We start from the raw sequence: 144179 nt of genomic DNA, 5'->3' as shown, positions 1-144179 counted from the left end.
AAGTTTTTATTCTTTATTGTCCTAAACGTATACAGTGATCAAAATATATTTTTTTTATAATTTAAGCTTTATACTATTTATAATTTTATTTATTTAATTAATATACTTTTTCGTTTATTTATTTTGAGGTCCTTTAAAACGCAGTATCACGTGCTGTCGGACCTGTCTTTATTTACCAATGAAATCTCTTAATTTCATTTAATTATCAAAGATTAATATTCAAAACGCCTTAGTATATGAAATGTTTGGTTATGTAAGATTACGTTTACTCAAACTTACTTTGTCATTTGTTTTTACTACGGTTTTATTTTTATTATCTTTAAACAATGGAAACTATTACCTAAAGCAATTAAATACATTTTACCAATCTCTATAAATTATTATTATATATTACATATATTTACATATTATTCGATATATTATAAATATTTCGTTCTTTCAGCTAAATTTACAAATATGCCAATTATTATCATTATCAATTTACTTAAGCTAAAATGTAATTTTATTTATTTCTAATTTTTGGCTTAATCATATAGAATTTTACTGCATCACAGAATAATGAATTGACTCTTTCAGCTAGTATGTTACATGGATGTGTATTCGATATTTTAGATTATTGTGCACATTTTTGTGTGGCTCATGACTAATACCTGCATCTTAATGTTGGTAAATACAATCTATTGTAAAGTGATTAACAAACTGATAACTATAAATTTATAAACTGGTAATATCCTGTGAAAATATCCACATCCTTAATAGTACGTGGGCTGAGATAACCCCCGTGCACCCCCACTCATCAACCAAAATATGAATTTCAGGTTGTCTTATACATCCCATTTACGAATCTTTGTTGTCACCAAAAAATAAATTAAAGCATTTTTGTATTTTTTGGCTATTTTTTCATACCTCGTTGAGGTAAAAATCATTTTTTTTAATTCTGTGAACTTCTTCTTTTTACAGAACAAAATAAACGGACATATGTATGCTTCAACATGTAGCCCAATGTCTTTGCTTTAAAATAATACGAAGAAAGTTGCGGTAACACTTAGGGTTTTGTAGTAAAATGAAATAAATGTACCCCTACCCTGCCGAAAAATCACTCAAATTGACATATTTTTCAATGTCAAAACCCCTAGAGTATTAATACTTAGGTAAAAAATGGCTTATACGGTATTTTATGTTTAGTGTTATCACAATTTATACTTTTGGGGTTCTTTTGATGAATTTTGGCGATTTTCGTAGTCGGAATTCGATTTTTCGGTCAAAAGTCATATAAATTCGACTCTACAAGTTATTTCTCAACAAAAACGTCTCAAATTTGGTATCACACGATAGATAATTTAATTTTCTACATCAATATACCACGAAAAACTAATTTTCAAGAAAGGATTTTCAAAATATGTTAAAAGTATTACCCCTACCCCTAGAAAACTGCTGTCAGTATCAAACAGAATTCTCATTCACAGCATACCAACACCGTAAAAATAATATTTTAAGCATTCATAATAAAGATAATGATGTTCCCAATATATCTGATCAATTAAGGCGCTTTGATTTTCTTTTTGTGGTAATAATTACTATAAAATCGGAAAAACCGGAATTTTCAGAATTTCAGAATTTCTTCTATATCGTCCGTTATTTCCTTTTTTTTCAAAATACCGTAGTTTGATCAAGCTTCTGTGTAATACGGTCAATAATATAGTATATTAGCTTAAAAACGAATCTAAGTAATAAATATTTGAACTTTTCTAAATCCAATCAGGTGAAAAGTTGCCACCCCTACCCATGAAAAAAGTACATCAACATAAACCCAAATGTTAGTTATTGATATATAAACGGTGTACAATAGACATGTTAAGTACTATTGTTTTAATTATCGATGTATACAACATATCTTCCCATTCTAGGCTTGTATTTTTTCAGTTTCAATGTGACAATAATGAGTTTTTCATAAAAGGGGAATTTCTGGAATTTCACATTTCCTTCCTTTTCACTTATAATTGACATTTTTTTACAAATACCGTACTTCAAATAAGCTTTTGTATATTCAAAAAGAATTATATAGTGTCTTTGCTTTCTAACGAACCCGAGTAATAAATATTTGAACTTTTCTAAGTCCAATTAGATGAAAAATTGCCACCCACATCCATGAAAAGAATACCTAAACATGAACCCAAATGTTTGTTTTTGGCACATGATCGATGTAAAAAAGACATGTTGGGTACTATTGCTTTAATTAACGATGTATGAAACATATCTTCTCATTTCAGGTGAGTTATTTTCAGTTTCAAGGGGACAATAATGAGTTTTTCATAAAAAGGGGAATTTTCGGAATTTCATATTTTTTTCCATTTCACCTCTAATGTTTTTCAAGTACCCTATCTAAACAATCGTTGTACATTCAAACATATTTATGTAGCATCGGACCTTCCTAATGAGCCAACGCAATACACAATTAAATGTATTCAAAGCCATTTGGTCAAAAGAATCTTACCCCTACCCATTAAAGTCTGCCCCAACGTGAAAGAAAATGATCGTTAATAGCATACAGGAACTGTGCACAATGTCTTTCTGGTATTTATTATGGAGATCAATTTGTATCAATCATATTGTCAAGGAAAATTATGCTTTTATTGTCCCCAAAACGACAAAATATTACAGAGGGGAAATTTAAGAATAAAACAGATTATCACCCATTTTAGCACATAAATTGTATATTTGTTTATTTAAAATATCACAGTTTTTGATTTAATTTTTTTGCTATCATTTTTTTTTTATACATATAAGGTTTCTAAGAGGTAGTACGATGAATGATTGACAAATATGTATCCAACACTATTTAAAAAATGATAATCTACCACATACGAAGTCTGAGTTTTTCACGGAAATTTTAGTGGGTATGGGGTACCAGCCTTTCGCCTATAAGGCTTGGAATACGTTAAAGTTTGCATTACATTAGTCTATTAGAAAGCTTATATGCTGCATAGATATATTTGTATATGCAAAAGCTTGTTTGAAGTTAGGTACTTGAAAAAAATACCAATTGCCTTTGAAATGGAAGAAAATATGAAATTCCGAAAATTCCCTTTTTATGAAAAAAATCATTATTGTCATATTGAAACAGAAATGAGCAGATATGTTGAACACATTGATAATTTAAACACCAGAACACAACTTGTTTTTTACATTGATTATATGCTAAAAATAAACATTTGGGTTCATGTTGAGGTACTTTTTTCATGGGTAGGGGAGGCGAGTTTTCACCTATTTGGACATGGAAAATTTTAAATATTTGTTATTCGGGCTCGTTATGAAGTTAAGACACTATATAACTGTATTTGAATATACAAAAGCGTGTTTGAAGTACGGTATTTGAAAGAAATTGTCAATGATAGGTGAGATTGAAGGAAATATGAAATTCCGAAAATTCCCCTTTTTATGAAAAAAACTCTTTATTGTCACATTGAAACTAAAAAATACGCTCCCGAAATGAAAAGATATGTTGAATATATCGAACCCAACATGTCTATTATACTCTGTTTATATGCCAATAATTAACATTTTAGTTCATGTTGAGGCATTTTTGTTCACGGATAGAGGTGGCAATTTTTCACCTAACATGACTTAAAAAAGTTTTAAATATTTATTACGTGGGCTCATTTTGAAGCTAAGACCGACTATCAATGTACCGTATAACACAAAAGTTGTTTAAAGTACGATATTCTGAAAAAAAAAATATTGGGTGACATAATAGAAGAAAATTCTGAAATTCTGAAAATTCCAATTTTGAAGATTTTATAGTAATTGTCACCCCATAAAGGAAAATCTAAGCCCCTGAATTGATCAGATATGTTGAGAACATCATTATCTTTATTATGAATGCCTAAAATATGAGTTCTACAATGTCAGAATGCTGTGAATAAGAACTCTGTTTGATACAAAGACCAATTTTCTAGGGGTAGAGGTAATATTTTTAATATTTTTTTTTAAAAATCTTTTACTGACAATTAGGTTTTCGGGGTTGATTTATGTAGAAAATGAAATTATCTATCGAATGACACCAACTCTGATACGATTTATTTGTGCATTAACTTGTAGAGATGAATTTATGTGACTTTTGACCGCAAAATCGAAAATCCTTATTGTGGCTTTTTTTTTCGATAAATTCTGACTACGAAAATAGCCAAAGTTCATCAAAAGAACCACAGAAGTATAACTTGTGATACTAGTAATCAGAACACACCAAATAAGCAATTTATTACTGAAGCATTACTACTCTAGTGGTTTTGACATTAAAAAAATATGTCAATTTAAGCGATTTTCGGCAGGGTAGGGGTATGTTTCCTTCATTTAATGGCAACCATGGCAAGATTTACCGCAACTTTCTTGATATTATTGTAAAGTTGAGACATTGAAATCTTGGCTTTTTTACCCACTTGGGTACAAAAAGGTTTATACTGAAAAAGAATCCGAATCCGAGCATATTCTTTGGCAACAAATTAATTCGGTAATGGGAGGTATAAAGGTACCTAAAAATAACCATGAAGTTGATGAGTGGAGGTGGGGGGGGGGGTGCATGGTGGACCCTACCAGCCCATGTACTATAATGGCAGAGCTTATACATAACGAAATAATTCGCAGTGAATCAGATATTGGTTATAATGTCTGAGGAGTAAATCGCTCTGGCCGCTGTTAACGTTCTAAAAATACAACAAAAGTGTATCAACTGCATGTACTAGGGAATCTGGATTGATAAATTTTAGAATAATTCCCGTGAAAAAGACCAATAGCGTGTACAAAACCTAAATATATCATTTGAAGTATTATATTCTGTAATAATCAGGCAGTGTATGAATCATGGTAAATAATATATATGTCTTACCATAAAATCGTAATCTAATTGTCATTCAATAGACAGAAATGGCATTCATTTCAGTTTTAAATGTTAGTAATATCTAGGAATGAACGATATAAAATGCTTTGAAATTTCAACATAAGAGAGAGATAATTAAAATTACTTTCCCCCTACCATTCTATTATATTTTGAACTTGTTTCTATGCATTCTTGGATACTTCCATGAATACAAGTCTGTAAATAGACTTCACAGTGTCAAAGAGTAATCAAAGGAACCAAGGTTATAGGGTAACCAAAAGAATGTAATCAAGAGACAAAGACCAGACATGGAAAACAGAAATACACAACAAAGAACACAAAGTAACTAAAATCATACATACAAAGTAACACAAGCAAACGAGCAACTCGGACTCCACTTAAAACTGGGAGCATGGACCAGGTGCACCGGTAGTGTAAGCGTCCTCTGCTTTTCTAGAAACACCTGCCGAGTTGTTCATAAAAAGTCAAGTCCGGGGTAGACAAACGAGGAAAGGAAAACTATGACCCGTTAAATAGATCAGATTTCATGGTGCAGATGGATACATCATAACGATCCACGAGTTCATGATGACGACCATAAAACGTCTGTAGTGATGACTTCAATCTTGTAGCAACATAACTCTGTTTCAGAAGTCAATTCTGGCATAACGTTTGAGTTGTGATATGAACACTCCCTACGCAGGTGCTGAAGGGATGTTGCCATTGATGAAAGGAAAGTTCACAATTCTGAATGAAAAGTCTCCACGTTTGTCGTGAAGTTTGGTCAATATTTTTCCTTTACCATCGATTTCTAAGTATAGATCAAGATATGAGGCTGACTTTACAACGTCTGTAGTATCCTTTATCTCAAGTTCTTTGGGATAGATGCGATGTATCAAATCCTCGAAATAAAGATTGTTTAAAGATAATACGTTGTCTATATAGCGGAAACTGAGATTAAAAGATCTAGCCAAACGATATTCTTTCTTTCGTATCAGATCAGCTATAAAGTCAGCCTCATTAGAGTGATGGAATATGTCAGCAAGTAAGGGAGCACAATTTGTTCCTATTGGAATGCCGACCGTTTGTTGAAAACACGTCCACCACACTGGAGCAATATGTTGTCAATTAAAATTTCCAGCATTTTGTAAACATCTTCCTCTGTATATTTGAAAGATGATTTGGAATTATTTCTTACAAAATATGAGGAATATGTACAAAGAACTATTATTTGTATCTAGGTGTACCATCTTTTTTGGTAAATAACATCGATGTATGATGTTTTTAAGTCGGGATTTTAACTGAAGTTTAATGCTATTATATCCAGATAATAGTCTTGAACTGATTGTCTCCAAAAGATCTTTCGAATTTTGCAGTATCCACATTGAATTAATATCACTACGGGAGTAACAAGTGTTGTGGTAGGACTGCAGACCCTCTTTGACAGTTGTGAGTAAAGAAGTTAAAAGTTGAAAGAGGTTTGGTGGTACATTTTGCAGATAAACTGTCGGGAATTTGGTGGTGTTAATTCCCTAACGATGACCGCACATTTTTTAGTTTAATCGTTCTTATGTTTCTCCGACATATACTACACCACATAAGTTGCATTCTAATCCATTTTTTTCTGAACATTAGTCAATGTTTCTCCATTTTTTCCTAATTCTGACAGATTCCAACACTTAGGTACTTCCCCTTTGGACACGTGGAGTGATACATCGCGAATGTTAAACATGACAAAGTTTGTGTTAGAACTGTTCCAAACACGTGCCTAGTTATATGATCAATCATAAGACAATAATTTAACTAATAGAAAAAATGAATGGAATTGTTAATGGAACTGTTAATACATAGTAACTTGTAGTGGTGGTATCTTTGTACTTCTAGAAAAGCAGAGGACGCTTACCCTACTGGTACACCTGGTCCATGCTCTCAGTTTGTAGTGTAGTCCGAGTTCCTCATTTGCTTTTGTTACTTTGTATGTATGATTTTAGTTACTTTATGTTATTTGTTGTGTATGTCTGTTTTTCATGTTGGTCTTCGTCCCTGGGTTACATTCTTTTGATTATCGCTATAATCTTGGTTTCCTTGATAACTCTTTGTAATATGTATGTGATCGAATACATATCAGACAAACATTTAGTGCACATGCATCATTAACAGCTATAATATAGTTAGTTGTTTTAATTAGCCAATTAAACTCATTTAACAATCATTTAATGTGACACATTCAACTTTAATAATATGTTAATAGTATGCAGTGCTTCAGAAAAGATTAAATCTGAAGGGTCATTATAATCACAGTAAGCGCTGCAATCATAAACAATTATGGTAAAAGCAGCAATATGATACAATTGTTTTCATAAAAGGGACGATTTTATAATTGCATCCGCTGGGTCAATGACTGGCATTTCATACAAAATGATGGATTAAACCTCCTATTTCATTGTGGCGCGAAGACACCTTGTTAGACACCTTTTGAGAAGCATTTATTCATACCCCTGATCCAAGAGTCTTTTAAAAAAAGGTCCCAAAAATATGCAAAGCTAGCTGTTTTCTGAAGTATCATTTATCTCGAGCACTGGTGGATATATTAAAGGTAACCATTTACCAAAAGAAGTGTTTATATCTTAAATATGTCGTGTGATGTACGATTTAAATAGAGATACTAGATTTGTTTAATATAAATCTAACTATAGTTCCTCCGACAACTGCATATTATAATACTCCAATTTTACACGTTCAGTTATTGAGTTTAGTTTTTCCGCTTTAAAATAGATGAGTCTAAACCAATTATAATAGGGGTGTTTATCATTTCTCACATTCAAATTGATGTTTATGTGTGTTTATTTCTTTTTATTTCATCATTTAAAAAAAATAATAAGATTAAATTAACAAAAAATTGTTCACGAACAGCGCCCATGAAGTCTAGATTGTTAATCATTGTAAGTCATTGGTCACCTATATGTTAGACTGACACGATATTGCACAGGGAATTAGTGTCGCCATTGCCTGAGAGGAAAACGTTACGAAAAGATTATATAAATTATTTTATTATTCAAAATGTGTTAAGTTTTATTAGAAATAAAAGTTTTAAGTCTTATATCATATTTAGGCTAATATGCGAACGTTAGTCAATAATATCTAATATAAGCATGTACTATCAAGCAGACATTTTTTATAAACAAACATTTATAAAATGCCCAAAATTCTCTATATATTGGTGCTACATGTGTACAATTTATTAGAAGTAATTGACTGACTCACAGATTCACAAGTCTTAAATAATGCCAGCATTTGAAGAGTACATGTACATGTATCTACAACAAGAGCTCAACTACTCAACTGGTAATGTTAGAGATCTGGGTAAGATATTATTTGATCCAGCAGAACATTTTTTTAAATATACAGAGGCCTATCCTAATACACTGGACATTTTTGTAATATCAGTTTCTATATCAGTCCTATCATAGGAATCATATTATCAACTGAAAGGGTTTTCTATCTATACATGTAGCTACAGCATGCACTACACGTATTATGCATGGTTTTGCAAGATAAAAGTTGAAGAACCATGTCTTTGTTCATACTACACACAATTACTTGAAAACTCCTCTACCAATTTTGATAAAATTTGAAAATGTGTGTTTTTATTCGGCTAAGAAAAGAATGCTGTCACATAATGATTTGACACTGTTCTCTGTTGTCAATGTCTTTCGTGTGATAATTAATCTACTTGTAATATTGGTATTAATTAGTTGCTCAAGTTGTCAAATCCAGAGGGAAGGTTGGTATTTATTTTGGGAGGTATGAACTCAACTATTAGGACCAAGGACCAAGAGCAAGCATTTAATAGAATTGAGCTATATACATGTAACTCCAGTAAAAGCATATAAATGTATCCTACCACTAAGGTTAAACTGGTTTTGAACCTTTAAAGAAAGATGGGCCAAAACAAAGGCCAGACCCTGCATTTTCCTGAAGCACCAACTACAAGTAATTTTATCTTTTTGAAATTGTAATACAAGGTGCTATTTTTTGGGTTGTGACTTGGTCTGATTAAAAACTAGGGGTAAAAAAACAAGCTACTCCTTGATGTCATGATAATAACGTGAGTAAAACAGAACAGATAATTTTGTAATTGTACCTCAATGTGCCTTTTCTCCAAAAGAAATTTCAGACTGATTTTAACCAAATGAGGGCCAAAAAGGGCTAAATTTATTGTGGTGAAATTCTTTTTTTTTTTCGAAGGAAAGTTCAGATTGATATGAACCAAATAAGGTCCAAAAAAGGCCCCATTGATACTGATATCTATTCCAGGGAGGATATAATTAGTTCATATTTGCTCTTTGACATATAATTTACCGTGTTTTTTATATTTAAAAAAAACGTCATTATCGTATTTCATTTAGAAAAAACCACTATCTGATATCAGTACCAATCTAAATAACATTTAGACGGTGCATATTTTATAGGTAACTCATGGCATAGAAAAACCAACCGAACAAACGATGCTTTTTCGGTCTACGTATGATAACCCTGTTTGTATTCATTTCTGTATGACTGAGAAAACCGTACATTCATCACCGATTAAAATCAACCATATCAGACCAAATAAAAAACCATAACATTTGCAAGGTGCCAATATTAATACACAATCTATATATTATATCTCGAAAATGCACAAAGGAATTGCAAACTAAGTTATGTGGTCGGTAATGATATTGAGTTAGAAATAAAAGTGAACATGGTAGGTTTTGACGTGCATGTTTCACCGGCTGTCTGATTGTTTTTATTAAGACTGCTAATTAAACACAAAGAGAAACTAAAAAAAAAAAAAAAAAAAAAAAAAAAAACAGACACAAAAGCAAAACCCCCAAAAAACGGAGACATCAAAAACAATACAGAAAAAAAAACAAGAAAACATCAAAAACAAAAACACAAACAAAAACAAAAACAAAAACAAAATACAAAAACAAACAAAGGAAGTAACAAAACAAAAAAGAAAAATAAACAGACAAAATAAAAAAAAACCCAAGCAACAGACAAAAAGGGGGTAAGTAAATATGATTCTATATTAACATAAAATAATTGGTTAACTGGAACATCATGATTTTTATAACGAATGATATGATTATAAATGTTCATTCGCGTGTCCGACAGGGAAAAAAAGATTAAAACTCATTAGTTACTTTTATAGGAGTTAAAAATATCGGTCTTGACATAAGTGAAAGTACTGACAAAATGTATCTTCTCAACAGTCAAACAAAAAATAGTGTAAAACAATAAGGGGTTATTTTGACCTAAATATCAAAGACAATTTAATTCAATGTGTATTCGATGTATCTGTCCTGGAACAATGCATGATTTGATGATAATCTCCTTTGCATCTACATCAGCATAACTATACAGAATACCACATGTTCTACAAAGTCTATTTTACAATTGAAACACATTATGAAAATGTTAGACAAAAACAACTGGATTTAATTATACAGTATATTCCAACAGTACTATGTCTAGGGTATCACTAAAAACGTGCCGATTTTATAAATGGAATATTTATTTAGAGTCTGTTAAAAGCCGGCATATTTGCATAACCTTTTGTTTTAACACAACGTATCAAACGAAACTGTATTTCCTGTAATTCCCTACTTCTAACCATATTTTAAACAAGCAACATAACCCTTACTGATATTTTGCAATTTTCCAAATTCTATAAATTCCTCCTCTCTTCTCATATTTCTAAATGCAGATCAAACACTAGCAGAAAAACTACTTGCAACATATGTGATATGTCGATTATTTCATCCCAATTTATCATTAATCTAACTGGCAAAACCTATTTTCCCAATTTTTATGAACCTCTGGGCTGTTCTACCGAAAGTGTCATATACGGGATTGAGTGTACATTATGTAGTCAGAAATACGTTGGATAACCGAACACACATTGTGAAACCGTGTGAATACAAGTGCCAAGGACCCTAATTATCGAGCTCTTTACAATCATTGCAGTCAGCCAGGTCATGATCAATGTTTTAACATGAATGTTCGTTACATGGAAAAAAAGTACTATCACACTAACAGCTCTTAACTTAGTAGACCGTACCGCATTCATAAGGAGTTGTTTTGGATAAAAGAGTGAGGTACTGCGATGCTTTGCGGTTTTAACATATGATTATCATATGTGGCACTTTTGGCTGTGTACACAGAAAAATAGGTTTGCGATATGCTTGATTGGTAACACATTTGTCACATTTGGAGGAGCATTTTTTTCATTAACAAGTCTAGCCGATTTAATTTTATATTCATACGAGACTTCAGAATTTTGTAAAGAATAAAAATTTAAAAGATACTAAATACTTTAACTTTACATACAGATATATTTATGATGTATTGTCCTTCTTTTGGTAAATGGTTACCATCAATATATCCACCGGAACTCGAGAGAAAGGATACTACAGCTCAATTATATTTAAAACAAGACACCGTTAGAACAAATCAAACTACTACAAAATAGCGGAAATTACATCAAGTGCTCCGGAATACTGTTAAAACTTTAATGATACTTGAACATATCAGCGCAAAAAAGTATCCGCGAGATTTTTAACACACTATCACGATTATATAATTTTAAAAACCACAAAAATTGATACCTGCAAATATGTTCACTTGGCAGAATCCGTGAAAAAAAGTTAAAACCGCGAAAATTAATACGTTTATAGTCGTAAGCATATATTGACCCTCACGCAGCACTCATCACAATCAAAATCATTACGCTTGTCATCAAGATTCGATTTCAAACATCCTGTACCATCTTAATACATGTTAAGGTCTAGGTATTAAATTAAAAAGGTGTATCAGTAGTCTCTTTAATATCAAGGTCGGTTGGGTAGATCTAAGTAAGCGTTGAAATTTTAAACCAGATATAATACTTTTTTGGCTTCATACGAATATATGCACTACTTGGTCAAGCGTGGTACCAAATTTCTTCTCATACGTATTTCAATGGTTTGTTGGAACATAAGCCCTCCAAAATTAAGATCTATTCATTTAAACATTATCATATAAACCGAGTTTATATCTTATATAACAAAGTAAAATTTATTTTTTGCCAAGTTCGCGCCTCTTGTGTATCGTATATTTTTTTTTCAATTTTTTACCTAGTGTAAACAGTAATTTATTAAAGAAAGAATATGAATGATAATAATAATGAACATATGGAGGATAGGAAAACAAGTGACGCAGCACTTTTATAAATTCACTTCCCGTAATACCATATAAGATACGTTAAAAGACACAACAATGATAATATAATAAGTACAATAAGAAAAAGAAAAAAAAATAGAGACGACCAACTACTAATTACCAACTGTAGCTACATATATATTTAGACACACAAGACCAAATATAAGAAATGACATTGATATCAACCAAACCTTTTTGAGTTTAATATAAACTCATGTATGATCAGAAAGTTTTCAGAGTTCTTATTATCTGACAAAGTGGCATCACCATATAATAATTTATCTATAGTAACAGGGTGATATGTCAGACGATCAAGCATGCTACGTCTCTGTACGTCAAATCTAGAACATATAAAAAAAAGTGTTCAGGGGTCTCAACTTGTTTACATACGCAAAATGGATCGTTGACTAAATTTTTCTTATATAAATGTTCGTTTAAGCCGCTACTTGGGTTCTTATTCTCGTATGAAGAATTTGACCAATTCTCTTACCGACATAATAATACTCACGATGTCAAACTTCGGAACTAAGCTTTTAATGTTTAAGTGAACGAAGGTCGGTAACGCTTGCATATAATCTCGGAAATCATCAATAATATCTTCTCTAGTAGAAGTGGCGTCTGATGTATTGCAGCTAGGTCCAGGATTTGACTAAATATTACCAGATAGCAACAAAATAATAGAGAACCAAAAACAAATTTACATTATACAACAAAATAATACGAAAATGATAAGACAATGAACAGGTATATCTATTTGCGTTCACTGTGTACGAGTTTCGTGTAATGGAAACATAAATAGTAAGGACACTGCTAGATGGAAACAATGCATGAGTTATGAAAAGCCTGAGTAAAACACCGTATGATCCTAGTGAGGTAATAAGATTGACAAAAAGTAAATCTTCAAATAGTAGACTCTTACGTTTTGGTCTGTGTGTTGCTCTAAGGTTAAACAGTCCTACCATGGCACGATACTCATTAATAGGTGTATACGTCATGTGATTTTGCTATCAAAAAGGAAGTATCGTGCCGATCTGGGACTGTTAACCGTTCCGAATGTTACTAAATAGTTGTAAAAGCATAAAAGTGAAAATATCACATAAAATACAGTTAATCATCAAAATATGAAAATTGGTCATCAAACACTGTGTAACACATAAACATTAACAAAAACAAAAAAAATCCCACAAGTAGAAGAAACAACTCGTTACTACTCGGTTGTCCGTGATGATCATGTCTTTAAGGAAGTAAGAATTGCATGAATTGTCGATCAAAATGGATGGATAATTCCAGTGAGTATTTTCCATTTCATATTCACAATATTGGATTACGTCCAATCATTCTTTAAAGCATGATCGATCATATCATTGTGTTTTTACAGTCATGGCAAATGAATTACATATAAATTTTATCCTTTTTTCATAAGATGAATGAAATACAGCTATTCACAAGTTAAGTGTATGTGACTTATTCCTATAAAAAACTGGTCATTTTTCAAACAATCACATAATGAAGCGCAACAATGCCATACCACATCATAAATCATGTTTACAAGTTATTTGTAATTTAGAAATGAACATCAACAAAATGATGATGTCGTAGTAAAAAGGGGTATATTTTATGTGTGTGAGGGTGCGAGAGGCCGTTCGATCGAAATTAAAGAATTATAAAAGAAAAAAAATGTAATATTTATAATGATAATAGGGGCAAATTTGGCTATAGTAAAAAAGAATGCATAAAAATAAATAAATGATGACTGGGAAAAGTTAGCTGGATTGGAAAAAAACAGCTTAAAAGATGGAAAACAGGCCGGAATCATTGAGTAATATAAGAGTGTACTTGGTGTCTCCCCCTCATTTAAATGCATTCATTACATTATACTAATTTACTGAATGTATTTTTTAAACGAAAAATATAATACAGATGTTAAGACTAAAACGGCTAATACTACTCATATATATTTAGAATATTTTATTAAGCACAATTCGTCAATGAAAAATGGGCAATCCGAATCTTGAATGAGACATCGTCATCGGGTACATCATGCCGCCTTCACCACCATACATTGAAGTTTGCTGAAATTGTTGAGGGTACTGTGACATCATCTGAGCTTGAAGAGGGTTTAACGGAGAACGAACAAGAAAACCTAATTGCATCATCTGAGTGGAGTGTGGAATGTTAGCCATCAGTTATGAAGAGTGTACTTTATTTGCGATGTTTTCAGGTTGATTCACGGAAGGGAACGAGTTTTCGTAGGTTGATTCTGAAAAGATTGAAATTCTTGAAGGCTTGAAATTTGAAATCTTTTTTTTTTGTCTTTTATATCTGTTATGCAGATTTTTCCGTCCCATACTGAGATCTTGTTGAGATTTTTGCCGATCTGACGGCGTTCCAGGTAAGATATGCAAGTTTAGCTCTTTGATTTGTCAGGTCCTGGCTAATGCCGACTCCTTTCAGTTCGTCCATTCTCTGGATAATTTGTAAAGCACGTAATTTCTCAGCTCGTTTCTTTGTATGCACAAAACGTGCAATTATTTGACCCTTTTCCGTTGGTAAGCGGTGAGATATGATAATATCATTGGGATATTCACATTTAATTTAGTAGCTACATCGCAGAAAAGTTTGGTCGTATCTTCATCTTGGGTTTGTGGAACCCCAATAATTCGTATGCAACTTTTACGGCTATGTTGCTCTAGATCATCAATTTTATATGATGTTTTTGAAATGTCGCTAATAGATTCTTCTAGTGATTATTTTCAGTTTTCAGATTGTCTATTTCTGCGTATAGAGGCCCAGTGGCACTATTTACTTGAAAGTTACATAAGATTTAAGCTCTTTTCATCGATCATTATTGTTTTTACGACTGTAGCTAACCATTGAACGTCGTCGTCGTTAAATAACGATTGCTGCTGTGACATGTTTAAGTTCATCAATAGCTCTTGTTTATCATTTGATATTTCCTCATCGTTAAGGTTAAAGCTAAATTGGGTGAAGGTTCAGATAAATGGCGGCGCTTTTTCTTGCATGCTTCTGAATTAATTCACATAATACATAGCAAAGTTCAAGAGAAACAAGTATATATATCAGGCGCACTCGACTATCGATCAGAGAGTATGTCGTTGGGCACTCGACTCATATCAATATTTAAGTATTATACATCAAAGTCTGACAGACATAGACATAGTTACAGTGTAGCTAATTATTTATCCTTCATTATAGGTCCATTATAACCAACCCGTTTCAAGTTATTTAACTAAAACATAACAGGTTTAAACAGAGATAAAACAACTTATTCTTTTTATCTTAATTAGCTTTATCAATATTAATGAATTTAATTTTTCTTTATTTCTTAACACAAAGTATAATTTCACGTTAAACGCTGATGATCAGCCTATATCATAATTTTATTTTCTGGTAATTGTAATTAATTCTGTTTAAAAAGAAAAACAAATTAAATTAAAAAATTCGAGTTGGAAAATTATCTCAAAGGAGAACATTTTAATTTTAAATCTGAAGATTAAATTTTAAATTTCTTTTTCATTGATTTAATTTGCAAATGTGATAAAACCTCTCATGATTGAAATATCAGGAATATAATTTGTTTATCAGGAAGGCTAAAAGAAAAACAACCCTGAGATGTTCACAATACGGTTTATAACATTCGTGTTTCATTTGTTTCCCTTTTTACAGTTTGATGTAGTTAATGTGCAAGCCAAATCATAGATAGTTTTTAAAACTGGCAATAAAAACTAATATGACTGTATAAATTAAAATGTTTTGAGAAAATATTTTATTTAGTCAAGATAATAAAAGTATCGTAAGATAATATATTTTACATTTTGTTTTAAATGATATGAATAAAAATGTATATAAAGATACAACGGAATTTTTTTCCAGATGGAAAAAATGTATATGACAAAAAACTCTTTAACACACATAAACTTAACATTGTAAATAACGAAGAATCAGACAGTAAAACACTGTGTTAATTAAAAAAACCCTTGTATCCTACAAAAAACAACTTACTTCATTAAAATTTTTATCATGTGTGTTCAATTATATCTATTATCATTTTTGTTTGTTAGAGAGAAAAAAAAAGACACATCAAAAAAAATTACCTGTTGTATTTAATATTAATTTCCTTCACATAAGTTGGAACAAAATTACCGAATTAATCATCAAATATCGGGAAGAAAGATAAGTAGTAAATGAAAGAATAAAGAAACACGACAAATAAAATTAGCCTTTACATTCTTCACTTTTGGAAGTAAAATGAAGGGTAAACGATGTGTTATAGTTACCCCCATCACCGCCCATTTCTATACTGATCATAAGAGATCCGGGAATAAATGTTAGGTGAAAACACGATAATTTGATAGGAAAACATCTGTTAAAATAGCTGGCTTTTATGGTACTTTTATTTAAAGAGAACTATATATTCTTGTCATAAATATAAATATTAAAGGATTGTTTTGTGTTTTTTTGAAATGCTGTTCTATAAAAAGTATCTCGAAGGCAGTTTTCCTAATAAGACAGGTTGATAAAAATGAAGTCATTAATAGGCAGATATCTCAATACCGTAGAATGTGTCTATGTTGTGTTAATAGACTAACAAACGACAGATTTTTCAATAGGTGCACCTGGAATATTTCTAATTTGCAATGTCCGGTTTATTCATACATTTTGTTTTATCAGTGTTTTGTTTCTGTCAATTTCTATATGAATTATGCTTTCTTTCTTTTGTTTTTGATCATTCTAACTAATTTTAGGTGAACTCTTTTTCATGTCAATTACCACATTTTGGTCAATGAAATAATGTTCAAAAACTATAAACAAACATACCACATAGTAACATGTGAGCACAAATACGTATAAAAGACATTGAAAAATAAAAATTATATGTCAATATTTAGAAAAAGTAATTATTGGAACCGAGATTCTAGTGGAAATCAAAAGAATGTAATCCAGGGTTAAAGACCAGACATGGAAAATAGACACACAGAACAAAGGACATAAAATGACCGAACTAATACATACAAAGTAACAAAATTAAACTGAATGAGACAATATTTTTAGAATGGAAACAGGAGAGCAATATGTGTGAAAAAAAATAATATGACACGAAACTTAAACGGGCCTAAAAATTACAACACAGACTCCAATATTTATCTTGTCTCTTAACGTCTATAGATTTTGATAAAAAAAAGTGCGTGTTTGAAGATTCGTTTTTTGACCGTTTATTGTAGAGCGACCCATAAATTTGGTGCGTCTGATGAAAAACTACCTCCACCACATCTCTACTTTTAGGACTAACTACCTGTTGATTATTGTTCGTTGATCTGAAGGTTCTCACTGACTGATATAGTTGTATTAATTCTTTTATTTAGATTTGAGATTTGTTATGCAACCCTCTGAATGTATCATCAAGGTTATCAAATTCGACAATGTGACTGACAATATTCAGTAGAGTTTTTATAAGAGAAATATTGGTCCAAATTAGGGGATCACTTAAGCGAATATTTGTTGAAACAGAAACATTATTACTATTGTCTTAAAAACAAGGCAATAACACGAAACCATTGAATTTTCTTTTTTGTTGAATTCTTAATATTTATAATTGTTATCCAAACTTTAAATAAACAGTTGTAAGTTATCTACTGTTGTCTTTATATTATTAGCTTTAGAAAAGTAAGATACTACCGAATCAGAAATTGTATCAGTGTTATGATTAGATAACTTTTGCTATTAGGAAAACTATTTTACATGTATTTTTATACACATATAAAACTATATAAAGTAAATGTAAGGCTTTTGTAACGGGGTGTTTTTTTGATGAAAGTTTTGACAAGGCAGAATATGAAAGTCTTTACTAGGTTTTGAACCAATTTGTATTAGTTTGTAAACTCTATATGTACATGTATATTCCCTGTCTCTTATTCATGGTCGGAGATATATTTAAATTACAATGAAAGGTTGTAACAGTTTGTAAACACGATTAACGCAATAAGAAAAAGACCTTCAATAGTCATTTTGTAAGTGCACAGACTTTCTAACTTTAAAAATATCTATTTTTTTTAACTTCAAATGCTCGTAAGATACAATTAAAATACATAACAAAAAATTGAATTTCTCATTTAAGGCTTAAAACCTTCTTTTGCCTGTCATAGTTTGCCAGGGTTACTATTGTCTTTTTGTCTTATTTAACCCTTTCTTAATGTATAAAAGGTAAGATGTAAGAGGCAGAATGATTACATCAAAATACAAAAATATCATTCATATAAATTTCTAACTTATTTTTTCTTTTATATGAATGCAAACCGATGAAGCATACCAATTCAAACTGCTACAGTTGTTTATTTATTTATGAGTTTGTTTGTCAAACAAAGTTTATAAATTTCAACTAAATATTTAATGAAAAAGTGTTATCAAATTTAATGAATTGTTGTTGTTGACAAAATGCAAATTTTTTACTCATCTCTTGTACAGCTGTCATTCATGGTTAAGAAACATGAATGGAAGGAAAACTTAATCAAGTCATAGTAATCTATAATATTTCTAATTGATTTGCCTTTATCCAATTTTCCATTTAAGTCCATACCAGGAAGAAAAACAAAATGATTAGTATCTATAGCTTCCTGATTCATAGGTTCCTGTATCTTGATCATTGAATGGAAAATATGATGATTCTAATTCTTGCAGGAAAACAGTAAATGCCTCTTTTTTCGAAAATTGAATGTTATAAAATCTGTTGAGAGGTATATTTTTCACTAGGAATGAATCACAAATTCAAATACAGATTTTCCTTAAAACCAGACAGAAGCTTACGATAAGTAATTCATGCATTTCCAAAAATGTTCCTTGTGTCTACATGCCCTGACTAGTAATTATCCTTGGAATACATTCTTTTGATTTTCGCTCGAAAATTGGTTACCATAATTTCTCTTAAAACTTAGTATTAACTATTAAATACTCAGCAGTTTGATCGTCGTTGTAACACTTAAACACCAAGATACAGATACGTAGTACTTTATAGAGATTCTGTATTCTTCTTTAAAATTGATTCCTAGTGATCTTCTTAATATAACGAAGACGAGGTTTTCAAATTTTTAAATTGTTTTATCGTTAATATATCTGTCCAGTGTGGAGGACGTGTTTTCCGATACACGCTTGGCATTCCAATTGGAACAAATTTTGACTTCTATACTTCACTTCGACTTTATACCTGACTTTATCTAAAAGAAGGATTATCGTTTAGCCAGATCATTTGATCTCAGTTTCCGCTATGTAGATGTCATTTTGTTTTTAAACAATCCTTGATTCGTGGATTTTATTCATTCACCCAAAAAAGACCTCGGTCAGTACAGACACTATCAATTGAAATATTCTTAAAGGTTGATGGAAATGGAAAAACCATGACCAAACTATACGACAAACTAATCTTCTCAATCCCACGTCTTTAACTTTGCTCCAATTTTGGCAGCATCCATTTATCACCTGCAATATAAGGTCATAAGTTATGCCAGAACTTACCGAACAATACCAATGCGAATTTTTTTAACCATGCTAGACTCCTTACAATAAGGCTTCTGAAACAAAGTTATATTGCTAAATAGAATAGTTGCAAAATTCACAGCAAAAGCTTTTTATGGTCGTCATCATGAACTCATGGATGATAATGATGCATTCATCTGCACCAAGAAGGTCAATTTGTTCATCGTGATATAATATGCATTTTCTCTTTTGTCTATCCCTCAGATTACATTTTATAAACAACTCGGTAATTGGTCCTAAAAAAACAGAGTAGGCTTACCGTACCGGTGTACCTGGTATATATTTCTAGAGTGAAGGTTGCTCATTTTCATTTGTATCTCCGAATGGGTTAATTTGGTAATTTAATGTGTGTATTTTCCATATGTAGCCGTCATCCTGGGATTCCATTAATGTTCGAAACCTGGTTTTACTGATTCCAAAAATTCTTAAAATACACATGCTTACGGAAATCATTACTCATCATCATAAAAAAGGACTGATATCTAAAACAGAAATTGGTAAAAGACCTTTTGAGACTAATTTTTTGCATACCCCTTATTTATTAGTCTGTTTCGCATATATTTATGGCGTTCAAGAAAATCAGAGTAGTTTTTACTTACTCTAGCGTTGCTAACTCAACTGTGAAATATGAAATATAAACACCATATGCAAGAGATGAAAGTATATTCCTGCACTTTTTGTCAAAACTCTTAGTGCTGAAATGACCATTATTGTGAAATTTCAGACGTAGGTCCACAAAGATGCAGAACACGCTGTTTCTGTAATCTCCCTTATTTCGAGGAATATCCATACATCTTAACCCATAAGTTTATTGCTAAATTTATATGCTGTAAATAATTAAGAACTTTTTGACCATTTGTTTTATTATTAGAACCAATCACTGTAATCTGAAAAACCTGTACCAAGTCTGTGATTTCGGTCATACTATCTCAATTTGCGCCATTTTCCCGTTGTTTTTAATAGTATCAAGACACTAAATTTCTTGTTATTTTAATTAACTCCGTATATATAGTATACGAGTAACATTGATAACCTCTGAAAAAAAGAAAAGTACCGTTTTGTGTACGAATCTGGTAATTCGTGGCACTTCAAAATTCTCATTTTGGTCTTTTTTTCCCCAAATATTTTCGATTCATCTAGAAAACAACTGAAAAGCTTTTTTTTTTTACCTCAAAGCATCTGTGACATAGATATTTTTGTCGAGTGCTTTTAGAAGGGAAGTTTACTAAAATATTACAATTATATAAAACATAATGAGTTAGTCACTGTAACCATTCTTAAAATACAGTAAAATATTCACCATTCACAGAAATCTGTTTCCATTTTTCCTTCCTGCAGACAACTCGTTCTTACTATTTATAGTGATATATTAAAATATAAAAAAATATATAAAAATAAATCAGAATTGCTTCAATTCTCAAAGCTTTTAAACAGGGCTTCTATGGCCACGTGGCACTCACAATAAAACTCTCTATGAATTTTGGAAACTAGATTTGAAAAGAACAACTTGTTTACATATCTTAACTTTTAAAACAGTAGCATAAGGAAAACTTCGACAGCTACATTTCGTTTAAAGCATATAGTAAATATCTGATTTCGAAATTACAATATCGTTGTTTATTGTTTAATGAATTTGTAAGAAGTGATTGAGGAAAATTGTTTGAATTATCAAAATATTATTCGGCAACACACAAGCCATTCTAGTCACTCAAAGATTTGTAAGATATTCAAACAGGTTCCTTCGAAAAGTTCTCTAGCTGCTGTTAAAATCAATTACATACAATTTACAATAAAATGCACATTCAACATGATCTTCAGAATCTTTGCTAAACTTACCACTTTCTTCCGGAAAAGGCTAATTAACTAACGATTTTTCGCTAAAGTGTCACTCTGAATTAGAAAACCATGAATACAATTTAAAACTTTAAATCAATGTAATGTTACCAAGCCGACATAGGAAAAGTGCATTATTTATTTATAGGATTTCTTTCATAAATGTCAGATACCAAACCTGAAAGGTTGGTCTAATAAAACTGTAATGTTTAAAAAATGCAATGTTTCTTCCTACTTTTTAATCAAGTTTTTGTTTTTGTTGTTATTTTTCTGTCTATCGAAATAGCCACCGTGAGTTCCAATAGATCAAAAATAAACTTTTCCTGATTTTATTTATGCTGACTATGCAAAAAAAATAACAATAAATAAATAAAAAACAACAAAAAAACAAAACAATAAAAAAAAAACAAAAAACAAAAAAAAAAAAAACTGAATAAACAAACAAACAAACAAATAAGCCAACAAACCAAAACAAACAAACAAACAATTTTCCATGAAATAAATTGCAAGAATTAATGAAAATGGGTGAACAAGATCGGATCTTTTTTTCTTGAGTTTACGTTATAAAATGTTTTATATTTTTCTTTCAGGTGACTGTCGTTTGTTTGAGATTTAATCAATACTATCCGTACTAAGACGTAAGACTCGTCTTTGAAAAAAAAAACTTTATAGCGTATCCATTAAAATGATTGAGGAAATAAACTGTCGCGTTTGCTAATAGAATTTATGGTAAAGAGGCAATATGAATAACTTTAATGCCTTGCTATGATACTTTACGAAATAAGACACAATGAGAAAAAAGCTTTCGTTCAAATTTATAAACCCGTAAAATCGCAGTTTTAATACCTAACCGGAGACAATATTTCCGTCTTAGAGTAATAAATAATTTTATACATTTTATCATATAAAATACTCAAAATTTTGACATTTTGGCACCCAGACAAGCTTCCACATAAGGTTTAAACTGAAAAATACGATAGAAACTTTATATCCTAACTATTAAATTCTGTTAGCGCAGACGTTGTATTCCCTGATGGCTAAGCTTTTATCACAACGGTTGCTGTAACCCCAGATCAATCTCTCTTTTTATTTTCTGGCGTTGAATTACTTAGCGAATCGGTCTTTGCAAATGATAGTAACAGGTATTCGATCTCATATTGGTCTGTCATGTGCATTCTTAGTTTCATTGTTCAGATCCCTATTGTCTGAGCAAATGAGACAATAGACCAGTTTTTTTTTTTTTTTTTTTTGATATTGACCATTATAAACATCAATAAGTGTTTTTAATCATGAATGTTTAAATTTGCTACATAATAATAAATTTGAAATTTTTATGTTGTCATCGTTCGTATATGTTGTGTTTTAACACATGAAACCATTTTGTCCGAATTTATTTTCTTGTTTTGCACATTCGATTTCTCGATTTGACATTAGTGTTTAGGACACACCGCAATTTGGGCAAGATTAACACAGACGGAAAGGTTAAAACAAGTTGAAGCTTCTCGAGATTCCTTCTTAAATAACATGAAGCAAAGCAATTAATTTAATAAAAATGGACTTTTTTATTCTTTCGTCTTTTACACGTGAAGGTCAACGAACCGATCACTAAAGACGTTAATTCAGTGAGTGACGTTAGATAAGTCTTTTTTCGCGTTACGATTTAGCTTGCAGACATGTATTCCCAGGCGTTTTAATGATTGGCACTGGAGCTGAAATTACGAGTCATCATTTTACTCTAGGCAGCTCAGGACATTGATATTAAATTAAACGTAAAATTCTAGTCACACGTCAAGTTTACTCTAACTGCATTTTAATCTTTTGGTTTTTATATGGAAAACGTCTTATTTATAAGATATAATCAGTATGGAAACTCGTTTAGTTAGGGGGAAAAAGGAAATAAACACTATAAAATCGCAGTGATTTTTTATGTTTCATGTCTTGAATAAACATTCATAAACAACAATGAGTAAAGATGTAATTTAAGAAATATTTTATAGTTGAACAAGTTTACTAATCAAATGATTCAAATATTAATAAAAAGATTGATAAACAAATTCAATTATATTTTTTTTCTCGGTGGGTGTTTCTTGAAAAGCAGAAGACGCTTACCTTACCGGTGCATCTGGTCCATGCTCCCAGTTTTTAGTGGAGTCCGAGTTGCTAATTCGCTTTTGTCACTTTGTATGTATGATTTTAGTTACTTTGTGTTCTTTTACACGTCTGGTCTTTGTCAATGGATTTCATTCTTTTGATTACCGCTACAACCTTGGTTCCCTTGATTACTCTTTATCAACTTGACAACTTGAGTAATACGTATCAAACAAGGGTATAAAAGTGATTTTGTAGAAAGCTGTACAAACAATAGTACCACGTCTTAATGTTGGATCATCAAGTCTTTTTGTTAATATATCTCCAAACCGAAATAAATGTCGAGATATCATAACCTCTGATGTGCTTTCCAAAACAGGAACGTACATCTAGTAACTGATTTAATTGTTACCATTTATCCTATAATTACTTTTTATCTCTTTTCTTCATATACTACTATGTCTTCTGATATTTTGTTTTAACCTTTATCTTTTAAGAAAGCCGCACAGTTAATGAGAAATGCATAATACATTTAAACTAATTTACTGGCTCTTAATTTTTCTTTGACATAGGTAAAGACATCCTTGTTATTTGACACACAGCCTGTGAGAACTCGTATCAATACTGAAATCTCATTAGAATTAAACATTGTTTGGTTTGCATGACATACCCTTACTTTATCAAATGATAACTAGTGCAGCAGACATATCTCATAACATGAAGTAGAATGAAACGAATACATGTATCTGCAGAATCATAGATCGAGTCTTTTTTAAAATATTGTAATATGTTTAACTATATAAGATTGAGTCTCATATTTGAGATTCTAAAGTGAGAAAATAAACAAAAAAGACTTGTAAGTGAACCGTAATGACAACGGGAGGTTTTGCGCCCTATGAAATATGGGTTAACCCATCATTCATTTTTGAAATGCCTGTATCAAGTCAAGACAATTGCGGTGGTTTCGGGATCTACCCTGATATTGGAATCTGATATACGAATTTTCTTCTGACTATTTCTTTTACCAGTTTAGTAATTTTGTAATAAATTGTCATTTGATGTTAACCCCAACATGAAAAATAGATTCAAAGTCAACTATGTATAAAACAAAAAGTAAAAACTTACATAAACTAGCGACCTCTACCAACAACTAATAATACATCAAAGTCAGGGTTTGTCATATGTTCATTGCCAGGTATTGTAGATTGTATAAACTTAAATACCGTATAAATCCAATTTTATATAAAAAAAAATAAATTAAACCATTAAATTGTTTTATTCAGCCATTGATTGAAGAAACCAATAGTACTCGGATATATGTTAAGATTACAATATTCGAATCATAAGGCTTTTCCTTTTGATAACAACTAACTTTAACTCAAATTTGTTTGATTTACATGAAAGGTAGTATGATTAGAAAATGGGAGGAACAGAAACAGAAATGGATTACTTTTCTGTTTCTAGCAATTACTTATCTTCAGTTCTAGCAACAATTAACTCAGACGACGAACTACTTTGATTCACATTTTAAGTAGAAATGCTGCATTCATTATCACTAAATATTGGTCTGTAAATTAATCATCTTGTCTTCACTTACATGTGTTAAGGAAAAAAGATATCGGTTTTATACAATCATTACTTTCGCTAAATGAAAATATGTAAATTGAAACTTTGATGTTATATCCATTGATATAATCTTACTAACTATGAATGGTGGAATATATCAAAAATTTGTTACTGAGAAATGATAAACAAAATTCACAAGGATCATATTTCATACTTAAACATATGGTAATAAAAATCAAATAATCCACGGCGATCAGATTTTATTAATAAACAGAAATTATAGAATAACACGTTAATGCGTTCTTTTTTTCATTTTTGTTTATTGGTAGAAAGGAATAAAACATAAAAAAATGTTGCCAAACAAAATCAATTAGTAATTAAACGGAATATGAAAGACAAATAATCAAATACACATATGATGCTCATTGAAGATATGAACATAAAGGACATTAATGAGGTTTTTTACGTTTTAAATTAAGCTTCGAGACAAATATTCTCCATGCGATGTACTGGTTACCACAATTTTACTTCAATAAACACATTACAATGATATGAAATCAAACGTGAAACCACGTAACTGTAACTTAACAATTTCATTCCAAGTGCATTGATAAGTTGTAGCTTAAGTTGTTGTTAAAGATTAGCCTTGGAGGGTATTAACAATGTGCTGTATTTAAAAAAAAACATCTTTGTAAATACAAGCACCAAAATAAAGCTATTTTATACTAATATAGTGAATGTATGGAAGTAATTCAAAATGTAGAAACATGAAGCTGTTATTAAATTCGTCAAAAATTAGTAGGAAAAAAGATGAGGAGTTTAGGATTTATATATAGTTTAAAAAAACAAAGTACATCGTTTGAAATGAAGGTATTGTACAATCAAAGAAGTTGAAAAAAGAATTGAAAATTACCTTTTCAGCATGATATTTGTACTTTAAAGAGTGTACAACATTTTAAAATCCTCATTATTCTAAGCATGCAGCACCTTTAAAGATCGAGTTTATACAAGAAGTTCAACATCAATATAAAACAAAATCACATAATATTATTAAGAGAAGTAGGATTAGAAAACAGGACAGAATATAGGGAAACACAACAAATTATCGAGATAAAAGACAATTAAAACACATTCACAAAAAGGTCTTCATCTAGTGTAATAAACATACCTTTAACTAAGCTCTGAAAGGCGACGAATCTAAATATGAAAAAAATATGACAACTGTCCTCATTTCGGTCAGTCAGCGGTTAACATGATTATTATAAATGTTTAGTATCTTTGTCCCAGAAAAAATTCGAATGATCAAACTGAGGAGATTACTTTTCGGTTTAGTATTTTTAATATATCAAAACATTTAAACATAAAATCGAAGGATTAAATCGTCGAGGGACAACTACACACTGAATAACATGAAAATAAATACCGAAGTGTGAAAAATGGAATAATGCAGGTACATCACAATCCAAGCATATTTTCATAACAGAAAAAAAAACAAGAAACAAAGACGACCCTTATTAACAATACAACGATCCGAATGAAATGGACTAAATAAAAACAAAAACAAAAAAACTGAAGTTCGGGAAACACAAAATACTAATCACTGGCATTTTGAACTTACACAAAACACCGGATGTGACAGCAGATGCTCCTGGAGGGTAAGCAGATACTGCTCCGCTTGCGTTGCCAGAATCTGACAGAAATATTTTCCAAAGATTGCTAGGGCTCAGTATAGAAAAAAAGACCACAAGTGTTTGTTTTTATAGTAAAAGTATCGATTTACTTGTTCAAAGAACAAGTTTTTAAATTTGAGAGGTACTTTGAACTAAATAATAATGTTATGTGATTTTATTTTACAATGGTGGACGTTTTCTTGGTTTTAGAAGGGGAAATTTTTTAAAAAGTGTGTTCTAGTTTAGTCCACCTCTATGTTACACCTATAAATTCAGGAAGACCAGAAGGAAGTGTACAATTTTTGTATGCTGTTGTTAAAATGACTACATTTCTCAAAATATACTTCATGATACTTGTCTCTGCTTGAAAGAAAAATGTCAGATGTTTTGTACTCATAATTTGTTATGTAAATTGATTCAAATCCAATAAAATATTAAACTGGCAAATGTCTTGTACATAAATTGTAAATGGGATAGAACTGTTAATTAGAATGACACATTTCAGTGCTTTTACTACTGATCAACTATAACGTATTGATTTTAAAATAAGTTTATTGACTTGTTTTCAATCAAAGAGACAACCTACTCTTTGTTATGTGAGACTCAGTATAAAGTACTCAGTAAGAGAACATTAACTAGGACAGAGTTTAATAATTAGGTCACGTTGTCATATGTTTACCATATTCACTAGACACCTCAAATTACACTTCATTAACTCAATTGTTATATATATCCTATACAATCTAATAAATGTCCTTTGGGGACTCAATTTTTGTTCTTTGTAACCAATGACTTTAAGGATCCATTCAAATCAGTCCTCTAAAGGAATTGTTTAATAAATTGAACTATTAGAAATTCGCGGTATAGTAAACAAGGTTTTGGGTGAATGTAAATAAAGGTCAGAATACTAAAATACCTACTTTTGAAAGGAAATCATGTCCGGATACCAAGAAATCTACGTTTGGATAGATATCATGCCAGAATTTAGACAGAGATGTAAACAAACAATTTCTACTAAATTTTCAAGTCATTTTGTAAAGTTTATAGTTAAGCTTGGTCGTATCATTAAATATGACTGTTTTATTTAGTATAACCAACCTGAGTAGAAATTGCATAAAAAATAAAGGTGATCTGTCTATATAATAAGGATAGAAGATAAACGCGTTATGTTAGCATTAATCACAGAACACGTTCTCCTGCAATATGCCTTATAATTATAATTATTGGCGCGTTTAATCAAGTACTTACTGAACAATTAGAACATATTTTTCATACTTACACACTCTTTTCCTTTTGTTACAGAAACTTTGTATCCGATAGGGTGAATTCTTTTACCATTTTATAGGATATACAAAATTCTAATGATACATAATTGTTTAAGTAATATAGGTGTGTAAACAAAACAAATTACGAATGCATCAATGTCTTATATAAAAAAGTAAATTTGAAAATGCATTAATTAGGTGAGTAAAACTATTTTTAAGGTCGTAAGAACACGCTTCGTTTAACTATAAATCCCGATCAAACACTCTATAAATATAAGCCACCCCAAATTTGCATAAAAAGGTCAGACTGTACCCAAGAAAAGACAATAGGCTTAACTTATTTGTTTTGAATTTGCATGTAAAACGATGTCTACAAAAGTAATTTCCGTTGTTGATATGCTAATTGGAGTTTTTAAGTGTCTTAGCTTGTCAAAGTCATTTTCTTCGTTTATCGGTATACAACACGGTTACAATGATACGAAAAAATACAGATTCAATCAAAATTTGTTATCCTTTGAATTAAGTGGATTAAACTCTCGCAGATATATAGGTCTGCTAAAACTAACTGAAGAAGATTTCTAATGTGTTTAGAATTAGTGTTTTAGCTCTCGTGTACCGCATGAGCTTACATGAGCTTTGTGTGTGGTAGCCTGTCGGTTTCTCTCGTCGTCTGTTTTCGACGTTAGCGGCGTCGTCGGTGAAAGTGTAAATCGTCTTAATAAATCTTCATTGAACCTAGTTAGTAGATTATAAACTTTTTTGTTCTGCGACAATTTGTCTGTATACTTTGAAAAATTGACCAGATATGATAGTAGTATACTGTTAGGTCATTTCATGAAAATTTGGTCTCATTTGGTTGGAAGAGTAATCAAGGGAACCAAGATTATAGCGGTAATCAAAAGGATGTAAACCAGGGACAAAGACCAGACATGGAAAACAGACATACAAAACAAAGAACATAAAGTAACTAAAATCATACATACAAAGTAACAAAAACAAATGAGCAACTCGGATTCCACTAAAAACTGGGAGCATGGACCAGGTGCACCGGTAGGGTAAGCGTCCTCTGCTTTTCTAGAAACACCCGCCGAGTTGCTCATAAAAAGTCAAGTCCGGGGTAGACAAACGAGGAAAGGAAAACTATGACCCGTTGATTAAATCAGTTTTCATGGTGCAGATGGATACACCATAATGATCCACGAGTTCATGATGACGACCATAAAACTTCTGTAGTGATGACTACAATCTTGTAGCAACATAACCATGTTCCAGAAGCCTATTAGAGTTCTAGCGCGATACAAAAAGTATGTGTAGTTTCGGCAAGCTCTGGCATAACGTATGAGTTGTGATATGAACACTTCATACACAGTAGACGAAGGGATGTTGCCACAGATGAAAGGAAAGTTGACAATTCTGAATGAAAAGTCATCACGTTTGTCGTAAATTTTGATCAATAGTTTTCCTTTACCATCGATTTCTAAGTGTAGGCAATAAAATGAAATAAAGTGTTTTAAGGCAGTCAGCGCAGAAATTTCAAGTGTTTTGTCATAAAAAAGCACGTATTTTTCTAATCTTTGGTTTGTAGAGGTTCAATAAATGAATAGATGATTTAATGATTATTGTTATAAAATCCGGTAGCCATGGTAACATTAAAAACAACAACTGAGTTTTAGTACGAATAAGAGGTGCCTTTCCAAAACTAACAACCAAATTCTATGTTCTATGAAATATTAGGCACTTAGACAATAACACATGCATGCATGGAAGTGGTTGAGAAAGAGTAAAAATAATAACACCCTTTTCTATTAATTTTCTCACAATTTTAGTTTTTAAGGTTTGTGCGAAATAATGTGTTTTGAAAATCAGCCATCTGATGTTGAAGAGAGAACTTAATATGGCAGGGGACTGAAACGTTCCGGATACAATTCTTTATTTAAATTACACCTGTTTACCATTACATATATTACACCTGTCTATGTATAAATGCTTATCTACATTGGATTATTAAACAAAATATCCAACAAAGTTCAACCTTTAATTTTAAGTTTTACACAATTAGACCGGGTCAACTTGGTGTGCGAAACAGTGCGCCTAAATTTAACTGTACAGTGCACCCTAATTCTGACTGTGCGACCATTTAAACTTAAACGTCATGTCTATTAAAAGAAGACGGAGGATAAGCTAATACTTTGAATAAAAAAAAACTTTTACGAAATAAACATGAAGAGTAGCCCTAATAAAGGTTTAACTGCGACAAATTTGATGTTTATTTGTGTTATTGCCGTTGAAAGGCAAAATTCGATGACCTTTGTAGTTTTTTGCTTCTGGCTTCTATCGACTGTTAAATACAATAATAAACTTTTTAAATATTCCTTATGATAAGCCCTCCAAATGATTCAATGGAACCGCGGTAAGAAATGGATAAGTTAGAGATCCCATCTATTAAAGAAGAAGAGCCATTTTTGTATTTGTTAGCATTCATACCATATCAAAAATGGTAAGAGTTTCAATTATTGAAATGTTTTTCCAGACTTCCAAACAATCTAGGAATTAGAATGCAACATATGCGGCTTATTATATGTCGGTGAAAGACAAAAAAAAACAAACAAAACGAATAAACAAATGAATGTAGGTAGGGTAAGCGTCCTCTGTTTATCTAAAAACACCCACTGAGTTGCTCATAAAAAGTCCGGGATAGACAAACGAGGAAAGGAAAACTATATAGACGTAGAGAAACAACAGGAGTGATAAGACCTATACTGCCACAACACTCTCCAAACAAGATATATTGGAAAATCATAAATCTGTGCTATCCTCTTTTGGTCTCTCTATTAAAGACGATGAGTGTGATGTAGCGTCTATGTACTGCATTCCTTAAATTCATACGAATAACGTTACATCTGCAAAATGTACCACTAAATCTCTTTCTAATTTTTAACCTCTATACCACAGCTGTCAAAGAGGTTCTCCAGTCATACCACAGTCCTTGTTACTCCAGTAGTGGTATTAATCCAATAAAAACTCTAAAGATCTTCTGGAAATCCTCAATTCCAGATTATTATCAAAATACCCTGACATTTAAACCTATGATTTTTGAACACTTTATACTGCCATTCCCCATACTCAGTTAAAATCCGGGCTCAAATGCATTATACATCGTTACTCCAAAAAAGATACGCCTAGATACAAATGTGTAGTTATTGGTAAAGATTCCTCAAAATGTACCAACAAACCTCTTTCAAAACTTTTAACTTCTATACTCACAACTGTCCAAGAGGGTCTACAGTCCTACCACAACACTTGTTTCTCCCGTAGTGGTATTAATTCAATGTGGATCCTGAAAAAGTCGAAAGTTCTTTTGGAGGCAATCAGTTCGAGACTCTTATCTGAATATAATAGCATTAAAACCTATGATTTTTCAACACTGTATACTTCTATTCCCCATACTCTGTTAAAATCCTGACTTAAAAACATTATACATCGTTGTTTTTCAAAAAAGATGGTACATACACCTAGATACAAATATATAGTTCTTGGTAGAGATTCCTCATACTTTGTAAGAAATAATTCCAAATCATCTTCCAAATAAACAGAGGAAGATGTTTACAAAATGTTGGAATGTTTGGTCGACAACATATTTGTCTAGTATGGTGGGAGCGTTTTTCAACAAACGGTCGGCATTCCAATGGTAACAAATTGTGCTCCTTTATTTGCTGACCTAGTCCTTTACTCTTATGAAGCTGAATTTGTAGCTGATCTGATCCGACAGAATAAAAAACATCGTTTAGATAGATCCTTTGATCTCAGTTTCCGCTATATAGATGACGTATTATCGTTTTACAATCCTAGTTTCGAGAATTTAATACATCGAATCTATCCCAAAGAACTTGAGATAAATGATACTACAGAAACTGTGAAGTCGGCCTCATATCTTGACCTACACTTAGAGATTGATGGTAAAGCAAAACTATTGATCAAACTATACGTCAAACGCAATGACTTTTCATTCCGTATTGCCAACTTTCCTTAACTGTGACAACATCCCTTCATCACCTCTGTATGGAGGTTTCATATCACAACTTACAATTTATGCCAGATCTTGCCGTAACTACGCAGACTTTTTGTATTTGGCTGGACTTCTTACATCTAGGCTTCTGGAACAGGGCTATGTTGCTATATGATTGAAGTTATCACTACAGAAGCTTTATGGTCGTCACCATTAACTCGAGGATCGTTACGGTATATCTATCTGATCATGAAAACTGATTAGTTTAACGTACATGTATCATCGTTTTCCTTCCCTCTTTCGTCTACTCCGGACTTTTTTTATGAGCAACTCGGCGGGTGTTTCTAGAAAAGCACAGGACGCTTACCTCGCCGATGCACCTAGTCCATGCCACCGGTCTATGTGGGGTCCGAGTTACTTATTTACTTTTGTTACTTTATAAGTATTATTTTGGTTGTTTTGTGTTCTTTGTTGAGTTTGTTGTTTTCCATGTCTGGTGTTTGTCCCTGGATTACATTCTTTTGATTTCCGCTAGAATCTTGGTTTCCATTGGTTAAATTATGCTTTCATACAGTATTTTGGATTAAGATCTATGTTAAATCTGAAAGTGTTGCTAATATCATGACCTTTCTTTAAGAAATGATTTCAATAAAAGGATATTTATTGACAATTGTACAGTTCCGCACTGCAAATGACTTCAACACCCCATTTAACGTCTAAGTAAATATTATATTTATTCTTTTCGCTGACCACTAATTTCAATTATAAAAGGCTATTGCAGAACCTCGGGATTGAGGCCTTCAAGGCTTAACCACCTGACTGTTCTTGCAAAAACTCTCCATTCAAATATAGTCCTTCCGGTCACTACTTCAAACGTTTTATGGTCGTCATCATGAACTCGTGGACCGTTACAGTGTATCCATGAAAACTGATTTGTTCAATGTGTCATAGTTTTCCTTTCCTCTTTCGTCTACCCCAGACTTGACTTTTTATGAGCAACTCGGCGGGTTTTTCGAGAGGACGCTTCCCCTACCGGTGCACCTGGTCCATGTTCCCAGTTTTTAGTGGAGTCCAAATTGTTCATTTGCTTTTGTTACTTTGTATGTATGATTTTAGTTACTTTATGTTCTTTGTTGTGTATGTCGGTTTTTCATGTCTGGTCTTTGTCCCTGGATTACATTCTTTTGATTACCGCTATAACCGTGGTTTCCTTGATTACTCTTACAGACGCTTAAGATAAGTTTCACTTTTCCTGATTAATTTTAGTAGGAGGTCAGTTGCAGTTAGATTTTATTACCTACAGATAAACATTGTACTTATGCTACAAATAGTATTACTGTTATTTGTCGTAAATTTTATATTGAAATTCTACAAAAAAGAAATTACAAAGTCTCCAGCATTCCAACTGACTTAATTTTCAGAGAGTGGAACTGTGAACAAACACAAACTCGTCGTTATGTCGTTAGCAGCTGAGTCTAGAAGCATTGAAGTTCCTAATATGTACTGGCTTCGCAAATTTTACAAATCACCTTATAAATATAGATTCATTTCCTCTTCAAGTCATTGCTCTACAACTAGACTTTCTATTTTACTTACTAGTGTGCTAAATACCATAAAATCTGATATACATTTTTTTTTGTAACACAGCGTAGGAAAATATTTGAATTAACTTTTTTTTAGTTTTAAAAACATCACTGGTAGTCCTTGATAAATTAAATGCCCATGTTGGATCATTCGAATCTGTTCAGAGTTTTTTTTCAACTATATACATTACACTTCCACATAATCTTATAAAACAAAAAATCACATATCTTTTCACACAGTTATTTAATTAATCATGATATAAATATACTTGTTCGAATTATTGATATCATTTTTTTTTACGTTGGCTGGACTTCTTTTGATACAGCACTCGAATTTCTGTGAGACAACATTTCCATACGCTTTGGAGAAACCGCCGTTATTGGAATTCTCTGTGCACCTCTTATTTGCGGACCTTCTTCTGATTCTGTTACAAAACACAATTTACGCCTGGAATTAATAAATAACCTTCCAAACAACAATCTGTAGAAAATAATATTGACACCTTTAGACAGTTGGACGATATTTTGTCTTTAAAAATTATGGCTTAAATATAAATATCCAGTAAAAATAACTTTGAATAAAGCAAATATTGGTTAGTTCCGTTTCTTGATCTTAGTATTTATATTAATAATGGTAAACTTGAAACTACAATTTACGATAAAATGGTGATTTTTATTCCCTATTGCCAACATGGTGCTTACATATCACAATTGGTTCGATATACTCGTATTTGTAACACTGTTTCGGATTTTAACGAAAGGGATCTTTATATAACCGGTAAATTACTATATCAAGATTTTCGATATCATAAGCTCGTAAAACATTCACAAAATTTTTCAACCGACACAAGAAACTCACTCTCAAATACAGATGTTCTTGTAAAGGATAAATACGCGATGGTATATCTTTGTTTTATGATAATATTCTACACACAGCACAGGAAGCCCAACACTAACCAAATGATTTAACTAAACCGTTGAACAGGCTCACTCGAAAGGGATATAGTAATGATATTATTGTAAAATCGTTAAGGAATGCATTTTTTGTATTAACATTGATTCGTTTGTAAGGTCTTTACATAAAAATCAAAACACTATATTTAAAAGCATGGCATGGATTGTGTCCTTTTTGAATGTATCGTGATTCTACACCCCGCATGGAAAGAATTGGGATTAATTTTACATACGATGGGGACATACATTTTTTAAAGGCGTAAACTGGTCTGGAATGTCAGTTAACTGTTAGTAGTCCTTTGTTTGTTTATTTATGTAATTTATATTCTGTTTCTCTATTTCCGTTGTTACGGATCTCAGACCAAGGTTTTTCAACTGATTTGAAGATGTGTTTAGTTTATTTTTTTCTGCAGTGGCCATATTTTAAAGAGGGGGATTGTGATCACGCCGAAGTACTTTAACCCCGCTGCATTTTTGCGCCGTGATCAAAAGAAAGATTATCGTTTCGCTATATCCTTCAATCTCAGTTTCCGCTATATAGATGATGTATTATTGTTAAACACTCCTAGTTTCGGGGATTTTGATACAGCCCATCTGCCACAAAGAACTTGCGATAAGGGATACCACAAACACTGAGAACTCAGCCTCATGTCTTGACCTACATTTAGAGAGAGTAATCAAGGAAACCAAGGTTATAGCGGTAATCACAAGAGTGTTATCCAGGGACAAAGACCAGACATGGAAATCAGACATACACAACAAAGAACATAAAGTAACTAATATCATACATACAAAGTAGCAAAAGCAAATGAGCAACTCGGACTCCACTAAAAACTGGGAACATGGATCAGATGCACCGGTAGGATAAGCGTCCTTTGTTTTTCTAGAAACACCCGCCGAGTTGCTCATAAAAAGTCAAGTCCAGGATAGAGAAACGAGGAAAGAAAAACTATGACCCGTTGAATAAATCAGTTTTCATGGTGCAGATGGATACACCGCAACGCTCCACGAGTTCATGTCGACCATTAAATTTCTGTAGTGATGACCTCAATCTTTAGGTGCATAACCCTGTTCCATAAGCCTATTTGTTAGAGGTCTAGCGCGATATAAAAAGTATGCGTAGTTTCGGCAAGTCTGTCGTAAAGTTCAGTCAATAGTTTTCCTTTATCATTGATTTCTAAGTGTAGGTCAAGATAAGAGGCTGACGTCAGTACTACAGTATCTGTAGTAACCTTTATCAAAAGTTCTTTGGGGTAGATGCGATGTATCAAATCCCCGAAATTAGGATTGTTTAAAGATAATACGTCATCTATATAGCGGAATCTGAGATTAAAGGATCTAGCTAAACGATATTCTTTCTGATGGATCTGATCAGCTACAAATTCAGCTTCATAAGAGTAAAGGACTGGGTCAGCAAATAAAGGAGCACATATTGTTACCATTGGAATGCCGATCGTTGGTTGAAAAACGCGTCCACCACACTGGACAAATATGTTGTCGATTACAAATTCCAGTATTTTGTAAACATCTTCCTCTGTATATTTGGAAGATGATTTGGAATTATTTCTTACAAAGTATGAGGAATCTCTACCAAGAATTATATATTTGTATCTGGGTGTACCATCTTTATACAACGATGTGAAATGTTTTTAAGTCGGGATTTTAACTGAGTATGTGGAATAGAAGTATAGTGTTGAAAAATTATAGGTTTTAATGCTATCATATTTAGATAATAGTTTTGAACTGATTGTCTCCAAAAACTCTTTCGAATTTTTCAGGATCCAAATTGAATTAATACCACTACAAGTGTAACAAGTATTGTGGTAGGACTGTAGACCCTCTTTGACAGTTGTGAGATCGATGGTAAATAAAACATATTGTTCAAACTATACAACAAACGTGATGACTTTTCATTCAGAATTGTCAACTTTCCTTTCATCTGTGGCAACATCCCTTCAACACCGGCGTATGGAATTTTTATATCACATATCATACGTTATGCCAGAGCTTGCCATATAAGCGCAGACCTTTTTTATCGTGCTAGTCTTCTTACAATTAAGCTTCTGTATCAGGGTTATGTTGCTACACGATTGAAGTCATATCTACAGATGTGTTATGGTCGTCCTCATGATTTCGCGGATCGTTACGGAGTATCCAACTGTACCATGAAAACTGATGTGTTCAATGTGTCATAGTTTTTCTTTCCTCTTTCGTCTTCCACGGACTGGACTTTTTATCAGAAACTCAGCTGGTGTTTCTAGAAAAGCAGAGGACACCCACCTTACCGGTTCACCTAGTCCATGCTCCAGGTTTTTAGTGGTGCTGTTCATTCACTTTTGTTATTTTGTATGTATGATTTTAGTTACTTTATGTTCTTTGTTGAGTTTGTCTGTTTATCATGCCTGGTCTTTGTTCCCACATTACTTTCTTTTGATTTCCGCTAGCTTCTTCCCTTGATTACTTTTTTTTATTTAAAAGCCTGAAAGACAATAAACCGTTTATTGTAAAATTTCGTAGTTATTACAAGAAAAAAGATAGAGTAGCTATACAATTTTATAGGAAAAAAATGGAATAAACGAAGACTAAAACATAAAACAAGCCAACAAAAAACATCGAAACAATTCAGAAATCTTATAAATCTTACGAAATAAAAACAAAAAACGACAACACACACATAGTAGCAATAATATTTATTTATTTTTGAGATATGCAAAAATATACTTGTCATGTTCTTGTAAGTTAGGCATATTTGTAGATAATGATACGTTCCAAAATATTTTATAGATATTATAAATAATAATGAAACAAGTAAATATCAGACGCCATCGATTAATTTTTACCAGAAAGACCAATAAACATGTTAAAGTCGAAATTAGCTGTATATCAAGCTTAAAATAAGAAAAAAATAAAAATAAAAACAAAAAAAAACAAAAAAAACAAAAAAAAACCAGAGATTTAGCAATATTTTGATAACTGTTAAATGTTTATAGACGTATAATTTACCTAATATCATAGTATTCAAGTTTCAATCTGTAAATTTCATTTTGTTGTGAAAATGGACTACAGCCAAAGCACTTACTCATAATTTATTTTGAAATTGAAATATATCTTACTTCAACCGTGTGAACATTTCAACTTTGACGATGTTATGACATCGTGTCATTAGTTAAAAAATAAAAAAGAGAACAGTTAGCCATTGAAAGTGACAATAATAAAAATGCAGAATAATGATTAGTTGAATAGTTTGTTTTTCCGATTTCATTGGTTCACTAATCAATTTGGCTTTTTTAAAATAAAATTTAAAGTATGGTTTCGTTTGAACGGATACTTTTTTTAATATTTAAAAAAAAATGATTAATGACCTTCATGAATTAAGTAAAAATGTCCTACTCATTTTTGCCTAAAGCCAACCCTTAACTCCATTCAAGTGTAAAATATATGTTGCTTTAAACTAATTGCATGGGAATCTTATAATATGATAAACAAAATATCAAATTTATACAAATTCCGAAAAACGTACATGCATATATAACACTAATTTCTTTTTTTACTTATTGATGTAGTGAAGATTAATCAAGGGAACAAAGATTCTAGCGAAAATCAAAAGAATGTAATCCAGGGACAATGACCAGACATGAAAAACAGAAAAATACAAACAAAGAACATAAAATAACCAAAATGATTCATACAAAGTAAATGTGGAACCAGGCCATGTCTATCCTTGGAACAGATTATATATTTGGATCAGAAATTAAAAAAAAAGTCTATTCAGTTACTTAGTGTAAAAAGAAAGGTAAGAACAAAACGACCGAACACTAATTCAATCCATATGCAAGTCATGTTCAAAATAAATGTAGCAAAATATATATTTAACCACCGGAGCAGCAGCTACCGCAATGGTCCTGACTTGATGTATGCATTTCAAACGAAATGGTGGGTAAATCTAGGTTTTACTGCGCGCTGAATCTCTTACAATATATTTAGACAAAAAAAATTAGACGACATAATGTTTTGTTCATAGGAACTTCACCAGAAAACAAAGATGGCGTTTTTTTATCAATGATCATAAAATAAAATACATAAAAGAGTTAAACTGTAAATGTAAATATGTAGCTGGACTTTATCAAAAGTAAATATGTAGCTGCAACATCTTAAAATCAGTAATCTGTAGTAAAGTCTTCGATTCTACTTTACGTTAGTATGTATATTCCCTCGAAAGTAAACCATTCCTTGTTTTATTTTTACCAGTTGGCGATGTCGTAGAATTGAAATGACTAACTTCAGTACAAGATCTCGATACAGTATTAGTCCCTACAGAGCAACAGCGAAAAACACCGAGAAATGCTTTTCGGAAATTTTTGTTCATAAAACAGTAAGTAACTGGATGAATACATGAGGATGTATAGGATAACAACAATACAAGAGACCAAGCCATGTCAGATACTTGATAATGAATATATATATAGTCTATAGTCTTCCACGTATCAAGGATGTACAGGGGTGTCCAGCATATGAAATATTCAAATACAACAACAAACAACATTTTGATGACACGTTTTCGGTTCCTATTATTTGAACGTTGATTTGCCTGACGTAAGCAAATAGTCACACCTCCATTTAATTTTTTACTAACATTCTCTGGGTCAGTATCTATGAATCTGTCTGTAGAATCTAAATAAAACAATATAAAGAATGATTTAAGACAATTCTTTTTAAACATAACTTTTGAAGGATTTAGTCAGTGTTAAATAAATATTTCAAGATAGTTTCAAATGATTAAAATCTTCCATTTCTTATTTTTGAAACTAAAAAAGGAAACAAATTTGGTTTTGTTGCTATTTGTATGCTAAAATATGTTCATAATACTTTTCTTGTTTTATAATACTTGTAGTTCATCATTTCATATTGTAATATGTGTGATTTACTTCGCATAATGTTTTTTTTTCTGTTTACATATTTTCTTTCATCTGTGGCAACATCATTTCAGCACCTGCGTATGGAGTTTTCATATCACATATCATACGTTATGCCAGAGCTTGCCATATAAGCGCATACTTTTTTTTTTATCGTGCTAGTCTTTTTACAATTAGGCTTCTGGAACAGGGTTATGTTGCTACAAGATTGAAGTCATTACTACAGACGTTTTATGGTCGTCATCATGAACTCGTGGATCATTATGGTGTATCCATCTGCACCATGAAAACTGATTTATTCAACGAGTCATAGTTTTCCTTTCCCTTCCGTTTGCCTACCCCGGACTTGACTTTTTGTAAGCAACTCGGCGATATGTTTCTAGAAAAGCAGAGGACGCTAACCCTACCGGTGCACCTGGTCCATTCTCCCAGTTTTTAGTGGAGTCCAAGTTGCTAATTTGCTTTTGTTACTTTGTATGTATGATTTTAGTTACTTTATGTTCTTTGTTGTGTATGTCTGTTTTCCATGTCTGGTCTTTGTCCCTGGATTACATTCTTTTGATTACCACTATAACCTTGGTTCCCTTGATTACTCTTTCAGTAATGAGTCCTTGTTTGGCCTCTGGTCTGACCTTGGTAGAATTGATAACTGGAATCATCGTTTGATAATTATTACTTACAGAATATCAAAAACAAGGAACAGTGACATTAGTATAGGATTAATGAGGATAAATACCTGATTTTTGTTGGATCTGTTGTCTCATTGTGAACCATAACTTATACGATATGCCACCATAAGCTATTCCCATGACGAGTAACGGAATTACAAGTAACACCACTGACAACAATATACTGTAGGCTGTCTCTAGAGATCTCAAATCATCATGCCATATCTCACGGCATGCATGATTCCCATTTCGTAACGTAAATAATTCTTGACTGGCCGCTATTGGTATCATCAACACCAGTGCGAATATCCATATACCAACAATAGACCTGTACGCATGTGATAGAGTTTGCCACCTCCTGGAGCGAAGAGGATAACATATTGCGAAGAAGCGTTCGAGTGATATGGCTACAAGGGTGTAACAGCTAACACAAACAGACACCCCTGAAATGGATAGAGGTAGAAATACTTAAAACTTAAGGAAAAAAAGAAAAAAAAAGGGCAGGACCATTCACAAAAATTCGGTGGAAATAATAAAATAAGTGTATGCCAAAACACTAAGACAGTAAAATTTTATTTATGTCTTATTAATAAAATTTAATAATGCATTATATATATACACCCTACGAACGTCTGATTTAGATAATACATGTACACAAACTCTTTGTTCATTCTCTTTACCGTTTTCCCATACCAGATACAACATAAAACATATAATTTGTCATAGAAATACTTTTTAATCAGCATGGAATGATACTATTCTATATCATCGAACAATAAAACAAGGTGAAAGATGTAAAAAGTACTCTTATTATTTTGAAATACGAAAATATAACAAAAGTGCAACAGACAAAATGTCTACGAAAAAGAAGTACACATTCTGAAAAGGGTAAAAGGTATATTGGTTCTTGATATCCTCCTACAATCTTCATTCAATTTAGCTTCATAAGTTTTTTTTTTTTTTTTTGGTCTAAATTGCATGGCAATTGAGAATATGATACGTGATATTTGAGAACAAATCTGCAGATTTTAAATCTAATAGACCAAATTAGATTTTTCACAACATTATATAATACAATGCTTCAGTAGACAAATGAACCCTTACAAGCAAGCTATAGTCCTAAGAATATAAACCTTAATGACGTTTATTGTTTGAAAATTAAGTAAACAGATAATAACTTCATTTCTATTAAATTAGTAACTCAAAGTTTCTTGCATCGGGAATAATGGGAAATTTCATACTTAATTTGATATTACAAAGTACAACGAGTATATTATTTCAGTTTCAATTATATGCCTTCTTTTCTCTTATAAAATAAAACATTTAACAACCCCGTTTTTGTCCCTGGATTACATTCTTTTGATTACCGCTAAAAACCTTGGTTCCCTTGATTACTCTTTAACAATTATTGAAAACCATATAATAAAAGCTTCTGGATGAAGAAAATACCAAAATTTATATGGAAAACTCCGACGGACGTGACTTCCTGTCAGATTGAAATCAGGCATTCAGTGCTTCCAAGCTATGACATAATTTCGCATTCATTATTAGGATTTCGTCCTCCATCAATGTAGTAGTATGTTTAAATATTTCTTTTCACCTTTTTAACAACAAGAGAAGTAAATTTAGGAACATTAAACAAATTTGGCATATATTTGCCAGTAAATCAATGTTGTTATGGGACCTGCCTGGGTTTAATAAATAACTGTTCTTTATACTTTTGAATGTTATTAAGTGGAAGTTAAAGACAGACGGAAGCATTTCCCCTTGTTTTTGTTTTTATACCACCCTAATACTTATATCAAGGGGATTTTTACCAATATCTTCTTGACTTCATTGGTTTTATAGCAATTAGTCTTAAAACATATCCGTTTCGTGAATGTTTATTTAAGTTTATAAAAGGTTTACCATGTAAAACTGTTCTTTTTTATACGAATTAACCGATCATATAACTTGTTTTCCAATTAGTACCATCGAAGTAATGTCATTGTCTGAACAGTAATATGTTTTCCAGAATTTGCGCTGATTGAGAAATGATTTTAAACGAAATAATTAATTATATATATTGCGGCATTACCATTTCACAGATTTTTCGTTAATTGAGTGAGCAGTATTTCTTCGAAGTATGTTAGAAGGCAAAAGTGTATAAATAAACAGTTCTGCTCACGTGTAACTAATATGTTCAGTTTACATTCACAAAATGTATGAACACTTCGTGATAAAATCCTTGAAACAAAAGCATATACACCAAATAAAAACCCTGTAAAAGTATCGGTTGTGTGATCTACACGTTTTTGGTACACTTCAAAATTACTATCGTTTTATTTGAAATAATATTTACCCACTCTTTCAACAAACGTTTCTCATTGATGATATTCATCTGCGAAAGTCCCAATAACACCACATACAGATGTACTCCAGGAAATATTTGAAACAAATCTTCAAATTTCATATACAAATGTTTCATATACTTAGCGTAGTGAAAACCAAAATTTTCTAAGGCGTTATTCGAATCATTGACTTTTCTCTGACTATATTTGACTGCCTGTAACTGGCATCTAGGGAGTAAGAGTAAAACGCCAGACGCTGTTTGCAACAAATAACAAATAATACAAAATAGAATATTCATAGTAAATAAAAAAAAAACAAAAATAAACACAAAAATAAACAACACACACTCCAACTAGATATAGTGAATAAAATAAGAAAATTGATTTTCACGATATACCAAGCAGGAGTTAAAAAAGAACTTTATTAGTACTTTTAATTCCTGCAAATAATTTGTATCAAACGTACTGAAGATATTTTTTTTTCAGACATACCACATTTGACATATCTACTGTATTTTCATTCTTTTCTATCATGTAAAAAAACACTGTTGCAATGTTATCACACAAGTTACGTTTACATTTAATGTTATGCAGTTTACTAATAATCTTTTTTTTATCCTTATTTTTTATAAGCACCCTGATAGTCTTGCCAGACATACTGCAGGTACAAGTAGTTATGCTTTTTTTTCAAATCCACCGAGAAAATATATAGTGAATATGTCCAAAGAACAACAACCGAACCGAGATGTCAGCTCTAGACCGCCAATGGATCTCTAATGAACGGCTGTCCTACAAAATACACATTTACAACGAAATAATTGCCTCTACATACTCAAGTAAACTGAAAGTAAAAACGAAACAAGACATACAGAAGCCATAAATCCGGACTTTGGACAGGCTCGAATCTACCCTTGATTATTATTACCAACAAAAGTTTATTATTAAAAAGCATGAGAGGAGGTCAAATTTAAAGAAAAATTAAGGGAACCTGGATTCGTACAGTGATCAGAAGATGAAATCTAAGGATAACGACTAAACACAAATTCTAAGCAATTCTCAATTGTTCATCGTAAATACATTCTTTATATAATATTTTAAAAGCAGAGTAAAAGCCTGCTGTTACAAATGATGGGATACATATTAGATGTCCGAATTACTGGAGAAAAGAACCTCAATTTGACTATATATATATATATATATGGTTCATACTCATAAACTCAATAAAATGACTAAACCCTAATTTAAAACATCAACCACATACGGAAGTAAGAATAATCTACGTCCGAAACTATCACAAATTAAGGAAATATATTTGAGACGTAAGGTTATAATAAAATCTAAACACATCAAACATACATAAGGTTGTGGCTGTTTCGTAAGATATCGAGTTTTCATATCTGCTTATTCCAGATAATGTAGTTTATGGAATAGATTTGACAACAGCAAGTTTTGGCTTGCCATCATTACGAAAAAAATGTTAACCATTCTAGGGAATTAAATCAAGTTACGCGGACATGGTTATAATGGCTTAGTATTGTTAACTAAAAGTCAACTTAATAAAGACAAGTTTTTATAAACAATTATAGAAGTTATAAGATATCTTATAACACTGAATAAATCAAAAGGAAATCGGTTGATCGCCATACGAAATTACAATTCCATTTGAACATCTTTCTGTTTATTTATTTGAAATAAAATGATGTAAAAACCAGGACTAATTTTTTCGTTTTTGCTGGACTTTGTGCAGGCGGTGTTGCCATAGTAGAAACAGCAGTACGAGTTCGAGTCCCGCGGAGGGAACGACCAAAAATTTGCAAATTTGACAGTTCTAACATCGTTGGGAATTTTTCAGACCTTTCTATACGTTTATATATCTTCCCTGTATCAATTTGATCCGATGGAGCAGTGTAGCAAATAGAGTCGTCACACTCACATTCTGAGAGACTATATATATATATATATATATATATATATCGCATTTTTTTCTACTTTCACTTAAGGAGTTTCGTCGACATCGCAAAATGCAGTAAATAAATACAAGCCAAAATACCTGAATTGAACAGTTATTATACATTGATATTATTTTCTAACCAAGAACTTTATAAACATTATACAGAGTACATACAGTATTAAATGAATGAATTAACAAACAACATGCCTTAGATGTAGTCTGTATTTTGCATTTAAGAATTGAAACTTCGATCTGATTTCCTTGTTTGTTCTTTAGAAACAAAGACACCGCAAAATTGTATTTGAAGACTTTTCCTCAGTATTCAACCAAAGATTTTCACGTTTGCAAAATGGATCATCTCTGTCATGGGAGATACAAGTTGATAAAGCAGTCATTTCCGTCTTAATGGGTCTTTACAATTTAAAGTGCAATTAGACTGCTATACATTCTAGGAGGTCTCTTCATCAATCAAGTCGGGATTGGAAATGATAGTAGAGATTTAAAGTTTTCGACTTGTATTGAACATACGCAAATCATTTTGAATATAAAGGACTAAAAACATTTCTAAAAATATTGTTCTAATAACGTTTTTGCGATGTTTTGTCATATAACTCGTAATATGATATAGTTTTTCACCATAGCATGAAATGTTTGTTCAAAAGAGTTTAATTGTTAATTGTTTAATTGAAAAATATACAGTAAAGAAGAATGGAAGCCAAGAATAATCCCTAATGACATTCTCGTCAAGATAAGAAATTGTTTGAACAAATTAAAATAGAAAACCAAGATATATAGGGTAACACATACTAGCAAAATATTCTCAACAGAAGCTGGATACTTTCTCTTTCTTGACGTTTATACAAACCCTTTCTACATTTATGGTAAAGTCTTTTTTTCAAATTTCGCTATGACTGTGTTAAATACAAATGTTCATACCTTGTCATTTGCTTTTACGCATCTAGTTTGTAATGGTCTTTTCTATTGCAAAGCTGTAAAAAGTCTTTCTTATTGAAGGAATAATTTCATCCCTATTAGCCAAATATCGTCGGTTTATTTTTTTTGCTAGGGCGACGGTAAATGCAAACAAACAAAGCAAATAAAAACACAAACAGTAAAATAAAAACAAAACAAAACAAATCAAAAGGAAAAATACACAACACTGCACAAACTAAACCAAAAACAAATGTGTTCTTTATCATGGAATCCTGTCTGAAGAGTGCTATTCACTAAATCATATACCTGTCAAATTAATAAAATGGTTTAGCGTTAGGATCCCATGTTGTCGTTCGCCCTCCGCCATCTGTATCGAAACCTACAACCACTGAAAATTATATAGATTCATTCAGTGCTTATCGTCATGATCTTAGAAAACACGGGGCGTAATATATGTAAAAAATAATAAAAAAAAAAAAAAAAAAAAGAGAGAGAGAATACCATTTAAATTTTATGATAATGTTGTTACGATCTATTAAGAAAAAATAATTAATTACATTTAAAAAATATGATCTATGGGTACATTCAACAACGCAATAGTTGACCAACTAAGCAAAAATTTAATTGCAAAGAAGGTTTGATCTGTGTTGTAAAAAAAAGTTTGTCAATAACAATTTAAAATAGATTTTAAAAAAATAAAAAAACTAAGTTCATAATTAAATTAGTCCAGTAGCAGTGAACGAATCTTCTTCCTAACTGACTGAATGCTTAACTCATGTAACGCTGAAATTAAAAACAATTTTCATGGCTATTTATCAAAGAGTAATCAAGGGAACCAAGATTATAGCGGTAATCAAAAGAATGTAATCCAGGGACAAAGACCAGACATGGAAAACAGACATACACAAAGAACATAAAATAACTAAAATCATACATATTTGTTAGAGCTCTAGCGCGATACAAAAAGTCTGCGTAGTTTCGGCAAGCTCTGGCATAACGTATGAGTTGTGATATGAACACTCCATACGCAGGTGCGGAAGTGATGTTGCCACAGATGAAAAGAAAGTTGACAATTCTGAATGAAAAGTCATAAAGTTTGTCGTAAAGATTGGTCAATAGTTTTCCTTTACTATCAATTTTTAGTGTAGGTCAAGATATGAGGTTGACTTTACAGTGTCTGTAGTATCCTTTATCTCAAGTTCTTTTGGGAAGATGCGATGTATCACACCCCATTGTTTAAAGATAATACGTCATCTATATAGCGGAAACTGAGATTGAAGGATATAGCCAAACGATATTCTTTCTTTCTGATCAGATCGGATATAAAGTCAGCCTCATAAGAGTGAAGGAGTAGTTCAGCAAGTGAAGGAGCAAAATTTGTTCCTATTGGAATGCCGACCGTTTGTTGGAAAAACACGTCCACCACACTGGCAAAATATGTTGTCGATTACAAATTCCAGCAGTTTGTAAACATCTTCCTCTGTATATTTGGAAAATGATTTGGAATTATTTCTAACAAAGTGTGATGAATCTCTACCAAGAACTATATATGTGTATCAGGTGCGCCATCTTTTTTGGAAAAAACAACGATGTATAATGTTTTTAAGTCGGGATTTTAACTGAGTAGGGGGAATAGAAGTATACAGTATTGAAAAATCATAGGTTTTAATGCTATTATATTCTGATAATAGTCTCGAACTGATTGTCTCCAACAGATCTTTCGAATTTGTCAGGATCCACATTGAATGAATACCACTATGGGAGTAACAAAGATGTTTGGTGGTACATTTTGCAGATCCAGCTATGAAACGTTGCTTGTATGGATACTTGTGGTATAAGGAATCCAATACATAGACAGCAAATCACAATCATCGTCCTTGGTAGAGAGACCAAAAGAGGATAGGACAGATTTATGGTTTTCCACAATCTCTTCTTTGGAGAGAGTGGTAGCATTATAGGTCTTATCACTGATATTATTTTTTACGTCTACTTCCAATAATAAACATTGGACGTAAAACGTTTTGCAGACAAACACAATGTTATTTTGGGCTTTGTCTGCTGGTACGACAACATATTTGTCATGTATAGTAGACAGTGTTTTTGCTACATCGGGGTCTTTGGAATCTGATGTAGCATTGGTACTCATTGAAACTTTCATTCGTTTCAAAATTGAAGACCTCGCGGTCTTTAACCACTCCGACAGAGAATAAAGTTTGGTTCTAATGTGATGAAGTCCTAGAGGTTTTTGTATGAAAGGAAGGAGACCATCTATGGAAACATCATGTAACTTAGATGACGTATAGTGGCGATGACCATGACTCCTTTCCCGTCTTGGATTTTTGTCGAATAAATTCATCACATTTATGCTATTGTTATATTGGCTTGAAAGGTTTCCTATACTTTTGATGTTGTCATTGCATCCGTAAGATAAACTGTCGGGAATTTGGTAGTGTTAATTCCCGAACGATGACCGCACATTCTTTTATTTAATCGGTTTTGCGTTTCTCCGACATATATTAAACCACATAAGTTGTATTCTAATCCATATATTAAGTTTATTGATTTGCAAATTGAGTCATCGTGACTTCTTGTATGGAAGGTTTTGTTTGTAAGGAAACTGGAGAAGTAAGGGTCGGTTATAAGAATGTTGCGTGTTTTGCAATTTTTTAATACCACATCAAGTTACGAATTGGGAGTTTCAGATAAAGGTGGTACTCCCTATTCCATTTCTGAGCCAGAAGCAAAGTCAATTTAACGACAAGGACAATTACTTTGTTCATAACAAAATTGCATTTCGAATTTCAGGCCTTTATAGTTTATAACTATATGAGACATTAATAAAACATGTTACGAAGATAACATCCCAACTTCAGTAACACTAAAACTTACAATATTATGTACTAGAGTACAAGAACAATAAAAAATACCTCATGCAATTCAAGGATTTAGAAAGAGTAATTAGTGTTCTAGCGGAAATCAAAATAAAGTAATCAAGGGACATAGACCAGACACACACAACAAAGAATATACAATAACTAAAACAACATATTTTGTACATACAAAAGAACAAAAGTAAATGAGCAACTCAGACACCACTTAAAACATGGAGCATGGCCCAGGTGCACCAGTTGGGTAAGCATCCTCTGCTTTTCTAGAAACATCCGCCGAGTTGCTCATAAAAAGTCAAGTCCTTGGTTGATAAAAGAGGAAAGGAAACTATGATTCGTAGAACAAATTAAGAGAAATTTATGATACAAATGGACAGAAAAGACGTAGGTAAGGACGGAGGATGGACTGAAATCCTGATCACTTTGTACCGTCGTCATATTTTGAGCTACAGATAAAATTACATAGCTATGTTTACATTGCGGTTTCGTCAAGTGCAATACTCTCAAAAGTATTTCAGTCTGGTATGATAATCATTTTAAATATTGTAATAGCTTTGTTGTAGTGTAATATATATCTGTTAAATTTGGCTTTCGTTTTTAATTGTCTTGTAAATATTAATTTCCTTTCTGTGCAAATATGTTAGTGAGAATTCGGTTAAAGATTTCCAGATCTACATTTTTTTTTATCACATCAGTTAAAATTAATTAAGTCAGGCATTATACTAACACAATTTTACCATTTCTTTTGACTATTGTTTAGAGTTGACCAGGTCGATCATTTTGTCATTATCCCTAATAATTATATTACAGTACTATAAGTTAAACTTTAAAATTAAAAATAATTACTGTGAAGTCGATATAAAAATATAAGAAGTTATTGGATAAAGATCCGGAAAGAAATATGGATGAACGCAGAGGGAAACATAAAAAAAGATATACCTAAAACAAAGGTAAAATTCATAAGAAATACAAATAAGCAGCTCTAAACTTAACCAGATTTTGGCAATGATTATAATAATTCAAATCGCTTTAACCATCTTGAGATTCATAATTGGTGCACAAAACTAACCTATTATGATAAACTTTTGATACCCCAGTATATAGGCCATCAGAAGAATTTACCCTAAACCATTGAACAACCACTGCTTTTTTAAGGACTGAAGTTTTCTTTTGCACAAGATACATTTACCATCAAATACTTTTTGATTGTGCATGAATTATTTACTAATAATTAACAAAAAAGGTTTCATAGATATATATGCAATGTACACATACTATTACTTATTCATTATTGTAGATGAAGCATTAATTTAAATCATCTTAAAAATGATTTTAGTGATACGTGCTCCAGATTAAATGTACACATTATGGCAATCAAGGTGTTGTACTAGAGGTTTCGGTAATAAATAAAACATTAGCAAAAATAATAATTCAAATAAAATTTTCTGTATATCTATAGCAGTATTGTACTTATTGAACGATGATATAACTAATCAAAATATCATCTATAACAAGATAAGACGATTGTAGTGCCTTTTTCAAATCGTATACTACTATCTTCGCACCAAACTTTGTATAATTTTTCTTATTAACGCGTGCAATTGTAAAAAACGTAAGTAATTAAATCCCATGTAAATCAACATTACTTCAAGTAACTAATATTTCCATTCCTTTCTTTTCTGGTTACTTTGTGTTATTTTCTGCACCACTTCAGCATTATAAATAGTCCATATTCTTCTTATATAACCAACATTGTTAAACAGTTAGAAATCAATTGAATTTCTTGGAATAGGATCATCCTTTTTTTGTCGTGATTCTATTTCAAATTTGTGGGAATTAATATTGTGATCATTTAAGGGAAAAGTTAAGTCTAGTATAGTCCATGTTGCTATTACTTAGATCCTAGCCACGGCTTTGGTCTTGTGGCTTGTCATTATTCGAATTCGACGATCTCCCATCATTTTAATTTAGTCTTTGTTGTTATCTTGGTATCAACATCATGGAAATTCAGTGAAAGAGTAATCAAGGGAACTAAGGTTGTAACGGTAATCAACAGAATGTAAACCAGGGACAAAAACCAGACATGGAAAACAGACACACACAACAAAGTAACCAAAGAGCAATCAAGGGAACCAAGGTTATAGCGGTAATCGAAAGAATGTAATCCAGGGACAAAAACCAGACATGGAAAACAGACATACACAACAAAGTACATAAAGTAACTAAAATCATACATACAAAGTAACAAAAGCAAATGAGCAACTGGGAGCATGGACCAGGTGCACCGGTAGGGTAAGCGTCCTCTGCTTTTCTAGAAACACCCGCCGAGTTGCTCATATAAAAACAAGTCCGGGGTAGACAAACGAGGAAAGGAAAACTATGACCCATTGAATAAATCAGTTTTCATGGTGCTGATGAATACACCATAACAATCCACGAGTTCATGATGACGACCATAAAACTGTAGTGATGACTTAAATCTTGAAACAACATAAACCTGTTCCAGAAGCCTATTTGTTAGAGTTCTAGCGCGATACAAAAAGTCTGTGTAGTTTCGGCAAGCTCTGCCATAACGTATGAGTTGTGATATGAACACTCCATACGCAGGAGCCGAAGGGATGTTGCCACAGGTGAAAGGAAAGTTGACAATTCTGAATGAAAATTCATCACATTTGTCGTAAAGTGTGGTCAATAGTTTTCCTTTATCATCGATTTCTACGTGTAGGTCAAGATATGAGGCTGACTGCACAGTGTCTGTAGTATCCTTTATCTCAAGTTCTTTTGGGTAGATGCGATGTATCAAATCCCCGAAATTAGGATTGCTTAAAGATAATACGTCATCTATATAGCGGAAACGGAGATTGAAGGATATATCCAAACTATATTCTTTCTTTCTGATCAGATCAGCTATAAAGTCAGCCTCATAACACAAAATAACATAAATAACACAAACAAAGTAACAAAAGCAAATGAGCAAGCACCTTAAACTCCATTAAAAACTGGGAACATGGACCAGGTGCACCGGTAGGGTAAGCGTCCTCTGCTTTTCTAGAATCATCCACCGAGTTGCTCATAGAAAGTCTAGTTTGGGGTAGTCGAAAGAGGAAAGGAAAACTTTGACACGTGAAAAGTTTGTGTTTGAGTTTGATATTTATTTTATTATTATAAGCTTCTTAAATAAAAAAAGTTATAACAAAATTACTGTAATTATAATCGCAAATCGAGACAGGAGCAATTAAACAATAAAGAGTGGCACAAACAAGAATACACCGGAGAAATTAAATGCCACAATGTTTCTGACATGCTACTGGTATTTCAAATTGAAATGGGGTGTAAAGTCTGTTTTAATGGTTAAACAAACCTTTCGCACTTCCACATTGACCATGGTAGTTGCGATGAAACTAATTGTTGTTATGATAGGAGTAATAGCAGGTAGAATAATAATAAATTCTGCATAAGCCACTACACGGCTAAAAAAAGTTTAAAAAACATCTGTGCAATTATTTGTTCCGATGCTACAGAAGAATCTGCGATAAGGTCTCGATCTCAACAGAAGAACTTTTTAAGATTGTGGAAAAAGGTACATTTTTTCTTGTATGTAGAGTAAGTCAGATAATGAGATCACGATGGCATATTTGACAATCTACCTTCCTATTTTATCGTTTCTAATCAACTCTGAGATGTAAACCCAGTATACCGGCGACGCTGGTATATTGCAGCACATATAAGGAAAGTGAATAATTTGGGAATGAAAATAGTCATATACATCAAACAATGGTAATTGCAAATAATGCTTTATCAATATGGTTTCTCGTTAAAAGTACACAAATAAAGTTTGTTGCATTTTACCAATATAAGTACAGTGTACGATTTCAAATGTTATTGGTTTATGTGAAAATCATGTTTATACGACACCGAGTCTTAGGAAAGAGTTGCAGCTGCAGTTTTTAAAAATCATTTTCCCACTTATTCATGCTCTGTCAAATGCTATATGATCGAGTTATGTCCACTAATGTTGAGTTAAGTTTAGTGGAAATCCATCTCTATTGTACTGAGAATTGGACTTCCTATATATTGGAAGAATCAATACAATTGATACATCATCCCACTATACTATATCTGTGTCTATACAAGACTGAAATATATCAGGGCGATTCTCTGGTTTTAATTTTCAGTCATTTATTCTTCCTGGAGTACAACAAAGCAATCTACATGTAAATGCGCAAATGGGAAAACTATGAAACTCCATCGAGTAAGTATTTCTAAGAATCACGCAAAATTGGGAAAAAATCAGATACATGCATGTCACCGAACTGACAATATAATTTCTACATGAGATTTTTTACAGAGTTATCTGCCTTTAAATGTTCATTTTAAGTACATTTCAATGAATTTATAACTCAATTAAACAAAATGATACGAAAAATCTTGTTTCTTTTACTTGATTCTGAAGTTGCAAATAACCAAATTAAATCATCAAATTGGCGGGTTTTCCATACAATGTTTCACCTTCTGCCCGATACTTAATTCATATGTATCAAAACGAAGAGGAACTAGATATACCATTTTTTTCTTTATAAGAGCTTTACTTTTCGACTCAAAATAGAAAAAAAATCAAACTGCATAAAACATTGTGTAAAGTATCACATCAATGATTTTCAATAACATATATTTATACTTATTGCAAACGTTTTCTATTACGATAAAAGAAAAAAACAAATCTGCACGTTGATTATTAACTGAAAGTTTTCTAAGGATGTTCTTCATGGCACAGGGTTAATTAATTGTTATTTCGCAAATTGACCGAGAACAACACAAAATGTCACTGCTAAGATAATTACATTACTACTGTGAAAGAAAAAAGAGATAGTTAAAAAGTATTAAGATATGAATGAAAGAAAAATCGAAAAGCTTAACTTAATTGGTTTTACAGCCGAAATACATATACAATCTTATTTGATATTAAGTTTGTCTTTGAGGGGCGTAGCAATGTGTACTCTATTTTATTATTCAAAGAGAATATGCCTGACTTTCTGTATATGTAAATGCTTTGAAATATGGTTGACTCAAAACTTTTCCCCGGAAATGACCTTTTAAAAAAGAAAGTAGGAGTATTTTAGTAGTATAAATTCCATTAAGTAGGTGCGCCATCCTGTTTAAGAAAAACACATTTTTGCATGGGTTTGTTAAATCTTTGAGCCCTTTCCTGGTAAAATGTAAGTGAAAAAAAAAAGATCGGTCAGTGTACTCGTATTTGACATATTAGCATTTTGAATTTTGGTGGGAAAGGGGCTCTTTTTATTTTTTGTAGGTTTTGTCTTAATAGGTTTATTCTATTAAAAACTTTGAATAAATAACAAGGATTCATAAAAAAAACTTCTAAAACAGCATTTTAATGTAAGTTAAATAAAATCATGATAAGGTAGGTGGTGGTCCCTTTACCTTTTATCACATTATCTTCCCTGTTTCAATTATAATTCGATGGAGCAGTGCAGAGAATAGCCATCACATTCTGAGACGTATGTATAATATTGTTTTCTTTTCTAATGCGTATCGTTCATCTTATCCTTTATCCTGCATAACAATATCTATGTGAGCTATCCTTTATCTACCATACATCGTGAATTTAGATACAATCCTAGATATATCCTACGAGGAGGAATGACTTGGCCAGTGGAAGCTATTTTTTTATGAATTCTAAGTGGCCGAGTGGTCTAGGGACCAAACATGGAAAACAGACATACATAACAAAGAACATTAAGTGACTAAATTAATACATAACAAAGAACATTAAGTGACTAAAATAATTCATAGTAAGTAACAAACGTAAATGAAGAACTCGGACTCCACTACAAGTTGGGAGCATGAACCAGGTGCACCGGTAGGTTGGAACTGTCAATTTTTGACGATCCCATTTTACCAAGCAAAATGAGAGGTCATACTCACTATTGGAACCATTATAATAAGAAATAATAGTTATTCAAAGTAAGTTATTTACAACAGACAGTTTCAGTTGTTTCATTTCAAAACATGTGTTCATTTTGTCTAAATGATATTGTATTTTTCAATTGCATCGCCATATTTATCAGAATATGTCCTAATGACTATAATAACGAAAATGTCTCTTGATATTTGCAAGTATAATTTATAATTATTCCCATCATAACCAAGGGCTTAACCTTTTTGAATTATTATAATCTTCATTACTACTCTGGGAATAGTCGTGTAGTCAATTGAAATGCACTTTTGCAGTATAAAGATAACATAAAATTATACAGCATCCTTACGTATCAAAACTTTTTTATAGAAAATTGCTTTGTTCATGTATTAAGAAAATAAATTTGAATCAAGAATTCCTAATCGTGTGCTTTAGCATATGTATACTCTAAATGACGCGGGGGAGGAAGGGGTTGAAAATATAGATTAAAGAGTAATCAAGAAAACCAAGGTTATAGCCAAAGAATGCAATCCAGGGACAAAGACGAGATATGGAAAACAGACATACACAACAAAGAACATAAAGTAACTGAAAAAATACATACAATGTGTCAAAAGCAAATGAGCAACTCGGACTCCACTATAAACTGGGAGCATGGACCAGGTGCACCGGTAGGGTTAGCGTTCTCTGCTTTTCTAGAAACACCCACCGTGTTGCTCATAAAAAGTCAAGTCCGGGGTAGACAAAAGAGGAAGGAAAACTATGACCCGTTGAATAAATCAGTTTTCATGGTGCTGATGGATACACCATAACGATCCACGAGTTCATAATGACGACAATAAAACTTCTGTAGTGATGACTTAAATCTTGAAGCATCATAAACCTGTTCAAGAAGCCTATTTTTAGAGTTCTAGCGCGATACAAAAAGTCTGCGTAGTTTCGGCAAGCTCTGGCATAACGTATGAGTTGTGATATGAACACTCCATACGCAGGTGCTATAGATATAAAAAAAATACCGAAATTAAATGCAAACTTAAGGCAATACACAAAATCTATTGTCAAAAGAAGTAAAGTCGATATAACAATTGGCAAAATCAAGGAAAACAACGGAAAGTTTAAGATGATCGCAAATCTGACTTGAAAATGACCTTTCCGATTGAAGCGGTTAATAAAACCAGATTTTATATTTGCACTAAATCCCCTGCTTCTAAAATTATAGACATCTTAAAATGTACAGTTACAAGGAAATATCAAGAATATACCTAAATGTTGTTCCCAATAATTCAAATTTTCTTTAGAATTATAGTGTTCGCATGAAATAAACAAATATATGTTTTCGTAATAAACCGAAATCAAAGGTCTTGTGTTCAAAACTTAATGTTGATATAGAGGAAAAATGCAATTGAAATAGCCCAAACATAGGCTTAACTATAGAACTTATGAAAATGACATTCTTACCTTAACAGTATGCTTCATAAACAGCTTGAATATGAACTTTGCATATGTAGTTAAGTATTCTACTTTTTGGCTATAGTTTTTGAAATTATAACACAAGCATAAATGCATGCCTCACCTAGCCCAAAGGGCCACGTGAACTATTCCCATCACTTGGCATCCGTCGTCGTCGAGACGGTTTACATTTTTTAAATGTCGTGTCCTAAAAAACTACCAAACAGATTTCAATGAAACTTGGTAGCATTGTTGCTTATAATGTGTTGCACAAACTTTCTCAATTGATGTCTGATCGCTCAAAACATAGCTGCTCCTTTATAATATACTATAGAGGTCTGAAATTTTCAGGAAGATGTATCTTATTGAACTGAATAAATTATAAATCTAAGATTATTCCCATCTACCTTGTACAGTCTTTGAAATATAGGAAATATGTTGTCCCTGATTTAGCATTTTTAATAATTTTTGCGATTTTCGTATTATTATTTTTCAAAATCCTCTTCCATGAAACTACCTATTTTCCATGAGACCAAACTTGGATTGGTGTTCTTTATGTTATCTTGTCCATAACTGATGTAGACATTTTCAATCCGTCGCTTTAAATCGGCATTGTTACTTACAATAGACCGTAAGGGTCAAACAGCCGCTTTTTGCAAAAATGTAACAAAGCGTTATATTAAAATGAATTTAGGCAGGAGGTGAAAAAGTTGTAGGTAAAATAAAATCTATCTACGACGATTTTTGGTGTAAAAACCATTTGACCAGTGTTGTTATTGCTTTTTTGTTGCCTTTAAGCTTTTATTTTCAAAACTTGATAGGGTTAATGACTCAATGTCAAAGCTTACTGCTACAATACAAAGTCGTATTTTTTGGCCAATATTTGGAAAATGGAAGTAAAATAAAAATACGTTAAATTAAAATTTTCCCACAGAAAACAAACAATGTGGACCCCTTAAAAAACTCACGAACACATATACTCTGTAAAAATAAGCAATGTCTGCCAAGAAAACAATCGTGGTGTTAATTTCAGATGACAGGGGGAGGTATGGCAAAAAAGTGCACGTCTGTCATATTGGAAACTGACATCCCTTGTCAGTGACTTAGGCTATGATGACGACCACATATCTCTTGAAGTGATGTCCTAACTATATGAGAAAAATTGATTTTTTTTCAGTAAAAATTTTATGTAAGTTCTTTAGCCATATCGAGAGATCAGTAAGTTTTTACACATTTTATACAGAACGAGTCTTGACAAACACCGCATACACTGGAGCATCGTATTCACTCCAATTAGTATTTTAATGCCTAGGTTAAAGTTAAATTTCTCAACGAAAGGTAAAAAAATAATAATATGGTAATTATTAACTTCATAAAAACTCTCAATTTAGCAAACTAAAAATTATCAACAACTGATGTACATGTACATAAGGAATCAACTATACTAGCGACAAAAGGAATAAAATCGTTTTTCCAGCTAAATAAAAAAATGAATAGACTAACCTTGTAAATAACGTAGTAAAACACACATAACAGATCCAAACAAGAAGTTTCTCATTAACAAGGGTATCAGCGTGAAAGGCATACAGAAAATGGATAGGAGTAGATCACTAATTGACAAATTCATTAAGTGTACGTTAGTAACAGTTCTCATTCGTCGGTTCTGTACTAAAGTCATAATCACAAATGAATTTCCTAAGATTGAAATGATGAATATTATCGAGTACAACGGTATCCGGATCTCTCCGTTGGTATCAAAGGGAACCGATCTTTTCCTTAACATATTAGTTATGTTTGAAAAGTTTGAAAAGTTTGACATTGTCATATAATTTCTATATTATTTTCTCAAAATTTTATAAAATCCATATGTTGAATTAAATAAAGTTTTAAATGAAATATCAACCAAGTTTATAAACCCTTCTACTAGAATACAACCAACTTATAACCCACAATCGTAATAGAAAAATTGGAAGCAACGGCCAATCAATCTGCTTACATTCCAATCATTAAGCGACCACATCATTAGTTCACTTGCGCAGAGTCTTTTCCTCCTTATCAATTTGGTGTTATTGGATTCCCTTGTTGTCATACCATCAGTGTGATGTCATTTTAGTTTGCCGATTAATGTCATAACATTGATAGAATTGAAACAAAATTGTCATCACAGCTTGGGATACATCATATAAAACATTGGTTTATGACCTTGATCGAACACATGCATGTTTTTTTAATTATTATTCATTGACAAATATTTTGATCTCCTACAATTATTTTCCTGTAGATCGTGAAGTAAAAGCAAAACAATTAATACCAAAATTACATAGTTCTACAAATTAAATATAATTGTTTTGATACACAATTGAAAACTTGTTTAAGCTTGTGTTGGTTTAAATTCATTAATGATTATATATTCGGGAACCGACCAATAGGAGAAACATACATTGTATTTGAGGAAAGATTCAAAACTTTAGACAAAATTGATCCTTTGAGTTGTTGTCAGATAGAAAGTTGGATCCTATAACAGTGTTATTTAAAATTACAAACATTGTATTAACCATTACAAATTCTTTTTTAAACACTATAGACTTCGATAGATTGCTTATACAAGTTCTTATTAACAGCCCAACAATTTTGGAATTGAACAATATTACACGTTTCTTTTGCCAATTCAATTTCCATTTCATCTAAAATTGTTTTAATAGGTTTAAATAAAATGTTCCCTTTAATAGAGTAATCAAGGCAACCAAGGTTATAGCAGTAATCAAAAGAATGTAATCCAGGAATCATTGTAACCAAAATTTAAGCTGATATTAAAAGAATGTTTTCTAGGGACCAGATAAGGAAAATAGACACACACAACAAAGAACATTTAATAACAATATTAATACGAAAAAGCAAAAAAGATAAATGAGAAACTAATACTGGAATGCACCGGCAGGGTAAAAGTCTTCAGCATTTCTAAAAACACCCGCCGAGCTGCTAATAATATATCAAGGAAAAGAAACAATTACACGTTGAACAAAAAAGATAACAAAGACAAAGCTCAATATCTTAATTCAAATTCCAGGCAACACTGAGGTGACAGAGCTGTACAGTTCAACTTCAATGATAACTGTCTTAAGATGTCATATTTGATGATTGTAGGAGTTTAGTTCCACACTGAAATCTTTTTAAAATACAACTTTATACTAAAGAATAAAAAAAACATTTTTTAAAGATTTTCTCGTCACATAGCAGGTCATCTAGAACTTTTATTCTTAGAAAGTAACTTATTGACTAAATACACGAAATTAAAAAGGCTTAATTAAACACGGAATAAAAAATATCATCTTAAAAGGAAATGGAAGGTAAAAGTGAAAGGTGAAATGAATGTTACGCAAATAAATGATAGCGATTAAAATAACTGAAGCATGATATACTTAAGTTAAAAGTAAGACCTTTATTTTAAATGTTTTTCGAATAAAAAAAGAAAACCTAGGACACATTGTTTCTATTATAATTGAGACGGTTTATATTTTTGTATATCAAGATGTCACACGGCTAAAACATTAAGTGAAAACTTAATGAATAATATGGACAAACCAAAGGGGATAATATCCTGTTTCAAAAGTTTTTTGCCAACAATGCTTATCATCCAATCAAATATTGAAGTTGCAAATATTGATTTGTCTTATATGCAATTCAACATGAACTTTTGTTGGCTGTATACAAAAATGTACATTCTAACGCTTTGGTGTAATTGAGGTTTTTTTGGTTTTGTTTTCTTTTACAAAGATATGAAAATTTATCACTATATATGTTTACTCGTATGTTATGTCTTTTTAAACATTTTTTTTTATTTTACCTGATAGACAATAAGTAATACATAATCCTTGTTTGATGCCATGTTCCTACTTGATAATATTTAAATATTTGGTCACAACTGTCGAAAATGACTTTATCAAACAGTTACACAAAACACAATTTTAAACAGTAACGTTAAAAAAAGCGACATGGATGTCACATCTGATGGACACGATAAAAGTAAAACGAAACGACCAAAGAAGGAAAACTACAGTCTTACAAGAATAACTGAAAACTGAATCAAAATGTTAAGAAAGAAACGAAAAACAAAACGAAACGAAACGAAAGAAAAACAAAACAAAAACAAACAAAAACAAAGAAAGAAAGAAATAAACAAGAAAAAAAACCAAAACAAAAAACCCAAACAACAACAACAAAAAAATAAACAAAAACAAAACAAAACAAAAAAAGTTAGTAAATCACACATTAAAATAAATAAACAACGAATAGTTTAAAAGTAACATTTTATGCTTTCTTTTTTCACCAATATTTCTTATGACCTTTATTTCATTGACAATATCATACATTTCCTTCTACAAATAAATGTACGGATGTGAATTTCATCCTCAATTAATGATAATGTCGCTTGTATAGTACTCTTTGAAAATTGTATTTTATCTTTCACACCATATTACAGATACTGCTTCCAATGGCATTGTACCGTACTGGGTATTTATTTATTTACTGCTTAATCAGTTTTCTTCTAAGATATGTTTGAGCTTTCATATGAAATGAGAACTTTCTTCGCCTTATGTGTTTTAGCATTAGGAAAAACAGTTTGTTATTGCTAAAAAGAAATTCACATGAATGATTGGGAAATTGGTGATATTTAACAAATGTTATGGAAATGTAGCAGTCAAAAACTGGTAGCCGATTATTGTACAGTACTTACCGACACGACAATTTGTTTATTCAAATAAACTCATTTACTACATCAAGTGTAAACAGTACCTTTTTTCATCAAATTATATTTCATATTTAAAGACAAAATCAGATGTCTAGCTAACCTTGTGATATCTGGACAGCATTATGAAATATTGTATATAAAACCAAGTTCACCATTTACAGTTACATTGTAATTTAGCATTAAAAAGTAAACGAACGATATAAAAGTAGGAGATGTGGCATGATTGCCAATGAGACAGTCATTCGAGTTTACCTCGTAAGGTTGGTCATATAAACCATCATGCAAACATTAATCAACATTTAGTTAGAGGTGGTCCCAATGAATTGTAAACTTGGGTTGTAATGTAATTCTGGTAGACACTAAGATTTTTTTATTGTTTTGTTTAAAAGTCTCCTATTACAAAGTAACACCTCAACATCAAATGAAATATACAGCATAAAAGTCTGTAACTGCGTTTATCCTTTACGTTTCTAAAATTTGGTTTTTTCTATGTTTATTGTTTTATTTTTTTAGTTAATGAATTGTTTCAAAGCATTTCTACAATATATTACATTTTACAACTATTTGATAAAGGATAAGACATTCTACCCCACTAGAGTACCTGCTTCTACCCTGTACTGTCCATACGGTAGTAAAATTATTAGCTTCTTAAACGAGTGCGTATTGGAGTTCTGGGATATCTTCCACGCATGTGAGAAATTCCGTCTTTTCCCGAGTGGAGCGTACCATTATTCACGAGTACAAGAACCTACCTCTTTCGTATAAAATTACTTAAACTATATAATGAATGTCGTTGACAAACGAAGGAAGTAATGCACTTCTGTAAAAATGTGTGTCATGTCACTAAAAATAAATACCAAAAAATAAAATCATCAGTAAAATAAATTATTGTATGCTTACTAAGAATTATAAAATAGAGACGTAATTTATGTGGTTCAATAGAAGACAGTTTCGAAAGATTTTTCTGAATTATGGTACTATAACGCACTGCATTATTGTTTTAAGGAATATTGTTTTAAGGGTCACGTGCCACTGTATTCATTGGGCTGTCTTACTGGAAATTAATAAAAAACAGTTGCTCAAGTAAAATATTCAACCGAAAAATGAAACAGAAGAATATTGAATTTTAAGATATAAAAAGACAGGTTTAAATTACTTTACAACTTTAGGTTATGAACACCGATGTTTGACATTATGACCAGTATTATCTTAAATTCGTTTAAGGACACACACAAATTTTAAAATATGGTATAGAAGGAAAAGCTTGGGCCGTTTTCATTTGAATGTCATACAACGCAGTAAGATGAGATTCATGCAAATTATCTTTGACGTTTACCAATAAAACTTTAACCAATAAAAAATAATTTCATGTAAAATTGTCTTAAATAGAATAATTAAAGTTTGTTGACGCATTTCTCGATACCGCATGCTGTTTATTAAAGCATTTTTGTGACTGCCTTATAAAGTTACATCATACACATCATATTACAGTCAAGGGAAGTAAAACTGAATACTTTACTTAATTACCTTTGTAATATATTTCTAATAGATAGAAAAGTTTGGTGGACTTTCTAGGTAAACTCTATTTTGTTAGTATGTTACGTACTTTTTTAGCTTACAATCATCGGTATTAACAGTCTGTACGGATAAATCTTGACCATAGAATATAGAAGAACGCGAAGATTATTTCATTAATCAATTGACCCGAATGCATTAAAGTGTCAAGGAAGTACAAGCTTTGCTTCTAATTCCACATCTATGCAAAGTTATATGTATCAAATATCCACCTTTGTGAGTTTCGAAAGTCTTATTTACAACATATTATGTTCATTCAGGCATTGTCTCTCATTGAGTATATATTTTGAATAATGTAATTTGATAAAACTACATTCTTTTTATTTCTATTTGTAGTTTGTCAGCCCGAAGACGGGTGTTTTCATAAATTATTCATAAGCAAAAATTATTAGTCAGTAAAATAAAGGAAAAATCTTCATGGTTCAAAGAAAGAAAATATAGTTTGAAAGTGCACGCATAATTCAGACAGATCGAATATAAATGTACGGAAATGTTTTTGAAATAGTTTGTCTGATGCGATTATAATTCTTTATAAAATGAACATACTTGATTCTTATTGCATTACCTGAAGTCTGGACATGAACATGCATTTCGAAGTTAATGTTACAAAATAATAAAGCCATTCCATTGTTCATTAGTTTGACATGCCAGACAAAAGTCGAAATGAAATAAGAGTTATTTTGTTGTCATTTTTCGTTCAATCAAATAAGAGTGGCAGCTCATCAAATTTATGTGGACGTTCTGAAAATCTTTTGTCTTTTAATGTTGTTAGACAGACTATTTAATGCCATTTGAATTAATATGATATTTAGGTAGATAAATCTAATTTTGTGCCCTTTTTCTTTATTTTACATAGAAATAATTTGGATTTTTTTTACCATTTACTTTATTGAGTGAATTTATGAGGAGGTTTTCAATAAGGTTAGATCTAGTATTTCGTTCAATGACTTTTTTATGTTATTTACAGTTTAGATCTTGCTACTATTTTCCTGATTTGGTCGGATTTTTGTAGCGAGAACAAACATCATTTATGCATTTGCTAATTAGATCACTTACAGTTTAATCCTATTGCCCTTAATTCGTTAAAATCATTCATTATTTTCTAGTCACAATCAATTATTTATATCATAATTAGTAAAAACATATCATCCCATGTAATATTTTAAGAATTGTCATAATTGAGGTAAAATATCAAAAAAAAAAAAAAAACAAAATTAGAATGGTAGATTAAAAAGGAGTAATGAAGGGTAGACAAACGAGGAAAGGTAAACTATGATCCGTTGAATATATCAGTTTTCATGGTGCAGATGGATACACCGTAACATAACGCTGTTCCAGAAGCCAATTTGTTAGAGTTCTAGCGCGATACAAAAAGTCTGTGTAGTTTCGGAAAGCTCTGGCATAACGTATGAGTTGTGATATTGTTGTACGACAAGACACTTGTCATGTATGGTAGACAATGTTTTTGCTGCATCGGGGTCTTTGAAAACCGCCTTAGCACTCATTGACTTACTTAAAACTTTCATTTGTTTCAAAACTAAAGACCTCACGGCCTTTAACAACTCTTACAGAGAATCAATGTCTTCTTGTTCTCGTTTTATACATTTTCTTGTGTAGTCCTCTACGGCATCCTTAAGAACTCCTGTAACGACGTGACCAGAAGGACCATATTTGAATGGAGAGTTGTTGCAAGAACAGTCAGGTGGTTTAGCCTTGAAGTCCTCAATCTCAAAGTTCTGCAATAGCTTTTTATAATTGAAAATTTTGGATGCAATGGATGAAGTATAGGAATATGAAATAATTGGTTTCGATTTATCTTTGAAATATGGGGGAATTTTGTTGGTAACGTTTTTGTGATGGAGGATGTTAGCCAAATTAATTGCATCTATACCTTTGTTGACAAACGGTAGTGGAAGAAATGATCGTTTTTCTTCATCTTGACTTTCCACAAAAACTGATTCAAACAGCCTGTGGAAACCAATATCCAAAATGATGGCAACAAGTCTGTATAATAAGGAGATGGGGTTCGAAACAGGAATGTCAAGTCTTGTTTTGTTAAGAGAGTATAGTAGAGTGAGAGGAATAGACTAAAGTTTGGTTCTAATGTGATGAAGTCCAAGAGGTTTTTGTATAAAAGGAAGGAGACCATCTATTGAGACATCATGTAACTTAGGTGACGTATAGTGGCGATGGCCATGACTCCTTTCCCGACTTGGAGTTTTGTCAAATAAATTTATCACATTTATGCTATTGTTATATTGGCTTGAAAGGTTTTGTACACTTTTGATGTTGTCATTACATCCTTAAGGTATTGCAGTACCTAGTCTGCGTATCCAGTACTCCTCTCTTTCCCTACGATAGTTTTTGCTTAGAACGGGACTGTTTTTAGCATGGTATTTTTTTTCCTAAAATACGAACATTCATAGAAAGGATTGAATGATCTTGTTGATTAATGTTTTGATAAACTGTTAGGAAGTTGGTGTTTATTCCCGAAAGATGACCGCACATTCTTTTGTTTAATCGTTCTTGTGTGCCTCCGACATATATCAAACCAAATAAGCTGCATTCTAATCATATCTCAGAAGTACTTGTTAAAGTAGTATAACCCAAAATGACAACGCATAGACCCAAGTTATCAGCCTAGACCATTTTTGTCGTCCTATTAATTGAACTCGAAACGTCATGTGAAGAATAAACAAATCAACCAAAAATGAAACAAGTTTCATATATGTTTATTTTAGAGGACAAAAAGAGGGCGCAAACATAAACAAACACCAATCATATTTGTTCATGTCAAATGCGTTTTTGAATATCTTGTTATTCTTTTGAATAGTTTTGTTAGGGATGAGATATTTAGTTTTCAGATGCCAAAAAACCTGAACAAGATGAAACTTAAAGCAAAATTAATATAAAAAACCACGGAAATAAAACACATAATTATGATTGTACATCAAGTGTGTAATGCATGTACGCAATACATTCAGAATGTTTATTATTTTTGTGAAGTCTTATTATCGCAAATGTTTTATATCACTTTTTTGTACCAGCGTCGTCCACTCTTAACGATTAGTCCAGTTGTGGAATAATCAACTGCAATTACTGCATTTAAGTTATCGTAGTTTCTACAATTATCATGTAAATTGACGAAATCCTAATTAACGACGTTTCTGTTTCCGCTCTAAGATTGGAACAAATTGAAGCTATCATCATCGGTCTAGACATTATATACATTCTTTACACTGAAACAAATTGTACTGCTTTATTACATATACTTTAATCTTAATTTTGATCAGAGAAGTGGCAGAATAGGACACTTCAGTTGTTCCTTCCGAAAATTATCCTTGAAATACGGAATGCTTTTCAGGAAAAAAGTATAGAAGGGACGACAGAATCATTTATCATGCTTTAAGCCTACACTTTGAAATATATTATAATCACGGCTTAGGTGCGAATGTTGTAACTGACATTTTATTAGATTCCAATTGAAACAACAAGACTCTTCTTGTAAATGAGTAATTAAGGGAACCAAGGTTATAGCGGTAATCAAAAGAATGTAATCCAGGGACAAAGACCAGACATGGAAAACAGACATGCTCAAAAAAGAACATAGAGTAACTAAATTCATACATACAAAGTAAGAAAAGCAAATGTGCAACTCGGACTCCACTAAAAACTGGGAGCATTGACAAGGAAGGTGCACCAGTAGGGTAAGCGTCCTCTGCTTTTCAAGAAACACCCGCCGAGTTGCTCATAAAAAGTCAAGTCCTGAGTACACAAACGAGGAAAGTGGATGTGATGTATCAAATCCCTAAAATTAGGATTACAAATTTCAGTATTTTGTAAACATCTTCTTCTGTATATTTGGAAGATAATTTAAAATTATTTCTTACAAAGTATGAGGAATCTCTACTAAGAACTATATATTTGTATTTAGGTGTACCATTTTTTTTGGAAAAGCAACGATGTATAATGTTTTTTTAAGTCGGGATTTTAACTGAGTATGTGAAATAGAAGTATGCAGTGTTGAAAAATCATAGATTTTAATGCTATTATATTCTGATAATAATCTTGAACTGATTGTTTTCAAAAGATTTTTCGAATTCTTCAGGATCGAGATTGAATTAATACCAATACGGGAGTAACAAGTGTTGTGGTAGGACTGCAAACCCTCTTTGACAGCTGTGAGTATAGAAGTTAAAAGGTTACAGACCACCAATTCAACCAATGAGCATTTTGAACGTACGCAAAAATAGTCCTACGCAGAAATTACCCCTTTTCCTCATAGTGCTGTGAAAAAAAGTTTTCATCTTATTTAAAAAATTTTAACAGTTTCTGAAATGGAAAAACATTTCTGTACATTTTATAGGTGATTTTGCTTCTTGTGATTTGAAGCCTAATCTCCATATTGATTTTTAAATTTACCCCTATCTTGTGAAAACACTGGGATTTCCCATGCTATTTATAGACCCTTCACTTCCGGTGACCAGTACTGCACTGCAAGTCTGCTAACCCCACATGCCATTCTGAGGATTGTGAGCTGACATATGTAGAATCATGCTGATATATAGTCTTCTGCAGGTTAAAGTTAAGGTAAAGTCCAGAGAAGCCATTGAATATTGTGAAATTAGCATAGAAGCCTATGGGAAGTGGAATTAGTGGTTTTTAGCCTAAAAGTTTGGAAGAGGTTTGGTGGTACATTTTGCAGATCCAGCTATTAAACGTTGTTTGCATGGATTCTTGTGGAGTTTAGAAATCCAGTACATAGACGGTAAATCACAGTCATGGTCTTTGGTAGAGAGACCAAAAGAGGATAGGACAGATTTATGGTTTTCCGCAATTTCTTTTTTGGAGAGTGTGGTAGCAGTAAAGCTCTTATCACTGTAATATTGTCTACGTCTACCTCTGATAATAAACAATTAATGTAAAACGTTTTGCAGACAAAAACAATGTTGTTTTGGGCTTTGTCTGCTGGTCCCACAACATATTTGTCATGTATAGTAGACAATGCTTTTGCTACATCAGGGTCTTTGAAAACTGATGTAGAATTAACATTCATTGACCTACTTAAAACTTTCATTCGTTTCAAAATTAAGGACCTCACGGCCTTTAACCACTCTGACAGGGAATCAATGTCTTCTTGTTCTCGTTTCATCTATTTTCCTGTGTAGTCGTCGACGGCATCCATCAGAACTTAGGATTTTTAGAAAGGATATTACGCGGAGATTCGTTTTCGAATATGGACAAATTTCCTGTGATGACGTGACCGGAATGACCATTATTGAATGGAGAGTTGTTGCAAGAACAGTCAGGTGGTTTAGCCTTGAAGTCCTCAATCTCGAGGTTCTGCAATAGCCTTTTATAATTGAAAATTTTGGATGCGAGAGTGAAGTATTGGAATATGAAATAATTGATATCGATTTGTTTTTGAAATATGGAGGAATTTTGTTGGGAATATTTTTGTGATGGAGGATGTTAGCCAAATTAATTGCATCTATACCTTTGTTGACAAACGGTAGTCGAAGAAATGATCGTTTTTCTTCATCTTGACTTTTCACAAAAACTGGTTTAAAGAGTCTGTGGAAACCAATATCCAAAATGATGGCAACAAGTCTGTATAATGATGAGGTAGGATCAGAAACAGGAATGTCAAGTCTTGTTTTGTAAAGGGGGTGTCGTAGAGTGAGAGGTATAGGAAAGAGTTTGGTTCTAATGTGATGAAGTCCAAGAGGATTTTGCATGAAAGGAAGGAGACCATCTATTGAGACATCATGTAACTTAGGTGACGTATAGTGGCGATGGCCATGACTCCTTTCCCGTCTTGGATTTTTGGCAAATAAATTTATCACATTTATGCTATTGTTATATTGGCTTGAAAGGTTTCCTATACTTTTGGTGTTGTCATTACATCCATAAGGTATTGCAGTACCTAGTCTGCGTATCCAGAACTCCTCTCTTTCCCTACAATAGTTTGTACTTAGAACGGGACTATTCGTATGGTGGTGATTTTTTTTCTAAAATACCACTGTCATAGAGAATATTGAATGATCTTGTTGATTAAAGGGTTGATAAACTGTTGGGAATTTGGTGGCAATCATTCCCGAACGATGACCGCACATTCTTTTGTTTAATCGTTCTTGTGTTTCACCGACACATATAAGACGGCATAAGTTGCATTCTAATCCATATATTAAGTTTGTTGATTTGCAACTTAAGTCATCGTGACTTCTTGCATGAAAGGTTTTGTTTGTAAGGAACTAGACCAGTAAAAGTCGGTTATAAGAATATTGCATGTTTGCGATTTTTATATGGTACAATGTGAAGTGTTTTTATGCAGGCAGGTATACTAATTTAAGAAACACTTTCTTCTGGAATAGCCCTTTTTAAATTGAAACAACCCCAGTAAGAGGAGGTCACACGCTCTCCTCTGGAATCGTTCTCTTGATCAATGAAACATCTTAAAAGTGACAGCTTTACTGACATGTTCAAAAGAAAGACAGGAGAAATTTTAATGTCACTTTATACCATGTTTTTTTGACCATCTATATTAATTCTTTTCAATTGATTTTGTTAAGTAGCAGTCTTTATAAAAATCATAAAAGAAACGGAGGTGATCCAGACATGTCAAAACGCAACGAATTCAATTTTACTTTCATTCAGACACAGCTACAGACCCCAACCTTTGATTTTCATTTTTGGACTGTTCAGATATAATACTATAGAATGTAAATGAACTTAGCACTTTGCAAGAGTTATTGTTCTTGATTTATTTTAGTTTGGTTGATTTTGGTGGGAAATGAGAGTGATGTTATGCAGACCGAAAAAGCATCGTTTGATCAGTGGGATTAAATACCATTAATGCCTAAGGCAGTGTTTGAATTTTTAATGGAATGGTTCTTAAAGAGTAATAAAGGAAACACAATTGAAGCTGAAATTAAAATAATGCAATCCGGGATAGACACCAGATAGTGAAAACAGACCCACAAAACAAAGAATTTGGAGCATGGAAAAATGTGCACCGGCAGGGTAAGTGTCCATTGCTTTTCTAGCCACCCACTGATATCATTAAAAAATGCCAAGTCTTGGGTAGACAAAGGAGGAAAGAAAAACAAGGACATTTTGAACAGATCGGTTCGCATGGTGCATATTGATTCACATTAACAATCCACGAGTTCAGGATGACGACCATAAGGCATTGTTGGTGATGACTTCAGTCTAATATTAACATAAAAGGTCAAGCGCGATACAAAAAGTATGCAAAGGTACTTCAAGATGTTGGCATAGATGAAAGGAAAGTTGACAATACGAAATGAAAAGTAAATACGTTTGTCATATAGTTTGGACAATAGTTCGGTTTTTATACAAAAGGACTACTAAAATGGCTTTTGCTTCTTCTTTTGTATTTCGTAAATAAAATATAAAAAGAAAAAAATGACCTTTGTGTCTTGTATTAAAAAGTTATTAATTATTACCCATCGTAATAAATATAATCTTTTGTGTCATTATTATTTAAAACTTTGACGGGCATTCACGTTTTTCTAGGCTGTTGACATAAGACTATTGGTATGGCTCTCGTTACTTTTTTTTCTGATATTCATAAAAATAGCTTAACAACCAGACAGCAGATCGATGTGACCCTTTTAATTAATGAATTATTGTGTCTTATTTTACGCTCACTCAATCTTATTTCCTTGATTCTGGGCGAAATGGGACATTAAGTCTCCTCAAAATGCAAATTTCAAATTATAGAATGCGGAAGTAAGCTAACATATTGACGATGTATCAAAATGTATATGAAGTATTGTTTCTAAGAGGATTTTCCTGTGAAAGCTTAAGTTGATATATAGAACACTTCTATGGAATTTTATAAGAATATAATCTTGACAAAGTTTTTTTAACACTGTAGATATGCTTGCCAGTTGAATGGATGTATTGTTCACGGTCTAAGTTGGCAATTTAAAAATTAGATAAAGAGATTACACAGTGCAGCGGAACGAATGAAAAAAGGGTTGAAAATCAGCTTAGTATTTATTTATGAGCGCACTTGAACTCGTTTTCATTTAATGTCTCGACTCGAAAATCGTTATTTCCGGAAAAATAGTATAAATGGAACTTGTAAAAAAAGGATATATTGATGTTATTATCTTAACAATGCACCACACTGTATTATAATTATAAAGTGTGTATATGTATGAGCCGATCTTATTTCTGCGAGTTCCATCAAACTGGGATATTATACTTTGATAAAATGATAGGTTTTTTTCAGTTTTTAGTGAAGTCCGGGGTGCTAATGTTTTTCAAGTATGTGTAAAACAAAATCTGTGTAATATCTACTGAGCTTATAATTTAAAACAAAAGGTACAATTCCTATTTTATTAATGTTATTTGATACATTTTTTTCATATTTCTCCGGTACCATTGCTGTTTATGATGCAAGGAAATCATGACAGGACAGAATTTTTCGTCATGCATCACAACAATTGTCAAAACGGAAATTCCACAACTTGCTGTGAAATTGTGCATAAAGAATAAATGCATTGGTGTAACCTATCTAACCTGATAAAATAATCTTCTCCTTTACTCCAGTTTAACAAAGATAAAACAAAGAATAAATGATTTACGCGGCACATTAATTGTTTTGAGTAGTTAAAACACTTAAATGTATATACTGTTTTTCAATGACTAAAGACCAGATCATTTTTCTCCTTAGGGATAACTGAATTTAGAAACAAAGATTGTTCATCAGATATTCAACAAAACATACACATTACGGTAAAATCAATCAACATGAAATGCCTTTAAACAATTACAGTCATATTACATGAGAGTAGATTATTAGAAACATTTTATATATTTTTAGTTAAGATAGATAATGAAAAAAAGGCTGTCCCTTTTAAACATCGACTTAAGTCTTAACAACAACTCTTTAAATTAATCTACGCTCTTACAATAATGGTTTAATATTTTCTTAAAGAAAATTACATATTTTTTTTATTTGGATGGAGATTTTTTTACCATATGTAAGTCTTAAATTTGACCTAGTGGTTTTGCTTTGGCAAAAAGTTCAATGGAGCCAGGGAACGGATATTTACGACTTAAACTGGATTTTGTTTTATGATCAACATGATCACAGTATTCCTTTCGCTTTTAGATTGAGAATAATAACCATTTTAATTCTTCAACATTTCTCCAGTCATAAACGACTTATACATGTATATGCATTGTCTTGATTTAAATTGTAGAAAGTGACACCAGATAAAAAAAATATTTTGGGATTTGATACATCGCATCTACCCCGAAAGTACTTGAGATAAAGGATACTACAAACAGTGTTAAGTCAGACTCATATTTTCGATGGTAAAGGAAATATCGACCAAATTTTACAACAAACGTGATGACTTTTCATTCAGAATTGTCAACTTCCCTTTCATCTGTGACAAGATCACTTCAGTACTTGCGTATGAATTTTCCATATTACAACTCATACGTTATGCCAGGGCTTGCAGTAAATACGCATAATTTTTATATCGTGCTGCACTTTTTACAATTAGGCTTCTGGAAAAGGGTATATTGCTGCACGATTGATGTCATCACTACATAAGTTTTATGGTCGTCATTATGAAGTCGTAGATCGTTACGGTGTATCCATCTGCACAATGAAAACTAATTTAATCAACGTGTCATCGTTTTCCTTCCTCTCTTGTCTACCCCGGACCTATGACCTGGGCTGGTGTTTGTAGGAAAGCTTACTCTACCAGCGCATCTGGTCAATGCTCCCAGTGTTTAGTGGAGTTCGAGTTTCTCGTTAATTTTTATACTGTGTATGCATTATTTTGGTTATTTTATGTTGTTTGCTATGTTTGTCTGTTTTCAATGTCTGGTCTTAGACCCTGGATTATATTCGTTTGATTTCCGCTAAAATCTTGATTCCCTTGATAGCTTATTTTAAATGGAATTTGTCAAAATGGACGAATTCCAGTTCAATTGTGTTGCGGAAAACTTCTTCAGTTAAATCCTGGTCAATTGGGGTCAACAGGTGTAGGCTTTGGGGACATTAAAATGTGCTTCAGAGTAACATGAATAGGATTTGATTACTTCTAGAAGCATTTAATATAATTGTTACTTTGAAGACGTACTTTCATACAGTTATTACTGTTCTTGTAGACTTCAAATCCGATATCCACTCTTTGTTTAGTTTTAAACCGTAAACAAGTTCTAAGCAGATTCGACTTAAATGGGAAATGTGAAAGTCGTCTTCAAGCGGAACGACTCGGCTATTTCCGCTACACTTAAACAAAAAACTCGTATCCAGAGAAAAGAATGTCTTTTGAAAATGCCGGAATTTCAGTGTTATGGGTACCAAAGTAATTCCATCCACAAGGAGACGCTTAAGATTTAGCTATATGTCACTAGAAATAATTATCAATTACTCATTCATCAGTTTTGACACAAAGCGAGTAGCTTAGATAACGTTATGGTGAAAATTCAACCAGTTTAACTAATAATTTCAGAAACGGATCGGACAAATTTTGGACAGATTCTTCCACCTAATACATCTCAGTTTTTTCTTATTGTTTCGCCGGTGTAACTAGAAAGACTGAGTTGTACCGATTGAGTCGTTTATAAATAATGCATTGAGCAAACATTATGTTCTTTTAGGGTAGATAATATCTAATAATTTTGTTTCTACATTCATCCAAATTTCTCCCAGATGTACATGAATATATTTGCTAGTGGAATTGAAATCACATGTTCATATGCAATGGAATATGATGTTAAGATAATTGAGCATAGTTGATGTTACATTTTATACTCTTATGTAAAATAAAGAAAATTTTTAATATGGCCCAAGCTTGTAAATTGATCCATGAAACTTTCCTTTGATGAATAGAACACTAATCTGACATGTTTTCTGATATTTAAGATAACAGCAGATTTCGTTTTTAAATATGTTTTGTAAAATATCAATTAATACAAAGAAGTTCCAACAAATTATCTCTCATTGGAAAATGGATCAATAGAATATATCAATTGTGTTGTGTAAAATGTCTTTTTAAACTATAGAACTATACAATTTTTACATATCACATTGTGTCATTATGGCTAACAGGAGTTATATATGAAATACATGATGCATGACTCTAATGAACCATGTTTGATTTCAGTGTTTGCCTAACACTATCCTCCACCATATTATATAATGTACTGGCATACATCCGGTTACTTGTTTGAAGTATTACGTTTGGCTTAATTTATCCTTAATAAGTTTCAAAGGGAAATAGAGGAAACCAGGGTCGAACGGTAACCAAAGAACACAATTCAATGATAGCTACACTGGCCAGGTAAAATTGACACACGTACCAAAGAACAGGAAGTTACCAAAATGATACGCACATAAAAAGAAAAGTAAATTAACAATTCCATCTCAACTAAAAACCGGAACCTTGACCAGGTGCATCGGAAGGTTGAGCGTTCGCTCTTTCATAGAAAAAAAAAACATCCACCGAGTTGCTCATAGAACGTCACGTCCAATGTAGACAGAAGTGAAAGAAAAAACTATGACACAATGAACAAATTGATACTTACGGGGCAATTGATGACAAGAATAGAAAGTTTGTATCAATACAAGTGTAATTGTAATATTGAAGCAACCCTGTACCAAAAGTCGTGTCTTGCGCGAAACAAAAGTCCTGAAAGGTATCGACAAGCTATGGTATAGTGTAGGAAAATTGATATGGAAACTTCATTCGCAGGTAATGAAGGAACGTTGACACAATTGAAAGGAAAGTATATAAGGAATGAGGTGGAACGCGTTTGTCGTATAGTTCGTTCATGTATTTCATATTTCCATCAATCTCAATCAAGGATGATAAGCTGCCTTCACAGCATCTGTGGCATCCTTTATATAAATTTCTTTGGAGTATTTGCAATATATAAAATCCCATAATCTGAATTGTTTAATGACAAAAATATGCTAATTTTTAAATCCAATTTATATTCGAATGATTGTAATTTAAAAAACGAATATAGTTCTAAAAGAAAAAATATACAACCCACAGTACAATCTTAACATCTGTTATTCACATTACATTCAATAACTGTAAAATGAGCGAACATTGCATACTTATTTTTGAAAATTATAGCATTTGGTCTAATAAAAGTTATAGTTTCCATTTATATACATTTTTTAGTTTTATCTGATAATAACGAAAGATTTGCATATTATGTTCACGTACTAATTTCTTCAAACAAATAGATATATTACATATTGGTTTACCACATTTTAAGAACGAAAAGCATATTTTCTTCCACTATTCGTCTGTTATTTAAAATCATTAACAAAGAACCATCTAAAGAGTTTAGATGAAGTAAGACATAAATTGGATATTCAATATATTGTGAAAATTCCATTTTTCATTCAACGTTCATTTATTGCCTTTATAAACAAATCAGGATCGCTTCATTTCACAACTCAGGGGTTCCTAGGAAAACTCTGATGAATTGATAGATGGAATCGTCAATGTCAACAGACCAGTAAATAAACAAACCTTGATTTAATTTCCATGCCAGTTATGTAGATAAAACCTTTTGACATCGTAATTAACTTTCCTAGTCATGTCTGTTTGTGTTTTATTTTGACAAATGATATAACCTTGACCGTACAATTGGATGCTGGGTATGGGTTTCATTTCGTTGTAAAATATTCATTCATTAAAGGAATATACATAATAAACATTGAAAGTATTAAGATATTTCCTGCTACATAAATATACTAATGATGAAGCTTTGAGAGCAGCCTAAAATTTAATGACAATATGTCAGACCATGTTGTTTTCTTAAAATCATTTCACTATTCTAAATTTAAATGTACTAAAACAAAAACTTGACTGTTTTGAAGTCTTAATTATCCACATCTCTATTTTGTCAAAGTTCAATGTCCTATCGTTTTGACTTCCCACTTATACAAATCTCCTTCTTATATTAAAAACAGATTCTTTGTGATCAGTCATTTGAAATTAATTACATCGATCTAAAGCTTTAAGATTAGTTTGATCGCATTGAAGTATTTGAAGAATCTATGATTTTATTAAATAACGTTATGAAGTAACAATGTTATTATGACATCTTATTCTTTCACCACATATTACTGTAGAATTCCGAATGTTACTTCTATAGTGTCCTGTGTATGATTGATTATAAGACCTTTCCCAAGCAAATTAGTTTTCAATATGGATAGCTTTGATCTTCTGATTTGATTCAATAAAATCAGAAAACAATACTCAATGTTTGATGACACGATATTTAAACTTGCCTTAAAAAAATCTTTTCGCGATAAAAGGAGATATAAAATGGTAAGAGTAATAATATAACATTCTCTCCCCTAAAAGGGCTTCTAGAATTCTGCTTATAACAAACTATATGTCATTTTAATTTTAGGTTTTTTTGGTTTTTTGGGTTTTTTTTTTTTTTGGGGGGGGGGGCGGAATTCCTTCACAATACAATGCTCTGTAAAAACTAGAACATTTTTTTCACACACTTTCATACACTTTGTTCCGTTAACTTTTGATTTCCCGGCAAGTCTTATCAATTTTTTCCTTTTTTCTCAACGGTAATTTCACTTTCTAGTCTTTTGCTTTCAAGCCGAAATATAATCAAGCCGTCTATTTACCTTTATTTTTGAATTATTACTTGGCTAGATTTGAAAACTTTGAGATTGTTCGATGGAAAAATCATTAAATGTAGATGCACCACAAAACTGACCCTCTGGGGAAACAGTCTTGATAACATGAAAGCAGTTAAGAGGAAACTTTGCATCATAAATGTATTTTATCAAATCAACGTTATAATACAATGTACAGTTAATATTTAATAATGTATCGAGTCTGTGTTAATAAAATGTCAATTTGTCATCTGTTTTATTTATTTGTTAAAGCAAATGCATATAATTCAATTTTGTACTAAACGTAAGGTGATATGCCATGTCAGTTATCATTCTATATGTTAAAGATGTAAAACATACATAAAATTAAAAAGAAATGAATGTAATAATTGCGTGCGTATACATTGTTTTCTGAATGTATACCATAGTAATACTACCTGGGATACTTGTTAATTGTTATTTATATCATCACCATCCAATGTTAGTTAAATATATACCCTGACATGCATGTCTTATTTATTATGATGATCCCACTTGTCAGATAGCACGTATATAGTGTTCCAAATTATCTTCCGCAAAAATGTTTACTATAATTTCGGTAATTTTGTTAAAGAGTAATCAAGGGACTCAAGAAATATTCTAGCGGAAATCAAAAGAATGTAATCCTTTGACAAAGACCATATATAGAAAACGGAATAAACACAACAAAGAACATGGAATAATACATACACAGTAACAATAGTAAATTTGATTACACTAAAACTGGGAGCTTGGACCAGGTGTACCGGTAGGGTAAGCGTCCTCTGCTTTCCTAGAAACACCCCCTGACTTGCTCATAAAAGTCAGATCAAGGGTAGACGAATGAGGAAAGGAAAACTATGACACGTTGAACAAATCAGTGTTCATGGTTTTAAAACCTTTTCTATAGTTTTGATTTAATTTATTGGAAAGTCACTTACTATTCCGTAGACCTCTAGATTTTAGAAAAATTGTAAGATTTGAATAGAGATAAAATCATAAATGTCAGTATTCTAGGCTGTATTGTTACTAAGAAATAGCTATAACAAATATAGAACCAATCCGACCAAAATGGATTTATGTCAAACAATATGACCACGACATAAAGATTCAGACACTTGCTTGTTGTTTAGAATTATAAATAGTTTTAACTGTTTAAAAAGAAGCACTTCTTTTATGAAGCAAACTTTCGAATAATACCACAGACTAAAAGTATTAAAAAACATAAAGCGATTGTTTATTATCTATTAGACAGTGAAGATAACGACTTATCTATCCACGAAATAGTATTGTTGTAAGTTGTATATTTTATTGTTTCATCTCTCAGATAAGACAAAACACTGTATATTTCACACCATAAACATGTACTTGGTTGCTTGCTGTCTACGCTATACAATTCAATTGCACAATATTTCTGTCAACGGTTTGATAAAACCAACAAGTAGATGATGTATCTGTATAGCCATTTTATTGTGAATTTGAAGAATAGAAACAATTTATTGTCTAGAATTTGATGCCTTACATAGATTTTGTTCACAAAATGTCTGTAGTAGATTGTGCTATACCGAAAAACCACACGAAGTAATTTCTAACCGAATTGCTGTTGATGATTATATATTTTCTGAGTGTGGAATTTCGGCGTCTCACAATCTACTACAGGCACTGTTAGAAAAAAAGGTTTATATATCTTGAGAAAAGGTAATGTGTTCTGTAGCAGTTGAGTAATACACATATTGATTTGCAAGTGCTAGATTTGTGTATGGTTCAATTAGTTGTATTGGCAATTCCCAATTTCGTCAATTAATACATTAAACAAATAACTTTAAACACACGTTAAACGAGAAAATTTCTTTTTTTTTCAAATTATTTAACAAAGGCAAATAAAACCATGTTCTGGGGAATCAGGAGTACATTACTTAAAAACAAAACAAAAACACCCCCAAAAGCAAGCCCCAAAGAAAACAATGCATAACAAAACAAGTCATAGTAAGCATATAAACAGAAACTGAAAATGGCAAAACTCTGAATAGAACACACCGCTTCATTTGGACTTACTTTAAGTTAGATATTCTCTTCATGAAGTGAACTGACTTTGATAGTGTTCCTTTATACTGTATATATCTAAATACCATAGCATTTCTTCCACTAAAATTCAACAAATGATATAAGAATGATAGAAGTTTATCTTAACATGAATCATAGCATTTAAATCCTTAAATTGGAATGCGTCTCCCTTTGCAGTCCATTTAGCAATGAAGACGGAGTTTTACTTATGAGGTTAAAAGGGAACCAGGATTCTAGCGGAAATCAAAAGAATGTATTCCAGGGACGAAGACCAGACATGGAAAACCGACAAGCACAACAAAGAACATAAAAAATTAAAATAATACATACAAGGTATAAAAAGTAAACGAGAAATTTGGACTCCACTAAAAACTGGGATCATGGACCAGTTGCACCTGGTAGGGTAACCGTCCTCGGCGTTTCTAGAAACACCCACTGAGCTCATAAAAAGTCCTGGGTAGAAGCAAGAGGGAAGAAAAAGAATGACACGTTAAACAAATCAGTGTTTATGGTGTAGATGGATACACCGTAACGATCTACGACTTTATGATGACAATAAAACTTATGTAGTGATGACATCAAACTTGAAGCAACATAAACGGTTCCAGAAGCCTGATTTTAAAATATATAGCACGACACAAAAAGTCTACGTAGTTACGTCAAGCTCTGCATGAGTTATGATATGAAAATCCATACTCAGGTGCTGAAGGGATGTAGCCACAGATGAAAGGAAAATAAACAATACTTAATGAAAAGTCATCACGTTTATCGTAAAGTTTGGTCAATATTTTTCCCTCCACCATCGATCTCTAAGTGTAGGTCAAATTATGAGGCTGACTTCATAGTGTCTGTAGTATATTTATCTCAAGTTGATTGAGGTAGATGCGATGCATCATATCCCCGAAATTAGGATTGTTTAAAGATAATACGTCATCTATATAGCGGAAACAGACATTAAAGGATCTAACCAAACGATATTCTTACTTTCAAAGCAGATCAGCTATAAAGGCAGCCGTATAAGAGTGAAGGAATAGGTCAGCAAGCAAAGGAGCACAATTTGTTTCCATTGGAATTCCGACCGTTTGTTGAAAAACACGTCCACCACACTGGACAAATATGTTGTCAATAAGACATTTAAGCATTTTGAAAACATCTTCTGTATGTTTGGAAGATGATTTGGAATTATTTGTTTTTTTACAAATTATGACGAATCTCCACCACGAACTGTTTATTTGTGTTTAGGTGTACCATCTTTTTTGGAGAAACAACGATGTATAGTGTTTTTGAGTCGGGATTTTAACTAAGTTTGGGAACAAGAGGTATACAGAGTAGAAAAATCAAAGGTTTTAATACGACTATATTCCGATAATTATCTTGAATTGAGGGTCTCCAAAAGATCTTTCGAATTTTTATAGGATCCATATTGAATTAATATCATTTCGAGGATAACAAGTGTTGTGGTACCACTGGAGACCCTTAGTGACAGCTGTTAGTATTGGAGTTTTGAAAGAGTTTTGGTGGTACATTTTGCAGATCCAGCTATGAAACGTTGTTTTTATGGATTCTTGTATAGTTTAAGAATCCAGGACATAGACGGTAAATCACAATCATCGTCTATGGTAGAGAGACCAAAAGAGGATAGCACAGATTTATTGTTATCCACTATCTTTTCTTTTGAGAGTGTAGTGGCAGTATAAGTCTTATCACTGCTGTTATTTTCTACTTTTATCTCTGATAATAATCATTGGATGTAATACGTTTTGCAGACAAAAACAATGTTGCTTTGGGCTTGTCTGCTGATAAGACTACATATTTGCCATGTATAGTAGACTATGATTTTGCTACATCGATGTCTTTGAAAACTGATTGGTACTCATTGATCTACTTAAACTTTTACCGTGGTTCACGGTACTTGGGACATTTAGAAAGGACCTTACGCAGAGATTTGTTTTCGATGATGCTTAAATCTTCCGTAATGACGTGACTGGAAGGACCATATCTGAATTGAGAGTTTTTGCAAGAACAGTAAAACCCTTAGATCCGATTTTTAAAACTTTGTTGGTGTAAGACAATATCTTGTCTTTATTGATGCATATTTACATACGATTTCAAAACTACGTTTTAAGTTCAATCAATATTGTTGAGTACTTTAAAAGGAGTTGAACTTACAAAATAGAAATACATCCTGGCAGGATGATTTCTGTATATTCCTTGTCAAACAGTGGGAGTGAAAACACCCAATGAACGTTTCCAATAAATACACCACTGCAGTTGCTAGCTTCTATTCAATTGATAAATGATGATTTATTCATTCATTCTGAACTCCTTTGACTTGACCAACCAATCCTCAAATTATAGTGTAAATGTTCTTTCATGTATAATATTGAAGGACTCATGTAAGTAAACAAATTACTATGTCATTAATTTTAGAATAAAACAATATTTTCAATTACATAGTGGTCCACATGTCACATTACAGACCAAAAATATCAAAACCAATTGATGTGTAAAAGTGTAAACAAGTGTAAGCTTGGAATATAATAGAACTTTGGAATCTAATATATCTTTATTTATACAACAAAATACCTTTTTCGTTTTTGTTTTTGATAAACAAAACATTACAATGGCAAAAAAAAAAAATAAATAGAATGTATACAGAAACTGAAAATAAGGAAAACAAGACATCAAACAAAAGACTTAAGCATGTACTGTTCTATATGAACTTTTCCTTCAGGTATTCTTGAAAGAAAATATGGTCACATCATGCTTGTATAACGGGAGAAAATATGGTCACATCATGCTTGTATAACTGGAGAAAATATGGTCGCATTATGCTGGGACAAATGGAGAAAATATGCCAAAAAATTGGAAGAGCGTAAGTTCGCGTCCAGGCATGGTACAGGCATGATCCATGCACTAACGATATAATATTATCAAAGGTAATGTGATTAACATATAAATTTAATTTTCATATTTCTGCTAAAAATAAATTTATTGACCGTAAAACATTAAACTACTACTACTTGAAAATTTCTTAACAGTGTTATCTCACTTGAAATGAGAAGTATACATGAACACATATTTATTTGTAAAATTGAACAACGTAGAGATGTCACATGTATATAGAATGTAATTGGGAAAAAAGTAATTTCAATATAAAAAAAGACCAACTAAGGCTGTGAATAGCATAATAATAATTACAATGAAAATAAGATTATTCCGCGTGTACATGATTACATGCAAACGAATGCGCGAATCAATTATTAGCATTCATTCCATTTTATAAAGTAACGTACATTAAAATAGAAATAAAATATTCCCTGATCATTATATCATTCAACATGTTGCTATGAAAAATTCAGTAAAAAAAATGTTATGATACTATTTATATAGACAATTAATAAATATGGGAAGTTTGATTTAGAGGCTGCACAATTTCAAAAGAAGCATCTAAACGCAACCTAAGAATTTTTCTGTTGTAACTTAGATGTCTTACCAGAAACGTTTTATTGTACAATAAATAATTTTATCGACAATTTGAACATTTTAAACCATTTTTATCAATTTTTCGAGTGCGGCGGTTGGCGAGGGCAACTTTAAACTAGTTACCTGTTTCCTGTTTTTCACGCTGCTCATAACTGAAAGGGGTAACCAGAAGGCGATATTATGCAGTTGAGGAATAACATTTTCCGTTATTTGACTCCTTTTATTTGCATAGAAGAGATATTTTCTGCAGGATGAAGCATTCATCATTCTGTCATAGAACTTAAGCCAAAGTAAGATTATACTAAATCATACAATGTACATCATCTGAACTGAATTGAATGAGTATAGATTCCTTCAAATTCAAACCGCTGCTAGTATATTTAATACGTATAAAGAATCAATGGATCTACATTTACAGATTAACGCAAACTTGTTATAGTAATGAACTATTATATCATTTTGTCTGAAATGCAAAAGCCATCAGGGAGTCTCAGGTCAATCTGTAACAACAAAATACGACACGACAATATAATGAACTACAATACCGCATTACCCTGATAATAACAGGCAGAGATAATTCAGTAAGTATAGTTTTTTTTTTATTTAAATTTGTCTACGCAAAATTTTAACTGTTCAAACACCGTTTGGATTGTTTTTATCGTATAGTTTTGAGTAATTTCATTTCAGGCTTACTATAAAGTGGATGGATCTATTGTACATATGACTTCATTGATAGTGATGGGCTGTGTTATATACTTACTGATGACCGCCAGGAATATGTAGGGCACCCATCAACACAAGCTGGGCGTCAGTGTTAAAGGTCCAAACAATACGAACAACTACTTCTTAACAACACACGTCATTTTCTAAATACGCCACTACCGAAAGACAGATTTTGGGCCATTCATGTTTAAGAGCTTTTACACATATATATAGGACATCGTTTAATTTTTGCTCCTGAAATACTATCAAATCGTTAAGTCTGAAAAAAAAACCTAATTGTAATAAAGACAATTGATTTGATCAATAGATAGAAGAATCATAGAGGAGAGTGCAAAATGAGGGGTATAGTCTTTCACTTTCCAAAAAATTCTATAAACTTCGCTTTTATTCGTAAGCTATATATGGTTTTAAGTGCATCTGATAAACATATTTTTTATATGTACTTGACTGTAATGTTGCTAATTAGAGGATATTTTTTTAACACATGTACAGCATGTCGAAATTTGGAAAAAAAATCATTGATATTTTTTATTTGTTACATTTGTAAATGTAACAGTCAGAAAAGCAGGTTATGCTTGATTTCCTCATTGATAACATATTTGTCACAATCGGAGGAACTTTTTTTCAACATTTTTTAGCATTCCAATGGGCACTAACTGTGCACCTGTCCTAACCGATTTGTTTAATATTCATAATAGGTTGAATTTCTTTTGAATCTCGCAAAGAATGAAAAAATAAAAGATGTACAATCCTTTTTTTTTTACAGAAACAGATGGATCTTCATCTTTCTTTAGACTTACATCTCGATTTTGACAGCACTAAGATTTATAATAAAAGAGACGACTAATTTTAACCTTAACTCTGCAGCAAGATACCTTCATCTCATGTATATCTACTCTGAGTTCTTTGAACGCCATAAATATTTGCGTAACAGATGCAGGGGTATGACTAAATGCGTCTTAAAAGGCATCTTAGTGAATCATTATTTCGATATCAGTCCTTGGATGATGAATACTCAGTTTCTTCTTAAATAATGAGTAATGACTGTTGTAAATTGTTCTTTGTGCTAAATGTGACTGCAGATTTATCAGTTATGACACAAAAGCATGCAAATACTATTTAAACACCACCAGGGTGTTCATGCCGCAATGTAAGAGGGAGGTTTATCGCGCTGTAAAACCTAGATTTAAACCACCATTTCGTTTGAAATGTCTGTACCAAGTCAGGGCAATTGCGGTACCAGCTGCTCGGGTGGTGTAATATCTATTTTGCCAGAAATACAAAATTATCTGCAATCACACACTTATTTCCTTTCGTACGAACATTTCAAATAGTTTCTATTGTATGACTTGCTGACATTTGCGTATGTGGGCTAATGTAATAATTTGTCATGCATTTAGACAATTAAGGTTAAATCCCTGAAAGCATGGCCCTTCAAACATGTTATAATAGCAATAGTAATCTTATAAAGCATCTTCATTAGCAGTATTGTTAGTGGTACATAGTAGCACTACGTTCATTGTAAATGGGGCATCAGAAAGGGACGAACATGTGTGTCTTACATCAACAGATTGATATGAAAACTTAAATTCAAATGAAATAGCTCAATCTATCTCATAGAAGTCGCTACAGTTTATCATTATTAGTAAGTTCATTTATTTCATTCCAGTTAAAATTTTATTAGACAACTGACTTCTATTCAGATTCATAATTTGTGCTATTGAATGAAAATGTCAAATCAAAAACTAATTTTTTAAAATAAAATTGTATCGGCAGGTTGCAGATTTTCTTCTTTTATAAATAGTTTCTATCATTAATTTTGGGGCCTTTAAAACTTGCGTTAAGGCACGGGTTTTGCCAATCATTGACGACTGTGTGGTGACCTGTAGAAATTTACTTGTTCGTGGCTTGGCATTTGATGGATTACTATTTCATTGGCAGTCATACCACATCTCCTATTTTTAAAGACCTTGAGCTAAAAGAATACGACAGACACTGTGAAGCATATCGTAACTTTATCTACACTAAGAGATCGATGGTAAAGGAAAACTGTTGACGAAACACTACAACAAACGAGATGACTTTTCATTCCGTATTGTCGGCTTTTCTTTCATCTGTAGCAACATCCCTTTAGCAGCTGCGAATGGAGTTTCTATGTCACATCTTATTCATTATGTCAGAGCTTGCCGTAACTACGTAGACTTTTTTATATCACGATAGACTTCTTACAACCAGGCTCCTGGAACTTTTGGATCGTTACGGTATATATATTTGCACCATGACAAACTGATTTGTTCAAAGTGCTATAATTGTCCATTTCTCTTTCGCCTACCCTAGAATATTTTTATGAGCAACACTTGGGTGTTTTTGCACAAGCAGAGGACGCTTACCCTACTGGTGCACCTGGTCAATGCTCCCATTTTTTATGGAGTCCAAGTTGCTCATTTACTTTTGTTACGTTGTATGTATCATTTGGTTATTTTATGTTTTTTTGTTGTTGTGTCTTTATTCCTATCTGGTCTTTTCCCCTGGATTACAATCTTTTGATTTCCGCTAAAAGCTTGGTTCCCTTGATTACTATTTATATTGACAAGTTAAATGACAATGAAAACCTTATTTAGTTCTTTGTCACATATTGTTACTACGCCTTCAAATTACATATACACTTGGAATTTCTTTAAGTGCAAAAGTTTGTTAAAATACTGCGTCAAATCGTTTTATAAATACGCCATGAGGTCAAAGGCTTGTCGTTTTTATTAACAATATAAACTTCCTCCGCAATTGATTTTCTTTTAAATTCAGTAATACTAATCTATACATAGCATTTGTATAGACGTTTAAAAATGATATCTTTTGTAAGTGAGAATATAAAAAATCTTAATCATAATATCGTTGTTTCTGAAAGGGTTTAGCCATAAATGTAACTTGAAAAAGGAATTGTTAATTACAAATGGTCTAGCTGCTGCATTAAAATAATAGTGTTTTGAATAGAAAAGTATTTGATTTTTTCCATTTATGATGTTTATATAATTGCTTTGTAACATACTAGGCATCTATTCCACTGTACCTGTGTCTGTCAGGTGATGTGAGGGTTAGCTTGTCATTCATTGAGGATCCATTGGTGATCTTGAGCTGACATTTGTTGTTGTCTCTAGACTTATTCACCATATCCATTCTCCTTACAAATTTAATTGAAAGTTCTACGATAAAAGCGACACTACAACTCATTGAGCAGGATAAAACTAACAATAACTGAAATAATCAATCAACATATTACAATACAGATAGAGAGGCATATTCATAATAACCGAAAAAAAATCCACAACTCGAATTGTCTAAAGCCATGCAAAATGCATTCATAGCTGTGCATTACTAGATTACAGTCATTACCAATAACGTTTGGGTTGTACTACTGCATTTGTATCAAATACGGATTGACATGAATTTTATTCATATTAATGTTGTCTGTCGTAAATGCACACTTCACCTTCAACTTATAGCATCATATAGATTATGAACAGTGTTAGAGCATGGAAAACATAGGACTGCCATAGCATTGTCCAAAAAGAAAATCGAACAAATTTGCAAAGAATGGCGAGGATATGATGAATGTATTGGTCATCGTCATTGACAGATACAAACAACTCAGTAATCAGTAACAACTGTTGGATTTAGACAGCGCTTTGGTTTGGAATGACAGAAATGTTATTCTTGAAGTTTTGCCCCTGATTGATTCATTTGTTGACAAATAGTCGGCTCAAGAACAAAATTCTGCATGAATTACATGCTTCAGGTACAAATGTTAGACTTACATATACATGGTTTGTTCGGGACTCAAAAACAGAAAAAAAAACCTGGATTTTGTGTGAGTCACAAAAAAGAGAAATCATTTTGAAATGGACAATTTTCAAACACATTTTGTGAATTCACAGTTGTTCTATTCTTTGTAATTTTCATTTATTAATGTTGATTAAAGTGATCCAAACTTTTTTTTTTCAATTATACAAATAATCAATCATTCATTGATACTGTAGGTTCACAGTCATTACGGAAAAACTCATACAATCATACTGTAAAAAATAATTTAAAACATCGAAAGCTCGTACGCCACCAAAAGAGGAACGCTGGACCAGTTACAATGGAAGACTGCAGCTCTCTGTTTTTATCTACATAGGCACATATTTTTCCCGTCAAACTCATGCCTACTTTAAATCTAATTAAATAATTTTCCCTTGAAATTCACATAATATGAATTTCGTATGAAAATTTCCTAGGAAACTCGCATGAGGACTCTATTAACGATTAAGTGTCATCTATATCGCAAATTCAAATTGCTGACTATCTGACAACAATTTATGCAAGTATCATGTGAATATTATGTGAAATATATTTTCCCCTGAACCACCGTCTACAAGATCAGGTTTACTTTAAACCCGTCGAATGATTTTTCTTATACATTGATCAATTTATCAATAGGTTTGCAATGCTTAAATCTGTTTCTATAAATGATTCAGGATAGCTTTGCTTTTTCCTTTACAAAAAAATGTTATGCAATTAAATTGATTTTACTGAAACAGAAAAATCTCTTTTTGTATAAGATTTAAAGGTATTCTGATGTGACGTGTTTTAAAAGTATTAAACCCACAGCGATTGTAAAATGACGATTCTAATACGACCTCCTTAAAAGGCTTTTCGACCACAACTGTGGTTGATTTTCGATTGCTTTATGAACAGCACGCGACTTATTGGACGTGGCTAATGTGTGTGTTAATTACTGACCACCTTAAATCATTTAAACAAACTCAAGTAACATTACGATGTGCATTAACCGTTTTCATTCATTTCGATACAAATATATAGTTCTTGGTAGAGATTCCTCATACTTTGTAAGAAATAATTCCAATCATCTTCCAAATCTTCAGAGGGAGATGTTTACAAAATGCTGGAATTTTTAATCGACAACATATTTGTCCAGTGTGGTGGACGTGTTTTTCAACAAACGGTCGGCATTCCAATGGGAACAAATTGTGCTCCTTTACTTGCTGACCTATTCCTTCACTCTTATGAGGCTGACTTTATAGCTGATCTGATCAGAAAGAAGGCATATCGTTTGGCTAGATCCTTCAATCTCAGTTTCCGCTATATAGATGACGTATTATCTTTAAACAATCCTAATTTCGGGGATTTGATACATCGCATCTACCCAAAAGTACTTAAGATAAAGGATACTACAGACACTGTGCAGTCAGCCTCATATCTTGACCTACACTTAGAAATCGATGGTAAAGGAAAACTATTGACCAAACTTTACGACAAACGTGATGACTTTTCATTCAGAATTGTTAACTTTCCTTTCATCTGTGGCAACATTCCTTCGGCTCCTGCGTATGGAGTGTTCATATCACAACTCATACGTTATGCCAGAGCTTGCCGAAACTACGCAGACTTTTTGTATCGCGCTAGAACTCTAACAAATAGGCTTCTGGAACAGGGTTACGTTGCTACAAGATTGAAGTCATCACTACAGAAGTTTTATGGTCGTCATCATGAACTCGTGGATCGTTATGGTGTATCCATCAGCACCATGAAAACTGATGTATTCAACGGGTCATAGTTTTCCTTTCCTCGTTTGTCTACCCCGGACTAGACTTTTTATGAGCAACTCGGCGGGTATTTCTAGAAAAGCAGAGGACGCTTACCTTACCGGTGCACTTGGTCCATGCTCCCAGTTTTTAATGGAGTCCGAGTTGCTCATTTACTTTTGTTACTTTGTATGTATGATTTTAGTTACTTTATGTTCTTTGTTGTGAATGTCTGTTTTCCATGTCTGGTCTTTGTCCCTGGATTACATTCTTTTGATTACCGCTATAACCTTGGTTCCCTTGATTACTCTTTCAGTAGCGTGAATGAACATCGAATTCATATTAAATAAAACTATTAAACGTTATGTTTAAGAAAAGGTATATTACATTCCGTAAAAAATAATTTACACACGTACACATTAGCACTCGCCACGTTCACCATTACGTATGAAAACAAACAAACGGTCAATGAATGAAACGTTGTACCTGTCCATCTGTGAACACTGTGGCCTTATATTGCAAACAACTATTGTCTTATCTTACATCGCAATATTTTAGCCTATAGTAAAACAATGATATACTGGAATTTCCTATTATTTCTTAATAAACATATGTCCAATATATGCCAATATCATAGAAATATGACGGTTTTTATTTCTGACGTCAAAGATACATTTATTATAATTTACCGATGTCAAAGGAGAATTTTGGTGATAAATTTGGGCGACACATAGTCTTTTCATAAACGTTATGGAACTACTCCTATTAAAGCAAAATAATTTGTGGACACTCCATTTTATCATTGTTATATCACGTACTGTCTGTCTGTCTTTTCACGGTTTTGGTAATTACACACTGATGTAACTATTGCTGATATACGGAAATAGCCTTCCCTCGTCTCGAACTTCATTCTAGATGGTTAAGATAATCGCCACAGCTCCGACCATTGACACTACAAGATTATGCCACCTATAATTTTCGGACGTAATGATGCATTCTTGCATTGATGTGCTATATATTTGATTCTATTCTTAATGTTAAGTACTGCTTTAAAATAGTCCATATATAATGCCTATTTATTGATATCTTTTATTATTATTATAATTATTATTATTCATTTTTTTCACCAGTATTTTTATCATTTAGTAATTTAGTTTCATTTTTTTCTATAAGTATTACTTATGACTCTTGATTATTCTTACATGATTCATTTTTTGTTTTGTTCTTACACTGAGTAATATGTGTATGTTTGTGTGTGTGTGTTTGTAATCTCTTTCTATAGGCAATAAAGAATTGATGATGATGATGACTATAAACTTTTAGAAATTTTAAATATTAGAATACCCAGGAAGTTTGTATTTAAACAGTAAAAGGACATAAATTAAATAATTCTCAGAAAAGTGATTAAGATATTACATAATTCTATTCTCTGGCTACGACATCTTACCTCGTTATTCATTAAGATGACTGTGAATTGGTAACAAACACAAAGAATAATATGCTGTATAATGATATCAATCAGTTGTATTGTTGTTTTATTAATCACTATAGAACTGTATGTTGTGTTATAATTGATAGACAATGTTATGAAATTATTACGGCATCGAAATCACCAAATTCAAATGTAGCGACTTGCAATTATTTAATAACGGAACTATTGTTTAAATTTTATTTTGTTAGTAATAGTTCACACAAAATAGGTACCCCATATGCGTGACAGAGGACGCACCGACAGAAAGTAGCACAGACTGCTACTAATCCTGCTTTCAATGAAAGACATCCCTCTAGTATCAAATTACAAATGAAATTTTCATATAGTCATACAAGTGGGAAAAAAAGTATCTATACATTTCGAATACTTCACTAGACAATGGTCAACAATTGTTTCGTAAATAATATTTCGTCTTTAGAACTTCATCGATTAGTATAAAAAGGGGAAGTTGTATGATTCGAATGGAACAGTCAAGCCAAGCAACAAGAAATTGAATTTCTGCAGGTCACCACAACGTCTTCAGTGATGGGGAAAACCAATAACCTAAAGCAAACTGAAAAAAGGCAAAAATAAATGAAGTAAAACTATTCATGAAAGACGAAAATCGGCCTAATCTGTAGAAAAAAAAATATCGATGTACCATTTTGCCAATTTAGTTTCCATCTTCCGTACATTCACTTACTACATTGTGCAAGCATTTTGTGAATATCGGTACCCATATATCATCTGTTATTTCTGGTCGTGTTTTTTTTCTTTGCATCGTCTCCGTCTGGTGTTTTTCATTCATAATTCGTTCCAGTTTCTTTGGATTTTAAGGGCAAACAGGCCAAATTGGTAAAATCAGTAGTCAAAATAGAAAATATACACGTAAAACTAAACACAGTTATATACAACTTAAAGTGGACATCAATATCAAAATAACTCTCAACTTTATGTGTTTGTTTTGGTAAATTGATACTATGTTAATGGACGTATTTTTTACTCAATAAAGTGACATCATTTTCATTTGTACTACATAAATACTATAGTTATATTTCTATTTAAGAAAAAGAAAATCAAATTTATCAGAAGTAATCAGAGATGCAATAACAACAAAAATTAAATTAATTCAAAACATCAACACCAACATGAGTATCCCCTATTCATAAAACACCAACATGAGTTTTCGGGTTATTGTTTGACTGCAATCCCCTATTCATAAAACACCAACATGAGTTTTCGGGTTATTGTTTGACTGTAATCCCCTGTTCATCAAACACCAACATGAGCGTTCGGGTTATTGTGTATCTGTAATCCCCTGTTCATAAAACACTAGCATGAGCGTTCGGGTTATTGTTTAACCTTAATTCTCCTGTTCATAGAACACCAACATGAGCTGGGTTATTGTTTAATCGTAATTCCCCTGTTAAAAAACACCAACACGAGTGTTTGGGTTATTGTTCAACTGTAATGCCTTGTTAAAAAAAACACCAACATGAGTGTTCGGGTTATTGTTAAAAGTGTAATCCCCTGTTTACATATCCTAACGGAAGTAAATGTGAACTAGTATTAAGAACCGGTTACAATGGAGTTCCTAATGATACAGCTTCTTTTATGTCAATTTCGCATTGAGAATAGAAAACACAATCTTCATTTCATGCTGGTAATTATCGGAATGCAATGAATCGTTATATTATGGTTTACTTATTTAAATAATATTCACTGACGAACACAGATGAAGAAGCATTAGGAATGACCACCTGTTGCATCTAATATGCCTACTTACATATGTTTTTTATGTTGTTTTCGGCATTTGGTATACACATTACAAAAAGATTAATTGAATTTATATTGAATTTATAAATTTGGCAAAGAATCTATGCAGTATGAAATAATGATTCAAAACTCTCATCAGAAGCAAAATGACAGAAACAAATTTTCGATAAAAATCAGAGTTATGTATTCCTTTTAAATTTTCGTAGAAAATAAAGATAAACCGCTAATTAATCGTAATGATTATATTTGATTCAGTAATAACTTAACAGTGAATATAACAGCAAATATCAACATATAAGGACTATATAATACTACAAAGCAGTGTATGAGAGAAGTAACTAAAGTCATACAAAGTAACAAAAGTAAATGAGCAACTCCGACTCCACTAAAAACTGGAAGCATGAACCAGGTGAATTGTTTTAAAACATTTTCATCCAGACTCAACTGTAAAATGCAATTTTGAAGACTTAGATGTATAAATTAACTCGACGGGTGTTTCTAGAAAAGCAGAGGACGCTTACCCTACCGGTGCACCTGGTCTATGCTCCCAGTTTGTAGTGGAGTCCGAGTTGCTCATTTACTTTTATTACTTTGTATGACATAAGTTACTTTATGCTCTTTGTTGTGTATGTCTGTTTTCCATGTCTGATCTTTGTTCCTGGATTACATTCTTTTGATTACCGCTATAACCTTGGTTCCCTTGATTACTCTTTTAAATCTCTAGGATAAAACAAAATGAAAATAACTTGATCAGTATGGAAGATACAAACTAAGGAATACTATATTACACAATATGTAGTAGTTCGGTCAGTTCCATGTTTATTAAGTGTACCAGACAGGACTACTAATGAAATATGCGTTAATGCAAAGTTAATAAAATAAGATTAATGATGTTATTTCTGTCATTGGATTCGGGTGATTCAAATAGAAACATCTGTTTGTTTTTGTTATTTATATGAGTTGTGCAATTATTCCTAATTTTTTTGTTTTGCTTTTTAAAGAATAATCAAGGAAACCAGAATTCTAGCGGAAATTATAAAAATGTAATCCAGGGATTAAAATAGATATGGAAAACAGACACAAACAACAAAGAACATAAAACAACAAAAATAATACATAGAAAGTAACAAAAGTAAATGAGCAACTCGGACTCCACTAAAAACTAGGAGCATGGACAGGTTGCACCGGTATGATAAGCAGCCTCTGTTTTTTCTTAAAACATCCACCGAGTTGCTCATAAAAAGTTAAGTCCAGGGTAAACGGAAGAGGACAGGAAAACCAAGGCACGTTGAACAGTTTTCTTGGTGCAGATGGAAAAAGACAAAGTGAGTCATGATCAGTCCTCTCACTTTGAGATTTTTATTTGTTTATTTGCATGGAAAGACAAAAAAGGGCTACTTGGTGAATAATTTCTATTGAATGTTCAAATACTTGCATTGATACTGATATTAAAAAACTAAGAGTATGAATGTCAAATATTGGTCAAAAGAGGTTAATGAACTTAAATCTGAAAAAAGTCTACAACACATTCCTTTAAACTTGTATCTGTTTTTTACAACATGCACCGATTTTTTAAATGTATATTTGTGCTGTCATCACAAATAAAAAATAAAAATGAATTAATTCCAAATTGTTGACTTCAACAGAAATGACGCATAAAGAAAATATATTGCAACAGTAACCCTCGTAAACAATTGTTTTACATTTAAATTTCAATACTTGATAATAAACAAAGACATCTGAAACCAGAATCCTCTCTGATGACAAAATGGAAAAAAAAGTAACTTTAATTAAGTTTATGTTCTTCAAATGAAATGAAAACACAATTAATACAGATTTTTCAAGTTTATCTGAGAGAAAAAATCCCGTCATGTTAAGAAAATAGTAACATTGAAAATTATCGTAAATTGTCTAGACAAGTCATATATATAACAAGCTAATAAATTGCGTTTTTCATTACTCACACTTTAATCTTAATTTTGCACTCTAGGCTGACAGATGGGACAGTTTTGCTTAAATGAAGTTTCATCAAGCAAACACGAAATGTATTACTGGGATCCTAAGATCTGCTATTAGATTAACTATTGTATAACAGGTAGTGTCTAATAACGGTTAAACCATGCAAATAGTGATTGCTTTAAATTAAGATTGAAAAGTAAGTTCTGAAAAGAGAATACATTAAAGAGAACCTCGGTATAGCTGTACTAAAGATATTAATCTTTAGAGGAAAAGGATTGTTAAAATAAAGATTGCAAAGGCGATAAATAACTGTTTACTTAAATTACATGTAATGATACACATAAGTTCAATCGTTTTACAGGAATTGAGCACCAGGAAAAAAGGCAGGAGGATGGACCGGATAAAAGTAAAAGTAGTCATACAATAGAGAGAGAAAGTACTACAGCGAACCAGCCGAAAAATAGATGCTACGAACTTGACAAGTAACCCTCTTTATTTACATCCACATCCGTTTCCAGTGTACATTAGTCATACCCTATGTTAATCAATAACATGTTAACATCATTAAAATTCTATGTTAAAGAGTTTTCATCAATCATGGAAAAAACTTAATTTCAAATTTAAGTCTAAAATATTAAGAGAATGATAAGATAAAATATAAAATACCCTAGACTGCACAAAAACCAATATATCATCAAATAGTAGAAATTTGGTCATTAACATTAGTATGCCTCTGCACGAGGCCTCTAAATGGCATATTTTTTTATTCAGAAAATTTATATTTATACTCATCATGAAATAAAGGACTAGAAAACCCATATTTAGCTCTAAAGGATTAAGGTGATAATAATTTTCCTCCATGCAACTGTTGACATAAAGTATCTTTATTAAAAAAAACACTCTAAATTTTATCATTCATTATTTTGGAATCCCACAGTTGCAAACTGCTAAGAGATATACCTTTGTATAGAAGTAAATATACAGAGAATAGTGCCATATATAGCATTTTCGAAAACTAATGTTTGACTTAAAATATTTGTAGTAATCCAACCTCAAGAGTTTCTCTATGCACTAAATGCACTAATATACGAATGGTGTGCGGAAATGCCTAACTAGATACATAAACCATTTTCATGCCCCACAGACATGCAAATGTGGAATGTTTACTTAAATGTAGTAGTTAACGGCATAACAAGAACAAAGTATATAGGCATATGTCACCGTCATGCTGAATAATTGCATTAATCAAATTCCATAGTTTAATCCAGGGAATAAATAAGCATTTGTCGCAGGAAGGTCTAGACGGAAAAAAGATATCACTTATTTAATTAAATAAATTGTGGTGTTATACAAATCTAGTTTGAGTTAAGACAAAATGGGACATTATCCCATCTTCAAAATCAAGTCAGTCATAACACGCGGAAGTTTGCTTTAATTGATACAAACGTTAGCATACATTATGCTGTCAGTTTTAAGCCAATGTTTGCATACACTTTCCAGCTAAGGATTGTATACTTTACTGTAAAATAACGTTAAGGTCATAGAGAAAAACAAACAAACAAACTAATACATACGATAAAAGCACAAAGGTCATAAAACAGTGAATACATTTTGGATAAGTTTTAGTACATAGAACATTTAGCATGTAATTTTTAAACATGTATAATCGATGGAAAAAGATTGTTATACCTCTTACATAATTACAATTACCCTGTTACTTCTTCACCTTATGTCGTTGCTTTATCATATGATATTAGAAAAAACATGCCAATTAGCCATCCATAACCTGATGTATTGTAATTGTGTACAAGAAGATTAAAGTGAATCCACATTTCTCAATACGAACTGAACCCATTATTAATTGCCAATGAAATTTCAAAAAACAGAAAAAAATGCCCCCCAAAATGGTGTATACAGAATTGTGTTTACTAACCCACACTCCCAGTTAATACAAATGAAATTTATACATGCATCCATGTTTTTCTGATACACCATGTGTGGAATGCGTCCTCCTTAAATTCTACTTGCAAGGGTATAGTGGTATTTCTATGTTTATTTTTTCATGCGCCTTTGCGTGGATATATTTGGGTAATCATGTTCTTTAAATTTGACAAGAGCATCTATAGACACCGTGAATAAATTGTGGTAGATCATATTTCTAGTGTATTTGTTCAGTATATTTTTTTTAAAATTAAGTTTGAGTAACAATAATTAAATTTTAAGTCAAGAAATTTAAGATTTCGTAAATACGACATCAATACCAAGAAAACAGTAACATTAAAAATAGGAGTACATGTTTTGTGGTCATACAAAATTAACCATTAATATAAAATTTCTAAAGGAACATTAAATGTTACCCAACCACGTTTTAATCCCATAAAAAGGAAAGTTAAATTATGCCCTGCCACCTTCTGATCCCATATAACGGAGCATTAGATAATACCCCCACGTTCTAGTCCCATATAACGGAACAGTAAATGATACCACGCCACGTTCTAGTCTCGTATAAGTGAAAACCTAATCATCGTTAGCAGTTAATTCTCAAATTTATAAATCAATGAAAAAATATTTCGGTAATCTCATTTCCCATAAAATGCATCAAGGTCTATCGATGTATTTTCAGCCTATGATATATATATATAACGTCGTGTGCGTACGGACAACCAGCTACAAAATTGTTCGAGGCGTCATATATCTCGCCAGAACGTGTAGCGTGGCAATATGAATGAAAGATGAATATAATGATATGAAAGAGTAATCAAGGGAACCAAGGTTATAGCGATAATCAAAAGAATGTAATCCAGGGAAAAAGACCAGACATGGAAAACAGACACACACAACAAAGAACATAAAGTAACTAAAATCATACATACAAAGTAACAAAAGTAAATGAGCAACTCGGACTCCACTAAAAACTGGGAGCATGGACCAGGTGCACCGGTAGGGTAAGCGTCCTCTGCTTTTCTAGAAACACCCGCCTTTAAATATAAAAAATAACATCTTTTACGGAAAAAGTAATATTTTCATAATTACGTATTTGACACAGTGTCTTAGTTACATAAATGTACAGTAGTATATCTAACATCCCCTTTTTCTGCGTTTGAGTAAGATGTCAGTGAAAAACGTGGAGAAAAAACATTTTATCAAATCAAAGTATGGCATCTAATGGGACATTAAATGATACACCGCCACTTTGCTATCACATATGATTATCTTTGTGAATTTAAGTAAACCCGTTTTTTAGTTATTTTAGTAACTTAATGTTCTTTGTTCTGTATGTCTGTTTTTCATGTTTGGTCTTTGTCCCTGGTTTGCTTTCTTTTGATTTCCACTAGAACCTTGGTTACTTTCTGACAGTTTTACTGAAAGGAGGATAATTTCATTCCCTGTATAATATATTATTGTATGTTTTTACTAAAAGATAAAGCAATTTCATTTGACAAAAAATGGCTGTAAATATGGAAATATCCGCATGACCTTAGTTTTTTTGCCATGCCTTTTCCTTAAACAAATTTCACAAATTTTGAACGTTATGAGACAACATATGACATAGTTAGAAGTAAATTTAAACCAGCGGCCTAGGTTTTTCCCCTTTATTTAACAACTGTAAACCGTGCTATCATTTCTGCTTGATTTTTGTAATGTTTATCATTTGTTTAGCATATATTGTATAACGGTTTAAAAATCTTATTACTGAATATCAACAACCTAAATATTGGTGGTTATACAATAAAGGATTGCGTAAGTATGTACAGTAACATACCTAGTATTGTTCATGAAATGAACACTAAGGTTTACAAACAAATCTAATTCATACTTTCCACAAGTGATAAAAAGATGTTTCATGACACATCCGATTTCCTATGCCAAAAATTACTGCAATTTTTTATAGGTTTCTGGCCACCTTACAATGAATTGGCCTGTTTTGAGACAAGCTGAAATTGATTCATGTAGTGTTGTGGGAAAGAAAACTGGTCTTATTGATTATATCCCTTGTTTTGGTGTCTTTAGTTCAGATTGTTGGCAACGACATGGATTGTTAGCATTCAAATTTACCGATCAAGAAAATCAGTTTTTTTTATTATAAATGTTCCAATGAAATAATAAGAATGAAGAGGATGTCTATTTAGAAATCAGACAAATAGGAATGGCACATAGTATATTTTATCCCACATTTGTTTTTGTTTCAAATTCATATGTATAATATCTTTATGCCCAATAGTACAAAGATCTTTTTAAATCGACAATGGATGCCTCAGAATATGTTTTAAGAGTTTAAGAACTCCACCAAATTTTACACAAAATGAAAAGTATCTCAGTTTTTCAATAAATTCCAATGCTATATCCTTTTAACCAATTAATAAACAAAATCAACATTCAACTATCAGAAAGGATGGATTACGGATATGAAATGGATGAAAATCTTTTTTAAAACAAAATTTGTCATGTGGCACCCTCTGCCGGATTTTTGCGTGGACACCCTTTTAGATATTGAAATAAAATATTTTGCAAACACCGTTTCCTTTTAATGGACGAGTTTGAAAAACAAATTCAACTGATTATATATTCATATTCTAACTTTTGATAAAGACAGGTTAAAGAGAAATCAAGGGAACCAAGGTTATAGCGGTAATCAAAAGAATGTAATCCATGGACAAAGACCAGACATGGAAACCAGACATACACAACAAAGAACATAAAGTAACTAAAATCATACATACAAAGTAACAAAAGTAAATGAACAAGTCGAACTCCACTAAAAACTGGGAGCATGGACCAGGTGCACCAGTAGGGTAAGCGTCCTCTGCTTTTCTAGAAACACCCACCGAGTTGCTTATAAAAAGTCAAGTACGGGGTAGACAAAAACTGTTTGAACTTACAATAAAAAGCCAAAATACAACTCTAAAAGTTCGCATAGTTTTGTTCTAATAACATTGTTGCACTTAACTCATTGTCAAGTAATTGTTCGTAACATCTTTTTTATTGTCTTAAAAAAGCAATTCGTAACATTCATTGCTCCAAATGTTATTGACATACGCTTTTTCACTGCGAAAATGTAATCACCAACGCAGTTAGAGGAAATAGCTCGGAAATGACACAAACACAATAAACGACGCTATAAAGGTATTAATTCCTTCAAATGTTATGTAATATTGTCTTTAGATTACTAAAATATCAAAAATAAATTCATTTTCAATTTGCAATTTCAAAACATTCATTACCTTTATTTGTAAAATTGTGTTTTCTTAAAGATTTTACGGAAAAAGAATTGTGACATCAAAAGCGAAAATGAAAATATGTTTTGAATTAAACAATTGGCTTAATTTCTATGTTTGTCGAAATCTGCGAAACATGGGAATAATCAAATCGTTAACATTATAAAAATGTTCGAAGCAGGCAATATCCTTGCAACAGCATTCATATTTTTCATTATTAGTCAGTGACATTTTCTTACTTGATAATATTCAGTTAATTTATTCTACTCCAAGATATAATGGTTATAATATAAGTTATTTCACCATACACGTCACGCTTTGTTTTTCTACCTTTAAATACTTTCTTTATGAAAATAATGACTTTCGAAAGAATGTAGTGGTTTAATTTTTTTTCATTGGCAAATGTCGTGAAATTTTCAATGATGAAAATAGATCAATATCATTGTACGATATTTTGCAATTATTTGTTGTTATAAGGTAAAATGATTCACAAGTAACAGCATGATACGACTGAAGAGTACGCAATCCGAAAAGATGACGCAAGTTATGAATATCCAATATACATAATATCACTACAGTGGTAGAAGTAAAATGTCAATGGATCCCTAGGGCTTATTCGAGTGAAAATAGATTTTGGCCCAATCAGACATTCGTAATGACTGGAAAATGATATTGTGATCAAATTAAGTAACAAAGAATTCAATGAATTCACATTTCTGCTGAAACTACAACTTGGTTTGTTATCAGCCCTCTTGTAAGCTTCACTGACATCACTTCCCATCAACTGTTCAAAACTTAGTCAGACATTAAACTGTTTATCGGAGACGTCATAGTGATAAAAATGAAAAAAAATACCTGGTTCGAAATGACAATAATTTGCTTTCATAACGCCAAGAGAGCAATGTCGTTAAAAGCATTAATTAAATGCAACATACATATGATAAATAAACATATAGAATTGTATCAAATTGGTAAATAGTACATTACTGGTGTAAAGCAATTGAATAAATAATATACGGCTTTTCAAATATCACCCTTGTTATCAGCCCTCGATTGACATCATATTTCGGGCTAAAGACCTGGGGTCGAATATCAAGATTGTGGGCTTAATGCAAGAGCAATATTTAAAAGGCTATGAATGTTTCTGTAATTATTTTTTTACGTTGTATAAAAGTAAAATATTGTAATAAATTAAATCTTATAATGATTGTGTTTATAAGATTATTACTGCCGTGCTGTAAAACAATTATACTATTAAATGAAATAAAGTTTTGATTCTGATGTTCACTAAGAGTAAAGTGGTTTTTAGTAAAACTTAACTTTTTAACAAATGTAATATCAATACTATATTCAGAAATAAGTTAATGCATAATGTGATTAGATTTTCAACACAACAACCATTAATGGCTTTGCATGTAGTGTTAGACGGTACCACTGAGTGTATACATCACTTTCCTTTTTAAGTTACCGCTGCCATATATATGCTGTCGTATTTGTCATTTCAATATCGGCATTTTCTTCTTTAGTTCATCCCTGAAAGCCCATGTCGTAAAAAGGTTATTGGAAATGATAGAATAGTGGAAAGAATCCACGTGACTATAATTATTAATAGAAAAATGAATATGGTGAAATGTAATAAATGCACCAGCATATTACATAAACACAAAAAAGTAAATACTTTCTGAGATAACCAAAATGTTTTCAACAAGCGAAAACACACCTTTAAGTAAGCTTTGAACTGCCCCGACAACAAAAGTAATTTAAAATCTACGGTAACAGAATAAAAGTCTTCAAAACCATACTAAAACAAAAATGACTTATTTTTACGTAAGGATTGAATTAGGAGTTTAATATCTCTATTTGTGAAATTAAAGTTCAAAGAATGGACAATATTTTTGTTTTAAAAATCGTATACATTACCAGTTAATATATTAAGGGCAGCCGCTAAACCCTTCGGGATTTTTTTAAATTACAATTATATAATAGTTTGAACCTTGTCCGTATTTTTGTTGCATAGAAAAAAAAACAAATTAGGTGTTGTTATCAATATTATTTGCAAAAAAGAGCAGTTCAGATTATTTCAATGCTCTGATTATATAAAAGGAGAAAGTACACTATTTTTTCGTATTTTTTGCCATCAATACATATTTCATTCTCCGTTATAAATTCTGCAATCATTTCAACATTGAACAATCATAAATCTTTTATGCGTTATTTCTTTCGACGTACGAGAAAATCCGTTATATATTTACTATTATCATTATTATGCGCGTGTATTAGTCATGTGATGATAAATCGTTTGAATGATACAGGTATGTATTCCTTATGTAACAATTTCTGTCTCATTATACATTTTTTCTATCTAAGCTACATGTAGTTCCTATGTTGATTATATGCTTACAACACTGAACAACAATACTGTATTATGCTTTCTTTGATTGTGAAAAGGCTTATTAGTAGAAAAATGAACGAGAATGAAAAATAGTAGGTCTTGTTTTTCAAATTGTAAATTAATAATAAACAGTTTAGAGAAAAGGGGTATATAATTATGGAAAATCCAAAATTAATGGCTCTTACATAAGAAGAATGCAGATGTGTAATAAACAATTGTGTACACTGTAGTCGTGGACTGAGGCATAATAGTATAAGCAATTCAATCCTGATGTTATTGATGCTATTGGTTTGGCAATGGGTAAACATTGCAATATAGAATAATAGTAAACATCATCATTGAATGATATAATGGACTTGCATGCTATACAAAAACAAATAAATAACGGTTCTTCTATATAGACAAAGTCTTACCTTGAAGGTATCTGATAAGAATTTTATCTATACATACAAAGTCTTACTTCGAATGTATCTTGAATTCAATCTATACAGACAAAGTATAACTTTGAAGGTATCATATACGAACTCTATCTATACAGACAATTTCTTACTTTGAAGGTACCTTATAAGCATTATATTTGTACAGACAAAGTCTTACCTGGAAGGTGTCTTATAAGAATTCTATCTATATATACAAAGTCTTACCTTGAAGGTATCTGATAAGAATTTTATCTATACATACAAAATCTTACTTCGAATGTATCTTATACTAATTCAATCTATACAGACAAAGTATAACTTTGAAGGTATCATATACGAACTCTATCTATACAGACAATTTCTTACTTTAAAGGTACCTTATAAGAATTATATTTGTACAGACAAAGTCTTACCTGGAAGGTGTCTTATAAGAATTCTATCTATATATACAAAGTCTTACTTTGAAGGTGTCTTATACGAATCTTATCTATATAGAAAAAGTCTTACTTTGAAGGTATCTTATAAGAATTCCATCTATACAGACAAAGTCTTACCTTGAAGGTATCTTATGAGGGTACAAAGTACTGCCCCGAACATGAAATTACGGCATAACATTGGTATCAAAGTAAACGGCATACAGAATACAGCTAGAAGTAGGTCACTAATTGAGAGGTTAATCAAGTACGAATTGGTTACTGTCCTCATTCGAATATTCCGACACAATGTCAAAACAACTGTTGTATTCCCAATGAGAGAGATTATGAAAATCACGGCATATAGAGATATCCTTATTTCTCCATTCGAGTCAAAAAGTACATGTCTGTTTCTCATCGTTTCGGTTCTTTGGGTAAAGTTTTCTGACACTGCAAATCTATCATTAGACATTTGTGTTGATTTAGTTTTGCTTTCCTCCAACAACAATTAAAATATAGTATATTGTCCAACTTCCTGTTTAGATTGTTAAGTTTTTTATTGTTGATAATAAAAGTTCAATGAATTTATCCATGCACCGTAGCTCCTTTGTAACACACTGGTGTTGCAGAGGAAAACCACGCCTTATACATGTTTAATAATACGATCATTCCTAAAACAAATTACATCTTGATAAAAGACATGAAATGTTTGATCTTTGTGTTTGATCTCTACAGTAAACACCAAATTTCAAAAAGATTATAGTAAACTATTGATAAAATAACATATACAGTTTCCTTTGTAAAACAATGTTTGTTCACTAACAGGAGATGTCCATCCGGTTCATATAATATAACTATATAGTATTTGTTGTCTTCCACGAGGTTTAATACGGTCGAGCTTTGGCTAAACGATAAGTTACTGAAACAAATTTTGTTTATCAAATGTGTCGACAACAAAATTCATTCAGTAATAATATTTCGAGGATTTTTTTTAATTGCGTCTGACGCAACGTACAGTTTTCCCCCGGACAAAATCCTAAATGCAGAAAACCCGTGTAAAACATCTTTTGTATTTGTTATGACATTGTATTCTTTCATAATATATTCTCTTCTCATCTGAATATATTCAAATTCAAGTTATATATTGAATTATTAGTAACCATTATTAAAGAAAACTATAAAGCTTATAATCCAAAACGCAAAGACAGGCTAAAATCAAACAACATATATACAATATAAAATATATAATAATATATATATATAAAAGACAACACCGGGTAAGAAACAAAAGGACAATATCTGTGATTAAGTTTGTAAGTCTCACGAGTTTGATGAAAAAAAAGAAATACAAAAAAATGATAATTGCTAATATTTCTTTATGAATAATTAAAATCCATATAAAATAGTCGAGAAGTCATTTCAGAGTTACGTACTCAAGCAAGGTTTTACAAATAAAATCGATATCTAAATTCATCAATTCATTTCTCTATAAAGCTAAAGGTATATTACTTGTTTGGTGTTTTGTAGTACAATTAAACCCTAATCATTTTTCCTTGACCTTTAACCCCAAATACTGTTATTGTTTAATTGCCTATCCCCTAAAATGTTTTACATTTATATTAATCTAAAATTCGTTTTAACAATAAACGAAATTGTTTAGCTTTTAGTTGTCTTTTGAGCAGAAAAATGCCATGTTTTTTGTTTTCGTGAAGTAATACTAATCCACAATATAAAAGGAGTATTTACGTCATTCATAATTGTATTGTTCATGTTTAAGTTTTAAAACACAATTAAGTCAATTGAAACAGAAAGATAATGTATTTATATTCGTTTTTAATGATAAGAGTTTTTCCTTATATTATACTACCATAAATGTTTTGAAACGTTTACTTCTAAATATTGTTTCTTTAGATGTCACAATTCTGTATGTCAATGAATGAAATTATTATCTATACTAATTGCCAAAAGATACATAATTATTAATCCATTGAGTTTTAGTGAAACAATACTTTGTGATATAAACCATAAATGCACAAATAATGTAATTTGGGTGTCGCTCGATGTTAATGTTAATACTTTTGTGTTCACAAAACATCCAAAAAACATCCCCAATTAAAATGGAAATTTCATTGTTTAATTTGTAAAAGACATCTAGACGCTTTTAGGTCCATATAAAATATTTGATTCAGGAACACTATAAGACAATATCAACTGTTTATCAGATGATTCATGAAATTATTGACTTTATCTTTAAAATAAAAGTCTTTTCTCTAAATTGGTTGACCTTTGCATGTTTTTTCTTCTTTTTTTTTTTTTTTTTTTGTTTGTTCCTTAAACGCAGATTGAGTGGTTCTACTAAACAATAAAGATTGGAAGATTCAAGATTTAGTATACTTCATACATCACATCTCATGATTATATTAAACTTATAAAATGTTTAGATTATATTTGAATTTTACAAACATCCCAATTCTAATTATAAAATGTCAATAACCAACCGCTACATCTGTAGACATTTTATTTCTTTAAATAAAATTTACAATTTTCGTTTTCATCATTCTCTAGACAAAAGTACAAGATGCATTCCTCAAACTGTTGTTTGTCATACCAAGAGTTTTTAATACAAGACATGTTATAACTTTTTAAAAGAAAGCAATGGAGTGTGTAAAACATCTTCATTCCTATCATATATCCTTTTTGAATGACCAAAGGGAGAGCATTATTCTAGCCTTGTGAAGGTGAACCTGGAACTAGTAGGAAAAAAATGTAGATGTAATCAAACATTATTGATATCAAGTCTTTTTGTTTAATGTCTGAAATGTGTAGAGACTGCACATATAAACAGTAATATATATATATTTCTTAAATTATGTCAGATAGATTCTGATAATGCCGGCTCGAGAAACTAGTCTGTTTTAATACCTGCTACAAACATACCTATATTCAATAGAGAAAGTGTTCTCTGAACGATTCGTTGATTTAAACGTTTTGCTAATGATCGTTACGTGAAATTATTGAATGAACCACATATTTTCTTATTACTCTGTAAATAAGGTCTGAAACAGAAAATAAATTAATTTTAAAAACAGAAGCCAGACGAAAAGGAAATATCAAGACTTGTTTTTCATTAAAAATAAAGAAGATGAAAAAGTTCTTCGATAGAAATAGAGTGCATGGGGTCTTCAAATGACATTTACATGTATAAATATAGAATTGTTTCCCAGCTTTGCAGTCATGTCAATTTTTGGTCGATCATTTTACGAGTCCTACTCCATTTAACTTGTAACAGCTAGACTGTGTCCCGTGCTTTTTGTTTTTTGAAACATTGTGTTATTTACAATACGATAAAGTCTTAGTCTTCCCTTCCGTTTAGAACGTGATTGCAAGATGTTCTAATGACAGATTTGATATTTCACTAGGCTGTCGTTTGCGTCATCGTTAAATACTTCGTATGCTTTCTTATGACTACACTTTATTGTTCTAATCCGGTTAATCAATGGAATGTAAGATACTATTCACTTGTATATTAATGTATATTTTGAAAATACAAATGATACAGATTACATACAAAAAATAAAGATACTTTGACCTACTTGTGAACGACCCTATTTAGAATCAACAGCTTTCTCTAATGAACAAATGGCTTAACAAGATCAACAGGTAATTTGCGCGCATATGATTTTAGTTGCTAAAGGTCTTAAATTGCTTTTTAGTGTCATAGAAACATCTATGATTAAAACATATTAAAATATAGTGAAACCTTTGATTTCTTAAAGAAACGTATTACTAAATTATGACATTATTTACAAAAATGTTCTATTTTCCATCTTCATTAGTCTTGTGCAATGAAATGAATGATATTCATCAATCATCAAGTAATCTAAAAGTTTTCTAAAAGGTTTTTTTCAAAAGTGTTAAACATTTTAACGGTCATTACCCTCCGATAACAGGCGCCTTACGATCACACTTACATCGAGTAGAATCCATACAGATAAGGAAATAACTACCGCCTTGCGTCCACTTAATTTTCTTGATTTGTCTTTGGTGTTAGTCGAGAAGTATTATGCTTGCATAACAAACGTATCTGGACGGTTAAAAACGTATAACAACGTTCTCAAGTTAATAACAAGTAAGAACGACATTACAACAGATGGTAAACGAACCCCGTAACGAACTTGCGTGATTACTTAATGATACTAAGATGTTTCACAAATTGCAGTTCATTGATAAATTCGTTTTAGTGTACGAGCTCTTTCACGAAATAGTCAGTCATTATGCTTTAAATAAAAAATGATAATTTTAAAATCAGACAGTATTGCGTATTACAGACTTCCTTGATGAACGAGCAAGGTTTTCCACTCAGCTGTTTAGGTGTTGAATATACATGAACATGTAATTTTATTTTGTCTTATATGAGGGAGATATACCATGATGAGGGTGACATGCCGGGGTGATATATTCAGCTGGTGATATATCATAACTACCGAGCATTTTTAGGGATTGAGGCCAGAAAGAAAAAAATATCCAAAATAACACATAATGCTAATTTTATAGATTTTTTGACGTGGTATAATATATAATATATGTGTATCGATCCTTTGTTTTAGCTGATTAGAGCCTCGCTTCACACACTTCCGTCATTTGTGTTCTACATTTAACATCTCAATTGGTCAATGGTATAAATCGAAACTAAAACGTGAATAGGCAATGAAAACAGGAGTTCATTTCACTAAATGCAGATTTTGAATAGCTTGGAAAAAATATAATGTATTCTTACATTGATTAGTTTTGTTTCAGATACTAGATATACAGTAATTCGTGCAGAGAGAAAATTTTCCACAGTAATTACATATAATAATAAATAGTACGCGCGTTTAACAAATTGTTAATTACTTTGTAATAATTAATTGTTTGTTGAAGTAGGAAATAGTTTATTGTCTAATTATGAATATTTTCTTCATGTAATATTTAAGACAAATATTAAGCAAACATTTTGTCTTATCAGTACAAATTATCAAGTCTTCTGATAATAGCTGGATGTTAACCGAAGCTTGCTGTTCTAAAAATGTTCGTTATATGACAAGATGCAACCTTTAAAACTGTTCAAGCAAAGACACAAATAACAATAAAAACAAATTAGATAAAACCCAAATGAAATGAATAACAGCGGGTGAAAAAGACATAATAACAAACAATAAAAGAACCCCAACAAACTTTTGTGGTTCCTTAATGATACAATGATGTTAAACAATTTTGCAGTTAAATCCGTTAAAGTGAAAGAACCCCATCTCAATCTAGTCGGTCATGTAGCAGTTAATCTGAAGATATATTTCCCTACTGCCTTAATGAACAGTCGAGGGTATCCTGTCAGCTTCCATTGGTGTAGAATGTACATACACATTTTCTTTTACTTTGCTTTCATAATATATGTATAACAACTACATATATATATATACATACATACATACATAACTTTAATTCCTCCAAAAGGAGATATAACATATAAATACAATTACATAATGCAAATGGAAAAATTATAATGTTAATCAAAATAGAAATGTATATACAAGCACGTCTTTAGAGAGTACAGTTCACAAGAAATGGACCAGTTGCGTATAAGATAATGTCTGGGTCAGCGTGAGTCCAACACGCTTCTAAAAGAATATTGCATTGTGTTATAATGTCCAATTTTAAAAGGTCACTGTAGATGTCATGTCCCAGAAGACAATACAGTTTTCCGTTCATTAATTGTCGAATGTCATTTAAGAATGGACAGTTTGAACTTTAATGCGGTAATATATCATTCGAATATGAAGCACATAACTGACAATACCCGGATGTGATTGGTAAAATCCGTAGTTTTGATATTTTCTTGGCTGTTTGCAGGGACAAAGATGAAATGAGACCGTATTTCCATAAGTTTGATGGTTTGCCTAAGTCTATGAGTTCCTTAAATCTTGCGAAGTCATCATCACAATGTATTCTAAACATTTTGTTGTTTAGTTCAGAGGTATTGATGGCAGTATTAACAATGTTTTTCCATGAAACTTAGAAAGAAATTCACCACAGTTTATATAGTTCAAAATGTATTGGTGGAGATCATATTTGAGTAAAATATTTATTATGTCCGGTATGAACCCAATCTGTTTCCTTAATGGATGATGAAAATATTGAAAAGGTCTGTAGATGAACACTTGTTTAGCGAGTGTATCAATGTTGAGGGTACACAGTTTCTGTAGAAACATCAGTTTTCGCTTATCGACTACGACTGGAATGCAAGGTAAATCCAACATGCTTTTACAAATGTCGGATCGTGTCCTTCTGTGAAATCCTTGAATGTGTTTGAATGTGTAGAAACATCAGTTTTCGCTTATCGACTACGACTGGAATGCAAGGTAAATCCAACATGCTTTTACAAATGTCGGATCGTGTCCTTCTGTGAAATCCTTGAATGTGTTTGACAATAAAGTGTTGGAAATTGTTCAGTTTGCATACATCCTTCTGAGTATAAATGTCCCACAATTCACTATCATACAGAACTGTAGGTAAAACTATTTTATTATAAAGTTACTGTCAATGGATTCATTAGATGGGAACCATTCCAACAATAGCGAAGTACACGTTTCTATCAGTTTGGCATGACAAGTTAATGTCAGATTCGTAACTTAAGTCAGTAGTTCTCAATATGCCTAAGTGTTTCATGAAATTAACTGGATTGAGATAATTATTTCCAAGTTTAAAGGTAGTTTTGGATGTTCTGTATTCTTTTTTGGAGTATAATATAAGACGGTCGATTTATCAGGACTGAATTTGAACCTCCAGTATTCAACATTTCCTGAAGACCATTCGGTGTCATATTAATGCAAGTAACATCATCCGCTAATGACGGATTGCAGGTCGTCAAGTTCCCAATGTTTGCACATGATTTCTCTGATTGCAGTTGATTGAGGAGATTGTTAATATATATACTAGATATATTAAGCCTGAAAGCACGCCACCCTGACGAACTCCCTGCTTGATTATGAATTTCTCAGAATTAAAGCCATTGCACATTACTGAACTTTGGATATTTTGATAACAATCATATTTGATTTTCAGGTATATTTTGTGTATTTCTAGTTCATGAAGTTTATATATCAAGCCGGAGTGCCACACAGTGTCAACTGCACGTGAACTATCCAAAATCGCTACATACAATATACTGTTCAGCTCAAGACTATAATATAAAGTTTCTTGGAAGTTAAACGAAGCATCTTACACTGTTTAAGGTAGCTTGATAGCCTTTATGACGTATATTTGGAAAAAATGAACCCGTTGTTGTGATAAGCATGACAAACGGTCCTTCAGAACGGATTCAAAAAGTTTATATAATGCTGGTACTAACGATATTAGTCGGTAACTCCGAGGATCTGATTGACCCTTTCCTCCTCCTTTATAAATCGGTACCAGTGTTCCATGTTTCCAACATTTCGGAATTTTACCTCGTCGTAAACATGCATTAAACAAATTTAGAATTTCATGTTTGAATTTTGCCCCACAGTGACGCAAGTGTTTGTTTTGCAATTTGTCGAAGCCTGGATCTTTTCGTAGTTTCAGATTATTTAATGTCTTTTCTAGTTCGTCAATAGAGACCAAACCACCTGGTATATCCACGTGTTCATCGAGAGGTGTCTGTAGAATGTCATCTACTACAGTGTAAAAATGTATATCTTGGTCGTTCTCTGGCGACGGTGTGTAAACATCACTATAGTATTCAGCGAAAATATCTGATATTTCTTGTGGAAGGTCACTAGATTTGTCATTGTATGTGAGTTTAGACAGCACTGGCTTTTTACGTTGTTTTTGTTGTGAAATACGTTTCCAAAATAAACGTACGTCGCAACCTGCTGTTTTATCAATGTCTTCAAACGTTTTATTCATATAGTCTTCGCATGCTTTGCCTTAACAAGCACGAAAATTTTTTTTTGGCAGAGTTATAATACGTATATGAAAGAATGTCATGGCCTCTAGGTCGACCTTCTGAAATCCATCGTTGGCGAGCTAAGCGTTCGGTGTGATGAGCAAGTTTTACATCGTAATTCCAGTATGGCTTTGTTAATCTGTTAAAGTGGTTATGGGGTATACACGATTCAGCTGTCGACAACAATAATTCAGTAAGTTGTAGAGACGTTGAGTCAATGTCACAATGTGTCGAAATTCTAAGATTGTGAACAGAAATTTGGTCATCAGTAAATGTTCTATAACTGTTGATGTCTAATTCTGTCACTTTGTGCCATGATGAACAAGCAAGATCACTAGTATGAATCTATATCGGCATCATAGGAATATCAATGTTGATAATAATAGGCAGATGATCGGACGAATTAGCTAATGTTCCTTCTTCTACGGCAGTACAGGATTTTACAAAAGTATTCAAAGAATTTCCCACAAGAATGTAATCAAGCGTGGTTTTGCAGGTAGTATAGGTATATATCGACCCAACGCCCATTTTGTTCGTATTTACAGAGACCATTCAGTTATTTCAGATAAGATCGGAAATATGCCGATTTAAAAACATTGGTATGACACAGGTCTCTTTCGATAATACTAGTGTTAAAGTCTCCTCCGACTATTACATATCCGTATCGTCAATAGAAATTGATGTAGTCATTCAACATATTAATTTCATACTTGTATACATCAATGTTATTGTTTGACGGTAACTTATATGAATGTAGACTGATTTTTATCTCGTCTTAAATTCTACCCCAATGATGCGTTCTGGTTGTTAACATTCGAGTTGGGTAACATTGAGATTTATTTCGTTACGGCATAAGATTGCTACGCCCCCTTTACTGCATCTATTAGTCTCTTGTTTCACAGATGTATCTGCAGAAGCGTAAGACGTATAATTACGGTCAATGCTATCAAGGAAGTTCAACGAATGTGGAAGCAATTTATGTTCACTAATTAAAGCTATGTCGCATCGGCTATACTGAAACAAGTCCGATAAGTACGCTGCAGACGACATAATCCTTCTAACGTTCCAAATAACAACTGATAACATAATTAATATTAAGATTATGGACGTACTGTTAATGATGATTGGTGTGAATTTTGCTCAGTTAACCAATCGTTCCATTCGCGATTGTTATACCAATGTCGACATATCGTTCCAGGAGGCCAGAACGCTTTGTCTTGTACTAAGTCACGAAACTCGGACGGAGCGTTAAATTTAGCAGACAGCCTCCCTTTCTGGGGACGAAAAAATATGATATTTAACGCCGTTTCACCTTTGCACTCTAAGACGTCAGACATGGCTTGTCGGGTAGAATTTATGTCAATGTTAGTAACATAGAAGCGTGAAGTTCTTTTACGGTTTACGGCTGGAAAGATGTCGGTGCTCGACTGCGTATTGAAGGAACTTCCTTCACTCTCACGATTTGTACTCGAAGCTGACCTATAATTTACAGGATGCGGAATTTCTGACTACATATTCACACATACCGGAATTAGATATGATTTCACGTTTTCGGGAGAAAGCTGGTTTTGAACAACTGATCTATATAACTTTCGATTTGAGGTTGACATTGCGTAGTCGCAAGCTTTTCTTGGTGGAATCAAATGTAACTTGGGATCATCATTACAGCTCATTGGCTCAAAATTGTCTCTTTAATTTAGTTCTGAGTCAGTATCCACTGTTAACGTAGATTTCTCTATCACCGCGTTGTGTACAGTGTTTGTATTATCGCCCAAGGAAGTCACACTATTTCCCCGACTAATCTCACAATCTGTAGACATGACATGTGATTGTTTAACGGGTGATTGAATTTTCCTAATTGACTTTTGAATAGAATTTTTACAACCGCTATTTTTCTTCACTTCAGTTTTCAGATCTGGCATTTCATAACAGTACGTATTAAAGTCAAATGCGCCGATGCTTTTAAGTGCTTTTAAATGTTTTGACGGTAGATTCACATTTTTGAATTTTACGTTGAAATTCGGCTTCAAAACGATCAAAAGTATTAAAGTTAGCTTCTACATTATCCTCAAATTCAGTTATTTTATCTTTCAGTTCTTTTTCTCGTTCATCTTTAGACTTTAACAACTAAGAGTGGCAACTCTCTCTACGAGCGACTAAATCACTACGGACAGTTCAACATTGTGAGCTGGGTTTTCAATTTGTTCATTTTCAACACTTTGTGCTGGTTTACTGGATTTACTAAAGACACTTTCAATCTCAGAATCGTCACCGTTTATAAAAATATTGATAACGAAACAGTTTTTGGCATACTGTTTTAACACATGAACTCAAAGTGGTTGTTTTTCTGTAGCAGAATTTTCCCTTTGGACATTCATTGATGGACGAGGCCCTCCCAAGGAGTTGTTAAACTTTCATTGTTGTCACAAAGTTGGGGAAGTTTCTGAATATAAAGTTCTCTAGGTAACCCGTGTAAAACATTATCTAAAGTTTCATTTGTTTGTTGAGATGGGATATAAGAGTCTTATGACAATATTAAATCATCTTGTGAGTTCATGTTCATTGAGATAAAATGATATGGTTGTGTATTTTTTACATATGGCTGATCGGACCAGTATTCACGGTGATAATTTGAATTGTTCATAGCCTATGGATTTTCGTGAAGTTAACGTTTCTGAGCTAATTTAGTGCATCCAGTGTCATTTTGCAATCTTACTGAGATTAAATCTGTGAATGTTCTTTCATTGGTATCATTTTCGAGTTGTCAAAATATGCACTCATATGACCAAATAAAGGCAACGAAAAAAAAAGTCAGTTATGTGTAAACTATCTGTAATAATTACATTCATTAAACCTTTTTTGTACTATTATCGGCACTTGTTACGCCCTTAATGCCATATTACCTGTAGAATATATGTTGAGAATAATGGGACATTATTTGCTGAAATGACAAAAACAGTCAATCAATCAGTAGGAGTTCAATTCACTGAATGTGGATTTTTGAATCTCTTGGAAAGAAATATTATGTTTTCTTATATTGATTTATTTTATTTCTGCTACAAGAAATTAAGTTGCTAGCAATTCGTGCAGAAATATTTTCTACCACAGCAATTAAGAATTTTAGTTTGTGCGGTAAACAAGTTAGTAATTACTTGTTAATACGCAATTCTTTGCTGAAGTAGGGAACTAAATTTCCCAGTTCATTGAATATTTTTTTTAGTATTTTTAAAGTCAAGACAAAGATTAAGCAGTAGAGTAGAAGTCATTGTTGTCTATTATTACCAAAAAGTCTTATGTTATCCAAAACAAGCTGTAGATAATAGAACAGACAAGCGATTTGATTTTTAAAATGATGGTGATATTAGCAGAAACACGCATTCAAAATGTTTCAAAGAAAGACTGAAGTAAAAATAAAAAATGGAGAAACAAAACAAAACAAGAAAATCTCGTAATAAAACAATTATTTCGAATTGTCTTAAATTAACAACATAGTTTTTTTATTGCCAGATTTGTTGTGATGAATACATAAATTGAAGGAACAGTGATCTTGAACATATTTATTTATACGTCTAATGATGCCAGATATCACAATCAATAATTAGTTTTATAAGGCAAATTTGCAAATCACTCCCCAATCTTCATTTTATAAATGCTTTTACCTTAATTGCGTTAAGTCATACTGATACCATAGAGCCAATCCCGTATGAGTTATTGAGGGAAATTGGAAATGTTTGCTGTAAGCCATGGTTGGAAGAATCTTTCACCTGATACTGATATTAAGTCAGATTATTCTTCTTTCATCTTAGGAATAATGAAAACTTCCTTTACAAAAACATCAATGAAAAAATTCTTATAGAAATATTCATGTATTGACAGTGAAAAATAAGTAAATTTATAACAGAAAATGTATATTTAAAGTTCTCAATTCAATTTTGTTAAAGCTTTTGTTTATATATATCTTGCAATCGTCAGTTGCACTGTAATCATCTGATCGACCATATTACAAATTTGAGCTATGGATTATAATAGCTTGAAAAGCTCAAATTGTGCATCAAATCAGTATTTATATTTGACCTTGCCAATCAATGGATTATGAAGCCATATTAAAATTCTATCAAATATGTTGATAACGAGTCAACGCTGTAACCTTAATTTTGTTTTATGCACTAAAATGTCAGAAAGGTTCTATTTTTTTCTGAGAACAAAATTTTGCAACATTCAATTGATTTCTTTTTCAATGATGCTGATTCTAGAATATCCAAATGATACTACAGATAGATAGACAGAAGTACAGGCACACTAATTTATCTCACCCCTTCAATAACGTTGTGGAAACAATTACATAATTGAAATAAAGTAATTTTGGTTTGGCCTATTAAGGACAGAAATAATTGTGGTAACTAGGGGCGGATCCAGGATTTTAGATTAGGGGTGGTGCATAGTTAAAATTTTTTTAGGTTACTTTTTTTAAATATTCTTCTTGAGAGGGTGTAATGCAGATATCTCTTGTGGTAAAGGTTTCAACCTAAAAACGCCCAAATCTACCCCTGACAACCCATGCTATGCAAATTTTATTACACGCCCGCCACGCCCCCGCCTGAATCCGCCACTGCTAACCTTTGGCTCTTTTATACTGCACCACTATGTTGTTATAAAGTGCTGATGTCAATGCTTCTCATATAGCAATCGAAAATCGACTACGATTTTGATTTAAAGGCCTGTTAAGGACTTCATGTTAGGTTGAATTTATAAACGTAATTTAAAAAAAAATATCTTCCGTAGCATTATATTTCGGCTTTAAACACAAAAACACCAGTTTTAAATATTGTAAATTTCGATATGCTGTACACGTGTTTCAAGGTGTAACCTCTCATCAGCAGCATTAAAATCAAATATGTAGGAAGATCATAATCAACATATTCGGTGTATACAAGAAGTACTCATAACCAAATCTATCAAAAGAGGAAGCCAAATTCATCACCGAGAGGTTCTACCATATGCAATGCAAGGAATGATGCCTCGGTGTTTTACGCGTTTTTAAATTTGGAATACTGTAAGATTTCATAAATATGGTAGATAAAATGTGATATTATTCGGGACTACTGGGTTGGTGAATACCCTCGGGGACCTCAGGTTCACCAGCAGTGGTATCGACCCAGTTGTTCTTAAATTAAAAAAATACTAGTTTTAAATATTGTAAATTTCGATATGCAAAAACTTCCACGAATTGCTACAGTATATGACTATAGCTTTTCAGTGACCTCCTAACAGTTTATCCTTTTACCAAAACAATGATACATTTGACCACCAAATGAAAACCTCTTTTATCACTATACCAATACCAATATATGACTCTCACAAAGTTGGACTCAGTATGAACCATTATATTGTAATTTAAAGTCCATTAGATAATAATCTAGGTTAACAGGCTTTCATAAAATATCATGGTTTTTATTGGAGTCCGGTTGCTCATTTAGGTTTGCTTCTTTGTTCGTATTATTTTAGTTATTTCATGTAATTGCTTGTATGTGTCTCTTTTTCCTTTCTAGTCTTTATCTATAGATTAAATTCGTTTGATTTCCACTCAAATCTAAGTCCCCTTGATTTACATTTTTTTCTAAAATGTAACCTTACACTTAAAACGTTGTCAATAATTCTGAATTTAATCAGTGAAAATTGTAAATATTTGTTTTTGAAACAAAGGAATAATTTACATACCTTTCTTAATTTGTTCTGGAATACGTATGTAGGTAGTAGTATTCAACCACTTTCATATTTTAGTATGTGAACGGATGTAGAAGGATAGACTCGATTAAGTGAAGAATAAAGACCTGTATTTTAGCAAGTCTGAAATGAACCAACAAAAAGAGACAATTTCGAAAATATTTCCTTCTTTTTTAGTCGGAAACGCCAAACCATTTGATAAAATTTGATTTATGTAAGTTAAGAAAGCTTCGTTTTGAAGCAATTATTTGAAGTTGCATGGGGAAATCGGAGAAAAAAAATCATTTTTTAAGATCTAAAATTTGCTCATTTTTCAAAATGTTGTACAAGTTCAATGTTTTATACCGTAAACTATACTTCTATTGTCAAGCTCTACTGAATCTAATCTTCATTCATTCAATTTTGCAGAACAAAAAACGAAAACAAAAAAAATGCAAAGTCTATGGCCAAATTAGATTTCTTTAAAACTGTGCTGTTTTGAGATATTGAATAAAAAATATGAAAAGAAAAAAATTCAAAGTTAAAGTAAAACATTAGTTATGACCTCAAAATAACAGCCGTAACGACGTCAGTACTAAATCACCTACAACCTAAATTCTAACTTCTGCTCTTCTGCTAATTTGTCAGGAATTCAATCTGTCACGATGCATGAAAACAGGTTATTTTCTCATGAAAGGCGAAGAATGCAGCAACATATCATTTTACGTTATCTTTACCACAACAGCTGTGTTATGCGTGTCTGACGCGTCCTAAAAGACGAGTATCAAACGAACTGGCAACAAATTTATGAATCAAATGCATGTCATATCAGCGTACATGCAGTGAAACAGTAGTCATTCATTCCATTGAGAGCTAAATATTTTTATACTTTGAGGTTGAAGTGACTTGCGATATCTTCCAAATATCACAGCTTCAAAAAGTTGAACATTGATATTGAAACTAAAATGACCAACTTTCTTGGCATATAATTTGTCTTTTTAAAGCTTAACAATCTCAAGTTAACGACTTAAATAGAATTGTATTAACAATTGTATGTACAAGAGTAACTAAAATGGTTTTCAAAGATTCCACATTTAGTTACGCTTATAGAATGAATGTAGTTTTACATTCAGATATTTTCATTAAGTTTTAAGTTGTCATAAACTAACACAATATCTCAAACGACTTTTACATTTAACACTTAAAAGGCACAATCAAAGTACGGAATTGAAGTATCATTTACAATGAAACACATTGATTAAAATGCTCTGCACGTACAGCCAAAGGAAGTAAAGAATATCAAATGCATGGCAGTTCTACTGTGAAAAAGATCGCATTCTCCCCTCACATGCAGACTAAAACAAACTTTTGTTCCTCTAAATTTTCCTCTTTCCATTTTGTGAAGAGCGTAATTGAATTTAACATAAAGATTACGCAATAAATCTTCCTATGCTTTGATAAAAAAATATTCTTTTTGTAAACGACGTAAAATACAAATGAGCATGCCTACTAGGGTGGTTACCAATGAGTCTTGACCGAGATGTTTTGTTTTGTCTTTCCTGGTATAAATACCTTTACTGTTTAAGTAATTAATTTCATACAAAAAGTAATAAAGTGACAACGTCAGTATATTGGCTTCTGAAACAGAATTATGTTGTTACAAGATTAAAGTCATCACTACAAATGTAATATATGGTTCGCTATGGTGTATCCATCTTTACCCTAAGAATCGATTTGCTCGCTATGTAATAGTTTTTCTTTCCTTTTTCGTCTACCTTAGACGTGAAATTTTAAGTGATTCGGCGGTTGTTTCAAGAAAACAGAGGACGCTTAACCCTCCGGTGTACCTGATCCTTCTCCCAATTGTTATTGAAATCAGGATTGTTCTTTTACTTTAGTTACCTTTTACGTGTTATTTTGGTAATTTCAGATTCTTTTTTGTGTGTGTCTATACTTCCTGTCTTAACTTCATTATTTGAATAATCACACTTCATATAAAAATCTACGTTTTCCATTGGTTTAAGAAGATGAACTATTCTGGTATACCACCCTTTTGCAAGTGCACCACCTTCATAAGCAAGTTCAGGAGGGTAGTATACTTGAGTATACCACCCGCTCGAAACGTATATTTTTCTTATCCTTTTCGTTGCCCATTTTCAATACTACTGCCCTAAACAAAAAAATCAGACGATAGTTTGCAAAAATAAAAAGGAAAGTAAAATGTAAATGAAGAAATGAAAACACAACAATTGTGCAAAGGATACCTAGCTGAAATCAAAGAGTAATCAAGGGAATCTAGGTTCTAGCGGAATTCAAAAGAATGCAATCCAGAGACAAAGCCCAAACATGGAAAACAGACATACAACAACAAAGAACATTAAATAATTAAAGTAATACATACAATGTAACGAAAGCAAATGAGCAACTCGGACAACACTCAAAACTGGGAGCATGGACCCGGTGCACCTGTAGGATAAGCGTTCTCTGCTTTTCTAGAAACACCCGCCGAGTTGCTCATCAAAAGTCAAGTCCGTGGTAGACGAAAGAGGAAAGGAAAACTATGACACGATGAACAAAACAGTTTTCATGGTACAGATGGATACGTCGTAAAAATCCACGAGTTCATGATGGCGACCATAAAAATTCTGTAGTGATCAATTCAATCTTGTAGCAATATAGCTGTGTTCCAGACGTCTAACTATAAGAAGTCTAGCGCGATACAAAAAGTCAGCGTAGTTACGGCAAGCTCTGGCATAACGTATGAGTTGTGATATGAAAACTCCATGTGCAGGTGCTGTAGGGATGTTGCCACAGATAAAAGGAAAGTTGAAAATCAGTTCTGCTGAATGTAAAGTCTTCACATTTGTCGTAAAGTTTTGTCAATACTTTTCCTTTACCATCGATCTCTAAGTGTCAAGATATAAGGCTGACGATTACATTAAAAAATGTGATTCATGGATAAAGACCAAACATGGAAAACGGACATACACACACACACACAAAATAGAACATAGAAAACCAGGGTAGACGGAAGAAGAAAGGAAAACTATGACACGTTGAACAAATCAGTATTCATGGTGCAGATGGATATATCGTAACGAGTTCATAATGACCATAAAACTTCTGTAGTGATGACTTCAATCTTATAGCAACAAAATCTTGTTCCAGAAGCCTATAACTTATTGTAAGAAGTCTGGTAAGATTCAAAACGTCTGCATAGATACGGCAAACTCTTGTATAGTGTATGAGGTATGATATGAAAACTTCATACGAAGTGCTGATAGGATGTGGCGAAAGATGGAAGGAAATTTGACAATACAGAATGATAAGTCATGGGTTTTGTCGTATAATTTGGTCAATAGTTTTCCTTTTACATAGCAAAGACGAATGAAAATTCGCCAGTTTCTACTAAAGAACAACTCATCAAACTGTTTATAGAATCCGTGGAACACGAACTTCAGTATATTCAGTATGATATAACACATACTGCCTGCAGTTGAACGTGGTATAGTAGATCACTCTCAACTGCAAGTAGTATGTGTATAGTATCATTTTTATTTCTCTTTTATTGAATGTAAGAGAAATATTGAATGTTGGACACAAAGTTTTAAATATCAAAAAAAGTATTGTCCACACCTAAATGTATATAAGAAAGATTAACTTTTTCCCGAGAAGGGAAAAAATCAAGAAAGTTACGGATACGCAACTATCTGAAAAATGAGTAGACATTGAATGATCACAAGTGCACATGTCTCCCTAGCAAAATTAATTTATGGGGAAGGACGGAAATGACGAATAAGGAAATGTATGATGAAATGAGATCTCTGAAAAGGGATGCAAAAAGAGATATCAAATTCATGAACATGCAGTTCACCAAAAACCTTTAAAAGTACTATGTTTATGTTTTATTTAGTTTATAACAAGCCATTTGAATAGTTTACTTATAATCATGGTTTGTTATTGTAACGTCATTCACGTCGATTGGGCTGCAGTCTAAAACTTAAAAAATAATACTGCATTAATTACAAACTAATTTTAAATATTCTTTTTAAACAGGCTGTAGGAAATAACATTGTTTGGTTTGGTTTACACTAGTTCTTATCACAAATATACCCTGTACCCTGTAATCAGATGAAGCTCGTATATTTCCGGATTTTTTTTTCTTTGCCGGTCCGAGTTTGACTTTATCGTTAGAAATTGCTTAAACTTCCTACGAACTTAGCTTTTGGAAGGTTATGTTGATTTGTGGACATTAAAAATGCTGGGTTTGCTTTTAAAACTTTCATAGTTCGAATTACTCCTAGGTCAATAATTTGTTCTTCTCGAATTTTCTTTGATGCCTTCACTATGCCTTCGGAACATTCTCGAATTTCAATCAGTACTTTGTTAGATTAAAACTACCCAATTAGTGATGTCTTATATTACCTGTAATTAACTTAACTTTTATTACCCAAACTCAAATAATGTCTGACGAGTTCGAGTTAGTGACGGTTATTCTCTAAGATTTATTACCGAATGGACTGATAAGTCGGTCCGATTATTTGAGAAATTTAAGGTTATTTATATTGATTCTGTTGGAGATCAGTTAAATAATTTGAATTGAGTTCAAGAAATCTTGTGTGTTCGAGTCATCCGAATTCGAGCCAGTTATTTTCGACTTTATTTCGTACAACAAGTAAATGAATACAACAACATCACTTAATATCTTTTTTCCAAGTCGGTCAACACAAGTTTCTAATGACTGGTAGATGCTAAATTAACACAAAACCAAAATAATTGGGTCAAGAATGATCAAGGAACCAAGATTGGAGTTGTATTCAAAAGAATATATTCTAATGATAAAGACCAGAAAGAAACAGTAGACACTCACAATATAGAAACGTGAAATAACCAAAATAACATATAAGAGGAAACAGAAGTACAAGCAACCCGAACTTCACTAAAACCTGGGAACATACACCAGGTTCATCGGTAGGGTACCGTCCTCTATTTTCTAGAAACTCCCGTGTTGCTCATATCACGTCAGGGGTAGAGAAGAAGAGGAAAAAAACTATGACACTATATTAAAGGGTATAAGCACTTCTATAGTATCCTTCCAGAAATAAATGCCCTTTCGTTGAAACGTATATTGATATATATATATATATATATATTTTGTGATTTTAATTAAATATAAGCCTGTTTCCAGAAGTTGAATCCGTGATACTTGTAGCGGAAATAAATTGCCATTTGTCTTGTTAAGGTCTAGACAATTGTTATATTTATCATCAGTTAATGAAATCCGGTGTCTTTTTACATAACGGCTTAATCTCATATCTATTGTAATTTATCACAAATTAGGACATTGTGGTATCATTTCTCTAATTTATGCGGTCAACCATTCAGTGCACAATGATGATTAATTCCAAAATTAAAATCATGGAAAATCTGCAGAAAAGGGGCGCAGGTAGAAAACAAGGAGTTATGAGGAGTCCCAGAGTCCCCTTGTATTGCAATAAATTAAGTAAAACATTTGAGTAAACAATTCACGGCTATCTACATGTAGTACTTTCTAGTAAGAGGAACATTTACCACTTTTTAGTTTAAAGAGTATATATTTTGCCAGATTTGTTTTACTCGGCTTGATTATGGATTGGATAAGTGTTCAGTAATTTTATTATTACCCTTATTGTATGTAGGCACAAATGAATACACTGTTTTGTAATGAAGTACAAATAATGGTATATTTTATGAGGTACCGGTCTTGCATTGCATATCCCTGAGCGAGTGTACGTTAAAACATGGAAGGTATACAAATATAGTGGGTTTTCTGTTTGTCTCTGTACAAACTTTTGTTTTGTCAAAATATATGAACATTTACGTATAAAATAGAGTAAACATAACACTATATAATAACATTTGTTTTGTTCAGAATTTTTTTCATTATAACATAAAAATGTTCCTCTGAAAGGTTGGTTTGATGAGTGCAAAACGAAAGTGAAAGTAGAGAAAAAGGATATTTATAGTTCAACACTACTTTTCTGTCCGATCGTCGTGGACTCACCCTATATGTTTTGCAACAAATCAATTTTTCACATGAAATTTTCCTTAGAAATGATACATCAAATTTTCTGCACTATATGTTTACATTAGGGCGGTTTATGGTATACTTCCATACCTTGCCCGTGCAGCAGCAAATCTTAATTGCAACACTCAACAAAAGATTTAATCATATTTTATTTTCCTTTTATTAATTGTTAAATGTTAAATTGCAAAAGAGAATAGACTTCTATGCACTTAGAAAAACTTATCACTTATGAGGCATATAAAAGAGCTGTATCAGTGTTCTTTCGAATTTCCTTTTTAATTTAAATAAATTCAATCATTACTACAAGATGTACTGACCACTTAATTGTATTTGTTATCCTTGAAGTATCTATATTCTCTAATTATTTTGTTTCTTTCAGAAATTGTAATAATTTAGTGTATATTGTTCCGAGCAGATATTATATAGCACGATCATGGGATAGCAATATGATGCTCTTCGAGGATAACATTTACCAAAATGCAGAAACTCTTTCTTTGTATGGTATTGAATATTTCAGACATTGGTATGTATTTGTGTAGATATGTGTAATGTACAATACATCTTTACTTTATTTTATCAAATATTGAAGTAATTGTAATATCGACCAAAAAACGTCATATCTTAATTGGATCAATATACTTATTTATTTCCCTATTGTTTTCCCACTTCGCTATAATTTCTTTAGTTACTTTTCACTAGCATGAATTTCATTCATTTAAGAAGCTCAATAAGGATAATCCCGCTCCACCTAAATCCCAGTAACCATACGGGCAAAATAAGATCATAATTAAATATTGTTCGCCAAACGAATCCCACGATATGACATACCTATATAAGCCTTCTGTCAGAATATCAAGTGACTTCAATAAAATAAGTATTTGAAGAGAAATATTAACAAAAAGTTACGGGTGGACGAAATAACGGACTTACAGATATAACGACAATATGACCACTAAATACCACAAAGCGAGGAAAAATAAAACATATGAAAGACAATACATCGGTTCTTTGAAGATAACCTTTTAATGTCTCTTTGGTTTTAAATGCTTTCCTGGGCTACTTCAGGAGATTACAAAGTAAAATGAATGATTACGGTCACTGAGTAAGTACATAAACCACTCATGAAGATAATTATTCTGACAATTGCATATAATTCATGTTTTGTGACACTTTGATTAACTCTGTGGTTCCCGTTGACATATTTACTTCTCATCTAGAAAACCACACATCCAGATTAACAAACAGTATCTAAAGTAAGTTGTTTAATCTAGAAATGAAGGTGTTTATTGTTTTGATGAGGTCTTCGTAGCACATACGAAGAACTCTGACAAATGATATCAAAAATGTTTGCCAAGAACTTATAAAACCGAAGCTTTCAGTGATTTTATAAGCATGCTATTTTGTATGGATCATCAATCAAGACTTACAACTGCGGTAGTGCGATAACTTTTAGCATCTTGGTAGTTGAAAGAGTGAACAGAAACATTAGTATATTAGAAGAAGAACTTAAATTGAATTTGTTTCGTACATGTAGACTAGTTAATCAGAAAATCATATGTCATGTCCAAAACGATATAGATGTCAAAAGAAATCAAAATGTAAATTACTGACTGAGGAGATTTATAGATAAATAAAAAACGTGTTATCTTCATATGCTTACTAATCTAGAATTTTGATTGCTTTTTTAGTATCAAATTAGTGATCATTTGTCGTTAAGAAGTTTGACTTAGTTCTACCATACAGTAAAAATGTCTTATTTGAATTTTAGGAATTTGAATATAAGACGTTCACGATGATTTTCTTCTACAATCGATCTAGCCAGATTAAAAAAATTATAGACTTGGATGAAAGACAATAATAAATTGCTTATACAAACGTTAAAAAAACTACTACATCTACATTACAAGTACATTACAGGTAACTTGTAATAAATTAATTGGATTTAGAGAAGAGTAATCAAGGGAATCAAGGTCATAGCGGTAATCAAAGAGTAATCAAGGGAATCAAGGTTATAGCGGTAATCAAAGAGTAATCAAGGGAACCAAGGTTATAGCGGTAATCAAAGAGTAATCAAGGGAACCAAGGTTATAGCGGTAATCAAAGAGTAACCAAGGGAACCAAGGTTATAGCTGTAATCAAAAGAATGTAATCCAGGGACAAAGACCAGACATGGAAAACAGACACACACAACAAAGACTATAAAGTAACTAAAATCATACATACAAAGTAACAAAAGCAATTGAGCAACTCTATTAATTCTATTAGCAAAAAATGTGAGTGTCAGTTCCTTTCTTTTCACATCACCATTTATACAGAGACAGTTGTCCAGTGTTATTATAATACAAATGAAGCAATAACTAATTCTTACATATCAACTTCACATATAGTGTGGTATATGGTATTTATTCTTTGTTGTATATTTAAAATTTCTGCCATGGTCGAACGGTACGTTTAGGTTTATGTACTATTGCTTAATGGACTTTACGGTTATGATCCTCTAAAAGATTCCAAAACATTAAGTGGATAAAAATCAAATACATTGCATTTCATTCATCGTATATAGTGGGACTTTAATAAGACAAAATTGTAATGATTCTTTAGACTTGCTGTGAAGTTTAAATGGTTAGCGATTTACTTTTGCAGAGCCATACTTGTAAAACTACTTTGACAATATGTTTTTGATAGGAACATATATCTTATTTGCTGTTTTTTTTTTTTTTTTTTTGTTTTTTTTTTTGTAATTTTGATATTGATACAATCAGATTATTAACCTTAACAAAAAAAAAAACAGCAAAATCATAAAAAAAAAGTACAGGACAAAACCGAAATCATAACCTGAAAACAAAAAACGCTGACATAATAATGTATTTAATCATGAAGGATAAGAACAGAATACCGAACTGATGCGCTCTAGGCAAAAGACAAAAGGAATATTCAACAAGAAACTCCGTATAACAAATAGCAATATCAGGGTAAAAACTGGAAAGTTTGAAACAACCGCATTGGTGCTGACTTGGAACAGGCATTCTAAAAAACAAGAATTCCAAATCACATGGCATTTAAATGTCCCATTTATTTATTTACAATCTTGACAAAGTTATAAATAGATCACATGATACATGTAGTTAGGTGTGTTTGACTTTTACCTTCAAACGATTAAACGGAATATGTAGTACGTAGTCCGATTTTCAATAAGCTTTACCATACATGTAACGTCTGCGAGACTCGTAAAAAATAATAAAGGACATTACAAAAAGGAGCGACGACTCGGTTGAAAATTCTTGCTTTGCAAGTGCAATATTTTCATTTATATTTAAGCAGCAAGCAAAATCAATATTTCTATTTGAAAATCTTTCTTTTTAATTAACGGGGGAGTTTTTTTTCAATAAATGCATAACTTGAATAATTTTCCCCCCAAAATTCCAACCCCATATCTCCCTTTCCCCTCGCTCTCAAAATGGTCAATAACACCTCGCAATACTTTAATTTTTTTTTTATCCCTTACGGGCATCTCTAGCAACATCCATTTCAGTTTTGGCATATCAGATCAATCTGTACATGTACAGATACCGGAAACATTACAGTTCTCCACGGATGGTGGGAATATTTTACATATATCATGTGACGTAAACAAAATTCAGACGAAAACTGCAAATTACAAGCAAGAAAATGATTGCCTTTCCTATCTTAGAAAAGCTATGCTTCGATTTTGATAATACAATCGGAGTTATATTTTTTCCAAGGCGGATTAGGTTCTTTACAACAGCAACAGTGTAACAATGGAGATACACGTAAACAGAACTACATCCACGTGTTTTCCGTAACATTCACTTCAATTTAGAAAAATACTTGCAAACTGTCAGATATGCTGAATTTATTTTTACTGAAACGTTATCTTAATCTGTATTTTTTTTTATTTGTTTGATTGAAGGAATGAGAGAGTAACCAAGGTTATAGCGGTAATCAAAAGAATGTAATGCAGGGACAAAGACCAGACATGAAAGAGTAATCAAGGGAACCAAGGTTATAGCGGTAATCAAAAGAATATAATCCAGGGACAAAGACCAGACATGGAAAACAGACACACACAACAAAGAACATAAAGTAACTAAAATCATACATACAAAGTAACAAAAGCAAATGATCAACTCGGACTCCACTAAAAATTGGGAGCATGGACCAGGTGCACCGGTAGGGTAAGCGTCCTCCACTTTTCTAGAAACACCCGCCGATTTGCTCATAAAAAGTCAAGTCCGGGATAGACAAACGAGGAAAGGAAAACTATGACCCGTTGAATAAATCAGTTTTCATGGAGCAGATGGATACACCATAACGATCCACGAGTTCATGATGACGACCATAAAACTTCTGTAGAGATGACTTCAATCTTGTAGCAACATAACCCTGTTCCAGAAGCCTATTTGTTAGAGTTCTAGCGCGATACAAAAAGTCTGCGTAGTTTCGGCAAGCTCTGGCATAACGTATGAGTTGTGATACGAGGAAATGTCTCCGTAAGGACAGTCACTTTATGTTACTTCCGGGACATGTTTTCGTTAGTATATTGGGGAACCTAAAGGGAAATTAAGAAAGTACACGTAATTTAACAGTAGAGCTCACACCGCTTCGCGGGGCTCGCTATTAATTACTTTTATTTGTTTTGTTTTTTTGTTATGTTTTGTTTTTGTTTATGTTTTTGTTTTTTGTAATACAGATAGTATTATACACAAATGATAAAGATCGTGCAAAACGAAATATTTCAATATGTATCAAACCTTCGCTTTATATACAGAATTCCCGACTCAAACTTTTCTGATTACCCAATCCATGTAGAAATGGGCTTTGCTTATTTGTTCATTTTACATTTCCTTTCAATTTATTTTGTTTATGTTTCAATTTTATTTTCTGTTTTCACCGCTGTTACCTTTACTGGAGGAAAGATGTGTTTGTTTACACTTTGTAGTTATTATGACCTATCGACTAATTTTGTATTGACCATTCAATTATCATCATCTATCTACCATCTATCCTTTAATGGGGAAGTTATATGATTAGAGATAGAATTTCCTAATTATAAAATGTTACTTTGCACTATATATCGACAACCGATAATTTTCTGTTTTGGGAAAATTTTCAAAATTGTGTTTAGAATACAATAAGTTTTTCGTTTTATGTTGTGATAGTAGGTGATCTTAATGTTGATTTTCTCTCTAATCGAAATCATAAAATACATGATAGTATGCGATTGAACGGTCTTACGAATACAATCAAGGAACCAACTAGATTGTGTGACACACATCATTTGTTGTTGGACTCAATACTTGTAACTGAGGATTGTAATGTTCTAGATTCTGATGTCATTTAAGTCGATAGACAATATAGTGATCATGAAGCAACTATTGTTTACTTAAAGAGTCCGCTTTCCCTACCAAAATCCTTTCAAAGGATGACTTAGGACTATAAGCATGCTGACGTCCAAAAAGTGTAATGCATCTGTTTAAGAAGGGAGATAAATCGGAAGTTTAAAATTATAGGCCAATATCATTGTTATCATCTGTTGTCAAGGTATCATCCTAAAACTATCGAAGATATCTTGAATTTCGATTTGGAAATTTGGATTTGTGGTCTCGTAAATGGTTGATGAAATTCAATTCTCAGAAGACAAAGCCATTGCTTACTATTAATAATGATACAGAAGAAACGATATCAACTTATTATTTTAAGACGAAACAGTACAATTTGATTCATCGCATAAGCATCTAGGCATTACTTTTGACTGCAATGGTAAATTTCACATGCATATTGTTAATATTGCTCAGTCTGTTAGTAGAAAATTATGCGTCCTTAAGAAGCTTAAATATGTGTTAAGTAAAAATAATTTGACTCATATATATTTGACGTTAATTCGACCTGTAATGGAGTATGCGTGTGAAGTTTGGGATTGTTGTACAGAGCTAGAATCTGATATTTAAAAAAAAAAATACAACTAGAAGCTGGCAGGATAGTAACAAGTTTGCCCCTGTTTGCCAGCGGGGAATCTCTTTACTTTAAAACCGGTTGGGAACGGTTAATTGATAGGCGAAAGCATCGACGCCTCAAGCTTTTTTATTCTATTCATAGTAATACTGCCCCACTATATCTTATAGATCTATTATCTCCATTAGTAAGTGAAGTAACACAATATAACCTGCGAAACAATGATGACTATGGTGTACAACAGCATTGTTTGGCTAGCACTTGTAAATCAATCTTTTTCAACACAATAAGAGAGTGGAACTTACTCAATTAAATTCTGACGTAAAACATTCCAAAAGTTTAGGCATTTTCAAAGAGCGGATCAACCAACCTATTTCAAAACCTCCCATTTATTAATAATTATGGTATGAGAAAGATAAATATAATTCATACGAGACTTAGAAATATATGTAGTTCATTAAAAGCTGATCTCCATCGAGTCAATATGAATAATGATCCGTCCTGTAGCTGAATCACACAATTCTTAGACGAACATTGTTTGGCCAGGTTAATCAATATGACATTTCCAAATCATCTGATGAAACAATAACATTTTATAGGGGAATTCTTGTGTGTCGTGCCCGGTCTTTACAGGGGTGCCCTTCAGGTATACTGATTACTAGAAAAAAAACACGGTAAATGGTTCGTCTAGTGACAAATATGCCCGTGACTGATATGTGCTACAATCATTCATATCTGATGACCTAATTGGTATTGATGATATTTTCAAACCCGATAATAGAAAACGAAAAAAAAACAGTCCCAGGACTCTACTTTTACTACTGGTTCCATAATTTCGATCAAGAGCCACACTCCAGTCGGTGTTAAAGAGACTAGTCGAACTCGAAAAAAGTGAAAAAGATCATGTAAAAGAGATAGACTCGCTAAAACGAAGCAATCAGAATTACAAAATGATCTAGCAAAAAATGATGAGAAACTAGACAATCTCCGTATTAGCTACGAAAGGAAGTGCGTGCAATATGACTCAAACTTCAAACTGTTCAGGCAAAAAGCCAATGCAATTGGTGAATTTGATTACAATGAGTATCTCACTAACGTTAAACTTTCAGATGCTGAATCTTTACGTCACAGTAAATTGATACAAACTATTCAGAAGAACATGTCCGATTTAAAGTCTGCGCGTCAACAATCGTACGCATTAGTTACCCACCGAGTACTCCAAAAAACAACCGTCGTGAGTGCAGCTGACATTAATATTGACCGTAACATTGTTCAACGATTGACGAATGTTCAACCAAGCGATCAGTCTGCTTATAACGGCAAAGCGACAAATGGAAACACCACTGGCAATATTAGCGTACGAATAAGTGAACAAGTGAACTCTTCTAACGAAGGTAATGACTCAGCAACAGATCAAAGCGTGCATGGTATACGTTCTGATCTTGACAAAAACGCGACATCGGTTGACGCTACATACCAAATTCGTCGTAGATTGATGGCAAAACTGAAGAGATGAAGTCACCTGAAGATGATATGTTCTTTTCCGGTGTAAAAATACGTCGAAAAACACCACGGTTTTTTTTTATCCGGAATTGACTCAAAGTCAGCGCGTGAGGTTCTAATTAGAGTCCAGACATGTAGATGTTACATTCTAAAATTGTTTAATAGACGCGAACGGCAGCGTTTCATCTCCGCTAAACTTCATGTTTCTGAAGAAAGTGCTCATATTGTAAAGGGAAATACATTCTGGCCCTAAGGGGTGTCTTGTCGCTAATGGTTAAGTGAAAGAGATTAGCAACAGAAACTCTCTGATGATCATTACGAACATGTCGATGGCGCAAACTTCTTCAACCAATCATGATTAGTTACATTTTATTAAACTTATTATTAGTGATTATACTTTCATTCATATCAGTCATGTGCAGTCTTACGATTGTGTCATGGAATGTGAGAGGTATCATGTCCTCAACAATGTGCTTAAGTGAACTTATAAATTTGACACTGTGTGATATTTGCATAATATCTGAACATAAATTGAAGGAATCTTCCCTAGGTTTCATGCATAGCTTAGAAAATGATTATTGTTGTATTGCTAAGTCTGCTCATTTACCACCTGAATACAAAGCTTATCATGGGAAAGGTGGAATAGCAATTTTGTATAAAAGTTCTCTACAGTTCTCCATAAATGAAATTTACGAAATATACTCCGAGAGGATTGTTTGTATTGAACTAAAACAATCAATTATCTAGCCCTCTGTACATTCTAGGTATTTATATGCCATCAAGTGAAAGTATTGATGACTATGTCACGGTATTGAACTCTATAGATGCATTATATACGTATTACAGAAACAATGGTAATGTCTTGATTGGGGGTGATTTTAATGGTAGTTAATTAGAAAAAGATAGAGATGTATCAAACTCAAGAAAGTCTAAAGAGTTATTGAATTTTGTTAGTAGGCATAACTTGTTTTATCCTGAAACAACATTAAATATAAGGACCCAAATTATACATTTTATATAAAGAGGTCAATGCTAGACTATATCCTATTTGACGATGTTGTACAAAGGCAGTTAAGGTGTTACGAAATCCTTGCGGAAGGGAGCGTAAACTCTACATCAGATCATCTTCCGATTGTAATATCGATTTCTCTAGAAACTAATCCTTATATAATACTAGAGCAGTGTAATAAACTTCCGTCCTGGCACCGTGTAACAGACAATCAAAAAGAACAATATCAGTTATACCTTAGCGAACCGTTAAAAGCACTATCCAGAGACATTGAAAATACATGTAGTAATACTGACATTGACTCGTTTGTATCTATTGTGAATGACGCTACTGACTCAACCATTCCGAGAAATGTCTTTAATCCTAAGACCAAACCTTATTGGACAAACGACATAAAAGAAGCACACAAGAAAGAACGTACGATGCGTAAGATATGGGTTTCCGAGGGCCGACCTCGCGGTACGCGATTTGATAGTTATAAGAACTACAAAACTGCTAAATATGACTTTAGAAATAAACAATTAGCTGCATGCGAGTATTTCGATCAAAAGTGCTATGATGACTTAAACAAGTTTGCATAATGTGACATCCGTATGTTCTGGAAGTCTTTAAAACGGTTTACGAAAAAGAGGTCAAATATATATCCAGAGATCGTCTATAACGATAAACTATGCAATACCCCAGAATCCGTCTCAAATGCTTTTGCGCCGTATTATGAAAAGGTATATAGTGGACATAGTCGTGAAATATTTGACAATAACTTTAAAAGTGAAATTGAAACTAAATACCTTGATATTCTAAAAACATCTTGTGACAAATTTGAAGTCTTACCTGATGGTGTAATAACAGGGGAAGAAGTCTGTGAAGTGATATCAAATTTGAAGCTTAAAAAAGCCCCAGAGCATGACAGAATCCAAAACGAACATTTAAAATTCGGCGGAAATAAAATGGTCCAATTCTTCTGTACATTGCTGAATCGCATTGTTCTCGATGGTTGAATACCAAAACGATGGATACTCGGACTGATAGTACCGATCTACAAGGTAGTACTAAAACCAAAACTGCACTCGAAAGTTATAGACCCATTACGTCCCTTATTCTTAGTGAACATTTTACAAACCCCCAACAGCAGCGATTTCAAAAAACACATTGGCTTTTCCACTGCCTAATTAATTCTGCATGAAACTATTTCTCACAATGTAGAATTGTCAGGTAAAGTGTATGTAGCATTTTAGATAGAAGCAAGCGTTTGACTCCGTATGGAGAGTAGGATTAATGTATAAAATATATAGCCTTGGCATAACCAACAAAATTTGGTCTATTATAAATGATATGTATACTGATACATTTAGTGATGTTATTGCTAACCAGTCACGTTCACCCTTTTTCCCGGATTCAACAGGGGTAAGGCAAGGGGGTGTCTTGTCAGGTTTCCTCTATTTAATATTTATAGATGAAATGTTATCTAAATTAGAAAACTTTATCAATATTACAGGAGTATATAATGTTGTGAATTGTTGCCCTGCATTAGCAGATGATGTATCCTGCGTTAGTCTATCATCTTCCGATCTTCAAGAGATGTTAAATGTATGTGCACAGTACGCATACAAATGGCAGTTCCGTTTTAATCCTGAGAAATCAGCAGTATTTCAATTTTCGAAATATCCCTGCACCCAAAAAAATATATATCCTTGGAAACTAGGTGGCTTCTTGATTCCTTTACAGGATGATTATATTCACTTGGGAGTTCAAATTAACTGTACATTTAAATCGGTCGAACGTATATCAAAGGCATGTCGGAAAGGGCGTAATGCTTTCTTTGCACTGAATAAACTTAATGATAAATCTGTAAATCCGAAAGTCACGGTTAAATTCTACAATTCCATAGTGTTACCATCTGTATTATATGGTTGTGAAACATGGACTAACATTAAATCTTCAGAAATATGTAATCTGAACCGTTTCCAACATTTCATAACGAAGCAAATTCTGGATTTGAAGCCGAGGACACGATCTGATATGTGTGAGAGTCTATTAGGACTACGTCCGATTACTGTTTCCATAGAAAAAAAAAGAAACGACTGTTTTCTCCAAAAGCTGATATCATTAAGTGGCATTCATTTAACTAAAAAAATATTCCTTATTCGACTCTTTTCTTCTTTAGCTGACTCTGATCGCATTGGTCTTGGTTTTGTGCCGGATATATGTAATATATTATTCGAGTACGAACTTCATGGTTACCTAAAGGACTATTTACTCACTGGTGTATTCCCAGCAAAAACTGAATAGAAAAAAAATTATGAACAATTCGCTCTCCACTGTACAAGATGACAAATGGAACCACCGAACAAATGCCGATAATGACTTTCGAAGATTTAAACGCGTAATAGACTGTGTTGAATTATCCCCGTTCTGGAATTTAGCCAAAACAAAGTATGATATTAGAAACTATTATTTTGTGATTAAACTTCTTACAGACCCACCAAATATTATAGCAGGCTTATGTGTACTATGTAACCATATATTCAAACGTATTTGTTCATGTGATATGCAAATGTCCAGCAACGCTTCTAATTCAGGATATATTTTGGAGCCTACTAATTAAAAAAATTCCGCTATTTGTATTTACCGAATTATATGAATATGACGAAAATTCGCTGTTCGTACCACTACTTGGAAAAAATGTAGTATTTGATTACGTTGACCCTTATGACTTTATGAGACTTTGTCACTTACACATCGTTCAATGCCTAAGTCACTACAATAAACTCTTGAGGGCCGGAATGTAAATACGCTAATGCGGGAATAACTTAAAGTATTAGACTAGTAGAATAGAATCACTGATGTCTTCTTTTGTGTATTGATCTTACTTAAGTATTTGTATGTATTCATTACTTCTTATATTTTCTGTTTGTCTGCATGATATGTATATGTAATTGTTTGTATTGTCATATCTGTTGTAAGAGGAAATAAAGTTATGAATGAATATATATGACCACTGAACTATCATAGGAATCTTCATGCGTTGGCTTCTAAACCTTTAATATACGCCATAAAATTCAACTATTGAGATGAGTGAGTAAATGAGACAAAAATGAGACGGACGAACAGCATAATTGACTTTCTGGTCGCTATGGGATTTTACAAAAGGTTATCAATTGAACAGATAGGGATGCTTGATGAGTTGTGATAAGAATGGTTGTTGATAAATAACTCCCTTGTTCGTTATAGCCTTCACCCGGCAAACCATGTCAATAATATATTATTTTGTCATAAACTAACACTGTTCTGATTGACACTCCCGCACCTCCTCGACAACGGCAATTTCTTTTCGAAAGTTCATTCAGATACGATTTTCTAAATGTCTAGCTTTGACAGAATTGAGTCGATTGACCAATAAAACACAATTAATGAAGAAAAACTATAAAAAAACGTGATTTATTTATTTTATTTTATTTTATTATTATTTGGTTTTTTTTTTTTTTTTTTTTTTTTGGTTTTTTTGTGATTTGATATTTTCTATTTCAAGTCATATCAGAATAGTTGACGACATTTAAGTAAAAGATACTCGTTAATACCAGCATGATGTTATAGTGAGTAATACTATTTAAAACTCATATAAAATTGGGATTAGTAGAAATGACGATCGAGTTAATTCAAAATAAATATAAGAACAATAAAATATGTAAATGTAGAATATTTCTTTTAGTCATCCAGTGAATATAGTGAATCATGCAAAAAGTCCATTTTTCGTGAACTTACTTTCGGAAAAGTGATCAGTCTGTTTCAATAAAACCCAATACCAAACTGTGCAGGCGGTGTTGCCATAGATGTCACAGCGGTACGAGTTCGAGTCCCGCGGAGGGAACGACCAAAAATTTGCTTCGCAAATTTGACAGCTCTAACATCGTTGGGAATTCTTCAGACCCTTCTATAAGTTTACGTTATCTTCCTTGTATCAATTTGATCCGATGGAGCAGTGTAGCGAATAGTGTCGTCACATTCTGAGACGTTGTATAATATTGATTTGTTGTGACATGCATTATTAATTTGATCCTCTACCCTACATAATAACACCAAAGATGAACTGTCCCGTACTACCATACATCGTGTACTAAGTTACAGCCCTAGATTAATCCTACGAGGAGGAATGACCCGGCCAGCGAAAGCTATATTTTATATAGCCTAGCTGGCCGAGTGGTCTAGGGCGCTGGACTTAGTGCAGGCGGTGTTGCCATAGATGTCACAGCAGTTCGAGTCCCGCGGAGGGAACGACCAAAAAGTTGCTTCGCAAATTTGACAGTTCTAACATCGTTGGGAATTTTTCAGACCCTTCTATAAGTTTACGTTATCTTCCTTGTATCAATTTGATCCGATGGAGCAGTGTAGCGAATAGAGTCGTCACATTCTGAGACGTTGTATAGGTATATATATATGGCTATATAAAAATATAGTTTCCGCTGGCCGGGTCATTCCTGCTCATAGGATAAATTTAGGGTTGTAACATAGTACACGATGTATGGTAGCAGTATGCTACACTGCTCCATCGGATCAAATTGATCAAATCGATACAAGTAAGATATGTAAACGTATAGAAAGGTCTGAAAAATTCCCAACGATGTTAGAACTAGGAGGAATGACCCAGCCAGCGAAAGCTATATTTTTTATATAGTCTAGCTGGCCGAGTGGTCTACGGCGTTGGACTTTGTAGGCGATGTTGCCATAGATGTCACAGCGGTACGAGTTCGAGTCCCGCGGAGGGAACAACCAAAAATTTGCATCGCAAATTTGACAGTTCTAACATCGTTGAAATTTTTCAGACCTTTCTATACGTTTACATATCTTCCCTGTATCGAGGAACAGTGTAGCGAATAGAGTCATCACATTCCGAGATGTTTATAAATTATATATATATACGTCTAGATAACATATTGGCGACGTTTTAGTGGAAACAATTTTAGAGTTCTCTATGTCTAAATTGTTAAAACTATAATTATTAAAATCATGCTTTACAACGTCCAAGGGCAATTACGTTGTCAGTATAGAGTACCGTAATTGAGACTCCGGAAGTTATATCCAGAAGTTGAACGAACTGAAGGATGGAGTCAGTAACGAATTTGTATTTATTCATTGTCATTTTCTTTGCCATTGATGCAATTTATAACTGTGTAACTAGCTTTACCTAATCTACATCAACAATAACAGTGTCTCTGTGGTCTTTATAATCATTATCTGATAAAAGGAACCACCGGAAAAAATGGTACGAAGAAATGAATGTCCATGCTTTTTAATTCCTCAATTTCAGCAAAGGGTCATACAGAGTTTAATTGCGTATCTGTAGAAACCAATACTTGTATCTTATTGAACATATATCACTTTTCTTTTCATATAGAAAATATTATAATCGTTGTCTTCCCGTAAATTGTAACCAGTGTTTCGTGTCTATAACCAAAATGACATACCATGAGTTTTTGACCTAGATAAAATACATTCATATTCTTTTCACCCACACACATCAATTTAGAAGTAAAACCAAGAACTGACAATATGTTTGTCATGTTACACAACTAAACAGATACATATTTCTCTAGAGTTACATTATTAAAAGGTTCGATTGTCGAAAGTTTGTTTCTTGATTACACTGACATTGATGAGTAAAATGGTTTTGGTATCGTATTTGGTCATTTTGATTAAAATCTATGTATGTGAACCGAGAAACTATCTGTTATGAAGGACCTTTATAGCTGAAATGATTCACTTTTATGTATATGGCAGTATAATATCTTTATTTTAGACCATTTGAAAGGGAGGTACTAGAAATAAAAACCTGAAGAAAATTACTGTAAAATTACTTTTCATAGAACTGTTTGATAAGTATGTGATTATCGAAAGTAAATCGAATTAAAGGTGAAGGGGGGATATAAATAAGTCTCAATTTCAACAGAGAATTAATCAGAGGATATTGAAAGATTTAAAAGTTGAGAAAACATATTGATACACTTTTGATAATACTTTCAGTAGTTATATTTTCAAATCTCTGCAGTTTTTGTAAAATGACGTATATTGTGGCGCTATTATGTCGTTACTTCAATGAACCAATGCCTCAAAACAATTTTACCTAATATTTATACGTTTTACTATTTTGAGAACAATTTGTATAGTTACAACATAGTTGATATTTTATGACAATTTCCTAATGACCCTTCACCTTCATTTTATTTCACCAAAAACAGTTCTGAGGTCGTTGACATCAATGTTAAATGTTAGACTAACTTGAAGTTACAACTTTTTTCTATCCAAAATAAACATCAATGTCCCAAAAATCAATTTCGAAAATGTTATTCAATCTTATTCTTGGAAAACATATCAATTTGACAAATTTAAAAAAATAAAATTTCGCCTTAAAGCCTAACTCTTATATTTTATTTGACAAACTAGTTCGCTTACTAGGATGATTTTCATTTGATTTGGCGAAAGAGTTTCACGCAACAAATGATAATTTAATAGAAAGACCTGAGAAGTGTGAAATTTAAACAGGATGGAAGATATTGGAAGAATTAGCCATTACAAAGTACGTTTTAAGTAGCTGATATTGAAAGGCAATTCAAAATGAGAAAAATATAGAAAAGACAAATCTCAAAAAGAAGGTGAAATTCTGAAAAAAATCACCAAAAGATCATTTTCTAAGAATTGAGTTGGGACGCATTGAAGAGTATTTAAGTGATGACATCGAATCAAAAGATCAAAAAGTCATATCAGGGATATGGCGAGTGCCGATTGGTTCTTTTAAGTACCATTCCTTATAGAGTACGGACACAGCCTTTGGTAGGGATGTTCATTTGTGTAGAAAAATAACACCAAACAAACGATGCTTTTTTTGGTCTACGTATGATATATTTCTACGTAATAGTAGTCTTCTTTATTCAAATATGTAATTTTGTAAAAAACAAACATATACATTCATATTCTACTAAAATCACCATAATCAAACCAAATTCAGAATAATAACTCATGAAAAGTGCCAGTTTCATATATATATATAGAGAGAGAGAGAGAGAGAGAGAGAGAGAGAGAGAGAGACGTCACATTTAAAAAGGGCTGAAAAATTTTCAACGATGTTAGAACTGTCAAATTTGCGATGCAAGTTTTGGTCATTCCCTCCACGGGACTCGAGCTCGTACCGCTGTGACATTTATATAGCCTAGCTGGCCGAGTGGTCTAGGGCGCTGGACTTTGTGCAGGCGGTGTTGCCATAGATGTTACAGCGGTACGAGTTCGAGTCCCGCGGAGGGAACGACCAAACATTTGACAGTTCTAACATCGTTGAAATTTTTCAGACCTTTCTATACGTTTACATATCTTCCCTGTATCAATTTGATCCGATGGAGCAGTGTAGCGAATAGAGTCGTCACATGTGTGTGTGTGTGTTCATCTGGAAATTATAAGAACCGAATCACAAATATAATTAAGACTGATTATGTAGTCTGAATTGGAAACAAGTGAATTTGGTGGATTTTTGACATGCATGACTCACCCTCACCTTCTATCAGATTCCTATAAAGACTGCTAATTAAGAAAAGGCAGACTGAAGTGACGATAATGATTTGGTCTGTGGTCAGTTGTACCATGGAGTGACTACATGCATTTGGTCTACCAAAGTAATGTTAACTAAGACCAACTATGTCGGTATTAAAAACTTGTCAACGCTTATGTTCATAACAGCGACTTCACATAAAGTTTATCTGTTTAATTGATTTGACTTAAATAACAATACAAACGTTTACAATATTACAGCTTTTGTACATACACATATTTTTGTTAAGTTATTTGTTTCGATATAATCATATACAAAGTAGCAAAAATACTTTGTATAAGCTTGATTAAAATTCAATACAACCTCTTAAGTCTTTTTAGAATGTAATACAAACCTGTAACAAATGGTAATATCCGGTACCTCATTATATTCTAGAACTCAATAAACAGCTCGATTTAAAAAAAAATAAACATATGTATGCTTAGAATATTATGTTGAATCTGATGAATATAATCTTGCTTCTTTGCAAAAATACAAACAGAACTTGCAATTGTTGTAGTATTTCATATGCAGAACTACATCTTGGAATTAGCTGTGCTCAGACGCTAAGCATTTGTCCTTACGACACAATATTGAGAGGAGAGTTGTTAAATTACGCTTATTTTGTGCCAATATCTGTTTTCGTCATTTTTGACATGTTCCAAAACACCGAAAACAGTTATGCAATTGCAGACATTTATTTCGTCAAGAATATTTTGACCATTACAACACAACTTCTTAAAAGAAAGCAATTCGCCCTTTCTCCTGAAAGACTGAAACAAAATTCAGAGATAAAACACTTACCTTGTAGGTAACGTATCAAAACGCACATGACTGCTCCAAATATGAAGTTCCTCAGCAACATGGGTACAAGTGTAAACGGCATACAGAAAATTGCCAACAAAAGGTCACCGACAGAAAGATTTAACAGGAACACGTTAGTCACGGTCCGCATCCGGAGGTTCCGTATTATTGTCAGTATTACGAACAAATTTCCGAACACTGACACCAAAAACACTATACTGTACATGGAAATCCTTATTTCTCCACTAGAATCGAACGAAATCGACCTAGCTCGGTATAATTTCGTACGAGTACCATTGGTGTCATTTAAGTAAGTGAAAAACGTCGTCCCGTTTTGAGTTGACATCTTTGGACACTAAAATGTTCTTTTAAAGAGTGAATTGAAGTCTCAGCTATCCAAAGGAAATGTATTCATTGATGGATTTATTAAATCGATATCTCATCTCCTAAATGTCACATCAGATTCCCTAAGTTTAGAACCTTTGCCCATCCAAATTTATTGTACAATGATTCCTTTTGTTGAAAATATTTATACATAGCTGTCATTCAACATGACAATATTTTTTTCTTATACAGTTGCATTGCAACATTGAGCGGCTTAAATTAAATCGTTCTCGTGGTAACATATTCCTCTGTGACATCTTTAAGTACAGAAAAAAATAACTATCTATATTTCACACAGTTTTTAATATTTTTAACACATTTAGTTGAGTGATGAATTATTGAAACATTTTCTCATTCCAATGATGTTAAATCATGCTTTTATATCACTGCCAACAGAACTGTGTTTATGATGTGTTTATGTTAGCCTCTTGCAGAAGGGTCATCTTAATTATCAAATGATGATAAATGTTGCATGGTACATGGTATCAGATACTTTCAGAGAACATCGAACCTTAGTTATAATGTAAGGTGTTTTGCCTTATACATTTAAGCTATTGAAATCGAGGTGTTTGAAATATTTTATCTTTGAAAATGAAATCAAGCTAACCAAATTGTAAAAAATTCCTACAAATTAATACGAACGGTAAATGGCATCATACAAAGAATAAGAAAGAAAAAAAACAACAACAAAAAGAAGCATAAATTTACCGAAAGGAAAGATGGTAAACAGACTAACATACAAACCAAAAAATATACCATTTAATTCAATGAACGTACTAAAGTTCGAAAATGAGATAAGTATATTAAGCAATATACACGTTGTTCATAAGTTTGTAGTATCAACCGTATTTAATTACCCTGTCGTACGTACAGATTGTAATTACCCTGTCATATGTACAGATTAAGTAACCGGTACCATTCTTATGAAAATTCTTTTCTGAGAATGAAAATGTTGAACGACCTTTGTTTGTGTAGATATGTTAGAACCAAACAACAAAACACATAAATTGTTCAAAGATATCCTGGTCTTTTGATTGATTCTATTTATCTAAGATCACAGAGAGTCCAGCCCAAGGCGTCAGATGCAGATTTCATTATATTATATCGACTCCTTAATAATGAGGTAATAATGTCTTTGATATCAATTAAAACCATGCTTGGTCAACTGTGGCGAGGGTTTTATAAAGATTACCAATAACATCTGACTTTTTGATAGGGTAGTCACTAATTGAAAGCTATTCATAGATTGATTGATTGGTTGTTGTTAAACGAACATTGACCGATATTTCATTCTTTTTTAGGATAAGAAGATTTGATCAATCGAACAAATACTGCTTTATTCTAGACAGGTATTCTAGATAGGTTTTTGACAGAAGCACCAGCTAGAATAAAGGTTTGTCACCAAATTTAGATGCACCCAACTGTCATCTCTTTATGTCTTATTTGTCTCGTGCTTGGTCGAGCAGTATTTAGCATCTATTGCATAGAATATTAGGTATGACTAAACCAGGGATCGTACACACGATCTCCCGCAATCGAGACGAGCATGTTACCACGACATCATTATGAAGGCCTGTCACATATGTAATATTAGTGTCTTTAAAAAGCAAGAATTAATTTTTCAAATCTGGTCAAATGAAGACAGCGACGAATGGTCATTTGACAATAACAAAGCTGGCATGCAGCAAAGGTTTATAATTCAATTATGTATTTTATTTCTTAATTTAAAATTTCTATAAGCTTAGATTATGGAGAAAAATCATAATAGGTCAAGGTTGAATCCGTCAACAATATCTCAAAAGACATCATATAAACAATATGTCCGACACAACTAAAAGTAGCTAAAATATAATGACACCCATAAAATCCGGAACTTTTATGTAAATATCAGATCGGAGCGATAGTGAGTAGTTCCAGCTGTCATCAAAAGCACGCTTTATGATATGTCATTAAGGTAACCGTGTATGTTTTGAAGCAAAACATTATAAAAGCAAAGAAAAAGAAAAAGAAAAAATGGCACAATGAAAAAAAAAGAGGAGAAAAAGTACATCTTAATTTTAATTCCTTTCATGACATGATTAAACACTGCTGAACGATTAATTTGGAATTCACTACATGTAAATCTTAAGAGTTAGAGACATATACAGCTAGTAAAATTAATGTCCCGCCTCAACCTTATCTTGTTCGCGTTCTTCTAAATTGGTGTACAAAGAATTTCAACACAAACAAGAATAGGAATAACTAATTAAAATAAGCAGCACGTACACCCAATGAGAAACACTTCCCTGTAGCTTAAGGAAACTTAGTGGATTTTTCTTCAAAAAGAGAATAATTACATTTTTATTACAGCTATTGTGTTTCATATAGTTTTAACCCCAGTGAATATTACGTAAAACTCAATACATTTTGGTTTGATGCAGGTTTTCTAATATTTAGATATTACTGACTGCATTATTTACTTTATCCTCGGGAATATTTGATTATTCTTCCTCTTCCGGGTCTGAAGATGAAGGAATTGGGCTAGATTCCCTAGGAAACAATACACCTGGATTTAGATGTCTCTGCATTGTCTTATTTATGACGCTTCGCTGTCTTTTGCCGACATATACTTATGTTTAGTGATCTAAGTTCTTTACACGCCATTTTATTTTTATTTAAGAAATGGCGTCAGTAAATATACATGCTTGACCCCAAACGAGGAGAACTGTGACTTTTTAGACCTGTTCTTTATTCTCCAGCTTCGTATAGCCACCCAGATTATAAAGGGTTCATGCTGCTAGTTGTTGTATGGATATGTATTGTTTAGTTTGATTTATTTGTGACTTAATCTTGTTCTTCGCCAGATGCATTTTCATATTTTTTCGATGAGTTTTCTCTTGTTTTATACTTCAGAATCTTTACCTTCTCCCTTCAATGATGTCTCACCATTTCGCTGTTGTTGAATATATATCCTTTAAGCCCGTTATATGATTTTTCAGACTAATTTGAACTAGTCGACGAAAACTATAATTACTCGTTGAGCACTTGGTAAAATTTGAAAGAACAAAAATGGGTTCAAGTACTAGTATAATAAAACTTTTGATTGCAATCGGAATTCCTCGATATGTTGTCTCGCATACATTCTTCATCATATGTACTCGATATGGAACTCGGGGACCATGAATTTATCGGCTCATCAGGGTAAACATGTTGTAATATTTTTTTTTTACATTGGAGTCGATGAATAGAAACCTGAGATCAAAATCATTTTCTTTTATTATGATCGATATTTTTCTATCTTTTATTCCTCAAAGATTTACATCGTTTTTGTTCTGTTTTTTTTTTTGTTTGTTTTTTTTTTTCGCTATGAAACAGTAATAAAATCTTTTTTGGTATTGTCGGTAAACCCGGTCCCGGTGGTCAAAATATTAAGTCTCTGATAAAAATTACGGACTTATGTTACACGTAGCCTGAATATTCTTCTTATAAATGTCGAAAACTGATTATGATTGAAAATACTGATCTTCTTAAGGAATGGATGAATGACAAGGGTTATTGGCCGTCATTATTGTTTTTGTTTAACCTAGTCCGGTGCAAAGGTGAGGTTCTTGATCATGCCTGCATTTAATTATGATCTTATTTTAGTGAGGAATGTGTCTAGTACGCAGCTGACCATTACTAAGTTCTGTTTGTTTTATTGTACGTTGAAAATCGATATGAAAATATGAATCTTGTTTAGAATGTTTATTGGGATTTTTAGTGTGTACACTAATTTACACAATGGCGGAGAATTATGTTCGGATTTTTAGGGTGTACACTAATTTACACAATGGCGGAGAATTATGTTCGGATTTTTAGGGTGTACAGGCTAAAAACCACTAATTCCACTTCCCATAGGCTTCTATGCTAATTTCACAATATTCAATGGCTTCTCTGGACTTTACCTTAACTTTAACCTGCAGATGACTATATATCAGCATGATTCTACATATGTCAGCTCACAATCCTCAGAATGGCATGTGGGGTTAGCAGACTTGCAGTGCAGTACTGGTCACCGGAAGTGAAGGGTCTATAAATAGCATGGGAAATCCCAGTGTTTTCACAAGATAGGGGTATATTTAAAAATCATTATGGAGATTAGGCTTCACATCACAAGAAGCAAAATGCACCTATAAAATGTACAGAAATGTTTTTCCTTTCAGAAACTGTTTAAATTTTTAAAATAAGATGAGAACTTTTTTCACAGCACTATGAGGAACAGGGGTAATTTCTGCGTAGGACTATTTTTGCGTACGTTCCAAATGCTCATTGGTTGAATTGGTGGTCTGTAACCTACACTAATTTACACAATGGCGGAGAATTATGTTCGGATTTTTAGTGTGTACACTAATTTACACAATGGCGGAGAATTATGTTCGGATTTTTAGGGTGTACACTAATTTATACAATGGCGGAGAATTATGTACCATATATAGAATGTTCACCTGATTTAAATATGTTTATAAACACCTCTTGACAAGTCTGAATTTCCTCTGACCCGGCAAACTTCCTCTTTTTTTATTTCGATATTGATAAACCTGGCCTTGATGACGTATGCCCTTCGTTGTTCTTTGTTACAAAAAAAAATCAAAATTCGTGTGGTTGCATATTGAATTATATGAGAACTTAACAGGAAACAGTTTCAGATGATAACTAAAAACAGAGGATACTAGGTCTAAGGAATACAGAATACTAGGTATACGGAATACAGAATATTAGGCATGCAGAATACAGAATACCAGGAATGCGGAATACTTGGTACGCGGAATAAAGTATACCAGGTATACGGAATACAGTAAGAAATGCAACACTTTTTTTCAAAAATATCATCAATACAACGAGAATGTCGAAGCAGTTTTGCTGAAATCTATTTCAAAAATTTTTTCGCCAAATTTTTCACTACACGAATACTATGTAACCGGTAAAATTGACATGTACGCGCCCGTCCTACTGCTCTCTTACCCTGATTCTCAAATTAGTAATGGGACATACTGGATGCATTTACACTGATAGAAAAGTTGACAACATTCTTGTCATACCACCCTATGTATAATTTTCAGATGAACTTGACAAGTGTACTATAGTGGTTGTTAGAGCTTATAAGTATTTTTCAACATTTTCAGGTGTGGATACAGGATTTCATTGACAAGTTAGAGTTAGTTTGAAAAGAATTAAAGGACAAACGAATTTTAAGGTTCTGAAAAATCAAGATTAATTGGATCCGCTCCTGATTTTGGCATGTTTTCATTTCAACAAATCCAAGCTCCTGGATTTCATTTTTAAAAAAATGTAAATGTGAAAATTACTGCCTAAATTAGATTGTTCTAAATTTTCTCCCTCATTTTACATGTGGAGTAAAAGTCCAGGGACGGATCCAGGATTTCAGGTTAGGGGTCATAAATAGAATTAACCCCCCCCCCCTCATTGATTCATTGAACACTGCTCACAGGACATGGTAGGTTGAAAAATATCCGTCGGAATTTTCGGGATTTAAGCTGGAAAACATGAATGCTACATAAAGAAACTTTCTGTAACATTAATACTAATGTAGATGTACATTACAATTGATATTCAGCTGATTTAGTGATTGTTTGATACACTAACTTTTTGAAGTGAACTCGATAGTGAGCTCGGACTCACAAACAACAACAACAATAACAAAAACAAAAACAAACATGGACGCCCCCATACATGATCCGCCTTTCATTACACAGTCACAGCCCAACCCAACTTCGACTACTGGTTTCGATTCTCTTGATTCTACTGACCCTACAAATAACAAACGGCCTAGTCCAGAAAGTCCCGAAGGTTTGCCTGCAACAGAAAAGCAGACACAGCGACAAATCCGGAGACGCAACTCCTTTGGTGATATGACAGAGCTGAAACCACTTACAAAGAAGCAATTAGCCGCTCAGAAAAACCTCGCTGACAAAGTCCTAGAGATATTATCTAGTCCCGAGGTGCTTGACTCTATCATCCCTGT

The 144179-nt window shown here is 32.3% G+C and overlaps 1 protein-coding gene and 2 pseudogenes across 3 annotated transcripts; all 3 read right to left on the bottom strand.

Moving 5' to 3' along the window:
* Positions 1-14345: 14345 nt before the first annotated feature.
* Positions 14346-16432, bottom strand: LOC148604150 (uncharacterized; annotated as a pseudogene).
* Positions 16433-37116: 20684 nt separating this feature from the next.
* Positions 37117-138566, bottom strand: LOC148604148 (cholecystokinin receptor-like). Of its 3 annotated transcripts, none has more exons than XM_088549855.1 (3): positions 137795-138566; positions 40281-40655; positions 37117-39302 (listed from the first exon to the last, which is right to left on the bottom strand). In XM_088549855.1, the coding sequence occupies exons 1-3, from the start codon at positions 138138-138140 to the stop codon at positions 38827-38829; spliced, it is 1197 nt and encodes a 398-aa protein (XP_088405981.1). In that variant the 5' UTR covers positions 138141-138566; the 3' UTR covers positions 37117-38826. The 3 variants fall into 3 exon arrangements, with proteins under 3 accessions (XP_088405981.1, XP_088405983.1, XP_088405982.1); XM_088549857.1 differs by lacking the exon at positions 137795-138566 and adding an exon at positions 101344-101981; XM_088549856.1 differs by lacking the exon at positions 137795-138566 and adding an exon at positions 57205-57584.
* Positions 106779-109090, bottom strand: LOC148604149 (uncharacterized; annotated as a pseudogene).
* Positions 138567-144179: the final 5613 nt, after the last annotated feature.

The sequence above is a fragment of the Perna viridis genome, chromosome 10 (genome assembly GCF_037379345.1).
Source record: "Perna viridis isolate PV_CMFRI_1.1 ecotype Kerala chromosome 10, ASM3737934v1, whole genome shotgun sequence".
NCBI classification, from domain to species: Eukaryota; Metazoa; Mollusca; class Bivalvia; order Mytilida; family Mytilidae; genus Perna; species Perna viridis.
Note: the sequence above shows the minus strand (reverse complement) of the source record. Positions and strands in the feature narration are given on the sequence as shown.

Bases quoted from the DNA above. Each gene is read 5' to 3' on its own strand.
- LOC148604148 (XM_088549855.1), bottom strand. From the start codon at position 138,140: ATGTCAACTCAAAACGGGACGACGTTTTTCACTTACTTAAATGACACC. The intron at 40,656-137,794 runs GTAAGTGTTTTA...TATCCATTTCAG, and splicing joins TTTGATACGTTACCTACAAG to GGGTGTCTGTTTGTGTTAGC. The intron at 39,303-40,280 runs GTATTTATCCTC...TGTTTTATTTAG, and splicing joins ACAGATCCAACAAAAATCAG to ATTCTACAGACAGATTCATA.